Here is a 136554-nt window from a genome sequence, read left to right as displayed (position 1 = left end):
TTCCCTACGCACCTCAATGCCATCTATTCTAATAGCCTGGGTCTCAGCATTCTCCTCCACAATATTATCTTTTTCTTGAGTGAATACTGACGAAAAGTATTCATTTAGTATCTCGCTTATCTCCTCAGCCTCCACACACAACTTCCCACCACTGTCCTTGACTGGCCCTACTCTTACCCTAATCATTCTTTTATTCCTGACATACCTATAGAAAGCTTTTGGGTTTTCCTTGATCCTACCTGCCAAAGACTTCTCATGTCCCCTCCTTGCTCGTCTCAGCTCTCTCTTTAGATCCTTCCTCGCTTCCTTGTAACTATCAAGCGCCCCAACTGAAACTTCATGCCTCATCTTCACATAGGCCTCCTTCTTCCTCTTAACAAGAGATTCCACTTCTTTGGTAAACCACGGTTCCCTCGCTCGACCCCTTCCTCCCTGCCTGACTGGTACGTACTTATCAAGAACATGCAATAGCTGTTCCTTGAACAAGCTCCACATATCCAGTGTGCCCAACCCTTGCAGCCTACTTCCCCAACCAACACATCCTAAGTCATGTCTAATGGCATCATAATTGCCCTTCCCCCAGCTATAACTCTTGCCCTGCGGGGTATACTTATCCCTTTCCATCACTAACGTAAAGGTCACCGAATTGTGGTCACTGTTTCCAAAGTGTTCACCTACCTCCAGATCTAACACCTGGCCTGGTTCATTACCCAAAACCAAATCCAATGTGGCCTCGCCTCTTGTTGGCCTGTCAACATATTGTGTCAGGAAACCCTCCTGCACACATTGTACAAAGAATGACCCATCTAATGTACTCGAACTATATCTTTTCCAGTCAATATTTGGAAAGTTAAAGTCTCCCATAACAACTACCCTGTCACTTTCGCTCTTTTCCAGAATCATCTTCGCCATCCTTTCCTCTACATCCCTAGAACTATTAGGTGGCCTATAGAAAACTCCCAACAGGGTGACCTCTCCTTTCCTGTTTCTAACCTCAGCCCATACTACCTCAGAAGAAGAGTCCCCATCTAGCATCCTTTCCGCCACCGTAATACTGTCCTTGACTAGCAGCGCCACACCTCCCCCTCTTTTGCCCCCTTCTCTGAGCTTACTAAAACACCTAAACCCCGGAACCTGCAACAACCATTCCTGTCCCTGCTCTATCCATGTCTCTGAAATGGCCACAACATCGAAGTCCCAGGTACCAACCCATGCTGCCAGTTCCCCTACCTTATTTCGTATACTCCTGGCATTGAAGTAGACACACTTCAAACCACCTACCTGAACACTGGCTCCCTCCTGCGAAGTCAAATCTGTGCTCCTGACCTCTATACTCTCAATCTCCCGTACCCCAAAACTACAATCCAGGTTCCCATGCCCCTGCTGAATTAGTTTAAACCCCCCCAAAGAGCACTAACAAATCTCCCCCCCAAGATATTGGTGCCCCTCAGGTTCAGATGTAGACCATCCTGTCTATAGAGGTCCCGCCTTCCCCAGAAAGAGCCCCAGTTATCCAGAAATCTGAATCCCTCCCGCCTGCACCATCCCTGTAGCCACGTGTTTAATTTCTCTCTCTCCCTATTCCTCATCTCACTATCACGTGGCACGGGCAACAACCCAGAGATAACAACTCTGTTTGTTCTCGCTCTGAGCTTCCATCCTAGCTCCCTAAAGGCCTGCCTGACATCCTTGTCCCCTTTCCTACCTATGTCGTTAGTGCCAATGTGGACTACGACTTGGGGCTGCTCCCCCTCCCCCTTAAGGACCCGGAAAACACGATCCGAGACATCACGTACCCTTGCACCTGGGAGGCAACATACCAAACGTGAGTCTCTCTCGCTCCCACAAAATCTCCTATCTGTGCCCCTGACTATTGAGTCACCAATTACTAATGTTCTACTCCTTTCCCCCCTTCCCTTCTGAGCAACAGGGACAGACTCCGTGCCAGAGGCCCGTACCCCATGGCTTACCTGTGGTAAGTCGTCCCCCCCACAAGTATCCAAAACGGTATACTTGTTACTCAGGGGAATGACCACAGGGGGTCCCTGCACTGACTGCTTCTTCCCAGTCCCTCTTACAGTTACCCATCTATCTCCAGTCTTTGGTGTAACTACTTCCCTGAAGCTCCTATCTATGACCCCCTCTGCCTCCCGAATGATCCGAAGTTCATCCAGCTCAAGCTCCAGGTCCCTAACACGGTTTTTGAGGAGCTGGAGTTGGGTGCACTTCCCACAGATGAAATCAGCAGGGACACTGACGGCGTCCCTCACCTCAAACATTCTGCAGGAGGAGCATTGTACTGCCTTCCCTGACATCACCTCTAGATTTAAAAAAAAACAAGAAAAAGAAAAAGAAAGTAAGAGCTTACCTGATATTACCTCAAACCCTGCTCCCGCTGAAAGGTAAGCAAATTTAAAGGCACTCACTCACCTTTACGACAGGCCCCTGCTCCCGCTTCCCAACCACCGTGGGGTGGGGGGGTTGGTTAGAGGAGGAGGTAGGGTGGGAAACACTCACAAAGTGTTTCGGGTTTAACTGTCACTTGCCAACAGCCTCTCCACAAACCACCTTCAACTTAGGCTGACCGCACTGCACGTATGCAAATTTCCACAGAACAGCTGATCAGTAGCTCTGCTCTGCTGCCCTCTGCTGGATGATCATCATCTCCTTCTATTCCTTTCTCCCTCATGTCTGTATCTAGCTTCCCCTTCAATGTATTCATGCTGTTCACCTCAACCACTCACTGGGAATGAGTTCCACATTCTCACCACTCACTGGGTAAAGAGGTTTCTCATCAAATCCTATTGGATTATGGAACCCCTGAAAATGGGTCGAAAATACATGCAGCATTTGAAACAAAAGGGTGAATCGTCAGCACTGATAAAGGTTAATGTCCTGATAGACATTACAGCAACTTAGTCAAAAGGTGACGAAGGCTGACATCTAAATGTTGAAAAGCTGTTGACAAATCGGAATGGCAGGAAGCTGAGAAAAGGTGACAGGATTGTAATAATAATCTTTATTAGTTTTGCAAGTAGGCTCAAATTAACACTGCAATAAAGTTACTGTGAAAATCCCCTTGTCGCCTGTTCAGGAACACTGAGGGAGAATTCAGAATGTCCAAGTCACCTAATAAGTACATCTTTCAGGATTTGTGGGAGGAAACCAGAGCACCCGGAGGAAACCCATGCAGACATGGGGAGAACGTGCAGACTCCGCACAGACAGTGACCCAAGCCAGGAATCGAACAACAGTGCGTGCCACCCATATCGCTGCTATTAATGCTAATCGCTTATTGTCATGAGTAGGCTTCAATGAAGTTACTGTGAAAAGTCCCGAGTCGCCACATTCTGGCACCTGTTCGGGGAGGCTGGTACGGGAATTGAACCCGCGCTGCTGGCCTTGTTCTGCATTACAAACCAGCTGTGTAGCCTACTGTCCTAAACCAGCCCCTATTAAGGGTGGCGTTAGTTCAGTACTGAGAGATCACCTTAGCTTGAAAGATCAGGATGTGGATTCAGTTTGGGTCATGATAAGAAATATTAAACATGTGAGGTCTCTTGTGGGAATACTTAATGGCCCTTCTAAGAGTGGGTACACTGTAGGTAGAGTGTATAGGAAGTAATACATGAGGCCTGATGATTGTCGTACGTTTCTTTCAAGGGTGGTGTTAATCTACATAGAATCATAGAATTTACAGTGCAGAAGAAGGCCATTTGTCCCATTGAGTCTGCACCAGCCCTTAGAAAGAGCACCCTACCTATGCCCACACCTCCACCCTATCCATACACCTCCACCCTAACCCCGTAACCCAACCTGACCTTTTTTGGACACTATGGGCAATTTAGCATGGCCAATTGACCTACCCTGCACGTCTTTGGACATACATGGGAGAATCTGATTCGCAAAACTTATCTGGAAAATGGGTTCACAGAGTCTTTCTGGGAAAGTAGTGACATAGTGGTATTGTCGCTGGACTCGCATTCGAGAGACTAGAGTCATGCTCTGGAGACCCGGGTCTGAATACCACCGTGGTGGATGGTAACATTTGAATTCAATAAAAAAAGCTGGAATTAAACGTCTAAAGATAACTATGACGCCATTGTTAATTGTTGTAAAAACCTATCTGGTTCACTAATGTCCGTTAGGGAAGGAAATCTGTCATCCTTACCTGGTCTGGCCTCCATGTGAGTCCGGATCCACGGCAATGTGGTTGACTCTTTTTTAAATTTAAAGTGCCCAATTCTTTTTTTCCCAATTAAGGGGCAATTTAGCACGGCCAATCCACCTACTCTGCACATCTTTGTGTTGTGGGGGTGAGACCCACGCAGATACAGGGAGAATATGCAAATTGCACATGGACAGTGACCCAGGCCATGATCAAAACCCGGGTCCTCAGCGCCGTGAGGCAGCAGAGCTAACCACTGTGTCGCTGTGGCACCCATGTGATTGACTCTTAAATGGCCTCAGGATTGGGAAACAGATGCAGGCTCAGCCAGTGATGCCCACATCCCATGAACAATTAAAAAAACATTTCTGTGAGCCTACATTCTTGAACCAACCAGGGAGCTGGTCATCCTAGACCTGGTAATGTGAAACAAGACAGGATTAATCAATATCCTAATGGTGATGGAGCCTTTACGTAACAATGATCATAATGATCATGAATTGCACATTCAGTTTGAAAGTGACAAGCATCGGTCTAAGGCCAGTGTTTCAAACGTAAATCAAAGTATCTCGAAGGTTCTGAAGGGAGAGCTGGCTCAGGTGAACTGGGAAACTGGGTTAAAAGTTAGAACACCAGTGTTGCAGTGGCTGACTCTCAATAACTCTCAGCAAAGATTTATCCCAGTGAGGAAAAGCTTTTTGAGAAGAATGCATCATCCGTGGTTAAATAAGGAAGTCAAGAATTGGATTAAATTGGAAGAAACACCATCCAAATCTGCAAAGGTTCATGTTCACTTAAAGGCTGGAAAACGCTTACCCAGAGATCAGAGGCTGAATGCCCTTGACTGCTGAGGTGTTCCCGGACTGGAAGTGAACATTCCTGCCTGGTAAACTTTCTCCAAGGCGGCCTTCAGGACGCGTGACAACGCAGAATCGTCGAACAAAAACTTATAGCCGAGTTCCGCACACGCGAATACGGCCTCAACCGGGACCTTGGATTCATTTAAAAAAAAACATTTTATTAGAGTATTTGTAGTTTTTATAATCCTGACGATAACAGCGACATAAACACGATACATGAAACATTTCCATCCCCATGCTGATCTTCGCACCCCCAACAATGAAACAATAGCCAACCCCAAACCCCCCCCCCCCCCCCCCCTTCTAGATTTGTGCCTCTACTGGCATTTTAATTTTCTCTGAGAAAGTCGACGAACGGCTGCCACCTCCGGATGAACACTGACATTAACCCTCTCAGGGTGAACTTTATTTTCCCGACACTGAGAAACCCAGCCATGTCACTAACCCAGGTCTCTAGTTTTGGGGACTTCGAGTCTCTCCACATTAACAGAATCAGTCTCCGGCTACTGATGTGTTAGGCAGGCTGGGTCGACGTGGACTGCACTTGATGCAGTGTAGCGAGAGACAGACCTCCAACACTGGATAAGATGCAACACGATTTTATTTAACGCCTTAACTACTATACATGTTTAACTGTGGGTTAACACTATGCTGACTGAACTGGAGACCTAGTACTAGCCTGACCAGACTTACTAGCTACCGCATGGTGTTTGCACTGGCTAACGCTCACGAGCTCTGACTGTCCCAGAGGCTGGGTCCAGAGAGCGCGGGAAACCTAGTGCCCTCTGGCTTTATAGTGGTAGTGTTCTGTCTGGTGATTGGCTGCTCTGTTCGGTGTGTTTACTGGTCATCCTGTGTGTCAATCACTGCCTGTCCGCACTCCATTATATACATGGATGTATATTATGACAGCTACCAGGGAGGCAAAGGCCAAAACGTCAGCATCTCTTGCCCTCTGGACTCCCGGCTCTTCCGACACTCCAAAGATCGCCACCTCTGAAATTCTCATTACATTCACCCCCAACCGTCTGGCCTGGGCTTGCAAAATCCTACCAACTGTCCTGGTTTGAGACAATTCACATCTGAATCTGTGTGAATCTGTGATTATTCCTCTCTCCAGTTGCTCTGTTTGGACCTGGAAAGACTTAATTACCTGCAAACACTCACATTCAAAGTATCGTCCTGCATCATTGACTTCGTCCAAATATGGGTTTCTGGAACCCACCACTTCATTCACCCGAGGAAGGAGCTGCGCTCTGAAAGCTAGTGATTCAAAACAAACCTGTTGGACTTTAGCCTAGTGTCATAAGATTTCATGCTGTGCCTGCCCCTCCATTGGTTCTCCAATCCCTACTCGTCTCTCCCATGCCTCCCCTTTCCTGCCCACCCCACCCCCTGCGAAAAACTTAATTTTTCTCAAAGAAGTCAATGAACGGCTGCCACCTCCGAGCAAACCCCTGCAACATACCACACGAGGCAAATTACATTTTTTTGAGTCTGAGAAACCCTGCCATGTTGCTAACCCACACCCCCGGCTTCGGGGGCTCCGAGTCCCTCCAACCGAGTAAGATCCATCTCTGGGCCACCAGGGAGGTAAAGGCCAGGCCGTCGGCTTCTCTCATCTCCTGGGCTCCCGGGTCTTTCGTCATACCGAAGATCACCACCTCTGGATTCGGAACCACTGTGGGGCAGCACGGCAGCACAATGGGTAGCATTGTTACTTCACAGCGCCAGGGTCCCAGGTTCGATTCCGGCTTGGGTCACTGTCTGTGTGGAGTCGGCACGTTCTCCCTGTGTCTGCGTGGGTTTCCTCCGGGTGCTCCGGTTTCCACCCACAAGTTCCGAAAATCGTACTGTTAGGTGAATTGGACATTCTGAATTCTCCCTCAGTGTACCTGAACAGGCACTGGAATGTGGCGACTAGGGGCTTTTCACAGTAACTTCATTGCAGTGTTAATGAAAGCCTACTTGTGACAATAAAGATTATTATTATAACCGTGCCGCCCATAAAGGAAAGAATAGCCCGTATGGGGATCAAACCCATGACCTTGACGTTATTAACACCATGCTCTAATCAACGGAGCTAATCGGCCAGCTGCTGAGTATGTTAATAGCTGGGATCAGTTGGGAGTGTTTAATTTCTGTTTTAAAGATTATTGGAAAAATAAATCCTGGACAATAAAGGAATTGGAATAACTCACCTTGGTTGTAGTTAACTGGAATATATCAATTTGGTTTCCACCTACATTCTAGCGAAAGTCAGGAAAGTGTAGATGAGATAAATGCGTTGTTCACTTTCTCTTGCCAATATTTCTATCCTTTGATGATTAACATTTTTTTTTCAAGCAAATCACAATTGAAAGCCCCAGACCTGACTGGAAATATCAACACCGTAACAGGGAAATAAGCAAAGATCTCGGGACCAACACACCCTTGGATCTTGTGATGAGATGTTCTGAGAGTCAAGGATGTGTAGCATGCTGTACGGACACTGGAGGGAGTGTGCGGATGGGGATTATTACATGTTCTGCAATTTATACGTGGAAGTTCACGGTGAAATGGACTGAAGACCGGGTCCCAAACACACACAGCTACTGGAGACACAGCAGGAGATGAAATGGTTAATGTGGCCAGGGGATTGAGACACCATTGTGACATCATCAAGACATTGACACACACTCCAGAGAGAAACTGACTTTAAAACAATCAGGATAGAATTAAACACACTGGACATGGGCAAAGTGGGAGTGAAATTAAAGTGATAATGGGACAATGAAGGGCTTGGGAGAAATAATACTGAGTAAGAACTGTCCACAAGTTGGATAGAGGTAAAGAGAGAATCTTTTACATCCATGTTTGATATGTTGCTCGAAGCATCTGTCCTAATGTACCAGGAACTTGGAACTCACGGCGCTAATTCAGGAGAAGAGAATATCAAGTACATGTTGTCCCAGGTGGAGCCAGAACAGAACGGAAAAATAACTGAGTGAGGGGTTGGAGAGAGAGTTCTCTCCCTCCAGGTTGGACAATAAGATTCCTGGGGGGCTCCCTACTTTGGGTTTTGTTGCTAATGAGTGAACATTAAATTAAATTCTATGACTGGCTGTGGATTTATTTTGAATTTGATTGTTACATTTCTCCTGTTTTTATTCCTGTTGTGATTACGCTCTGGGTAAGGATGATTGACAGGTGTCAGGATGGGAAATTGTGGTTTGGGTCTTCACTGACCAAATGTTTTATTGATCTGAAAGGTGTAAAAGGGACCAAACTCCCTCAGAAATCAAGCAGAGCTGAGAACAGACGACTTGCTGAGTGGGAACAGGGAGATAAACAGCTCCCAGAGGACAGAGAAAACAAGAGTGCCTGGAATCCTAGACAACACCTGGGTGTCAAGGCCACCATGTTTTCACTGCTTGGCATGGGAATGCTGACTCCCTGTACCGGGGACGGAGCGTGGGGAAGACAATTGTTTGAGAGTTTGGCGTGGTTTGGGCGTGTACAGATGGTTCAATAACAGGCTTTGTAATTGGTCTGTTCAAATGTTAGCTCAGCAATGATTGGGTTAAATCAGTCTCCATAGCCTTTGTGATGTAATAAAGTATAAGAAGGGATTCCCTGAGCACAGAGATTTGTTGAGGTTTTACATATTCCACTGACTGGGACACTGGCATCTGGGGCAGAGCAGGGAGCATTTACCTGGAGATGGTGCTTCTACCCAGAGTGTAATGGTAATGCTGCTGCACTTTGATATTACTGCTCAGACACAGGAACAGGCCATTCGGCCCCTCAAGCCCACTCCACCATTCAATAAGATCAGGGCTGATCTGATTGTGGTCTTAACTCCACTTTCCTTCCTCCACCCTTTCACTCCCTCGTCAATCGAGAATCTTTCACTCCCTCGTCAATCGAGAATCTATCAAATTCAATCTGAAAACATATTCACTGATCCTGCCTCCAGCACTCTCTGGAGAAAGAGAGATTCACAGACCCACGGCCCTCAGGAGTAAAATAATATTCTCATCCGTGTCTTAAATGGGACACCTCTAATCTTTAAGCCGTGTCCCCTAATTCTAGTCTCTCCTACAAGGGGAAACATTCTCTCAGCAATCTCTCTGTCAGTTCCACTCATGATCTGATTGAAACACACGAGATCCTCTCTCATTCTTCTAAACTGCAATGGATACAGGCCCAACCTGTCAAACCTTTCCTCAGAGGATAACCCCATCATTCCAGGAATCCGGGGAGTCAACCTCCTCTGAACCGCTTCTAATGCAACTATCTCATTTCTGAAATGAGACCCAAACTGTACACAGTGCTCTAAATATGGTCTCACCAAGGCCCTGTGCAACTGCAGCAAAACATCCCCACTTTTATATTCCAGTCCCTTTGCCATACACATAATATTCCATTGTGCTTCCCAAGTGATTTCAACTCACTCGATAAAGCCTGATTAAACTGTTTAAGGACTCGATCAAGCCACTGGCTGTACCTGCAAACTAACTTATTGTGATTCTTGTACACGGTCACCCAGATCCCTCTGTACCTCATCGTTCTGCAATGTCTCACCATTTAAATGATATTGTTTTATTTAATCCTTCCTGCCAAAGTGGACAATTCACATTTTCCCACGTTATCCTCCATCTGTCAAGTTTTTGTCCATTCGCTTAACGTCCTTTGCAGACTCCTTATGTCCACTTCACAAATTACTTTCTGAACTCTCTTTGGATCATCAGAAAACTTAGCCGCCATACATTCAATCCCATCACCCAACTCATTAATAGATTGTAAATAGTTGAAGGCCCAGCACTGATCCCTGTGTCACTCTACTTGTCACATCTCACCAACCCAGAAATTACCCATTTATACCCCCTCTCTGCTTCCTGTTAGCTAACCAATCCTCTATCCATGCTGATATGTTAAACCCCCCCACCATGAGCTCCTATTTTGTGCAGTGACCTTTGATGTGGCCCCTTGGAAAATACCTTCTGGAAATCTAGATAAACCACATCTCCAGGTTCCCCTTTATTGACATTCCGTGTTACTTCCTCAAAGAGCCTGGATCAAATTAGTTCATCCCGGAATCTCATTTTGAAACATTGTGTGTCAAAATAAAAATCAAATCTCCACCCCTCTGGCTCCTTTACTAATTACCTTGGAGGGGCTCAGTCTCTGTTAAAGAGCCTGCCAACCCCTCTCACCCACTTTCCCCAAAGTGAATGAATTTAATCAGAAAAAGACAAAAAAAACAAATATTTTTAATGAAACAAGTTTATTAATGAAACAGAACATGGGTTACTGGTATAGGGTGGATACGTTGACTTGAGTAGGGTGATCATTGCTCGGCACAACATCGAGGGCCGAAGGGCCTGTTCTGTGCTGTACTGTTCTATATCTATATCTATAATATTTAAAATTCAAATTCCCAGTCAACAAATTAAAGGATCACATGACAAGAAGTCTTTATGACTTTTGCTGCAACAAACAAAATAGAATCAGCGTTAACTAACCACTATTTTTGAAGGAAACCTACAAAGTATAAAATATAACTTTTCCCTTTTACACAATCTAAAATCACTCCACAATTATTCTCTACTCTACCCTGGAAGTTGAAACTTAATTCTCTCAGAACCAGTCCAAAGTGATTATTCATTCCAGAGGTTTACGTTCTTTTCTTTTCCCAATCTGCAGGCTTTAACCCCGGAACTGTCTTTCACAGTGAATGATTGACGAGCTACCAGAAAACCAAGAGTAGACATAAATAGGTCATTTTCTGGTTGGCAAGATGCAACGAGCGATGTGTCACAGGGATTGGTGCTGGGCCTGAAGGTCTGATCATTATGTTTGTTAATACTGCGGGCAAAAAGGAAAAGGAGGCGGTGCTGCGCCGATAACAAGGATGATGTCAGTACGTAAGGGAGGATCTCAGATCAGGAATACAAAATATGGAAACTGTTTGGGTGGAGCTAAGAAACAGCAGAGGGCAGCAAACATTGGGAAGAGTTGTTTATAGACCACCAAACAGTAGCTGCCGTGTGTGGACTGTAAAAGCTTCTATAGGTACGTAAAAAGGAAATATTTGGCTAAGACAAACGTGGGTCCATTACAGGGAGAGACAGGAGAATTTATAGTACTGGGAATAGAGAAATGGTAGAGTATCTACATTTTTAAAATTAAATTTAGAGTATCCAATTAAGGGGCAATTTAGCATGACCAATCTACCTACCCTGCACATCTTTGGGTTGATGGAGTGAGACCCATGCAGAAACGGGGAGAATGTGCAAACTCCACATGGACAGTGACCTGGGGCCAGGATCGAACCTGGGTCCTCAGCGCCGTAGGCAGCAGGGCTAACCACTGCAGCACCAGTATATTACCTCCTATCCCATGTGGGCTTTCATTTTGCTAACTAACCTCCTGTGGGGTGTTTATCAAAGAACATCCTGAACCTCCAAGTGTACTACATCCACGGACTCTCCTTGATCAATTCTGTTAGTGACATCCTCAAAATCTCCAAAACGTTCGTCAAACATGATTCCCTATTCCTAAATCCATGTTGAGTATTCTGAGTTTGCTCTCATATTCTAATTCCTCATCATCAGTTTCTTGGTCCGCCTTTGCTGAATTCTAAACAAGTTCCCAATCCTCAGGCTTACTACACTCTTACCCACTTTCTGAACCTCTTCCTTTGAACTAATGTGAATCTTAAACTTTGCTTGCCACGTTTCCATCACATTTCCTGTGGATTTTTATTTCTAAAAGGAATTTATATTTGATGTAAATATGTAATAATATTTTAAATGCCAGCAATTGTCTATCTATTGTCACACTTTTTACTATAAGTTCCCAATGTGTCACAACTTGTCCCTCATACCTTGACAGTTGCCTTCTTTGAGAAACACCCAGATAAATTAAACAAAAGAATCATGTAACCACCATAGCCCATCTTCATGGCAATGTGGCTGCTTTGGGGGTTTCCAATCAGGAATGGGAACAAAATAACTTCCAACATCCAAATACCCTTTCAGTCTCTGGTCCTCGTGAAACTTGGAACCAGGTATTCACAACAAGGCCCAAAGAGCATCAGCCCACAGGAGGCAAAGTCGTGAGACCAGCCAGTCCAGCAGAAAGAAACCTTCCAACCATCCCCATTGACCAACTGACAGAATGAACACAATGCAGTCCTGGCTGTAATTAAGAGCAGAAATATTAACAACAGAATCCAACCCCTTGTTCACTTGTGAACTTGTTGATGTCTCAGCAGGTGCGATGAAACACAAAATCCCTTCCCACACTGAGAGCAGATGAAAGGCCTCTCCCCAGTGTGAACTCGTTGGTGGCCCCGTAGGTGGGATGGATGACTGAATCCCTTCCCACATTGAGAGCAGGTGAACGGTCTCTCCCCAGTGTGAACTCGCTGGTGTGTCTGCAGGCTGGATAACCGAGAGAATCCCTTCCCACAGTCAGAGCAGGTGAACGGCCTCTCCCCAGTGTGAACTCGCTGATGTCTCTGCAGGTTGGATAACTGAGAAAATCCCTTCCCACAGTCAGAGCAGGTGAATGGCCTCTCCCCAGTGTGAACTCTCTGGTGAGAGATCAGTTCTCGAGAGCTTTTGAAGCCACCCCCACAGTCAGAGCATTTAAAGGGTCTCTCATTGGTGTGAGTGACACTGTGTCTCCGCAGGTTAGATAAGTGAGCAAATCCCTTTCCACACACAGAGCAGGTGAACGGCCTTTCCTCAGTGTGAACTCGCTGGTGAGAGATCAGTTCTCGAGAGCTTTTGAAGCCACTCCCACAGTCAGAGCATTTAAAGGGTCTCTCATTGGTGTGAGTGACACTGTGTCTCTGCAGGTGAAACAACTGAGTGAATCCCTTCCCACACACGGAGCAGGTGAACGGCCTCTCCCCGGTGTGACTGTGTCGATGGGTTTCAAGCACAGATGGGAACCTAAATCCCTTTCCACAGTCCCCACATTTCCACCGTTTCTCCATGTTGCTGGTGTCCTTGTGTCTCTCCAAGTCGGACAATCAGTTAAAGTCTCACACAGGATACAGGAACTTTCTCTCTCCGCTGTGAATGGTGCGATGTTTTTTCAGGTTGTGTATCTGGTTGAAGCTCTTTCCACAGTCAGTGCTCTGGAACACTCTCACTCGGGTGTGTGTGTGTCTCGGTGCTTTTCCAGTCACACTGATGTTTATAATCTCTTGAAGCCGACAGAACAGACAAACGTTTGTTATTCTAGATTGACAGGCCAATGATATTCAGAACCCAATGAATCGAATTACTCTGTCAGATGTTGATGCAATGTTTCGTTTTGAGATTTCTGTCTGTAAACCTTCCTCTTCTGATATCCTGTAAAAGGAGTTTACAAATATCATCACTGTCAGTATAGGATAGAAATTCAGAACAGACAATTGTAGTTTCTCTTGAACATTCTTTCCTCTCACATTCCCCAAAAGCTGTAAATCTCCATCACACACACTCTCCCTCCATTCTCACTCTGCTGTATCTAATATTCACCCTCCCAATTCACCTGAAAGTGCTGATTCAGGCTGATTGACAGATCCCTGCTCACTGCTTCCTGTCCTGGACAGGTACCTGAAAATCTTCATGCAGGCTGCCAGACAGATATGTGTCTGTATTACTGGACTGAAAATGTTTTAATGTATAGGATTGTTCCGGTTGGTTAAGATACAGGGGGTTGTGACTGATCATGTCCTTGAACTTGCTGCCTATGAGGGGAGTCAAGCAGAGATGATTAATAATTTCTAAATGAAATTGGATGGGTGCTGCAGGGTTACAGAATGGGACCCATTCGAGACTGACAGAATTGCCCAACAGACAGTCAGCATCAACTCAAAAGGCCCAATGGACTCCTCTTCTGTTATAAATCTGATTGGAAATATATAACATAGCTACTGTACTACAGTCCAAAACAAGAATAATGAATGTATTTTATTTCATAACCATCAGTAATAATCTAATCTGTGTCATATAACACACAGTGAGGCACAGTGGTTTGCACTACTGCCTCACGGCATGAGGAAACCGGATTCAATTCCAGCCTCGGTTGATTGTCTGTGTGGAGTTTGCACGTTCTCCCCGTGTCTGTGTGGATTTCCTCCGGGTGCTCCGGTTTCCTCCCACATTCCAAAGATGTGCAGATTAGGTGGATTAGCCGTGCTAAATTGCCCCTTAGTGTCCAATAAGGTTAGCTGGGGTTATGGGGATAGGGTGGGGGCTTGGGCCTTGGTGGGCTGCTCTTTTGGAGGGTTGGTACTTGATGGGCCCAATGGCCTCTTTCTGCACTGTAGGGATGCTATGAAAACAGAGTTTTACAGCAGAGCCAGAGGCCCTTCGGCCCATCATTTCTGCACCAGCCATCAAGCACGTATGAATTCCAATCACTTGGACCATAGCCTTGTATGCTATGGCCTATCAAGTGCTCATCTCAATGCTTCTTCAATGTTGTGAGGGTTCGCGCCTCTGCCACGCTTTCAGGCAGCGAGTTCCAGATTCCCACCACCCACTGGTGAAATTTTTTTTCCTCAAATCCCATCTAAATCTCCTGCCCCTCACCTTAAATTTCTGCCCACTGTTTATTGACCTGTCAACTAAGGGGAAAGCTCTCTTCCTATCTACTCTAGCTGTGTCCTTCATAAATTTGTATAATAATAATCTTTATTGTCACATTAACACTGCAATGAAGTTACCGTGAAAAGCTCCGAGTTGCTACACTCCGGCGGCTGTTCAGGTACACAGAGGGAGAATTCAGAATGTCCAAATTACCTAACAGCACGTCTTTCGGAACTTGTGGGATGAAACCGGAGCACCCGGTGGAAATCCATGGAGACACGGGGAGAATCGAACGTTGGACCCTGGCACTGTGAAGCAACAGTGCTAACCACTATGCTACCGTGCCACCCATATTACATATCTCCTCAGCCTCCTCGGCTCCCAGGAAACTCCTAACCAGGTTCTCTTCATCGCTGAAACGCCCAGGCAACATGCTTAATGAATCTCCTCTGCATCCTCTCCAGCGCAATCACATCCTTCCTCTAGTGTGGCAACCACAACTGCATAGAACATAGAACATAGAACAGTACAGCACAGAACAGGCCCTTCGGCCCTCAATGTTGTGCCGAGCCATGATAACCCTACTCAAACCCACGTATCCACCCTATACCCGCAACCCAACAACCCCCCCCCCTTTAACCTTACTTTTATTAGGACACTACGGGCAATTTAGCATGGCCAATCCACCTAACCCGCACATCTTTGGACTGTGGGAGGAAACCGGAGCACCCGGAGGAAACCCACGCACACAGGGGGAGGACGTGCAGACTCCACACAGACAGTGACCCAGCCGGGAATCGAACCTGGGACCCTGGAGCTGTGAAGCATTTATGCTAACCACCATGCTACCCTGCTGCCCCAACATCACTCAGTACTCCAGCTATGGCTTAAAGACTGTTTTTTATACAGCTCCATCGTAACCTCCGTGCTCTTACATTCTATACCTCAGCTAATCGAAGTGTCCCATATCCGTTCTGAATCACCATATCCATCTTCCCTATTGACTTCAGAGATCTATGGACAGGGACATTAAGGTCCCTCTGACCCTCATAGGGTAGGGGTTAGGAGGTTGAGGGACCTGTTTGTGGAGGGGAGGTTCGCGAGCTTGGGGGAGTTAGAGGGGAAGTTTGGGCTCCCCCCGGGGAACATGTTTAGGTACATGCAGGTGAGGGCGTTTGCCAGGCGGCAGGTGGAGGGGTTCCCCTTGCTGCCCCCACGTGGGGTGCAGGACAGGGTGCTCTCGGGGTTGTGGGTTGGAGGAGGGAGGATTTCGAACATATACCGGGTGATGCAGGAGGTAGACGAGGCCTCGGTGGAGGAACTGAAGGGTAAATGGGAAGAGGAGCTGGGTGAGGAGATTGAGGAGGGGACGTGGGCGGATGTCCTGGAGAGAGTGAATTCCTCCTCTTCCTGTGCGAGGCTTAGCCTCATACAGTTCAAGGTGCTGCATAGGGCCCACATGACTGGGACGAGGATGAGTAGGTTTTTTGGGGGCGAAGACAGGTGTGCTAGGTGCTCGGGGGGGGGGGGGGGGGGGGTCCAGCAAACCACGCCCATATGTTTTGGGCATGCCCAGTGCTGGGGGAGTTTTGGAAGGGGGTAGCAAGGACGGTGTCGAGGGTGGTGGGATCCAGGGTCAAGCCAGGCTTGGGACTCGCAATTTTTGGGGTGGCAGTGGAGCCGGGAGTGCAGGAGGCGAAAGAGGCCGGTGTTCTGGCCTTTGCGTCCCTAGTAGCCCGGTGGAGGATCTTGCTCCAGTGGAAGGATGCGAGGCCCCCAAGCTTAAGGCCTGGATCAATGATATGGCAGGGTTCATCAAATTGGAGAAGGTGAAATTTGCCCTGAGGGGATCAGTACAAGGGTTCTTTAGGCGGTGGCAGCCTTTCCTGGACTTCCTGGCGGAACGGTAGGGAAATAGGCCGGCAGCAGCAGCAACCCGGGGGGGGGGGTTTGGTTTGGTGGGAGGGAGAACGGTGTACATGGGATTGTGGGATGTGGCGGGTGTTATTTCTTTCCCTTTTGGTGTTTGGGTGTTCTTTTGTTTTTTCATTTGTTTGTAGTTGCGTTTGAAGATGGGTGGGTGTTGTTCTTGGGGTGTTGCCGCGGTTGTTTTGTTAATATAGTTGTGATGTTAATATTTTGTAAAAATTTCAATAAAAATTATTTTTTTTAAAAAAGGTCCCTCTGACCCGCTGTACTTCCGAGAGTCCTACTATTCATTGTATATTCCCTTTCCTTTTAATCCTCCCACAATGCATTGCGTCACACTTTTCAGGGTTAAATTCCATTTGCTACTGTTCTAACCATCTAACCAGTCCAACAACACCCTTTAATCTTTCCTCCTCACTACTTATCATACAAACAACTTTTGTATCATCTGTGAACATACTTGATCATACACAAGAACTAGGAGTAGGAGTAGGCCATATGGCCCCTCAAGCCTGCTCCGCCATTCAATGAGATCATGGCTGATGTTTTGTGGATTCAGCTCCACTTTCCGGCCCGAACACCATAACCCTTAATCCCTTTATTCTTCAAAAAACTATCGATCCTTACCTTAAAAACATGTAATGAAGGAGCCTCAACTGCTTCACTGGGCAAGGAATTCCACAGATTCACAACCCTTTGGGTGAAGAAGTTCCTCTTTCAAAAGTTTCCCTACCACTGAGGTTAGTCTCACTGGTCTGTAATTTCCTGAATTTTCCCTACTTCACTTTTTGAATAATGGAACCACATTATTTGCCTCCAGTCCTCCGGCACTGCTCCTGTGACCAGAGCCTCTGCAATCTTCTCTCTTGCAGCCCACAGCAGCCTGGGAAACATATTATCTGGGCCTGGGGTTTTAAACAATTGAAGGTCAGAATGAGTAAAGAAATGGAAAGGGGGAGAAAAGAAAGTGTTTTACTCACAGAAGTTGGGGACAGGAGGAAGTTTCAGTCTGTGTGAAGCTCAATCTTCATTCAGACAGAGGAGCAGCAGTTTTGCTGGGCTGACAGTGGACAAGCTCCGTGCAACCTTGATCAGTGATATTGTGCTGGAAGTATTTGTGACGTCACAATGACGCCATGCCTGAATCATCCAATAGCAATTACTCTGCTGTGCGATGATGTCTCCGGGTCCCAGTGCGAACGCCGGCCGCGCGGACACGGGAGCCCCGCCCCCAGCGACTATGTCCCCGCCCCCACCGACTGTGACCCCTCTTCCTGCACCTCCTCGAGACAAGGTTTCCAGGCAACCGTCTGATATTCCCGCCACAGTGAGATCTCTCACTCCACCCCCTGGCCTGGGACTACGCATGTCCAAGGAGGAGGGGAAGTTGCGTATGGGCAGTGGAGAACCCGTCCTTGAACTTCCTGCTGAGATGTTGACCAATGGGAATATGCTGAAAACCGGAAGGACTCTGGTCCTCCAACCAATCAAAGTGCGGGTTTTGGGTTAATGAAGACTGAGTTTCACACAGACTGAAACTTCCTCCTGTCTCCAACATCTGTGAGTAAAACACTTTCTTTTCTCCCCCTTTCATTTATTTTCTCATTCTCACCTTCAATTGGTCACTTGCAGCAACTGAAGGGAAAGGAAGTGAATCCAGGGAGGGTGCAGACCCTGGAAAGGTTGACTCAGATTGCGCTCTCTTAAATACATTGACATCCTTTCCTCCCACAGTTTAACACATTTATTTGTCTGGCTGGAATGGAGGGAGTGTGTGTGTGGGGTGGAAAATTAGTTTTGGGAGAAACAAGAGGGAAAACAATATTCCATAAAAACAGAATTGTCTTTTCTGAATTTCTATCCTGTACTGATAATTAATTTTGGAAACTCCTTTTACAGGATGTTTAAAGAGGAGGATTTACAGACAGAAATCTCAAACCAGACATCATGTCAGCATCTGCCAAAGACATTCAGATTCACAGGGCCTGAATATCATTGGCCTTGAGTCTCGAGGGAGAAATGTTTGTTTTGACTACTTCAAAAGATTTTAATCATCAGTGTGACTGAAAGAGCACTGAGACACACAAGTGGGAGTGTTACAGTTAACTGACTGTGAAAATAACTTAACACAGCCTGAAAAAAAAAATCACACCATTCATAGCAGGGAGAGACTGTGTGTGTTGTGTGTGTGTGTGTGAGCCAAGCCATCAACCGATTCCCAAACCTGGCGAGTCACATAAACACCAGCCAAATGGAGAAGCCATGGAAATGTGGGGATTGTGGGAAGGGATACAAAGCCCCATCTGAGCTGGAAATTCATCGACGCAGCCACACTGGGGAGAGGCCGTTCACCTGCCCTGAGTGTGGGAAGGGATTCGCTCGGTTATTTAACCTTCAGTTACATCAGTGAATTCACACCCAGGAGAGGCCATTCACCTGCTCTGAGTGTGGGAAAGGGTTCACCAAGTCATCCAACCTGAAGTTACACCAGAGAGTTCACACTGGAGAACGGCCATACACCTGCTCTCGGTGTGCGAAGGGATTCATTGATTCATCCACTCTACAGAAACATAAGCGAGTTCACACCAGGGAAAAGCCGTTCTCCTGCTCTGACTGTGGGAAGGGATTCGCTCAGTCATCCCACCTGCAGACACATCAGCGAATTCACACCGGGGAGCGGCCTTTTACCTGCCCCATGTGTGGGAAGGGATTCACTCAGTCATCCCACCTGCAGACACACCAGCGGGTTCACAGTGGAGAGAGGCCGTTCACCTGCTCTGTGTGTGGGAAGGGATTTATTTGTTCATCTGAGCTGCTAAGACACCAGGGCAGTCACACTGATTAGAGACTTTTTAGATGCTCTGACTGTGGGTGTTAATTGTATCTGTTGGGTTTCAGTATACACAGTATTGATTAGATGGTTACTTGAGCAAATATAAAGAGCCATTCTACATTCCCGGTGGGCACTGCGGGGGTTGAGCTGCATCATTGACTCACAAGATAACATTTTCGTTTCAAGTTTTATAACTTTACTTTGGTAATTTGTTTTTTGTTTCACTGCCTATTCAATGTTGTTTGTTTTAAAGGAGCAGAAAGAGACACTGACTGACATCAGGTGGTGTCAGGTGGTCTATAAATGTAACATTTCACTCTGTGAACAAATCCACACCAAATAGAGATTGAGTCCACCCTGAGACTGGATTTTTAAAAAAGTTTTAGCAAATCTCCCAGATGATTTCTGGAAGGAGATTTTTTCTTTTATTTTCACAAGCTTCTTAATACAACTGCTAATGACGAGAGAAGAAATGAGTCATTGATTATACACAGAATAAGAGTTCAGCAAATACCCAGTCTGTGTGAATAGATGAACAAATACCCAGTCTGTTGCTGAATCCAGCAATGGGAATAGAATTAAAAATATATACTCGACTGTCGGAAGTTTGCTGACAAAGTTGGTCAAGAATTATTCCTGTTGACCAGTAATATATCAATTTCACACCTCTAGTGTAAATATCTTTTTCTCTCCAAAATACTTTTAATATTTGTTTTGAGCCTATTGGTTACTGTAGAAACCAGGATTGGCTAAACTCAGCCAACTGCACCATCTAGTGGAGTAATCTCAGATTGCAGGGTGCCAACTGCACCATCTAGTGGAGTAATCTCAGATTGCAGGGTGCCAACTGCACCATCTAGTGGAGTAATCTCAGACTGCAGGGTGCCAACTGCACCATCTAGTGGAGTAATCTCAGACTGCAGGGTGCCAACTGCACCATCTAGTGGAGTAATCTCAGACTGCAGGGTGCCAACTGCACCATCTAGTGGAGTAATCTCAGACTGCAGGGTGCCAACTGCACCATCTAGTGGAGTAATCTCAGATTGCAGGGTGCCAACTGCACCATCTAGTGGAGTAATCTGACTGCAGGGTGCCAACTGCACCATCTAGTGGTGTAATCTCAGACTGCAGGGTGCCAACTGCACCATCTAGTGGAGCCGCGCAGAATTACAGTCAAAGCCTGGTCGACAATGGTTGATAAACCCATGGTCATCCTGTGGTATTTCCAGTCCGTGTTGTCAGCACCCCAGCTGCTCGCTGGCTGAGGTACACAGCTGCGTTCCCTCTGGGCATCTGCTGAGGTAGCTCTCCAGGGTCGTACACGGTGTTGGCTCAGCCATTATACTCCCTACAGTTAGATATCTCAGTGGTCCTCAGTCTGAAGCTCCAGCTGCGGTAAGTGTGAGCAGCTTCTGGGTTTGTGAGGTGGGGTTGGTGTGCCACGGCTCAGCTGACAGGAAGAGAAGCGGAGGTGTAGCTGTGACCCTTTGCGATGGAGTGTGTGAACCCCTCGGCCTTACCAATGTCAAACCAACACGATTTTGCTGCTTGCTATCACTGTCCTTCAGCTAACAAACCTTCAGTCAATTCCTCAGCACCTCACCAAATTGGGGTGGAACCGATTGTTCACACCGGGCAGAGACGAGGCAGGTTCTGAGGGAGGCTGGACGAGGGCAGGATCAGCAACTCACATTTTTACTCCAGGAATTGCATCCAACTAACCTACAACAAAATTCCCTCTCCAGCCTGAACACCAGGCAGCCTGGCCAGGATCGGCACATTCCTGGATAGATCCTGTGACGAGTAACTGGAGATTGTTGTCACTTGTGTTGTACATTGTTTATCAAGGAAGCATTTCTTTTTTTTAAAAATCACTTTTATTTTTGTAACAAATTACACATTCAGCAACACAACAGGGGTGAGAGTAACAGTGGGAGAGATCAGAGCCACATGATGGGAGTTGCCTCGTTCACTGATGCTGTGGCCGGGTTCCGCATCTTCACCCAGCAACAGATCTTGAAGCACATAACCCATTCCTGGTGACAGTGTTTATTCCAGTTTAATATTGACAGTGCTTAATGCTTCTACACTCCCATACATCCGCTTCATGAACTGCTGAACGAACGCTGGGAATTTCTCCTGCTGAATACTCTCATGAATAAAGCGCATCAGGTTCAGCTGGTAGGCAATGTTGTGGATGGTGATGTGATGGAGGGCGGCAGTGTCACTCCTGAACAGACCGTGGAGATATGCTCGAGTGTACCTCTTACAAGTCGGGCATTCACAATCCTCATCGATGGGCCCGAAATCCTTGGCATATTGCCTGTGCTTCAACTGCAAAGATCCCCAGGGAACGAGTGCAGATCCAAACCGCGCTGTGCGTGTGGGAAATACACAGTCAAACATGTCACAGCCCACAGCCACACACACCACCAGATCTGTCGCATACCCGACTCCCATTAGGTAACGTGGTTTCGCGGGTGGGAGGTACTCTGTGCTCAGCTTCACCATTCTCCAGAAATTATCCTTCTCCTCCCCGCCACTCAATCCTCCGATGGCAAAACCAGAGACGTCACATTTAATCATCTCTGTCAGACATTTCTTCCGCAGTTCAGCATCCAGACCCCCCCCCCCCCCCCCCCCCTGGATAATGGCAAATAGACTCTGCTGCCCGGGATTCATGTTTCGATCCAACCAGCGAACAGACCTGAACGTGGCTTCCTCCACCCTCGGCCCAGTCACTGTACTGCTGACAACATCATCCAGCTGCATCATTATGTCTGAACCGAGAGCATTCTGTATTTCAATGGATGTTTCGGTCGAGAGAAGAATTTCCTTCCCATCGTAAGGAGAGCGAAATCGCACCCCTTCTTCCGTCACTTCTGCCAACTCCACTAAACACACCATCTGGAACCCACCGCTATCCGTTAGCAGCGCTGTCTTCCAGTTCATGAAACCATGCAGTCCATTGGCCTTTTTGATAAGGTCCGGCCCCGGCCTCATGCCCAGGTGGTAGGTGTTGCCCAGGCAGATTTGGCAGCCCAGCGCCTCCAGCTGCGGGATGGCGATTCCCTTCAGGGTTCCCTGGGTTCCCACCGGCATAAACACCGGGGTGTCCAGGGCTCCGTGCGGCAGCTGCAGGCGGCACAGGCGGGCCCGGCTGACCGGGCAGTCGGTGCGGCTCAGAGTCCGGAGCGAGCGGCGCGGGAGGAGGCCTAGCCCCGCCCACCGGCCCGTCACCAGGGCAACGCCGGAGGCTGGATTCTTAATGGAAGTTCGAGCTCACACCAAACTGAAAGGTGAAGGAAAATACACCACCACTTATAAAGGGGAGATCAGGAATCAAAACCTCCATTCTGTTTACAGACCAGTAGTGAGAGGAGAAATCAGGGCTGTTTAAATTAATTCCCCTCCTTTCTGACATGGAGTGGAGTGGGGTCAGGAGGTATCTACCTGTAATGTTTCACTCTGTGAATAAATCTATACCAAGTACAGATTGGTTCCAGTTTATTCCTTCACCAAAAGACTCTCAGGATTATATTATGGTAATACACAACCCTTATCTAATGGTGAAGGTTGGAAAATAACATTTCAGACAGAATCTCACAATCCCAGTAGTTTTTGTGAGAAATAACTGAAGCGAGTGGAAATTGTCAGGGTCTGATTACTCGTCGATGTTCTCGGAGTCTGAGCCATACGACCAGTGGAAGAATGAAGTGGAGATGTGGACAAGGGTTACGTCCCCACCAAGGAGGAAACAAGGTCCGGCCTCGGCATTCTGACTTCCTAACAAAAAGAAAATCAGAAGCAATGTATTCTGGGAGCTGGTCGCCGGTCAGTTGGATAAAGTTTGGATTTTCCATTAGGGTTTCGGTGATGAGGTTTACAAGAAAGATGACCTATTGGATATCTATGATACATATTTGGACTTGGACAGATTGTGAATTAGGGTGAAAGTATCTTTAGCAGATCTAAATATCAATCAATAGTCAGAATTGGAACAGCGCTAATAGGTGAATGAACCCAGGAATGACTGGGGAACAATTAACAGCAGCTTCAGTCCGACTGAAAATATCATTGTGATGAACTGCCCAAAGCGGGAAACCAGGGTCATCAAAGTGACACATGGCAGAGAGAATTCTGAGGCTGAAGGTGATGCTGATCAGTCTGAAGGAATTGTCTTCATCACAAGGAGCTTTGGTCCAGTATTTTATTTAGCAAATGCAAAGTCCCCCAGCCGAGCAGTTTCTCCTGGTCCTGCCTGTGTTGAGTGCGGATAGGCCTCCGCTGTGTCTGCGGATTGGACATTCTTCTATGAGGTGCTGCACAGGGAGCTGGTGCTAATGCCCCATCTGTGGAGGTTGGTCAAACAGGAGCCCTGGCCGGTCCTGAACCTGTTAAGTGTGGGCCACTCTTTCCTGGGAAGGTTGAGAGCAGGCAGCTGTTGGGTTGGGTTTCAGACCAGGTCCTTGTTTTTCAAGTCCAATGATTCCCATTCATTTGCCCGGTGGAATTTGCATTGATGTCCTGTGTGGGAGGATTTTTCCAGATTGGCCGCCTTGATGGGAGACATACTTTGGGTGGGCTGAATACATAGAAACATACATAGAAAATAGAAGCAGGAGGAGGCCATTCAGCCCTTCGAGCTGCTCCACCATTCATTATGATCATGGCTGATTATCAAGTTCAATAGGGGCAAGACTTCTGGTGGTGGCGATGTGCTGAGCGGACACACATCAGGTGGCTCTCCTCCCAAACAAACCCAACAGAGGCAATTTATCGGAATTCTGGCTTAAAAGCCCACCAAAATCCATCCAAGGGTGAAAGACGCAAGGAAGGAACATGCCTGGGAGCAACAAACAGATGGGATGGCGAGATATTAGGAGCAGCAGCGAAGGAAAGGGGCAGGAACTGCGGGTGCACAGACAGGAGGCCACACGAGGCGAGGCGGAGGTTCAGGCGAACCAGGAGGGGGAAAAGCCGGTGAACCGAACAGCGGAGCAGGACGCAGCGACCCCCCCCCCCCCCCCCCCCCCCCCACACACACTCAGGGGGACTAATGGAGAATGGTGCTGGAAAGAGAGCTAAATGCCATGAAGGTGATCAGGATGGAGCTCCACACGATGATGAAGGTGATGTCGGAGGCGACAAACCCAATGCAGCGAACCATCAAAGGCCTGGGAAGGAAGGTGGAGGCACAGGAGAAAACAATCCTGGAGTTGGAGAAAGCTGCCTCGGACCAGAACGACAGGGTCGAAGCTCTGGAAACGGAGGTGAGGAGGTTGGTGACGGCCCAAGGGAGCCTAAGAGGGAAAGTGGAGGACCAGGAAAACCGGTCCAGGTGGAAGAATGTCAGAATAGTGGGTCTGCAAGAGAAGATAGAGGGTGGGGTTACAGGGATAGGTTGGAGGTGTGGGCTTAAGTGGGGTGCTCTTACCAAGGGCCAGTGCAGACTCGATGGGCCGAATAGCCTCCTTCCGCACTGTAAATTCTATAATTCTGTGAATACCCTGAGCTTTCCCTCCATATCCATTGATCCCTTCAGCCCCAAGAACTGTATCTAATTACTTCTTGAAATTACACAACGTTTTGGCCTCAACTATTTACTGTGATAGTGAATTGCAAAGATTCACCAGTCTCTGGGTGAAGAAATTTCCCCTCGCCTCAGTCCTAAAAGGTTTACCATCCCTTATCCTCAAATTATGACCTCCAGTTCTGGACTCCCCCACCATCGAGAACATTCTTTCTGAATCTACCCTGTCTAATCCTGTTAGACATTTGTACGTCAGCCTGGTTTCTATTGATGTGATCCAATCAGTACGGTCGGAGAGGCTGTTACGATCCGATCAGTATGGTCGGAGAGGCTGTTACGATCCGATCAGTATGGTCGGAGAGGCTGTTACGACCCGATCAGTATGGTCGGAGAGGCTGTTACGATCCGCTCAGTACGGTCGGAGAGGCTGTTACGATCCGATCAGTACGGTCGGAGAGACTGTTGCGATCCGATCAGTATGATCGGAGAGGCTGTTACGATCTGATCAGTATGGTCGGAGAGGCTGTTACACTCCGATCAGTATGGTCGGAGAGGCTGTTACGATGCGATCAGTGTGGTCGGAGAGGCTGTTACGATCCAATCAGTGTGGTCGGAGAGGCTGTTACGATCCGATCAGTATGGTCGGAGAGGCTGTTACGATCCGATCAGTATGATCGGAGAGGCTGTTACGATCCGATCAGTATGATCGGAGAGGCTGTTACGATCCGATCAGTATGGTCGGAGAGGCTGTTACGATCCGATCAGTGTGGTTGGAGAGGCTGTTACGATCTGATCAGTGTGGTCGGAGAGGCTGTTATGATCCGATCAGTACGGTCGGAGAGGCTGTTACGATCCGATCAGTATGGTCGGAGAGGCTGTTACGATCTGATCAGTACGGTCGGAGAGGCTGTTACAATCTGATCAGTATGGTTGGAGAGGCTGTTACGATGCGATCAGTGTGGTCGGAGAGGCTGTTACGATCCGATCAGTGTGGTCGGAGAGGCTGTTATGATGCTATCAGTATGGTCGGAGAGGCTGTTACGATCCGATCAGTATGGTCGGAGAGTCTGTTACGATCCAATCAGTGTGGTCGGAGAGGCTGTTACGATCCGATCAGTGTGGTCGGAGAGGCTGTTACGATCCAATCAGTGTGGTCGGAGAGGCTGTTACGATCCGATCAGTATGATCGGAGAGGCTGTTACGATCCGATCAGTATGATCGGAGAGGCTGTTACGATCCGATCAGTATGGTCGGAGAGGCTGTTACGATCCGATCAGTGTGGTCGGAGAGGCTGTTACGATCCGATCAGTGTGGTCGGAGAGGCTGTTATGATCCGATCAGTACGGTCGGAGAGGCTGTTACGATGCGATCAGTACGGTCGGAGAGGCTGTTACGATCTGATCAGTACGGTCGGAGAGGCTGTTACGATCCGATCAGTATGGTCGGAGAGGCTGTTACGATCCGATCAGTGTGGTCGGAGAGGCTGTTACGATCCAATCAGTGTGGTCGGAGAGGCTGTTACGATCCGATCAGTATGATCGGAGAGGCTGTTACGATCCGATCAGTATGGTCGGAGAGGCTGTTACGATCCGATCAGTGTGGTTGGAGAGGCTGTTACGATCCGATCAGTGTGGTCGGAGAGGCTGTTATGATCCGATCAGTACGGTCGGAGAGGCTGTTACGATGCGATCAGTACGGTCGGAGAGGCTGTTACGATCTGATCAGTACGGTCGGAGAGGCTGTTACAATCCGATCAGTGTGGTCGGAGAGGCTGTTACGATGCGATCAGTATGGTCGGAGAGGCTGTTACGATCCGATCAGTATGGTCGGAGAGTCTGTTACGATCCGATCAGTGTGGTCGGAGAGGCTGTTACGATCCGATCAGTGTGGTCGGAGAGGCTGTTACGATCCAATCAGTGTGGTCGGAGAGGCTGTTACGATCCGATCAGTACGGTCGGAGAGGCTGTTACGATCCGATCAGTATGGTCGGAGAGGCTGTTACGATCCGATCAGTGTGGTCGGAGAGGCTGTTACGATCCGATCAGTGCGGTCGGAGAGGCTGTTACAATCCGATCAGTATGGTCGGAGAGGCTGTTACGATCCGATCAGTGTGGTCGGAGAGGCTGTTACGATCCGATCAGTACGGTCGGAGAGGCTGTTACGATCTGATCAGTGTGGTCGGAGAGGCTGTTACGATCCGATCAGTATGATCGGAGAGGCTGTTACGATCCGATCAGTATGGTCGGAGAGGCTGTTACGATCCGATCAGTGTGGTTGGAGAGGCTGTTATGATCCGATCAGTACGGTCGGAGAGGCTGTTACGATGCGATCAGTGCTGTCGGAGAGGCTGTTACGATCCGATCAGTATGGTCGGAGAGGCTGTTACGATCCGATCAGTATGGTCGGAGAGGCTGTTACGATCCAATCAGTATGGTCGGAGAGGCTGTTACGATCCGATCAGTATGGTCGGAGAGGCTGTTACGATGTGATCAGTGTGGTCGGAGAGGCTGTTACGATGCGATCAGTGTGGTCGGAGAGGCTGTTACGATCCGGTCAGTGTGGTCGGAGAGGCTGTTATGATCCGATCAGTACAGTCGGAGAGGCTGTTGTGATCTGATCAGTGTGGTCGGAGAGGCTGTTACGATGCGATCAGTGCGGTCGGAGAGGCTGTTACAATCCGATCAGTATGGTCGGAGAGGCTGTTACGATCCGATCAGTGTGGTCGGAGAGGCTGTTACGATCCGATCAGTACGGTCGGAGAGGCTGTTACGATCTGATCAGTGTGGTCGGAGAGGCTGTTACGATCCGATCAGTATGATCGGAGAGGATGTTACGATCCGATCAGTATGGTCGGAGAGGCTGTTACGATCCGATCAGTGTGGTTGGAGAGGCTGTTATGATCCGATCAGTACGGTCGGAGAGGCTGTTACGATGCGATCAGTACGGTCGGAGAGGCTGTTACGATCCGATCAGTATAATCGGAGAGGCTGTTCCCAGCTTTTCTCTGTGGCACCACGTGTTTCCAGGATTTTACTCAGATTTTCCCATTTTGCAGAGATATGAGCCGGGGCCTCCTCGACCGATTTCCTTAATCCCACCGCCAAGTTTTGATGATGTTTCTCTAATCCGGCCACCACAATACGGCCAATATCGTCGCCATCGGCAACATATTCGGCAGGGGAGAGGGAGAGCCGCCCTCACCACCTTGTTACTTACCGAACCCTGCAACACCTCGGAATCTGAAGAGTAATCGCACCTTTCTTGTTTTATTCCTTCCTGGGTATTTCCGGTGGGTTTGTATCTTCCCCAGTCAGGTTGGTGGGTTTGGAAGTTCCCGTCAGCGGCCGCTGTGCCTCAAACCTATATTTAGAACCCGTGTGTCCCCCTCTCCTAAATACGTCACTGAGTCCCCCAGCCTCACATTCCTGTCCTCGGCCTGCTGCAATGTTCCGGAGAAGCCCAACACAAGCTGGACAAACAGCCCCTCATCTTCCCATGAGGCACTTTACAGCCTTCTGGGCTCAACATTGAGATCAACAACTTCACACCCTGAACTCTCTCCTCCATTTTGATCTGTTTTTTTGCCGAGTGCCAGTCTGCATCTTGTCTTCATGTTTTTTACTTCCAGACAGAGCTGTCCTTTATTCTGCCATTAACACTGACTCTGGACCAATGCTTTGTTTCTTTACCACAACCATTACCTCTCCCTTTGCCTTTTGTTCCAGGACATTTTTTCACATTTAATCTCACCCACCCTCTAACCAATCCCTGACAAATGGAACCCTGGATATCAGTTATTCCTTCTCAGTTCTCAAATGACAGAGATCAAGTCTGTGCTTTTTGGCAAAGTCCCCTTGTACTTTATTTGTCAGCTGTGCCACTGGTAAACTTATTTTCAATACAAAATGTAAAAAGTTTCCAACTAGCCCTGTAGCAAGCTAGTCAGATTGATTATCTTTAGCGAATACAGTAGTGAGTTTTCATTCAATTGCAGATCATGGTAATTCTTCAAAGCATAATACACAGGATAAAATTACTAAGTAATTTAAACAAAAGAAAGATGGTGATTAGCAGAAGCAAGCAGCAAAGGAAATAGGTTTCAGAAATATAGATGGGGTGATCCCAGGATGAGTTTTTCCATCTCGGTAAGTGATTTTTAAGGAGATTATTATCTTAATGTCTCGCCTTCTTTTTACTTCTGATTGGCTTTAACTAATTTATAATTTCCTCAATTCAGCCAAAATGTCTGTCCCTCAATTTAATATTATTTGCATTTAAATGTATCGATGCAAATTTCCGATTCCATCGCTTGCCAATTTTGCAAAATATCCACACCTGCATCTAACATTAATTGAAAAACACAGTTTTCGTAAAGGCATTATCACCCTAGACTGGCTGTTACCATAGAAACTGGACTAATCGTTTTTAGGACAGCAGCACCAGTTCTTACGATACAATGGGGCCTTTTAGCTAGTTGACGTCACTGACCTTGCAGATGTGAAACTTAAGAAATTAAAGTGTATGATCTGGATTAACCCTTAGTGGATTCCCAGCTATTGTTACACTCAAGTAATGCTGAAATGATATGAATGAAAATCACTTATTGTCACAAATAGGCTTCAAATGAAGTTACTGTGAAAAGCCCCTATTCACCACATTCCGGCACCTGTTCAGGGATGCTGGTACAGGAATTGAACCGTGCTGCTGGCCTGCCTTGGTCTGCTTTCAAAGACAGCGATTTAGCCCTGTGCTAAACCAGCCCCTAATATCCTTAATATGATTATAGTTAATTATTCTTAATGGGTTCTTATTTAATCCTTTTACCTCTATCGCCTTCCATTACTCTCATGGTTATTGCTGACTAGAAAAGTCACTGACTTTCCCTTTTGTTCTGTCTGACCGTCCCCCTTTCTCACCAGCATCAAACCCATCACATTTCTCCCTCTCTTTAGTTCAGAAGTAGAGTTACATTAGACGTGAAACATTAACTCTGTTTCTCTCTCCACAGATGCTGCCAGACCTGCTGCGTTTTTCCAGTTCTTTCTGTATTTATGTTATATCTGTCTGTAGTGGGGGGATAAATGCTCTTTACTATCCAGTAATAAATTAAATGTCCTTCTTCAGCTTCTGTGGATCATTTCAGTGGATATGTGCTCTCCCAGGCTCAAAGAGCATCAGCCCACTGGAAGCAAACCCAGTGAAACGGGCCAGTCCAGCAGAAAGAAACCCTCCCACTTCATTCACTGTCAGAATGAACATGGTTCAGTCCTGGATGTGATTAACAGCAGCAATAACAGCAGAATCTAATTCCTGTCATCACTTGTGAACTCGCTGGTGTTTCAACAGATAGGATGACCGAGTGAATCCCTTCCCACACACAGAACAGGTGAACGGCCTTTCCCCAGTGTGAACTCGCTGGTGTCTCAGCAGCTGTGATGAAACACAGAATCCCTTCCCACACTCAGTGCAGGTGAACGGCTTCTCCCCCAAGTGAACTCGCTGGTGTGTTCGCAGGTTGGACGAATCTCTGAATTCCTTCCCACACTGAGAGCAGGTGAATGGCTTCTCCCCAGTGTGAACTCGTTGGTGTTTCCGTAGGCTGGATAACTGAGTGAATCCCTTCCTACACTGAGAGCAGGTGGATGGCTTCTCCCCAGTGTGAATTTGTTGATGTGACTTCAGGTTGGATAACTGAACGAATCCCTTCCCACACACAGAGCAGGTGAACGGCCTCTCCCCAGTGTGAATGTGTCGATGAGCTTCGAGCCTTGATGGGAAACTGTATCTCTTCCCACAATCCCCACATTTCCATGGTTTCTCCAAATTTTGGGTCTCCTCGTGTCTCTCCAGGTTGGACAATCAGTTGAGGCTTTGGCCACACACAGAACACATGTACGGTCTCTCCCCGCTGTGAATGGTGTGATGTTTTTTCAGGCTGTGTAACTGGTTAAAGCTCTTTCCACAGTCAGTGCTCTGGAACACTCTCACTCGGGTGTGTGTGTCTCGGTGCTTTTCCAGTCACACTGATGTTTAAAATGTTTTGATGCTGACAGATCCAGCAAACATTTCTCCTTCTAGATTCAAAGGCCGATGATATTCAGGTCCAAGGAATCAAGTGACTCTGACAGATCCCAGATGTGACATTTGCGATTTCTGTCTGTAATTCCTCCTCTTCTAATCTCCTGAAAAGGAATCATCAGTCAGTACAGGATCGAAATTCATAAACAGCCAATTCTAGTTTCTATGGAACATTCTTTCCTCCCTCATTCCCCAAAAGCTGTAAATCTCCATCCCACACACTCTCCCTCCATTCTCACTCCTGGGCACAGAGACCATAACAAATAGGAGCTGCAGTCGGCCATTTGGCCCATCGAGCCTGCTCAACCATTCAATGGGATCATTGTCCGATTTACCTCAGCACCATTTTCCCACACTATCCCCCGATATCTTCAATATCTAGAAACCTGTCAATCTCTGTCTTGAAAATATTTGATGACCGAGGCCCCACAATCCTCTGGGGTAGAGAATTGGGGAAGCACGGTAGCACAGTGGTTAGTACTGCGGCCTCGCAATGCCAGGGTCCTGGGTTCAATTCCAGCCTTGGGTCAATGTCTGTGTGGAGTTTGTACGTTCTCCCCGTGTCTGCATGGGTTTCCTCCGGGTGCTCTGGGTTCTCCCAGATGTACGGGGTAAGTGGATTGGCTGTGCTAAATTGCCCCCTAGTGTCCAGGGATGTGCAGGTTAGAGTGTGGGGCTGCAGGGATAGGGTGGGATATGGATCCATGCAGGCTCGATGGGCCGAATGGCCTCCTTCTGCACTGTAGGAATTCTAACATTCTAAGAATTCCAAAGCAGCACCACATCCTCATGTGAAGAAATCCCTCCCTCATCTCCATTTTCCTGCCTGTTCCCCAGAACCCTCGACTCCCTCATCAATCAGAAATCTGTCTGGGGGGATCCACACGAGGTGGGTGGGGGAGTAGCTGCTTTTCCGCAGGTTCTGGTGCCACTCGCATAGAATCCATCATTTATCCTGATTGCCTGGCACTCATCTACCTCATCCTTCAATTAATATTTGTTGTCCATGTCCCTGGAAGGCTTCGGGATTGGGATTGGGGTTGGTGGGATTATGCTGAAAAACGTCAAAACATCCATCGCTAAGAGTGCAGGTGGATTCAGTGGGAGTGGAGCCGCCTTTTCAACATGGCGGCCTGACCCTCAGGATGTCTCTCGACCCCGCGCTCTCTGGGGCTCTCTCGGAGGCGGTGAAAATGATGACTGCCGACATTCTCCGTGTTATTGACCAGAGGCTGAGTGAGCTGACTCAATATCTGTGAGCTCATGAGGCTGAGCTGTAAAACACCATGAAGTGTCTCAATGATCCGGAGGAGAGAATCCTGAATGTCGAGCAAGGTGCTTCCTCGGCGGAGGCAAGAATTCAATTCTTGGAAACCGGCCGAGTGACGTGGCGGAGGTCCTGGAGGATTTGGAGAACCGGGGTCAGAGAAAGAACATCCGAGTTGTCGGCCTGCCAGAAGGTGTGGAGGGTGAGGCTCCCATTAGGTTCTTCAAGGACCGGCTGCCACGTTTTCTCAAGCTGGATGTGAAGCCTGGGTGTTTCCAATTAGAAAAGGCGCATCATGGACTTCCAGTAGCAGCCATGGAGTGAGTGGGCGCACACAGGGCGGCTCCTGCTCGAAGGTGTTGGCTTTGTCCCTTTTTGCCCGAGTTCCGGGTACATTCAGCAGTAAAGTGGAGCGGAGGGTGCAGGGCAGGAGGATCTCCCCTGGATGGGCATGTTTATGGGCTATCAGACCCGACTGAAGATAGGTAAAGAGCTGGTGAAAGAGTTGGGGAGACTCCTGGCGCTAGGCCAGTTAGGGAGGAGGGGGGAGGGTCGTTGTCGACGGGAAAACTGCAGATGGAGCAACTGATGAGCTTCATTAAAGAGGAGTTTCGGCAAATGTTGCGGGGGGGCCCCGCAAATCACATTGATATGTTTTGGTCCTGTCCAAAGCTGGAGGATTACTGGAAGGAGGTGTTTAGGGTAATCTCTAAAGTGATGCTCGTGAAACTGGACCCGGGCACTCGGGAGGCCATATTCGGGGTGTCGGACCAGCCGAGGTTGGAAACAGGAGGCAGATCTTGTAGCCTTTGTCTCGTTGATCGCCCAAAGGCAGATCCTGTTGGGGTGGAGATCAACCTCTCCACCCTGTGCCCTGGCATGGCGGGGGGACCTGCTGGAATTCATAACGCTTGAAAAGGTCAAATTTGAACTGAGGGGAAGGATGGACGGGTTCTACAATTCATGGGCGTTATTCATTATGCACTTTCGAGAATTGGATCACATTGAACATTAGGGGGGCTGGGAGGGTTGGGGGGGGGGGCGGGGGGAGGACTGTAGGTGTTAATGGTGACTATGGGTGATTCCTGATTCCTCTTTGTCATCTGTTTATGATAGCATGTGGGCTAATGTCTGGGCTTTGGTGGGAGGATGGGATCGTTGTTATTGATATGGGGATTGACATGATATTCGTTACTGATTATTGTTGGATGCAAATTTGGGAGAAAATGTGAAAAAGGAGAATAAGAAATATTTTTAAAAAAAGAGGAGTTTGGGCAGCAGAGGAAGGGAATGCACAGCGACTGGTCGAGGCGATTCAGGGGGCAGTGGCACCTCTTTGCGGGACCCTGGAATGGTGGGAAAGTGCCTCGAGATGCAGAGGGTGATGATCCACGAAGTGGAGAAGGTGGGGACCGATCAGAGTGACCGTATTGTGCTGTTCAAGGCAGAGGTGGTAATCCTGGGGGAGTTGTGTAAGTCGCTGTGGTCTAAGGTGGAGGAGCAGGAGAACAGGTCCAGGTGGTAAAATCTGTGGATTATGGGTCTGTCAGAGGGAGTGGAGGGAATGAGTGCTCCGAGCTACGTTGCCAGGATGCTGGCCAAGTTGGTGGAGGAGAAGGTGTTGGACAAGGCCCCAGAGGTGGATCAGGCCCATTGGTCCCTGAGGCAGAAGCTGAGAGTGGGGGAGCCGCCGTGGGCAATGATTGTGCGGATGTACAAGTTCCAGGACAAAGAAAAGACCCTGCGGTGGGCCAGAGCACAGCAGGACTGTGAATGGGAGGCAAACCGAATCAGGACATGTCAGGACATTGGAGCGGAGCTGACCAGGAGGCGAGCGTGGTTCAACAAGGCCAAGGCAGTGCCATATCAGCGAAAGGTCCGATTCGGGGTGCAGTACCCAGCCAGACTTTGGGTGATCTATGTAGTCCGGTGCTTGTTGCACGCGGCCACCTTTCTACGCAAGGTCAATGCGGGTTGTGTGTGGGGAGGGGATGGGGGAGTTGTTGGGGGTGGCCTTTGGGTGCAGTCGCCACGGTAGCAGGTAATGCCAGTGAACGGAAGTGTAGTGAAGCGGGGGGGGTTAGCCAGTGTGGGAGGAGGGGGAGTAAGGGATGGGAGGGGGTACGGCGAGGTGGGAGGTATGGAGGATGGGTTTGGTTCTGGGCAGGGTGGGGGAGCCATCTTGGTTGGGCCCGGTTCAGTGTGGGGATGGGGGGGGGGGGGGTCGGGGAGGTCGAGCCCTAAGTCGATGGGAAGGTCGAGAATGATGAAAGAGCTCTGAAGGTTCTGGAAAGGATGGGGATGGTGTATCGGTGGAGGTTCGTGAACCCGGGAGAGAGGGAATATTCCTTCTTCTCGCATGTGTATAGGGTGTATTCCAGGATTGATTTTTTTGTAGTGAGCCGGTCGGTGCTGATGGCGATGGTCGGACTGGAATCATGATCTCGGACCATCACCGCACTGGTTAGGTGTGAGGCTTTGATCGGGACAGGTGCAGAGACCGGGGTGGAGGATGAATTCTCGGCTTTTGGCTGATAAGAAATTCTGTGGGAAGGCGAGAGGAGCGATTAAGAACTAGGCTGAGCTCAACCTGATCAGGGAGGTGTCGGATGCCATGTTGTGGGAGGCCGGTATCCGGGGAGAAATCACTTCATTTAAAGCCGACAGGGAGAGGGTGAGAAGAGAGGAGCACCGGTGGTTACTGGATGAGGTAGTGGAGGTGGACCCCACGAAGGAATTGTTGGCAGAAAGGAAGACGTTGCAGGGGCAGTTTGGCCGATTGACGATGGGTAGGGTGGTGGGCAGCTGCAGAGGGTTTGGGGGCTGCAGTGTGAGCATGGGGAGAAGGCAAGGTGTAGGCTGGTCCACCAGCTGCAGTATCAGGCAGCGTCAAGGGAAATTCTGCAGGTGAAGGCGGCGAAGGGGGAGGTGGTATTGGGCCCAAAAGGATAAATGAGGTGTTGAAGGCCTTCTACCAGGGGCTGTATAGGGCCGAGTCGGTGGGGGAGGTGGCGGGTGTGGGCAGTTCCTGGATGGGATGGAGTTCCCGGAGTTGGAGGGGTAGAGGCCAGCACTGGAGGAGCCATTGGGGTTAAGGGAGGTAATGGAGTGTATTGGCAGGATGAAGGCGGGGTAGGCGATGGCTTTCCGGTGGAATTTTCTAAGCAGTTTATGACGGAGTTGCCCCTCCCCAGTTGTTGTGTGTTTAGTGAGGGGGTGGAAGAGGGAGATCTGTCGGCTACGTTGGTGCAGACATTGATCTCAGAAAAGAAGTACCCACCAGAGTGTGTGTCCTACAGGCCCATTTCACTGTTAAACACGGACATGAAGGCCCTGGTGAAAGTGTTGCCATGTAGGTAGGAGGGCTGTGTGCCAGTGGTGGTTTCTGAGGATCAAACGGATTTTGTGAAGGGGAGATGGCTCTCCAGTAACATCAGGAGGTGACTGAATGTAATTATGACTCTGGCAAGGGGGTGAGAGCGTGGGTTTGATTGTTGTATGCATTCCCCATGACGCTGACACCCACACGCCATAATCATCTTATCTATTGAATGGAAAAAGGCCTTAGGGATGTAGATCGGTCAGGATCCAAATAGGAAGAGGATCCTGGGCAGTACATTCACCTTGATCATCTGCACCCTCCCGCCAGGGAAAGCGGGAGACCATCCCATCTCTGTGGGCCATTTTTGACTTCGTCCGGCAGACTCACTCCTCCTGGGCTTTCCATCAGTAAATTAAATTCAACTTAGGCCGGGAGTGGGGTACAGTATTTAGCACTGCTGCCAGGGACCCAGGTTTGATTCCTTGAGTGGCTGTCTGTGTGGCGTTTGCACATTCTCCATGTTTCCTCCGGGTGATCCGAATTTCTCCCACAGTCCAAAGATGTGTAGCTAAAGTGGATTGGTATTGCTAAATTGCCCCTAATATCCAAAGATATGTAGGTTAGGCGGGTTGGCCATGATCGATGCACGAGGTTACGGGGATAGGGTGGGGAGTAGGCCTCAGTGGAGTGCTTTTTCTGAGGCTCAGTGCACACCTGAGGAGTGAATGGCCTTCTGCACTATCGGAATTCTATGTCATCTATGTTGTGTTCTTCATTTTAATTCGATTATGCTGTTAGTCTATTTTGTAATATTTTGGGGTGTGCATTGTATAATCTGTTTTTGTATAATCTTTCCCCACTCACTGTGTTAACCTGTTAGCTGGTTGTTCAATTGATCTGGCATTTCACATAGTGTCTCTGATCTCTAAAATATCCTGGTACAAATTAATTCTGCAATGTGTTCCTTGTATTTATGCGGCAATATCTCTTGTTCTCTTCTGTGCCCATTTCCCACCAATTTTCCTGTTACTCTGTTCCATTCATTATTTAAAAAATGGTTAAAAAACCATAACAAAATAAAAATCTGTCCAACTCATCCGTGAATATATTCAGTGACTCCCAGACTCCACTGGTCCCTGTGTAAGAGAAATCCAGAGACTAACAACCCTCTGAGGGAACTGATGACTTGAAATGTATAACGTAGTGACAGAACTATATTGCACAACTGGAAATAATAATAAATATACTTGATTACACAACTATCAATAATCAAAAAATCTGCAATTTATAACACCAGGCATATTGCGGGACGATATTATTTGTAGTCCCCTTAAATGTCAGCCATCTCTTGGGCAAACCAGCCCTTTAATTGTGAACATTGGGAAAGAGGCCATCATTTAAGCCAGACAAATAAATGTGTCAAGCTGAGGGAGCAAAGGATGTCAACGTCCTTAAGAGAGAGAGAGAGAGACCTGGGTCAAGCTTTGCAGAGTCTGCACCCTCCCTGGATTCACTTCCTTTCCCTTCAGTTGCTGCAAGTGACCAATTGAAGGTGAGAATGAGAAAAGAAATGGAAAGGGGGAGAAAAGACAGTGTTTTACTCACAGATGTTGGAGACAGGGGGAGATTTCATCCAACTTCCGCTTTGTGACATCACAATGGCGCCCTGCCTGAATCAACCAATAGGAATCACGCTATTCCGGGTGTCGTCTCCGGATTGCAGTGCGCAGGCGCAGACTCGGGAGGCCCGACCCGACCCTTTGTTCGCCCTCTGCCTGCACGTGTACCTGCTGGAAATCTGACGGCTCCGGCCAGAGCGAGGAACCGCTCGGTGATCTCCGCGGGGCCCCCCCGGGACTGCGCATGTGTGAACGAGAGCCCGCCCACTATCTTTCCTGCTGAGGTGTTGACCAATTGAAGTATTGGAGGACCGGAAGGTCTCTGGTCCTCCAGCCAATCAGAGCGCGGGGTTTGTGTGAGTGACGATTGAGCTTCAGTGAGACGGAAGCTTCTTCCTTTCTCCAACATCTGTGAGTAAAACACTTTCTTTTCTCCCCCTTTCCATTTCTTATCTCATTCTCACCTTCAATTGGTCACTTGCAGCAATTGAAGGGAAAGGAAGTGAATCCAGGGAGGATGCAGACTTTGCAAAGCTTGGCCCAGCTCTCTCTCTCTCGTCCTTTCCTCCCTCAGTTTGACACATTTATTTGTCGAGACTCTCTGAAGCTCAAATACGACAAATATAAACCATCCATGAGCCCGGCTGCTGCCCAGCCTCTAATATAACAGAGGGCTGGTTTCCCTCAGCTGGTTAGAGAAGCAGAGCGAGGCCAGCAGCGTTGGTGTAATTCCCCTAACGGCTGAAATTATTCATGAAGGCCCCACCTTCTCAAACCTGTCCCTCGCCTCAAAGGGGAAAGCAGCCTCTGGTCATCTGGGACTATGGTGACTTTACCTTTAATATAATAATTGAATCAACTTGATATAATCCTCACCCAACCCGAAGCCTCTCAGTGTTTACACCAGATAAATCCACTCAACTTGAGCAAATGCTTTCAGTACACCGCTTTTACCAGACTCCTAAACGACCCTCTTATGGACTGACCTTATTAACACTACACCTCTGTAGGCTTCACCTGTTGCCGGTGTTTATGTAGTTACATTGTGTACCTTGTGTTGCCGTATTATGTATTTTCTTTTATTTCCTTTTCTTTTCATGTACTTAATGATTAAGTACATGAAAAGAAAAGGAAATAAAAGACAAGTACATGAAAAGAAAAGGAAATAAAAGGAAATAAAAGACAAGAACGATCACGGGAGCCTCCGTGGACCTGTGGGGCAGTTACCAGATTCTAATTTTGCTGTATTCCCAAGATTAATGTATATCATTAACCTCTATCATTACTATTATCTTTATTTTTACTTCCGCCAAGGAGGTTATGTTTTTGTCGGAGTATGTGTGTGTTTGTTTCTTTTCCACTGACGTTGTACAGATTGTATACAAATTTTACAGACTGCATACAAAGTTTCCCCTGCTTTCATTTATGGGGGGTGGGGGGGGGATTTTTTCCCCCTTCGATTTCATAACCCTTGGAGGGGGAGGGGGGGAGGGGATTTTTTTCCCTTCGATTTCATAACCCTTGGAGGAGGTCTGCACTCTCTGAGTGCTCTTGTTATTATTGTATATATCTATGTAATTTTTCATTTAATGTGGGGGCCCCTTTTTGCGGATCCTGGTTCAGCTGCACCATTTGCAGTACTGCACCATATGGCCCATGGACCATGGTAAATTCGGCTATGGAAAATTTCTGTGGTGCCCCCCTTCCCTTGATGCTCTAAGCACGTGCTTATTTTGCTTAATGGTTAATCCACCCCTGACTTAATGATCCGTTGAGCTGCTTGCAGAAAAATACTCTTCACTGTACCTCGGTACACGTGACAATCAACAAATCCAATCCAAGAGATCACCAGTCCATCCAGTGCATATTTCTGAAAAACTTGAATCACATTCAGCAACCTTTCAAAGTTGTGACTGGAAAATCTTCCCCGATAAAGCCAGTCTGGTCCTCCTGCACAATTGTCGGAAGGATGTCCTCGAGCCTTCTCACCAAAACTTTAGATAGCAGTTTGAAGTGAAGATTCAAAAGAGGGATTGACCAATAAGAGGTCCACTCCTCCGTGTCCTTGCCCGTCTTCAGAATCAAAGATATATAAGCGTCACAGAGAGTTGCTGGCAGCATCCCCGAGTCAAAAGAGTGACAATACATATCCACCAATGGATCTGACAACAAATCCTCAAATCCGCTATAATAATAATCTTTATTAGTGTCGCAATTAGGCTGACATTAACACTGCAGTGAACTTACTGTGAAAATCCCCTATCGCCACACTCCGGTGCCTGTTCGGGTACCATGAGGGAGAATTCAGAATGTCCAAACTACCTAACAGCATGTCTTTCAGGACTTGTGGGAGGAATCTGGAGCACCTGGAGGAAACCCACGCAGACATGGGGAGAACGTGCAGACTTTGCATAGACCAGAGACCCAAGCCAGGAATGGAATGCGGATCCCTGATGCTATGAAGCAACAGTGCTAACCACTGTGCTACATGCCAAGGATTTGCTCGGTTTATTCCCAAACTTCTACAACCTCTTCCCGACCTGCTGAGTCAATAGGGGGTCCAAAGCCACTCCTGCCGTGTTAACCTCCTTCAGCGATCGCTTCTCGGGGCCTTCTTATAATTCTCCTCGGCCTTTGCCAGACAAACCTCCAGACGTCGTTGGTGCTCCAGCATCCTGTACCTTTTACTAGCAGCGTAAGAAATGATCACCCCCTCCGCCCACACACACACACACACACACACACACTGGCAGGAGCTATAGATGTCTACAGGGGGAAATGGAGGGATAAATACCAGGAGCCAAGTTAAAGAAACGGAATAATTCAAATTCTTCCTCAAAATGTGTCGGAAATGACGTAACTCTTATCAGGGAAGCATCAAATCACCACTCTTAACCTGGGGGTGAGCCCTCGAGTAGGATCTCCAGAGAAATGAGGACATTGTTCACAATTACGATGTTTTCTGTCGACACCAAGTATGGGATCGTCCTCAGCAGAAAAAAGTCGTTGATTCTATTATGACTTTGATGTGGGGCTGGAAAGACGGTAAAATCTATACCCTTTGGGTGTAAAGCTCTCCACATAACCCAACTCCTTACAAGTCTACTAAATCCACAGAAACCTTCGTAATGAACTCCGGGGAGTAATTCAGGGGTCCATAAACATTCATTAATGAAACAACATCTCCATGCACCGAACCTCTAATGATCACATATCCACCTCCTTTGTCCTTGGTGCAGGTTTCAACCTTAAAAGTGATATTTTTATTAATAAGGATTTCCACACCCCTGCTACTTGATGAAAAGGTGGTGGACCCCCCCCCCCCCCCCTTCCTGTAATAAAGCCATGTCGACTTTCTCCTGAAGAAAGGAGAGGATCTTTTTCCTTCTGATAGGGTGATGGATGCCCCGTACATTCCCTGAGAAAATCTGCAGATTAACTGCCGCCATTAGTGAGGCGACAGAGAGAACAGGAACAGATTTTCACACCACAATCGGGCGTGCGCCATTACCCCCCTCCTCCAACTCACTTTACACCAGAGGCACCAAAGTTTCCCCAAACTGCTCCTTTCACGGATAAAAGCCCCGTCTGTACCAGAGTAGGATAAAGTCAACAACACATAAACCCTCCCATAATAACAAAAATACAAAAGAATCAGCACCACAATAGATCCAAGGGGACATTCCTCAATAAGACTGAGGACCCGGAGGACTAACCCCACGGCCAGACTGTCGTTACCCTCAGGATACCTTCTCCAAAATGAGAAGAAGAAAAGAACGGGCAACAAGGGAATGGGGAGTGAATGTCCCTCCCACATTTTAGACCCACCCGTGAAGACCTGCATCCACCACCACCCACCCTTCGGCAATGGCACCACTCGGTTCTGCCATGATTAATGCTCGGATAATAGAAGAAAGATGACGGATAATAAGCACACGGCACATATACCATAACTGAGATAGGATAATACGAGTCCCTGTAACGCTCAAGGAGAAGAAGACATTCAATCGGCGCTCACAGAATAACAACTCTCTTCAACGGGATAAAAGATAACAAATTCAGACAACAACACCATGATAGGGAAAGAGTCCGGATTAGAGCCTGAGTTAGTCTGAGCTGCAAACCATCCCTCCAAATCCTTGCCCATCGTGGATTCAACAATGGCCAAGGCAGTAGTCGGATTATTGAAAGACTTGACGGAGTTGTCGGATACAATTTTCAGGGTCGCAGGATAAAGCGACATAATTCACTCCCGCAACCTTGATTTCCCTTCAAATTTCATCGACGCATCGATGCTTCATTTGTGTGGCTGCCGAAAAGTCCTGGAAGAAGGAAATCCTCACTCCCTCATGGAGCCAGGTCCCACCTCACCTTACCCGTCTCCAGGACCCTCTGGTGATCTTTCAAGTTGTGGAAGGGAATGATTCCAGGCCTGGGATGAAAACTATCCCTCGGCCTCAAAGACAGGATCCGATGCCCGTTCTAATTGGAAACGCCCAGGCTCCACATCCAGCTGGAGAAAACGTGGCAGCCGGTCCTCGAAGCACCTAATGGGAGCCTCACCCTCCACACCTCCGGGCAGGCCGACGACTCGGATGTTCTTTCTCTGATCCGTGGTTCTCCAAGTACTCCAGGACCCCCCCCCCCCCCCCCCCGAGGGAACCCTCTTTCCCCCCCTCACACCGTTCAGTCGGTTTGCCAAGTATTTAAATCTTACCTCCCCGAGGAGGCATCTTGCTCAATATTCAGAATTCTCTCCGGATCATCGAGCCTCTTCACGGTGTTTTACAGCTCGGCCTCATGAGCTCACAGATATTGAGTCACCACACCCATCCTCTGGTCAATAACACGGAGAATGTCGCTGACATAGATCGGTCAATGATCCCACAGAATAGATGAGCAGGCTCGATGGGCCGATTGGCCAATTGCAGCTCCTATTTGTAATGGTCTCTGTTTCCAGGACAGGAAGCAGTGAGCATGGATCTGTCAATCAGCCTGAATCAGCACCTTCAGGAGAATTGGGAGGGTGAATATTAGATACAGCAGAGTGAGAATGGAGGGAGAGTGTGTGGGATGGAGATTTACACCTTTTGGGGAATGAGAGGAAAGAATGTTCCAGAGAAACTAGAATTGTCTGTTCTGAATTTCTATCCTGTACTGACAGTGATGTCTTTTGTAAATTGTTTTTACAGGATATTAGAAGAGGAGGAATTACAGACAGAAATCTCAAACGTCACGTCTCAATCTAACTGAGTCTCTCAATTCCTTGGAACTGAATATCACCGAAGTTTGAATCTAGAAGGAGAAAGGTTTGTCTGTTCTGTCAGCTTCAAAAGATTTTAAACATCAGTGTGACTGGAAAAGCACCGAGACACACACACCCGAGTGAGAGTGTTCCAGAGCACTGACTGTGGAAAGAGCTTTAACCAGTTACACAGCCTGAAAAAACATCGCACCATTCACAGCGGGGAGAGACCGTACACGTGTTCTGTGTGTGGACGAGCTTGAAGTAAAAAAACTCACCACTATTCTTAGAATTCCCCCATACCAAAAAATGTCAATAAGACATTCTAAATGGTGAACAGGGATTCTCACTCCCTGACTCCTCTGCAGACTTAGGTGGGTGCTATTCGGGTCAAACTAGTGTTTCAAGTTATTCCCCCAGTATAACCCACATCTTCATCGAAGAATTTCATCTACTTACCACTTAGTAGCATCGAGCCTGGTCCCACGTTGCTAAGTAAGTAAAGTAGACTTTGTAATAACCAATGTTTCAGGTTAAAACGTTTAAGTTATTTTATTATTACATTTTTTCTTTTAAAAGATGCAATCACTGTCTTTACAGAAAAGTAAAAAGATCTTGGCTCTGGATTCTCCTGGTTGGTTGAAAAGACCTTCAGGTCCACCTTGACAATCTCTCTTCTTTAGCTTTTGGTCTTCCTCAGATGGATTTGCTGTTCTGCTCGGTTGCTATGCTATATCCTTCCCATGACCGAGCTATGAGAGCTGACTCTCTGCTGGCTGTCCCCTTTTTTACGGTTTATATTCTCCTTCTAGCAGTTATTACGTTTATATGACATCGTAAAGTAACTTTATTTTACTCGTGATTGAACAAGGTACCTTTAATCTGAATTATTTCTAACACGACTCTGTATTCATATTGAGCATGACTTCAGCTCATCGAACTCTGATTATATTGTTTCCTTTGTGATGTTCAAAAGTACTTTGATCCCAGAGGGGTGTTATATCTGGTTTCTGTAATTTCTAAAGTTGCTTTATTACCAAATAGTGCCCCCAGCTCAGAACTCTGACTCCGATCTGGGGCTAACCTGTGTTCCCGTGGACACGTTGTCTCCAGCTTCCCATATTCACCTGGTGTCAGCAGAATTTCACACCTAAACATTTGTCACCCATTTCAACTGAAAATCCTAGCAATTCTTTTTTAGCTGCTTACTAAAATAATTAACTTCAAAGAAGGTGCAAAATATTGTTTTTTTCCATATAACTAAAAGTTCAATCTGCTGTGACTTAAAAGACATACATTAGTTTTACAGCTTGAATAGTCACAAGCTGTTTTCTTAATGCCTGTTTGATAAAGGCTATCTGCATTTCAAAACCTTCTTTTGCAGCTGCTGTTAACCCTTCATGGGATTTTTCCCTACATTCTCTCATGTACCTTATCCAGGTATTGCCAGACTTCCATGTTTCAAATGACATATTTTCCCATTTTTTTCTTTTACAGGCTTCAACTGATCGTCAAACCTGGGGAGACACGAGGAGACCCAAAACATGGAGAAACGGTGGAAATGTATGGACTGTGGGAAGGGATTTATGGCTCCATCTCAGCTGGACATTCATCGTCGCATTCACACTGGGGAGAGGCCATTCACCTGCTCTGTGTGTGGGAAGGGATTCACTGTGTTATGCACCCTGCAGAGACACCAGCGAGTTCACACTGCGGAGAGGCCGTTCACTTGCTCTCAGTGTGGGAAGGGATTCACTACTTTATCCGATCTGCAGCAACACCAGCGGGTTCACACTGGAGAGAGGCCATTCACCTGCTCTCAGTGTGAGGAGGGATTCGCTCAGTTATCCGCCCTGCAGTCACACCGGCGACTTCACACTGGAGAGAGGCCATTCACCTGCTCTCAGTGTGAGAAGGGATTCACTAAGTTATCCTATCTGCAGAGACATCAACGGGTTCACACTGGGGAGAGGCCGTTCACCTGCTCTCAGTGTGGGAAGGGATTCACTCGATTATCCAGCCTGCAGATACATCAGCGACTTCACACTGGGGAAAAGCCATTCACCTGTTCTCAGTGTAAGAAGGGATTCACTGTGTTACCCCAACTCCAGAGACACCAGCGAGTTCACACTGGGGAGAGGCCATTCACCTGCTCTCAGTGTGAGAAGGGATTCACTGTGTTATCCAGCCTGCAGACACACCAGCGAATTCACACTGGGGAGAAGCCGTTCACCTGCTCTCAGTGTGAGAAGGGATTCACTCAGTTTTCCAACCTGCAGATACATCAGCGACTTCACACTGGGGAGAAGCCATTCACCTGCTCTCAGTGTGGGAAGGGATTCACTACTTCATCGAACCTGCGGACACACCAGCGAGTTCACACTGGGGAGAAGCTGTTCACCTGCTCTCAGTGTGAGAAGGGATTCACTACGTCATCGAACCTGCGGACACACCAGCAAGTTCACATTGGGGAGAGGCCATTCATCTGCTCTCAGTGTGAGAAGCGATTCACTACTTTACCGAGCCTCCGGCTACACCAGCGACTTCACACTGCGGAGAGGCAATTCACCTGCTCTCAGTGTGGGAAGGGATTCACAACTTCATCGAACCTGCAGATACATCAGCGAGTTCACACTGGGGAGAAGCCGTTCACCTGCTCTCAGTGTGAGAAGGGATTCACTCAGTTAACCAACCTGCGGATACATCAGCGAATTCACACTGGGGAGAAGCCATTCACCTGCTCTCAGTGTGAGACGGGATTCACTACTTCATCGAACCTGCGGACACACCAACGAATTCACACTGGGGAGAGGCCATTCACCTGCTCTCAGTGTAAGAAGGGATTCGCTCGGTTATCCCACCTGCAGACACACCAGCGAGTTCACACTGGGGGAAAGGTGTTAACCTGCTCTTAGTGAGAGAAGGGAATCAGATATCCATACACCCTGCAGGAACACTAGCGAGTTCACACCTGGAAGCAGCCATTCACCTGCTCTGAGCAGGGGAGACATTCAATGACCCGTCCCAACTACGGATACACTAGCGAATTAATTCTGGGGAGAGGCCATTCATCTGCTCTCAATGTGGGGAGGGGTTTTGTGATTCATCCCACCTGTTGTGACTGCAACAAGTTCACAATAAATTCCAGATGTTGGCTCCGTTGTTATTGTTTCTGCTCTCACTGATATCCAGGACTGCATTTTGTTCATTCTGACATCTGGTGAATGGTGATGATTGGAGGGTTTCTTTCTGCTGGACTGGCCGGTCTAACACCTCTGCCTCCGGTGGGCTGACCATTTCTGAGCCTCGTTGCAATTACCTGGTTCCAAGTTTGACCAGGAGCACAGAATGAAAAGGTGTTTGCACGTTGGAAGATATTTAGTTCCCAAAGCAGCCATGTTGCCATGAAGATGGGCTATGGTGGTTACAGGGTTCTTTTGCCTAATTTATCTGGGTGTTTCTCGCAGAAGGAAACTGTCATGGTTTGAGGGGCAAGTTGTCTGGTAGATTGGGAAATTACAATAAACATATCACTGAAAGTGGCAACGCAGGTGGAGAAGGCAGACGGCATGCTTGTCTTCATTGGTCGGGGCATTGAGTATAAAAATTGGCAAGTCATGCTGCAGCTGTACAGAACCTTAGTTAGGCCACACGTGGAATATTGCCGACAATTCTGGTCACCACATTACCAAAAGGATGTGGAGGCTTTGGAGAGAGTACAGAGGAGGTTTACCAGGATGTTGCCTGGCCTGGAGGGTATTAGCTATGAGGAGAGGTTGGATAAACTCAGTTTGTTTTCACTCGAGCAACGGAGTTGAGGGACGACCTGATAAAAGTTTACGAGGTTATGAGTGGCACGGACAGAGTGGATAGTCAGAAGCTTTTTCCCAGGTTGGAAAAGTCAATTACCAGGTGACATAGGTTTAAGGTTTGAGGGGCAACGTGCGAGGGGCAAAGTTTAGAGGAGATGTGTGAGGGAGGTTTTTGTACACAGAGGGTGGCGAGTGCCTGGAACTCGCTGTGGGAGGAGGTGGTGGAAGCACGGATGATAGCGACGTTTAAAAGGCATCTTGACGAATCGATGAATAGGATGGGAATAGACGGATACAGATCCTGGAAGCACAGAAGGTTTTAGTTTAGACAGACATCATGATCCGAGCAGGCTCTGTGCTGTACTGTCCTTTGTTCTTTGTTGTTCTGTGTATGACGATAGACAATAGACAGGCAACCGCTCGCATTTTATTTACATAAAATATAGATTCCTTTAAGAAGCAAAAATTAAACAGCAAAATGAAGCTATGAAGAGAGAGAGAAAACAGGGAACCATCACAGCCTGACATCAGTTGGAGGGAAAATGCTACAATCTATTATAAAGGATGTGATAACATCCGAATGAGGAGCCACTCGGCCCCTCGAGCCTGCTCCACCATTCAGTAAGTTCCCGGCTGGTCTGATTGTAACCTCAACTCCACAGAGGCCCCTTAGAAAATAAATCTTGAGAGAGAGCGTAATAATATTCTTTATTATAATCATCTTTATTATTGTCACAAGTAGGCTTACATTAACACTGCAATGAAGTTACTGTGAAAATCCGCTAGTCGCCACACTCCGGCCCCTGTTTGGGTACACAGAGGGAGAATTCAGAATGTCCAATTCACCTAACAAACACGTCTTTTGGAACTTGTGGGAGGAAACCGGAGCACCCGGAGGAAACCCACACAGTTTTGGGGAGAACATGCAGACTCTGCACAGACAGTGACCCAAGCTGGGAATTGAACCCAGGTCCCTGGAGCTGTGAAGCAACAGTACTAACCATTGTGCCTCCATGCCACTGTGTCAGTTATAGGGAACAAGGAAATGGCAGAGGAGTTAAACAGATATTTTGCATCAGTTTTTACGGTGGAAGGTACTTCGAATATCCCATTAATACTAAAGAATACGGAGGGAGCAATTAAATACCATCACTGGAGAAGTTGTATTGGACAAACTAATGGGGATAAGATTAGTCCCCTGGATGGCTGCATCCTAGAATCCTAAAAGAAATGTCTACAGAGATAGTGGATGAGATAAGAACCCCTGGAGTTGGAGGTAGTATATTGACATGGATAGAGAATTGGCTAATGAGCAGGAAACAGCGAGTGGGGATAAGGGGTTTCTTTTTCAGGTTGGAGACCTGTAACCAGTGGGGTTCCACAGGAATCAGTGCTGGGACCACAACTGTGTACAATTTATATTAATGACTTGGAGGAAGGAAGCCCAAATTTGAAGACAGCACAAAATAGGTGGAAAGGCAAGTTGCGAGGGAAATACAAACAGTTTGCAAAGAGATATTGAGAGGTTAAGCAAGTGGACAAAAAGTTGCTACATGGAGCATAATGTGGGAAAATGTGAACTTCATTTTGGAAGGGAGAACAAAAGAACAGTATTATTTAAATGGAGAAAAACTGCAGAAAGCTGCAGCACAAAGGGACTCGGGGGAACTTGTGCAGGAAACACAGGAAGCTAGCAGACAGGTGCAGCAGGTAATCAGGAAGCTAATGGAATGTTGGCCCTGATTCCAAGGGGGTTGGAGTATAAGAATCGGGAAGTCTTGCTGCAGCTGTACAAGGTGCTGGTGACACCACATCTGGAGAACTGTGAGCAGTTTTGATCCCCTTATTTAAGGAAAGATATTATTTCATTGGAGGCTGTTTAGAGAAGGGTCACTAAGATGATCCCAGGTATGGAGGGATTATCTTGGGAGCAAAGATTAAACAGGTTGGGACTCTACTCATTGGAATTTAGAAGAATGAGAGGTGATCTCATTGAAACAGACAGGATTCTTAAGGGGCTTCACAGGTTCTTCATGGGAGAGTCTTGGACCAGAGGGCATCGTCTCAGAATAAAGAGGAGCAAAATTAAGACTGAGATGAGGAGGAAAGTCTTCTGAGAGGCTTTGGAACTGTGAATTGAGGGGACAGAGTCCTTGTGTATATTTAAGGCCGACATAAATTTTTGATCAGTAAAGGAACCGAGGATTACAGGGAAAGGGCAGGAAAGTGAACGTGAGAAATGTCAGATCAGCTGTGATCCTATTGAAGGATGGGCCAGGCTGGAAGGGCCGAATGGCCTACTCCTGTTCCTATTACGTCTGGTCTTAGTATGGTCCTATTCCCGCCTTCCCTCCTGATAATCTTTCACCCCCTTGCTTTTCAAGGATCTATTCAGCCTGCCTTCAAAATATTCGAAGTCTCTGCTTCCACTGCCCTTTGAGGAAGAGAGTTCCAAAGACTCTGCCTTAAGTGGGCAAGTTGTTACTTTTAAAGTGACTCCAATTTCTAGTTTCTCCCACAAGAGGAAACATCCTTTCCACATCCACCCTGTTAAGGCCCCTCAAGATCTTGCACGGTCCAATCAAGTCACCTAAACTCCATCGGACACAAGCCCAGCCTGTCCAATCATTCCTCATAAGACCAGCCTCCAATTCCAGGTATGAGTCCAGTAAACCTTCTCTGAACTGCTTCCAACACATTGACATCATTCCTTAAATGAGAGCAATACTGTACACAGTGCTCCAGATGTGGTCTCACCAATGTCCTGTATAACTGAAGCATAACCTCCCTACTTTTGTATTCAATTCCCCTCACAATAAACAATAACATTCTATTAGTTTTCCTAATTACTTGCTGTACCTGTATACTCGCCTTTTGTGATTCATCCTCTTGGACACCCAGATCCCTCTTGAGTCTCAGAGCTCTGCAATCTCTCACCATTTAGATAATAAGCTTTTTTATTCTTCCTGCCACAGTGGAGAATTTCACATTTTCCCACATTATTCTCCATTTGCCAGATTTTATCCCCCTCATTTAACACAAACCTTTTTAACCTCCACCATTCAGTATGATCATGGCTGATTATCCACTTCAATGCCTTTCTCCCCCACACTATCCCTTTGTGTTATTGCATCTTGACAAATACATGAATAGGATGGGAATAGAGGGATACGGACCCCGGAAGTGTAGAAGATTTTAGTTTCAACGGGCAGCATGGTTGGCGCAGGCTTGGAGGGCTGAAGGGCCTGTTCCTCTGCTGTACTTTTTGTTCTTTGCTGTTAAGAAATATGTCAGTCTCAGCTTTAAACACACTCGATGACTGAGCTCCCACAGCCCTCTGGGGTAGAGAATTCCAAAGATTCACAACTTGTAGATTTCTATTGATCAAATGATTGCCCTGTTCTATCCCCGTATCCCTGTCAGTTTATTTCCCTCAAAAGCCCATCCAATTTCCCTTTGGAAACATTCCATCATCTCCGCTTCGACCCACATCGTAAGAAGTGGATTTCAGGAATTTCCCAAATACTGCCAAACTCTGGTTCAAGTCGAAGATTTTCTTCAAATGTAAACGAGAATCAGAGGGCAAAGAAGGAGGCCATTAAGCCCACCATCCCCATGCTAGCTCTTTGAATGAATAATCGATTTGGTCGCATCATCCTGCAAGTTTATTTTCCCACAGAATCTGTTCAGTTCTCTTTTGAAAGTTACAGTTGAATTTACTTCCTGCACCATTGTCAGGCAGTGAATTTCAAATCACAACAACTCGTTGTTTTAAATACTTTCACGATACACTGTGTTTGGATTTTCACAGGGGATTTGAAATGGAGTGAAAGATATGGTTGTTACATAAAATTAAGTTTCAGTCTTTATTGATGATTTTCGTGAGTGGACATAGTGTGATATATCCAAGTTTGGGGACTAGTTCTAAAATTAAATTACATTTATTTGAGTGGCACAGTGGTTGGCCCTGTTGCCTCACAGCTCCAGGGGCCCATGTTCAATTCTGGCCATGGTCATTGTGTGGCATTTGTACGTCCTCCTGTGTCTGTGTGAGTTTCCTCCGAGTGCTCTGGTTTCCTACCACAGTCCTAAGATGTATGGCTTAGGTGGATTAGCCCTGATAAATTGCCCCTCAGTGTCCAGGGATGTGCAGGTTAGATTATGGGGTTACGGGTGAGTGGATATGGGTAGAGTGATCTTTTGAAGAGTCGGTGCCGACTCGATGGGCTGAATGGCCTCCTTCTGTACTCAAGGGATTCTATATCTATTTCTATAACACCTTTCACGACCACACAATCTCCTAAAGCTTTTTACAGCCTTTGAAATACTTTTGAAGTGTAGTCACTGTTGTAATGTCGGAAATTCTGGGTATGCCTCATTAATAATATTTCTTTTTTTAAATCAATCATTCGTCAATCTTCACTGTTATAAGTAGCAAAGTTAAGGAAACCATGTTAAACTCTGAAACCTGACTGGACCTGACAAGGATGAGATTTCTAAATTTAAGGATGAGATTTCTAAATTCTTGGAAGTGCAGGGTCGGATTAGGACAAGTCAGCATGGATTTAGTAAGGGGAGGTCGTGCCTGACAAACCTGTTAGAGTTCTTTGAAGAGATAACAAATAGGTTAGACCAAGGAGAGCCAATGGATGTTATCTATCTTGACTTCCAAAAGGCCTTTGACAAGGTGCCTCACGGGAAACTGCTGAGTAAAATAAGGGCCCATGGTATTCGAGGCAAGGTACTAACATGGATTGACGATTGGCTGTCAGACAGAAGGCAGAGAGTTGGGATAAAAGGTTCTTTTTCGGAATGGCAACCGGTGACAAGTGGTGTCCCGCAGGGTTCAGTGTTGGGGCCACAGCTGTTCTCTTTATATATTAACGATCTAGATGACGGGACTGGGGGCATTCTGGCCAAGTTTGCCGATGATACAAAGATAGGTGGAGGGGCAGGTAGTATTGAGGAGGTGGGGAGGCTGCAGAAAGATTTAGACAGTTTAGGAGAATGGTCCAAGAAGTGGCTGATGAAATTCAACGTGGGCAAGTGCGAGGTCTTGCACTTTGGAAAAAAGAATAGAGGCATGGACTATTTTCTAAACGGTGACAAAATTCATAATGCTAAAGTGCAAAGGGACTTGGGAGTCCTAGTCCAGGATTCTCTAAAGGTAAACTTGCAGGTTGAGTCCGTAATTAAGAAAGCAAATGTAATGTTGTCATTTATCTCAAGAGGCTTGGAATATAAAAGCAGGGAAGTACTTCTGAGGCTTTATAAAGCACTAGTTAGGCCCCATTTAGAATACTGTGAGCAATTTTGGGCCCCATACCTCAGGAAGGACATACTGGCACTGGAGCGGGTCCAGCGGAGATTCACAAGGATGATCCCAGGAATGGTAGGCCTAACATACGATGAACGTCTGAGGATCGTGGGATTATATTCATTGGAGTTTAGGAGGTTGAGGGGAGATCTAATAGAAACGTACAAGATAATGAATGGCTTGGATAGGATGGACGTAGGGAAGTTGTTTCCATTAGCAGGGGAGACTAGGACGCGGGGGCACAGCCTTAGAATAAAAGGGAGTCACTTTAGAACAGAGATGAGGAGAAATTTCTTCAGCCAGAGAGTGGTAGGTCTGTGGAATTCATTGCCACAGAGGGCGGTGGAGGCCGGGACGTTGAGTGTCTTTAAGACAGAAATTGATAAATTCTTGATTTCTCGAGGAATTAAGGGCTATGGGGAGAGAGCGGGTAAATGGAGTTGAAATCAACCATGATTGAATGGTGGAGTGGACTCGATGGGCCGAATGGCCTTACTTCCGCTCCTATGTCTTATGGTCTTATGGACCTTTATTTTAAAAATTCATTCTGTATAAACCAAAGGTGAGTGAGGCAAAATTGTTTAAAGTAACAATTTGTTCCAGAATTTTGTAACGCTGCAGAAGATCATATCCTGCCAAAGTCTGGCTCGAGTCGAAGACTCATTGTTCAATCCAATCTAGGTTAGTAAGAAAGAAAGGCATTGTCTTTCACAAAACTGTCTTTTTCAACTAGAGGATATTGTATTAACCAAATGTATTAATTAAAGATTACTGTATTAATTAGCTACCAGTCAGTAACAGATGACTGATTCAGTAATGAGCCTTAATTGAGTTACAATTAATGAATCAATAATGAATCAGTAGTTATAGTGAATGACTGAGTTTTATTTGGTGTAAAAATGTAAAAACTTAATTGCTGTGTATGTAAAGAAAGTGCAGTGAAGATAAATTTACTGGCAAGAGAGACCTCCATTAGCCTCAACGTTTGAAACTGTCTGAATAAGGGATTGTATAGAATCAGATAAAGAGATAGTATGAAACAGTTCTATTGTATTCCTGTCTAAGATGATGAGAGAAGGTGGTGTCAGTAATTGGGGATCCAATTAAATTTATCCAGTGACCAAATTGACCAATTGTCATGTTACAACAGGCCCAACTCTGACGTGAGGTAATGGTCACTTTGGGAATAAAAGTAGAGGTTCTGAAGGTCTTCCTTGCTGGCCAAGTACTGAAGATTCCCGAGGCCGAGTTCCAAGGAAATTACTGTCAAAGAAGGAGCCAGACTCCCGAGGCTGAATTCCACAAGAATTACTGTCAAAGAAGGAGCCAGAGAGGGTTACGCTGCTACAGACTGGTCACCCACATGAAGTTGGAAAAGTCAATGTATTTTGTTCAGTAAACCTTATTTATTTCATAAACATATTTTAAATTTACTATCCAGAGAATTCAGCCTTTGTCTTAATTGGTTAATTTATTAAATGATAAGTTGGGGGTGGCTGAAATCAATTAAGTTTCAGATAACAGAAATCTTCAATTTAAAAACTTGCATTTCTATAGCGCCTTTCACAACCATAGGACGTCCCAAAGTGCTTTACAGCCAATTAAATATTTTTGAAGTGTAGTCACTATCATAATGTAGGAAAAGCAGCAGCCAATTTACACACAGCAAGATCCCACACACAGCAATGTGATAATGAGCAGATGATCTGTTTTTAGTGATGTTGACTGAGGGATAAATATTGACCAGGACACCGGGGATAACTCCTCTGCTCTTCTTCAAAATAGTGGCTGTGGGAACTTTTACACCCACCTGAGAGGGGCAGACAGGGGCGGCATGGTAGCACAGTTGCTTCACAGCTCCATTATCCCAGGTTCGATCCCCGGCTTGGGTCACTGTCTAAGCGGAGTCTGCACGTTTTCCCTGTGTCTGCATGGCTTTCCTCCGGTTTCCTCCCACAGTCCAAAGATGTGCAGGTTAGGTGGATTGGCCTAAGTGTCCAAAAAAGGTTGGGTGGGGTTATGTTAGGGTGCTCTTTGCAAGTGCTGGTGCAGACTTGATGGGCCAAATGGCCTCCTTCTGCACTGTAAATTCTATGATGACATGGCCTCAGTTTAACATTTTATTTGAAAGAAGGTTGTTTTGACAGTGCAGCATTCCCTCAGTGCTGGGGCAAGAAGTGTTGCATGTGATTTTTGTCCTTGGATCTCAACTGGGATTTGAACCCACAACCTTGTGACTCAGAGGTGAGAGAGCTTCCCACTGAGCCACGGCTGACACTAGAGACAATGCAAAGTTAGAAAGTGAAAGTTACCCTTTAAAACCCGCACCTTTTGTCTCCAGTGCCTAAATCTAACAATAAAACCCCCCAGTATAAATAACATGGATTTGACTGACAAATGTTGAAGTGTTTGTTTCGAGCCACAAGTTTGAACTTCCCACTTGCTCCTCGGGCACCTTTCTGTCTCTATTGCTCATATCAATGACAGCCAAGAGACCGAGCTGAGGCTGAATTTAGCTGAGAATAACAGGGCCTGGGCCCCAGTTGGGAAACTGCCATGGGCGTCGCACTAATAGAGAGACAGGAAGGTGCTGGAGGACTGACTGGGAAATGGGCGCCAACCAATTGTTATATCGGAGCTGAGGAGAAATCCATCTCTTTCCATACATATACAGGAAAGAGGCTGCAATGAAATCTGTCCCTTTTAACCTGTAGAAAAGCTCTGCCCTTTGCCCACACCCCTGCAAATTCTTCTCTTTACATCTCATTGCTTCACAAAATAAAATAAGATCTCATAGATTCAGAGGCCTACAGCACAGAAATGGCCCTTCGGTCAATTGCGTCAGCACTGTGTAGCCAATTTGCAGCGGAGACGCCATTAAGGTTGTCCTTTTTAATATTGAGTGATATTGCTTTTCAGAGTCGCCAGGAATCAGATGATACCACCACAAGGTTCAATCGGATATTGATCAAAGACCCAACAACCAGTCAATTAGTTCACATTTAATAATGGTTTATTTACACAAAGGATTAACTCACACATGAAACATAAACACTACGAGCTAAATTACATCCATCACCATGACAACCTGTACTTAACTTCAGGCACCCGGCTTAGGTCAGATGAACAATGGACTTTGTTCGAATCTGGATCTGTTGGGTCTGGAGAAGTAACTGTGGTTCAGCTAGGCTCACCCGTCTGGTAGCGAGCGTTGAACTTGCTTCTGGTCAAGGTGCTGCAGTTGGCTTCAGGTATAGGCCGGGCTGAAAAGTGCGGGTGTGCACTGGTACAAAAGAGACCGAATACATGGCAGTGTCTCTCTTTACTCTTGGAGGTCTTGCGCTCTTTTGGGTGATCCTTTGCTTTGGACCCAATAATTGGCCAGTCCTCGATCACTGCCTTCGATCTGAGCCAATAAAGGGACGGGTGCCTTGATGGCTGGGCGTGTCCTGAGCGGTCATTGACCTTGGCTGTTTATGCTTCCTGAGTAAAGGGAGTGGCGCCGATGTGTCTGGAATTGTATCGGATACCTGAGTACCAGTTCCTTTGTCCTGGGGAAATGGGTCATTAGAATGTAAATCGATTAGGGGTTTCATTGCTGTTTGGTTCTCTGTTAGCAAATATACATTCAGGCTCTGAGTTTGCCTGAATCCTGTATTGGTCATATTTCCCTTGAGTCTTTGCAAGTATCCATGATTCCTTTTTAAGTGGACATTCCAGGTGGCTAAAATGTATACAACTCTTTATAAATATGAGAAATGCCAATAAAAAGATTTTTTTAGAAAAGAATGTATTCAGACAGGGTTGTTTCCAGGCTTACCTTTTTCCACCCTGCAATGCATCATCTTTTGTGGAATCTGAGTCAAAATGCTTAGGTATTGGCTATTTGAAAAGCACAAAAGAATGAGATGCAAAATATCCACCCTACACATCAGCCCAGAGTGCGATGGAATACTCTCCACTTGCCTGGATGAGTGCTGCTCCAACAACACTCAAAAACCTTGACACTATCTAGGACAAAGTAGTCCACTTGATTGGAACCTCATTCACCACCTTGAATATTTACTCCCTCTACAATCGACATACAGTGGGAGCAGCGTGTACCAAATACAAGATGCACTGCAGCAACTCGGCCAGGTTTCTTCAACAGCACCTTCCAAACCCCCAACCTCTGCCACTTGGAAGGAAAAGGGCAGTAAATGCATGGGGGCACCACTGCCTGCAAGTTCCCCTCCAAGCCACACACCATCCTGACTTGGAACTATATCGCAAGACATCCCTCATCACAATGCAGAGAACCTTATTGTCTGATGTTGCATTCCAGGTGTTTTTCACATCCAACAAGCTCTTTCTTCCTCAGCAACCATATGCTGCTTTGTCCATTAGCTCTTGTGGGAGGGTTTTTACAGTCCCAAAATAGGGAACCCTCCTTGATGATCTTTTTACAAAGACACCTCTAATTCATCATCAGACAATGAAGGTGCTCTGCATTGTGATGAGGCATGTCTAGTTCTATGCCTACCAAGAGTTAGGAAATCCCCTTAAATACTCACTAGTCTTTAAAAGCTGAAACAGTCAATTATTTCCTGTACCAGTGATCTCGACTAACAGAATTCTGTACATAATTAACATTGGAAGGGATTGGAAGGCCAATGGTGGGCTGCCTCTGCCACCGCAAAACACCCGCGGGGGGAGCAGAAAATCCCACCCACTGTGTCCATAGCTGGAAAATATAGATAGACACTGACCACTCAGTCCCGAGTTACTGACCATGATCTGATTATGGCCTCTGCCACCTCCGCCCAGGCCCAGTTGATATCTGTGGATGACAACCTCCTTCCCACCTTGGGGAACAGCATACCCCATCTCTCCTCCATGCCATCCAGTAAAAGCTCGAGTTCTGTATCCGTGAATCTCGGGGCCTGCTTTGGAATTGCACTAGTGCCACGTGGTGTGAGTGCTGCCACATTAGCATGTCCTAAATGGCTCCGGCAGTCACACCCCCATCAGGACCGGGGAACACCTCCCATTCAGTCCTGGTGTCTACACTTAGCCTCTCAAACAGAGAATTCTGCCCCTTGTTCTTTGCTTCCTGACTTGATTCTCAAAATTGGGGAATTGTGGTCCCTGTGACATCACACTGTCGGGTATGATGCTATTGTGACAGAGTTCCGTGTTGTCACGGTACCCACCATGTTTGTTTACGCCATCCCGCATCACCCGTTTCCATAGTTACCCAGTTTAACTCGCTGTTGACAGAATCTTTCCCATTGATTTGGTGTTCTACCTGCCAATTGCTCAGACAGAAAACGATTGCTAAGAGTGAACATTATATCCAGGCACTCAGAACAATGATCGTGACTACGTGGATTTTTTATTGTTGGGCAAATGGTAAAATTCACGGAGCAGTTCGCTCCGTTTCTGTTGCAAAGATTGATGAAGTGAATACTGTAGGAATTGAAGAAATTATCCCCGGTGGAGATCAGGCACAATGTGTCAACGGTCAAAATACCTCAGCTGCTGTTGTGTCTGCAGAGGAGATCAAAGTTGGAACCGAACGAGGAGCTTTCGATAGCTGGGGATCCAGGTAGCTAGGAGCTGGGGGGTCCTGCATAAGCTCAATTTGACACGGTTGGTGCAACAGATGGAGGAGGATTTCAAGAGATGGGATTTGTTGCCACTCTCCCTGGCGGGAAGGGTGCAGTTGGTCAAGATGACGGTCCTCAAGAGGTTCCTGTTTGTGTTCCAGTGCCTGCCCATCCTAATCCCCAAGGCTCTTTTTAAATGGATAAGCAGGAGCATCATGCGATTCGTATGGGCAAATAAGACCCCGAGGGTGAAGAGGGCGTTTTTGGAGCGTAGCAGGAACAGAGGGGTGCTTGCACTGCCGAATGTATGTGGCTATTATTGGGCAGCTGATTTGGCGATGATCCGTAAGTGGGTAATGGAGGGAGAGGCGGTGGCGTGGAAGAGGCTAGAGGTGGCATCTTGTGTGGGTACGAGTCTGGGGGCACTGGTGAATGCACCGTTGCCGCTCCAGCCGGCAAGGTATACCACCAGTCCGGTGGTGGTGGCATCTCTGAAGATTTGGGAGCAGTGGAGGCGACATAGGGGCAAGGTGAGGGCCTCGGTCTGGTCCCCGATATGAGGGAACCACAGGTTTGTCCCGGGTAGGATGGATGGGGGATTTCTGAGCTGGCATCGGGCAGGGATTTTAAAAATGGGGGACCTATTCATCGATGGGCCTTTGTGCAGCCTAGGGGCGCTAGAGGAGAATTTGGGTTACTTCCCAGGAATGCTTTTAGGTACATGCAAGTGAGGGCGTTTGTGAGCCAGCAGGTGAGGGTACTTCCGCTGCTCCCAGCACGAAGGATTCAGGACAGGGTGATTTTGGGCGTATGGGTTGGAGAAGGCAAGGTCTCAGCGATCTATAAGGAACTGCAGGAAGAGGAGGAGGCCTCGGTGGAGGAGTTAAAGGGCAAGTGGGAGGAGGAGCTCGGGGAGGAGCTGGATGAGGACCTGTTGGCTGATGCCCTGAGTAGGGTTAATTCCTCCTCCTCTTGTGCCAGGCTCAGCCTAATACAGTTCAAAGTTGTTCATAGGGCGCATATGACGGGGGTGAGGATGAGTAGGTTTTTTGGGGTGGAGGGGGGGGGGGGGGGGGGGGGGCAGTTGATTTTTCCTTTTTTGTTCTCTTTTGTTTAGGTTAGAGTGAGCGTTTTCCTTACTGCCGTGTTTATTTGTTAACTGGTGGTTATTGTATTTTGTTGGAAATACCATGTATAATTTTTGCTTGTTTTGTGCTTTACTTCTTTTTCTGTTTGGAGTGTTCGGTTGAAAACCGTTGAAAATTTGAATAAATATATTTGATATAAAAACTCTAGGTACGATCTTGCAGCTGTGTTGCGCCCGAACAGGAGCACCGTGCAGCCGGTAGATGTAGCTTCCCCCAGGCTTCCAGGCAGGTGATACACCTCATTAGATCTAACCCGGTCTCGCACAGCGTCACGATCAGGATCTCACCCACAATGGGTGGGATTGAGCCTCGAACACTTAACTGGGTTTAAAACCCAGGATCTATCGGCTCCTGGCATCTACCGGCCTCACCAGGGAAACCCCAGCCAGCCGCCGTTCAGTACTGGTCCACACAGACATGGGAAGCCCTGAGAAAGGGGGGTCATCAGTGACCCCATAGCCCATGGGGAGTTGAGGGATAACGCCATGTGTGTGGGGAGTGAGATTGCTCGTGGGTGGGGGAGCCTCAAGCTGACTTATAGAGATTGGGGCACCCTTTCCAAACGGTGGGCTGATCTGTGAGAAGCCAGTCTGGCCGGCGACTTCAGCTCCCCAGTGATGAAAATGATTCATTCTGTTCATTCTGACACTTGGTGAAGTGGGAGGGTCGGAGGGTTTCTTTCTGCTGGACTGGCCGGTCTCAAGACTTTGCTTCCAGTGGGCTGTTGCTCTTTGAGCCTGGGAGAGCACATTTCCACTGAAATGATCCACAAAGGCTGAGGAAGGACATTTATTTTATCCTTGACAGTAAATAGTGTTCCGCCACCACAGACAAATTTAACATAGATACAGAAAGAACTGGAAAAATTGAGCAGGTCCGGCAGACCGGGGAGAAATTCCCCAGGGCCCAGAAAAGTGACAAAATGTGGTTAAATTGCGGCGGAGAACTTGCCAACAGAGTCAGGGAGAAATTCACAACAAACCTGCCACAAATAACACTTTGATACAGGGGCTGTTTAGCACAGGGCTAAATCACTGGCTTTGAAAACAGACCAAGCAGGCCAGCAGCACGGTTCGATTCCTGTAACAGCCTCTCCGAACAGGTGCTGGAATGTGGTGACTAGGGGCTTTTCAGAGTAACTTCATTTTGAAGCCTACTCGTGACAAAAAGTGATTTTCATTTCATTCATTTCATTTCATGCCCTCTCCTTCTCTTTCCACAGATGCTGCCGGACCTGCTCAATTTTTCCAGTTCTTTCTGTATCTATGTTAAATTTGTCTGTGGTGGCGGAACACTATTTACTGTCAAGGATAAAATAAATGTCCTTCCTCAGCCTTTGTAGATCATTTCAGTGGAAATGTGCTCTCCCAGGCTCAAAGAGCAACAGCCCACTGGAAGCAAAGTCTTGAGACCGGCCAGTCCAGCAGAAAGAAACCCTCCGACCCTCCCACTTCACCAAGTGTCAGAATGAACATGGTTCAGTCCTGGATGTGATTAACAGCAGCAACTGTAGCAGAATCCAACTCCTTCAATGACTTGAGAACTCGTTGGTGTCTCAGCAGGCTGGATAACTGAGTGAATCCCTTTCCACACTGAGAGCAGGTGAATGGAATCTCTCCGGTGTGAACTCGGTTCAGCACACTGGCTAAATCACTGGCTTTTAAAGCAGACCAAGGCAGGCCAGCAGCACAGTTCAATTCCCGTACCAGCCTCCTGAACAGGTGCCGGAATATGGCGACTAGGGGCTTTTCACAGTAACTGCAGTGACAATAAGTGATTTTCATTTCAGTGTAGATCATGTTCTAAACCTCTGTGTGCAGAGAGCAGCTGAATGGTCTCTCCCCAGTGTGAACTCACTGGTATCTCAGCAGTTGGGATGAATGACTGAATCCCTTACCACACAGAGGGCAGGTCAATGGCTTCTCACCTGTATGAACTCACTGATGTCTCAGCAGGATGGATGGCTGAGTGAATCCCCTCCCACACACACTGCAGGTGAACGGCCTCTCCCCAGAGTGAACTCTCTGGTGTGTCAGCAGGTTGGTTAATTGAGAGAATCTTTTCCCTCACAGAGCAGGTGAACGGTCTCCCCCCAGAGTGAACTCGCTGGTGTGTCAGCAGTTGGGGTGAATGACTGAATCTCTAACCACACTCAGAACAGATAGAACATAGAACAGGCCCTTCGGCCCTCGATGTTGTGCCGAGCAATGATCACCCTACTCAAACCCATGTATCCACCCTACACCCGTAACCCAACAACCCCCCCCCCCCCAAGCTTATTTTTTAGGACACTACGGGCAATTTAGCATGGCCAATCCACCTAACCCGCACATCTTTGGACTGTGGGAGGAAACTGGAGCACCCGTAGGAATCCCACGCACACACGGGGAGGACGTGCAGACTCCACAAAGACAGTGACCCAGCAGGGAACCGAACCTGGGACCCTGGAGCTGTGAAGCATTTATGCTAACCACCATGCTACCGTGCTGCCCAAATGAATGTTCTCTCCCCAGTGTGAACACGTCGATGTGTTTGCAGCACCGATGGGGAGCAGAATCCCTTCCCACAGTCCCCACATTCCCACGGTTTCTTCATGGTGGCTCTCCAGGTTCGATGATCAGCTGAGTTATCCACACTGAACGTGAGTACGGTTTCTCCCCGCTGTGAATGGTGCGATGTGTTTTCAGGCTGTGTAACTGGTTAAAGCTCTTTCCACAGTCAGTGAACTGGAACACTCTCACTCAGATATTTTTCTGGTCAGACTGATGTTTAAAGCCTTTTGAAGAAGACAGAACAGTAAAATTATTTTTCCTTCTTGATTGAAAGGCCAATGATAATCATGTCCTGATGAATCAAGTGACTGTCAGATCTTCATCTGAGATTTAATTTGAGATTTCTGTCTGCAAATCCTCACTTTCTGATGTCCTGTAAAATGAGTTTACAAAAGTCATCACTGTCAGCACAGTATAGAAATTAAGAACAGACAATTCTAGTTTCTCTGGAATATTCAGTCCTCTTTCATTCCTCAAAAACTGCAAATCTCAATCCCACACACTCACCCTCCATTCTCACACGGCTGTATCTAATATTCACCCTCACAATTCTCCTGAAAGTCTTTCTGCAGCTATGATAGCATAGTGGTTAGCACAGTTGCTTCACAGCTCCAGGGTCCCAGGTTTGATTCCTGGCTTGGGTCACTGTCTATGCGGAGTCTGCACGTTCTTCCCGTGTCTGCGTAGGTTTCCTCCAGGTGCTCCGGTTTCCTGCCACAGTCCAAAGAAGTGCAGGTTAGGTGGATTGGCCATGTTAAATTGGCCTTAGTGTTCAAAAAGGTTGGGTGCGGTTACTGGGTTACAGGGAGGGTGGAGGTGCGGGCTTGGGTAGGGTGCTCTTTCCAAGGACTGTTGCAGACTCGATGGGCTGAATGGCCTCCTTCTGCACTGTAAATTCTATGATTCTATGATATGTCTATATTACTGGACTAAAATTTTGGGTAATGTACAGAACTGTATGATTTGATTAGATATTTGGAGATGTTTGTGTGGTGGGGGTGGGGGGGGCGTGGCGGTGGTGGGGGGGCGGTGGAGGGGCGGTGGAGGGGGCGGTGCGGGGGCGGTGGAGGGGGCGGTGGGGGGGAGGGGGGGTTTAAGACTGCATGGGTTTGCTTCAAGGAAGAACTTTATTTTGGAGGAAGAGCTCTCGAACCTCCTGCCTCTGAAGTTGGTGGTAGCAGAGATGATTAAGAATTTTAAAATGAAATTAAATGGGTACATGAAGGAAATAAACTTTCAGGGGAACAGGGACTGGTTGTTTAGCTGTACAGAGTCGGAATGGACATTAAATTGATTTGATTTGTTCTGTGCCATAATGGCTCTATGTCTGGAAATATGTACGTAGCTTTAGTATTATATTACAAGACTAGAAATATTAGTTAATATACCTTATTACAGAACCAAAAATAATACATCTAATCTGTACCATATAACAACACTGGGCATATCTCGCCCATATTAACTTACTGTTCCCTTAAATGTCAGCCATCTCCAGGGGAATCCAGCCCCTTATCTGTGAACATTAGGAAAGAGACCATCCTTTTAGCCAGACAAATAAATGTGGGGCTGATTTAGCACAGGGCTAAATCGCTGGCTTTGAAAGCAGACTGAGGCAGGCCAGCTGCATGGTTCAATTCCTGTATCAGCCTCCCTGAACAGGTGCTGGAATGTGGCGACATTACAGTAACTTCATTTGAAGCCTACTTGTGACAATAAGTGATTTCCATTTCGTTTTTTCATGTGTCAAGCTGAGGGACCAAAGGATGTCAATGTCTTTAAGAGAGAGAGAGAGAGACCTGAGCCAAGCTTTCCAGAGTCTGCACCCTCCCTGGATTCACTTCCATTCCCTTCAGTTGAGGTCAGAATGAGACAATAAATGGAAAGGGAAGAAAAGAAAGTGTTTTACTCACAGAGGTTGAAAACAGGAGGAAGGTTTAGTCTGTGTGAAGCGCAATTATCACTCACACAAAGCCCGCGCTCTGATTGGCTGGAGAACCAGAGTACCTCCCATTCTCAAACTTTTTCTATTGGTCAACATCTCAGCAGGGAGGTCAGGGGGCGGGCTCTTTCCCGCATGTTCTCATCTCCCCCCCCCTCAACCCCAACCGATGGACTTGCGCAGTCCCGGGCCGCCTGCCCGCGCGGCGGATAGAGCGGTTTTCCCAGAGCGGGGGAGCCTGGGAGCTACGGACACCATTACTCATCCGGGGACCAGTCACCAAACCATGGGATTGGGATGAAAAGTTGGGTGGCGAGCGCACTCATCCCACCCTGACACAAAGTACATGTCGGCAGTCACTGGATTTGATTGTGACCGCCCCCCCCCCCTTAGCAAAATTTTTTTAAACTTCAGGTGGAAACATTTAGGCACTGGGTGACATTGGGGAGAGCAATAGGTGAGAGTGAAACTGTACCCCAGAGTCAGCACCTTCAGGGAAGGAGAATTGGGGGAAAAGCAGGAGGAATGCAAGAGGGAGGATTGCGAGTGCGAGTGCACACCAATGCGAAGGCAAATGTACACCGAACGTGAGGGCACACTGAGCACGAAGCCATACCGGGCACGAGCGCACATCGAGCACAAAGCCATACTGAGGGCGAGTACACACTGATTGTGGCAGACCAACATCATGCCGAGTGCGAGGGACACCGAATGTGAGGGCCCTGTTCACTATGTATTTGTTTATTCTGTAATTGGTTTCCTCATGTCACTGTGATGCTCCAGTTATCCATTTGTACAACTACACTGTCGTGTATTGTAGTGTATTGAAGCCTGTAGAATGGCACGGTGCTGTCTCTTGGTGATTTACGGTTATTGTGCTATGCGGACTGTTCATGGACCAAGTTTCGTCTGTTTCTTTGCAATGGTGAAATGACAGTGATTTTGCGGTATTTTACCTATTTACTGTTTTATGTTGGTGTTTTGTATTTTGTTTTTATGTATACGGAAGAATTATTGAACAATTCAAGATGTAAAACTTGTCTGCAGGTTGTGTTTCTCTGAGTTTCTGTTGTTTTGGCTGTAACTCTGTTTCCAGACCTGGTGTTTTGTATGGTGACTGCCTTTTTCTAACTTTGCAGCCAGAACTTATCCAAGGTTGTACATTCCTGCTACCGGTTTGATGAAGGGCAGCAGTAGCCTGCTGGAAGGGGTGGATTTTGGTTGGCATGCTGCCGGGCTGAAGGTGGAGGAGAGCTCAGTCTTGCAGTCTTTGAACTAGACGGGGTCGGGAGACCAGGTTTTGGTACTGTGGGAGAGGCCAGGCAGGGGCCCAATTGACTGTGTAATTCAGAGGTCTTATCAGGGTATCTCATAACCTACTGGTGACTCCTGTGTTTGTTTGTTTTTAATATATTTTATTACAAACATGGATCAACGCAGGTTACAGCAAATAAACACCCCGGGAAACATACTTCCCAGCAATCAACTATACAATGTGTACAGATTTCCCCCCATTTTCACCCACCCCCCCCCCCCCCACCCCCCACCCCACGACAAACAGCCCCTCACACATAGTCACAAACATCCCCCACCTTTCCTCAAAGCCCGCTGAAGAGCCCCTTAACTCATACTTTATATTTTCTAACCACAGGAAGTCATACGGGTCACACAACCAAGCCGCCATCCCCAATGGCCATGCCGACCACCACTTTAGCAAAATTTGCTGCCGTGCAATCAGAGAGGTGACGCCACAACATCGACTTTCGACATCTGCATGAAACCCAAAATATTGCCACCAAAGGGTCCCGGTCCACCTCCTCCTCCACAATCTTGGCTAAGACCGCGAACTCTCCTGCCCAGAATCTTCCCAATTTTTTGCAATCACAAAACATGTACACCTAATTCGCTGGCCCCCACCCACACCTCTCACACTGATCTGCTACCCCCTGGAAGAAGCCACTCATTCTCGCCTGAGTCATATGCACCCTGTGCACCACCTTAAACTGTTCAGGCACAACCTTGCACAAGAGGGGGTCCCGTTTATCCTATGCAGTGCCTCATTCCATTCTCCCCAATTGATCTCCCCTCCCAACTCTGCTTCCCATTTCTCCTTGATCTTCACCACCAGTCGCCTCTCTGCTCCCCCAGCCACTTGTATATATATCCCAAATTCTTCCCTCCACTTCCGCATCCTGAAGCAACAGCCGCACCAGCAGGGTGACCTGTGTTTGTGGCTGCAACTTGTTTGGGGACAATGCAGGGTGCTGATGTTTTTCTTTTGAACTGATGTTAGTCTCTGTGTAACTGGTGAGGAATTGTATGTTTGCTATCGTCTTATTGTTTTTTCCCCAGCGGCTGTGTGCTTACCAAATGTGGCCCCTGAAACAGGGGAGTTTGTGTGTGTTCAGCAAACGCGATAGTTTCACTTCGGTAAAAGATCAACCAAAATTGGGAACTATTCAAATTTTGATCAAAACGTAATTGCGAAAAACAATGTATTTACCAATTGAAATGAGTTATTACTAATTACTGATAATGTCCGCCGGATGTTGCGTTGTAAGTTTCACAGGAGCCACAGTGAGAAGGTTGGTGGGTTTTGTAAGTTGGAAGTGACACATGAGCAGCTTGTTGGGCTGTTTCGTCTCACTGTCGATTTCATGTTCCAGCAAACGGCAATCGGTGTTCTGATTGGCTGAAGATGTCACTTATGTTCATTCTAAACATGGAAGTTTTTATATTTCTAATGAAAGCTCGGACATGAATATAAAAGGTGAATGATATAGTGTCAGGCGGTATAGCTTTTACGTGTCAGTTTCCCTGGTGGTCTAGTGGTTAGGATTCGGTGCTCTCACCGCCGTGGCCCGGGTTCAATTCCCGGTCAGGGAATGATAAATTATTGTTGTCCACAAAACTGTTCAACGAAGCTGTATCGCAGTTTCACAGAAAGGAGCTCTGCTGGAATCAGGTAATTGACATTTGTTATTTCGCGTGAGAGCTGGCAAAGTTACAAGTGCACAGGTCAACAATAAACACAGAGGCAGGAAGAAATGGGCTGTGATTGGTGCAAAGGAAGAGAGATTGTGAAGCAGCAGAAATCTGGCTGGTGTTGAGCCAGCTTTTATTGCTCACACAAACAAAATTATCTCCCAGATCTGGTTCCAAATCTTGGGTGTGATGACAAGAAAACTTCTAACTGAAATTATTCAGTCCATTGAGGTCACAGGAGCTGAATAAAACAGAAGAAGCTCAAAGGTAGTGCCACTCACTGAGGAATTGTGGAAATGTTGCTGGGAGGTTAAGTGAGCTGAATATAAGCAACCTGCATGTTTCTGAGACTGTGCTCGGTGTATTGGGAGGTTTTCTCCTGGTTGGAGTGTCCCCGGGATGGGCAGTAACCAGCTGATTGAAGCTGCAGTCTCCACGTTCTACTGGCAGCGGGTGAATGGAGAGTTTGGGTAAAATCCTGCTGCTTGCCCCTCACTCAGCCACTGTGGAGCCGGGCAAGAATTAATCTCATTCAAAACTTGTGGAAGTGTAAATGTCACAAGGCTGTGAGATGACGTATTGTGCTAATGTTTAACAACAAATTGGAACGAGGAAGCTTTGCCTCATAGTTACAGATGAGTACGTTTTAATGTTCTGCACAGTATGAAACAGGGGAGTTTGTGTATGTTCAGCAAACGCGATAGTTTCACTTCGGTAAAAGATCAACCAAAATTGGGAACTATTCAAATTTTGATCAAAACGTAATTGCGAAAAACAATGTTTTTAACAATTGAAATGAGTTCTTACTAATTACTGATAATGTCCGCCGGATGTTGCGTTGTAAGTTTCACAGGAGCCACAGTGAGAAGGTTGGTGGGTTTTGTAAGTTGGAAGTGACACATGAGCAGCTTGTTGGGCTGTTTCGTCTCACTGTCGATTTCATGTTCCAGCAAACGACAATCGGTGTTCTGATTGGCTGAAGATTTCTCTTATGTTCATTCTGAACATGGAAGTTTTTATATTTCTAATGAAAACTCGGACATTAATATAAAAGGTGAATGATATAGTGTCAGGCGGTATAACTTTTGTGTGTCAGTTTCCCTGGTGGTCTAGTGGTTAGGATTTGGCGCTTTCATCGCCGTGGCCTGAGTTCGATTCCCGGTCAGGGAATGATAAATTATTGTTGTCCACAAAACTGTTCAACGAAGCTGTATCACAGTTTCACAGAAAGGAGCTCTGCTAGAATGAGTTAATTGACAGTTGTAGTTTCGCGTGAGAGCTGGCAAAGTTACAAATGCACAGGTCAACAATAAACACAGAGGCAGGAAGAAATGGGCCGTGATTGGCTGCAAACGAAGAGAGATTATGAAGCAGCAGAAATCTGGCCGGTGTTGAGCCAGCTTTTATTGCTCACACAAACAAAATTATCTCCCAGACTGGTTCCAAACCTTGGGTGTGATGACAAGAAAACTTCTAACTGAAATTATTCAGTCCATTGAGGTCACAGGAGCTGAATAAAACAGAAGAAGCTCAAAGGTAGTGCCACTCTCTGAGGAATTGTGGAAATGTTGCTGGGAGGTTAAGTGAGCTGAATATAAGCTACCTGCATGTTTCTGAGCCTGTGCTCGGTGTATTGGGAGGTTTGCCCTGGTTAGAGTGTCCCCGGGATGGGCAGTAACCAGCTGATTGAAGCTGCAGTCTCCACGTTCTGCTGGCAGCGAGTGAATGGAGAGTTTGGGTAAAATCCGGCTGCTTGCCCCTCACTCACCCACTGTGGAGCCGGGCAAGAATTAATCTCATTCAAACCTCCTGGAAGTGTAAATTTCACAAGGCTGTGAGGTGACGTATTTTGCTAATGTTTAACAACAAATTGGAACGAGGAAGCTTTGCCTCATAGTTACAGATGAGTACATTTTAATGTTCTGCACAGTATGAAACAGGGGAGTTTGTGTGTGTTCAGCAAACGTGATAGTTTCACTTCGGTAAAAGATCAACCAAAATTGGGAACTATTCAAATTTTGATCAAAACGTAATTGCGAAAAACAATGTATTTAACAATTGAAATGAGTTCTTACTAATTACTGATAATGTCCGCCGGATGTTGCGTTGTAAGTTTCACAGGAGCCACAGTGAGAAGGTTGGTGGGTTTTGTAAGTTGGAAGTGACACATGAGCAGCTTGTTGGGCTGTTTCGTCTCACTGTCGATTTCATGTTCCAGCAAACGGCAATCGGTGTTGTGATTGGCTGAAGATGTCACTTATGTTCATTCTAAACATGGAAGTTTGTATATTTCTAATGAAACTCGGACATGAATATAAAAGGTGAATGATATAGTGTCAGGCGGTATAACCTTTTGCGTGTCAGTTTCCCTGGTGGTCTAGTGGTTAGGATTCGGCGCTTTCACCGCCGTGACCCGGGTTCGATTCCCGGTCAGGGAATGATAAATTATTGTTGTCCACAAAACTGTTCAACGAAGCTGTTTCACAGAAAGGAGCTCTGCTAGAATGAGTTAATTGACAGTTGTAGTTTCGCGTGAGAGCTGGCAAAGTTACAAATGCACAGGTCAACAATAAACACAGAGGCAGGAAGAAATGGGCCGTGATTGGCTGCAAACGAAGAGAGATCATGAAGCAGCAGAAATCTGGCCGGTGTTGAGCCAGCTTTTATTGCTCACACAAACAAAATTATCTCCCAGACTGGTTCCAAACCTTGGGTGTGATGACAAGAAAACTTCTAACTGAAATTATTCAGTCCATTGAGGTCACAGGAGCTGAATAAAACAGAAGAAGCTCAAAGGTAGTGCCACTCTCTGAGGAATTGTGGAAATGTTGCTGGGAGGTTAAGTGAGCTGAATATAAGCTACCTGCATGTTTCTGAGCCTGTGCTCGGTGTATTGGGAGGTTTTCTCCTGGTTGGAGTGTCCCCGGGATGGGCAGTAACCCGCTGATTGAAGCTGCAGTCTCCGCGTTCTGCTGGCAGCGAGTGAATGGAGAGTTTGGGTAAAATCCTGCTGCTTGCCCCTCACTCACCCACTGTGGAGCCGGGCAAGAAATAATCTTATTCAAAACTTGTGGAAGTGTAAATGTCACAAGGCTGTGAGATGACGTATTGTGCTAATGTTTAACAACAAATTGGAACGAGGAAGCTTTGCCTCATAGTTACAGATGAGTACGTTTTAATGTTCTGCACAGTATGAAACAGGGGAGTTTGTGTGTGTTCAGCAAACGTGATAGTTTCACTTCGGTAAAAGATCAACCAAAATTGGGAACTATTCAAATTTTGATCAAAACGTAATTGCGAAAAACAATGTATTTAACAATTGAAATGAGTTCTTACTAATTACTGATAATGTCCGCCGGATGTTGCGTTGTAAGTTTCACAGGAGCCACAGTGAGAAGGTTGGTGGGTTTTGTAAGTTGGAAGTGACACATGAGCAGCTTGTTGGGCTGTTTCGTCTCACTGTCGATTTCATGTTCCAGCAAACGGCAATCGGTGTTGTGATTGGCTGAAGATGTCACTTATGTTCATTCTAAACATGGAAGTTTGTATATTTCTAATGAAAACTCAGACATGAATATAAAAGGTGAATGATATAGTGTCAGGCGGTATAACTTTTGCGTGTCAGTTTCCCTGGTGGTCTAGTGGTTAGGATTCGGCGCTTTCACCGCCGTGGCCCGGGTTCGATTCCCGGTCAGGGAATGATAAATTATTGTTGTCCACAAAACTGTTCAACGAAGCTGTATTGCAGTTTCACAGAAAGGAGCTCTGCAAGAATGAGTTAATTGACAGTTGTAGTTTCGCGTGAGAGCTGGCAACGTTACAAATGCACAGGTCAACAATAAACACAGAGGCAGGAAGAAATGGGCCATGATTGGCTGCAAACGAAGAGAGATTATGAAGCAGCAGAAATCTAGCCGGTGTTGAGCCAGCTTTTATTGCTCACACAAACAAAATTATCTCCCAGACTGGTTCCAAATCTTGGGTGTGATGACAAGAAAACTTCTAACTGAAATGATTCAGTCCATTGAGGTCACAGGAGCTGAATAAAACAGAAGAAGCTCAAAGGTAGTGCCACTCACTGAGGAATTGTGGAAATGTTGCTGGGAGGTTAAGTGAGCTGAATATAAGCTACCTGCATGTTTCTAAGCCTGTGCTCGGTGTATTGGGAGGTTTGCCCTGGTTAGAGTTTCCCCGGGATGGGCAGTAACCTGCTGATTGAAGCTGCAGTCTCCGGGTTCTGCTGGCAGCGAGTGAATGGAGAGTTTGGGTAAAATCCTGCTGCTTGCCCCTCACTCACCCACTGTGGAGCCGGGCAAGAATTAATCTCATTCAAAACTTGTGGAAGTGTAAATGTCACAAGGCTGTGAGATGACGTATTGTGCTAATGTTTAACAACAAATTGGAACGAGGAAGCTTTGCCTCATAGTTACAGATGAGTACGTTTTAATGTCCTGTACAGTATGAAACAGGGGAGTTTGTGTGTGTTCAGCAAACGCGATAGTTTCACTTAGGTAAAAGATCAACCAAAATTGGGAACTATTCAAATTTTGATCAAAACGTAATTGCGAAAAACAGTGTATTTAACAATTGAAATGAGTTCTTACTAATTACTGATAATGTCCGCCGGATGTTGCGTTGTAAGTTTTTTTAAAATTTAGATTACCCAATTATTTTTTTCAATTAAGGGGCAATTTAGCGTGGCCAAACCACCTACTCTGCACATTTTTTGGGTTGTGGGGGCGAAACCAACGCAGACACGCGGAGAATGTGCAAACTCCACACAGACATTGACCCAGAGCCGGGATCGAACCTGGGACCTCCGTTCCGTGAGGCGGTTGTGCTAACCACTAGGCCACCGTGCTGCCCCAGAGAAGGAAATAAGATAGTAATTTTAAAATTTCAGCGGTGATAAATCAATTTTTGGAGGCTCACCACACTGCAGAGACAGTTGTTAGCCCTTTATTCCTTTAACAAGGTGTACCCTTTCTGTCTAGAGAAAATGGTCCTTCTCCCCATCCCCCCACACGCATGCGGATGATGTACGTGGTGCAACCATCAAAAGCAACAAGCAGACGTGGCTGTTCGTTCCTGCGTTTCCTCGAGTCATAACTCGTCTTTTCTTCAGCTTTTTGTGCATCTTGATTAGTTCTTTTACCTACTCAGGTCAGTGAATAGCTCTAGAGCAGGTGCAATTACGGTTTTGTATAGGTTTTTTGGCGATATTTAATGAAATATTTATATGGGATGTAGTAAGAGTGAAGCCTGGATGATCAGAGGACTGCTATGACATTTAATCTCGGAATAGGAGACATTTATTCCTTAACATGCTAATATTCGAATACAGATACCACTAATTTGCAAGTCTATGATATAAATTGCACAAAATTATCAGTGGAGAATCAGTGTGAAATAATTTGATACGAAGGAACAAAGAAATGAAATATGGTTTATCCGTCTGCAACTGACCGATTGTTTACCATTTTCTTCCCATTTTCTCATGCGTCTTACGGTTTTTGAGATAGAAAATGAAATGTTACGAGTATTTTGTGTACAACCGAGTGGAGCACAGAACAGGAAAAAAAGAGGGCCAGAGTCGAAGAAGAGTCCCATCAAAGAGGGGCATTAGATGCATGGATAAAAAGAAGTAAAGAAGAAGTAGGAGAACCTGGAGAAGTAAAAGATGATGTGGGTGCAGAGAAGGATTTTTCTGATACGGATTCAGCTCGGTCAGAACATAATACTCTCTCTCCTCAGTCTCGTTGTCAGGATGATGATCCATGTGAAGAAAATAAAGAAGATATTTGCATATTTTTGCAAAGAAGCGATTTTGGCTGTTTGAAGAAACCGATTCCAGATCATTTGAAGATGACAATATTACAACATGGCCCTGAAAGATATCAGAATAAAAGTGGTCCATTTGCTGAGAAGGATGGGAGATCATTTTCCAAACAGTGGTTTGATAAAGTTTCCACAAATGGAGAAATTGTGGAGAGAAAATGGTTGTTATACTCTCCATATCGGAAAGCATGCTACTGTTTTGTTTGCTTTTTGTTTTCAAAGGAGCATTTGTCGTCTGTGTCAAACTTTGGAAAGGAAGACGGTTTCTCCACTTGGAGAAAATTAAATCCAACAATACCTGACCATGAGAAAAGCCCTTCTCATAGAGCTCACATGAGGGAATACCTGAACCTTGTAGTTCGACTCCATCATTCAACTACGATAGATGCTGAACTTCAACAGCAAATGTCTGCTGAAAAGAAAAGATGGAAAGCTATAACTGAACGGATTGTCGAGGTTATATCCTTTCTGGCAAAACAGAATCTGGCCTATCGTGGACATCGAGGAGAAGGAATATCTGGGTTATCAGAGCCAGGGGAGACAGTCAGTGAAAATACAGGAAACTTTCTAGCAACAATCAGACTTTTGGCCAAATATGATGACATCTTAGCAAAACACTTGCAGAGAGGGAAAGAGAAACCAAAAAGTGTCACCTACTTGTCCAACATAATTCAAAACGAAATAATCAATCTTCTTGGTGAAACTGTCAAGAAAAATATAATTTCCGAAATTAAGGACGCAAAATATTTTAGCATAATGCTGGATTCAACTCCAGATATTGCCCATGAAGATCAGGTTTCTGAAATTCTGCGTTATGTTCATATTGATGAAAACAGAAAAGTAGAAATAAAGGAGACATTTCTGGGATTTTTTCAAGTCAACAAGAAAGATGCAGTCAGCCTGGTAAATAAAATTCAGGAAAAATTGGAAGAAGACAAAATTTCCATGAATGACTGTCGTGGTCAAGCATATGATAACGCAAGCAGTTATGGCTGGAGTGAGAGGAGGTGTTCAACAAAAAATTCTTGAAGTTAACCCAAAAGCTGTGTTTGTGAACTGCGAGAACCACAGCCTCAATTTGGCCTGTGTCCATGCAAGTGAGGTGCAACCTGTTGTTACATTTTTTGGTATTCTAGAAAAACTCTTTATTTTTTTTTCTTCATCTACTTCTCGTTGGGAAGTGTTAAAATCATTTGTCACTCGGACTGTGAAAAGACAGTGTGACACAAGATGGAGTTCCAGCCATGATGCTGTGCAAGTAATCCACGAAGAGTGTGACAACGTTATTGCAAGCCTTCAACACCTGCTGGAAGGAGAATTTTCAAGGGAAACTAAATCTGATGCAGGATCGCTACTTAACTCTATTCAACAGTTCCCGTTTATAGCTTTATTAAATTTTTGGTACTCAGTTTTATCATCAGTGGAGAAAGTCTCAAAACGTTTGCAGGATCCGAAAATGGGGTTCCATGAAGCTTCTTGTGATCTGAGAGGACTTATTCATATCTTGAATTTGAAGAATGACGAAATTATCCACAATGCAATAGATTTAGCCAATGAATATTGTGAAAATTGGGGAATACCAATTGCACGAACAAGGAGAAGAAGAAGAATGCCTGGAGAGTCAGCAAGAGATAGTGGACTGACGGCACAAGAAGAAATGAATAGAGTAACGGTAGAGATTGTGAACAGATTAAAAACTGAAATTGAAGACCGCAGTGTCCGTCTTCAAAGACTCAGTGACCGATTTTCTTTTCTTCTGAACTTGAATTCAGCAGTGATTGAAGATGAACAAGAAAGAGAGAAATTTAAAAAGGAATGTTCAGACTTTGCAAATTATTATGACAATGATGTGGTTGCAATTCAGTTATATGACGAAATTATTGATTTTGTGATGCTCCTTCGAGCTGGAGGGAATAGAGTTCCCCCTGATCCTAAAGATGCTCTGGAGTCTTTACTGCAGTATGGGAGGGATGTCTTTCCGACGCTGTGTGCTTCATACAGATTACTGCTTACAATCGCATTTTCAGTCGCAAGCTGTGAAAGGTCATTTTCAAAACTGAAATTAATAAAAACATATCTGAGGTCTTCTATGTCACAGGAGCGACTGACCAACCTGGCTTTAATAAGCATTGAAAAAAAATTTCTCACAGCTGATGAAAAAAGTGAAGTAGTTCAGGTGTTTTGTGACAGGAGGTATCATTTGGGAAAAGAACTTAATAAATTTGATTGATTAATATTAAAATCGAATAAAGCGTTTATTTCATGTTTCATCTGTGTTTATATATTCAAAATGTTTTCCTTTCTCATAATATTAGGCCTTATACTTGAGTCTTTGGGGCATATAATCAAGATTTGCCCCGGGCATCACCAGACCTCTGCACGCCGCTGGTTTCACAGGAGCCACAGTGAGAAGGTTGGTGGGTTTTGTAAGTTGGAAGTGACACATGAGCAGCTTGTTGGGCTGTTTCGTCTCACTGTCGATTTCATGTTCCAGCAAACGGCAATCGGTGTTGTGATTGGCTGAAGATGTCACTTATGTTCATTCTAAACATGGAAGTTTGTATATTTCGAATGAAAACTCGGACATGAATATAAAAGGTGAATGATATAGTGTCAGGCGGTATAACTTTTGCGTGTCAGTTTCCCTGGTGGTCTAGTGGTTAGGATTCGGCGCTTTCACCGCCGTGGCCCGGGTTCGATTCCCGGTCAGGGAATGATAAATTATTGTTGTCCACAAAACTGTTCAACGAAGCTGTATCGCAGTTTCACAGAAAGGAGCTCTGCTAGAATCAGTTAATTGACATTTGTAGTTTCACGTGAGAGCTGGCAAAGTTACAAATGCACAGGTCAACAATAAACACAGAGGCAGGAAGAAATGGGCCGTGATTGGCTGCAAACGAAGAGAGATTATGAAGCAGCAGAAATCTGGCCGGTGTTGAGCCAGCTTTTATTGCTCACACAAACAAAATTATCTCCCAGATCTGGTTCCAAATCTTGGGTGTGATGACAAGAAAACTTCTAACTGAAATTAGTCAGTCCATTGAGGTCACAGGAGCTGAATAAAACAGAAGAAGCTCAAAGGTAGTGCCACTCACTGAGGAATTATGGAAATGTTGCTGGGAGGTTAAATGAGCTGAATATAAGCTACCTGCATGTTTCTGAGCCTGTGCTCGGTGTATTGGGAGGTTTGCTCATGGTTGGAGTGTCCCCGGGATGGGCAGTAACCAGCAGATTGAAGCTGCAGTCTCCACGTTCTGCTGGCAGCGAGTGAATGGAGAGTTTGGGTAAAATCCGGCTGCTTGCCCCTCACTCACCCACTGTGGAGCTGGGCAAGAATTAATCTCATTCAAACCTCCTGGAAGTGTAAATTTCACAAGGCTGTGAGATGACGTATTGTGCTAATGTTTAACAACAAATTGGAACGAGGAAGCTTTGCCTCATAGTTACAGATGAGTACGTTTTAATGTTCTGCACAGTATGAAACAGGGGAGTTTGTGTGTGTTCAGCAAACGCGATAGTTTCACTTAGGTAAAAGATCAACCAAAATTGGGAACTATTCAAATTTTGATCAAAACGTAATTGCGAAAAACAATGTATTTAACAATTGAAATGAGTTCTTACTAATTACTGATAATGTCCGCCGGATGTTGCGTTGCAAGTTTCACAGGAGCCACAGTGAGAAGGTTGGTGGGTTTTGTAAGTTGGAAGTGACACATGAGCAGCTTGTTGGGCTGTTTCGTCTCACTGTCGATTTCATGTTCCAGCAAACGGCAATCGGAGTTGTGATTGGCTGAAGATGTCACTTATGTTCATTCTAAACATGGAAGTTTGTATATTTCTAATGAAAACTCGGACATGAATATAAAAGGTGAATCATATAGTGTCAGGCGGTATAACTTTTGCGTGTCAGTCTCCCTGGTGGTCTAGTGGTTAGGATTCGGCGCTTTCACCGCCGTGGCCCGGGTTCGATTCCCGGTCAGGGAATGATAAATTATTGTTGTCCACAAAACTGTTCAACGAAGCTGTATCGCAGTTTCACAGAAAGGAGCTCTGCTAGAATCAGTTAATTGACATTTGTAGCTTTCGCGTGAGAGCTGGCAAAGTTACAAATGCACAGGTCAACAATAAACACAGAGGCAGGAAGAAATGGGCCATGATTGGCTGCAAACGAAGAGAGATTATGAAGCAGCAGAAATCTGGCCGGTGTTGAGCCAGCTTTTATTGCTCACACAAACAAAATTATCTCCCAGACTGGTTCCAAATCTTGGGTGTGATGACAAGAAAACTTCTTTTTTTTTAAATATAATTTTTATTGGAATCTTTTACAGAAAATATAAAACATAACGACAAACAATGAAATGCAACAAAATAACCCATAATAACTGTAACACCCCCAGACCATATGTATCCCATCCCCCCACCCCCCAACCCCAATGAACAACAAAAGAACATTAAAAATAAATTAAAATTAAATAAACAAACATAGTCATTGTCCGCCCCCCCCCCCCTTTCCCTCCCCCTTCCCCCCCCCTCCCCGCCGGGTTGCTGCTGCTACTGTCCCTGTACCCTATCGTTGAGCCAGAAAGTCGAGAAAAGGTTGCCACCGCCTAAAGAACCCTTGTACCGACCCTCTCAGGACGAATTTGACCTTCTCGAGCTTAATGAAACCCGCCATGTCATTGATCCAGGTCTCCACGCTTGGGGGCCTCGCAACCTTCCATTGTAGCAAGATCCTTCGCCGGACTACTAGGGACGCAAAGGCCAGCACACCGGCCTCTTACGCCTCCTGCACTCCCGGCTCCACCCCAACCCCAAAAATCGCGAGTCCCCATCCTGGCTTGACCCTGGATCCCACCACCCTCGACACCGTCCTCGCCACCCCCTTCCAGAACTCCTCCAGTGCCGGGCATGCCCAGAACATATGGGCATGGTTCGCTGGACTCCCCGAGCACCTGACACACCTGTCTTCACCCCCAAAGAACCTACTCATCCTCGTCCCAGTCATGTGGGCCCGGTGCAGCACCTTGAATTGGATGAGGCTAAGCCGCGCACACGAGGAGGAAGAATTAACCCTCTCCAGAGCATCAGCCCATGTCCCGTCTTCGATCTGTTCCCCCAGTTCCCCGACAAGAAAACTTCTAACTGAAATTATTCAGTCCATTGAGGTCATAGGAACTGAATAAAACAGAAGAAGCTCAAAGGTAGTGCCACTCTCTGAGGAATTGTGGAAATGTTGCTGGGAGGTTAAGTGAGCTGAATATAAGCTACCTGCATGTTTCTGAGCCTGTGCTCGGTGTATTGGGAGGTTTGCTCCTGGTTAGAGTGTCTCCGGGATGGGCAGTAACCAGCAGATTGAAGCTGCAGTCTCCACGTTCTGCTGGCAGCGAGTGAATGGAGAGTTTGGGTATAATCCGGCTGCTTGCCCCTCACTCACCCACTGTGGAGCCGGGCAAGAATTAATCTCATTCTAACCTCCTGGAAGTGTAAATTTCACAAGGCTGTGAGATGACGTATTGTGCTAATGTTTAACAACAAATTGGAACGAGGAAGCTTTGCCTCATAGTTACAGATGAGTACGTTTTAATGTTCTGCACAGTATGAAACAGGGGAGTTTGTGTGTGTTCAGCAAACGTGATAGTTTCACTTCGGTAAAAGATCAACCAAAATTGGGAACTATTCAAATTTTGATCAAAACGTAATTGCAAAAAACAATGTTTTTAACAATTGAAATGAGTTCTTACTAATTACTGATGAATGCCCGCCGGATGTTGCGTTGTAAGTTTCACAGGAGCCACAGTGAGAAGGTTGGTGGATTTTGTAAATTGGAAGTGACACATGAGCAGCTTGTTGGGCTGTTTCGTCTCACTGTCGATTTCATGTTCCAGCAAACGGCAATCGGTGTTCTGATTGGCTGAAGATTTCTCTTATGTTCATTCTAAATATGGAAGTTTTTATATTTCTAATGAAAACCCGGACATGAATATAAAAGGTGAATGATATAGTGTCAGGCAGTATAACTTTTGCGTGTCAGTTTCCCTGGTGGTCTAGTGGTTAGGATTCGGCGCTCTCACCGCTGTGGCCTGGGTTCGATTCCCAGTCAGGGAATGATAAATTATTGTTGTCCACAAAACTGTTCAACGAAGCTGTATCGCAGTTTCACAGAAAGGAGCTCTGCTAGAATCAGTTAATTGACTATTGCAGTTTCGCGTGAGAGCTGGCAAAGTTACAAATGCACAGGTCAACAATAAACACAGAGGCAGGAAGAAATGGGCCGTGATTGGCTGCAAACGAAGAGAGATTATGAAGCAGCAGAAATCTGGCTGGTGTTGAGCCAGCTTTTATTGCACACACAAACAAAGTTATCTCCCAGATCTGGTTCCACATCTTGGGTGTGATGACAAGAAAACTTCTAACTGAAATTATTCAGTCCATTGAGGTCACAGGAGCTGAATAAAACAGAAGAAGCTCAAAGGTAGTGCCACTCACTGAGGAATTGTGGAAATGTTGCTGGGAGGTTAAGTGAGCTGAATATAAGCTACCTGCATGTTTCTGAGCCTGTGCTCGGTGTATTGGGAGGTTTGCTCCTGGTTAGAGTGTCCCCGGGATGGGCAGTAACCAGCAGATTGAAGCTGCAGTCTCCGCGTTCTGCTGGCAGCGAGTGAATGGAGAGTTTGGGTAAAATCCGGCTGCTTGCCCCTCACTCACCCACTGTGGAGCCGGGCAAGAATTAATCTCATTCAAACCTTCTGGAAGTGTAAATGTCACAAGGCTGTGAGATGACGTATTGTGCTAATGTTTAACAACAAATTGGAACGAGGAAGCTTTGCCTCATAGTTACAGATGAGTACGTTTTAATGTTCTGCACAGTATGAAACAGGGGAGTTTGTGTGTGTTCAGCAAACGCGATAGTTTCACTTAGGTAAAAGATCAACCAAAATTGGGAACTATTCAAATTTTGATCAAAACGTAATTGCGAAAAACAATGTATTTACCAATTGAAATGAGTTCTTACTAATTACTGATAATGTCCGCCGGATGTTGCGTTGTAAGTTTCACAGGAGCCACAGTGAGAAGGTTGGTGGATTTTGTAAGTTGGAAGTGACACATGAGCAGCTTGTTGGGCTGTTTCGTCTCACTGTCGATTTCATGTTCCAGCAAACGGCAATCGGTGTTGTGATTGGCTGAAGATGTCACTTATGTTCATTCTAAACATGGAAGTTTGTATATTTCTAATGAAAACTCGGACATGAATATAAAAGGTGAATCATATACTGTCAGGCGGTTTAAATTTTGCTCGTCAGTTTTATGGTGGTCTGGTGGTTAGGTTTCGGCGTTTTCACCGCCGCGGTGTGGGTTCGATTACCGGCCAGGGAATGATGAATTATTGTTGCCCACCAAACTGTTCAACGAAGCTGAATCACAGTTTCACAGAAAAGAGCTCTCCCTTAAATACTTAAGCAAAATTTGTCGTTTCAAGCCAGAGCTGGAAAAGTTACAAGTGCAGCTGGTCAACAATAAACACAGAGGCAGGTGGAAATGGACAGCGATTGGCTGCAAAGGAAGAGAGATTATGAAGCAGCGAAAATCTGGGTGGTGTTGAGCCAGCTTTTATTGCTCGCCCAGGCAAAATTATATCCCAGATCTGGGTCCAAATCTTGGGTGTGATGACAAGAAAACATCAAACTGAAATTATTCAGTCCATTGAGGTCACAGGAGCTGAATACAACAGAAGAAGCTCAAAGGTAGTGCCACTGACTGAGGGATTGTGGAAATGTTGCTGGGAGGTTAAGTGGGCCGGATATAATCTACCTGCATGTTTCTGAGCCTGTGCTCGGTGTATTGGGAGGTTTGCTCCTGGTTGGAGTGTCCCCGGGATGGGCAGTAACCCGCTGATTGAAGCTGCAGTCTCCGCGTTCTGCTGGCAGCGAGTGAATGGAGAGTTTAGGTAAAATCCTGCTGCTTGCCCCTCTCTCACCCACTGTGGAGCCGGGGTAGAAATAACCTCATTCAAAACATGTGGAAGTGTAAATGTAACAAAGCTGTGAGATGACGTATTGTGCTAATGTTTAACAACAAATCGGAATGAGGAAGCTTTGCCTCATAGTTACAGATGAGTACGTTTTGATGTTCTGCCCAGTATGAAGCAGGAGAGTTTGTGTGTGTTCAGCAAACGTGGTAGTCTCACTTCAGAAAAAGATCAACAAAAATTGGAAACTATTCAAATTTTGATCAACCCGTAATTGCGAGAAACAATGTATTTAACAATTGAAATGAGTTCTTACTAATTACTGATGAATGTCCGCCGGATGTTGCGTTGTAAGTTTCACAGGAGCCACAGGAGAAGGTTGGTGGGTTTTGTAAATTGGAAGTGACACATGAGCAGCTTGTTGGGCTGTTTCGTCTCACTGTCGATTTCATGTTGCAGCAAACGACAATCGGTGTTGTGATTGGCTGAAGATGTCACTTGTGTTCATTCTAATTGTATATTTCTAATGAAAACTCGGACATGAACATAAAAGGTGAATGATATAGTGTCAGATGGTTTTTACTTTTGCTTGTCAGTTTCCCTGGTGGTCTAGTGGTTAGGATTCGTGCTTTCACCGCCACGGCCCGGTTTCCCGGCCAGGGAATGATGAATTATTGTTGTCCACCAAACTGTTCAACGAAGCTGTATCACAGTTTCACAGAAAAGAGCTCTGCTAGAATCAGTTAAGTGACATTTGTAGTTTCACGTGTGAGCTGATATAATGTCAGCCGGGTTAAAATTCTACTTGTTAGTTTCCCTGGTGGTCTGGTGGTTTATATTCGGCGCTCTCACCGCTGCGGCCCGGGTTCGATTCTTGGTCAGGGAATTATGATTTATTGTTGTCCACCGAACCGTTCAACGAAGCTGAATCACAATTTCATAGAAAAGAGCTCTGCCTCAAAGAGTTAAGCGACCTTTGTCATTTCACGTCAGAGCTGGAAAAGTTACAAGTGCAGCAGGTCAACAATAAACACAGAGGCAGGAAGAAATGGACTGTGATTGGCTGCAAAGGAAGAGAGATTATGAAGCAGCGAAAATCTGGGTGGTGTTGGGCCAGCTTTTATTGCTCATTATCTGGCTGAATGATTCAGTGAATCCCTGTCCACATGCAGAGCAGGTGAATGGCTTCTCCCCAGTGTGAGCCCTTTGATGTGTCAGCAGGTGGGATGACTGAGTGAATCCCTTCCGACACACAGAGCAGTTGAGTGGCCTCTCCCCAGTGTGACAACATTGATGAGTTTCCAGCACAGATGGGGATCTGAATCCTTTCCCACAGTGCCCACATTTTCAGGGTTCCTCCATGGTGCGGGCATCCTTGGGACTCACCAGTTTTCATAATCAGTTGAAGCCTCGTCCACAGCAAAAACGTGCAGGATTTCTCTCCACTCTGAATGGTGCAATGTTTTTTCAGGCTGTGTAAGTGGGTAACACCAGGGCGGCACGGTGGTGCAGTGGTTAGCACTGGTTCGATCCCGGCCCCCTGTCTGTGTGGAGTTGCACATTCTCCACATGTCTGCGTGGGTCTCACCCCTACAACCCAAAGATGTGCAGGTTAGGTGGATTAGCCGCACTAAATTGCCCCTTAATTGGACAAAATAATTGGGTATTCTAAATTTATAAAACAAAGTAATTGGTTGATACTTTTTCCAATCAGTTCCTTGAAACGCAATTACCCAGGTGTGTGTGTGTCTTGGTGCTTTAAAATCTCTTGAGACAGACAAACATTTCTACTTCTAGATTCAAAGTCTGATGATATTCAGGTCACAAGGAATCAAGTGACTGTCAGACTCAGATGCAACATTAACTTTCAGATTGCTGTCTGTAAATCTTCACTTTCTAATATACTGTAAAATAAGATTATAAATATCATACTGTCAAATAAAATAAAAATTCAGAAGGCATTTCTAGTTTTGATGGAATATTTTTCTTCCCTCATTCCCCATAAGCTATAAATTTCCATCCCATACACTCTCCCTCCATTCTCACTCTGCTGTATCTAATATTCACCCATGATTAGACATATGGGGCAGTAGGGGAGAACTTTATTTCAGCAGTGAGTGCTGATGACTTGGAACTCACTACCTAGTGGTGCAAGTTGCGATGATAAGATTATTTGAAACTGAACATAGAAGGGCACCTGAAGGAAATAAACTTGCAGAGGTATGGTGATATCGAGGGGAAATGGAACAGCCTGAATTGTTCTGCAGAGTCGGCATGGACTCAAGTGACTGAATGGACTCCTCCTGTGCTGTAATAAAATAGAGAATTTATTCACAGAACTATATCAGAAGACAAGAAATAATAATAAATGGCTTAACCCCTTTAATGTGAACATTAGGAAAGAGACCATTCTTTTAGCCAAATAAATGTGTCAAGCTGAGGGAGCAAAGGATGTCAATGTCTTTAAGGGAGAGAGAGACCTGGGCCAAGCTTTCCAGAGTCTGCACCCTCCCTGGATTCACTTCCTTTCCCTTCAGTTGCTGTAAGTCCCCAATGTCCCCCCAGAATGAGAAAGGAAATGGAAAGGGGGAAACACTGAGCTCCCAGATGAGGAGGAAATTTTGGTCTGAAACTCATTGTCCAAGTTTCGAATTGTGACGTCACAATAGAGTCCTGCCTGAATCAACCAATAACAAATCACTCTGCTCCACGGTGACGTCTGCGTGTTCCAGTGCGCAGTCCCGTCCTCATTCTTCCCCCTCCCCCGTCACCTCCTCCAGACAAGGTTTCCAGGCAACCGGCTGAGGGCTCCCGCCAGAGCGAGAAGCCGCTCAGTGATCTCCCCCCAGGTCCGGTACTGCGCATGTTCAAAGGACGGGGTAGGTGCGCATGTGCAGGGAGTCCCCGCCCCCTTGACCCACATGTCGAGGTATTGACCAATGGTAAACTGGGAGGACCGGAAGGACTCTTCTCCGCCAGCCGATCAGAGTTCCATCATTGTCTGCCTGCGGAGTTTGGAAATTGCGCTTGTTGACCTGCTCATTCCTGCCCAGGAAAGCTGCTGCTCCTCACTCTGAATGAGCTTGAGCATCACACCTCCTGTCTCCAACATCTGTGAGTAAAACGCTTTCTTTTCTTCCCCTTTCCATTTCTTTTCTCATTCTCACCTTCAGTTGATCACTTGCAGCAACTGAAGGGAAAGGAAGTGAATCCAGGGAGGGTGCAGACTCTGCAAACCTTGGCCCAGGTCGCTCTCTCTTAAAGACATTGACATCCTTTGCTCCCTCAGCTTGACAATTTCTTGTCTGGCTAAAAGGATGGTCTCTTTCCCAATGCTCACAGCTCTGATTCTCCGCCCCTCCGAATCCACTCCCTGAAGACGACATATGGGGTAGTGTTTGGAGACTAGGCATTGGGGAATGAGAGAGGGAAAAATGTTCCATAGAAACGAGAGTTGTCCATTCTGAAATTCTATCCTGCACTTTTTTAACTCATTTTGTAAACTCTTTTTATAGGATATTAGAAGAGGAGGAATTACAGACCGAAAACTCAAAAGTAATTCTCGATGTGACGGAGTCACTCTATTCCTTGGGACCTGAATATCATTGGCCTTTGAATCTAGAAGGAGAAATGTTTATCTGTTCTGTCAGCTTCAAACTATTTGAATCATCAGTGTGACTGGAAAAGCACCGAGACACACACACCCGAGTGAGAGTGTTCCAGAACACTGACTGTGCAAAGAGTTTTAACCAGTTACACAGCCTGAAAAAAACATCACACGATTAACAGCGGAGAGAGACCGTACACGTGTTCTGTGTGTGGACAAGGCTTCAACTGATTGTCCGACCTGGAGAGACAGAAGGAGACCCAAAACATGGAGAACCCGTGGAAATGTGGGGACTGTGGGAAGGGATTCAGATCCCCATCTGTGCTGGAAGCTCATCGACGCATTCACACTGGGGAGAGGCCATTCACCTGCTCTGTGTGTGGGAAGGGATTTGCTGTGTTATCCAACCTGCGGGCACACCAGCGAATTCACACCGGTGAGAAGCCATTCACATGCTCTCAATGTGGGAAGGGATTCAGTGATTCATCCAACTTGCGGAATCATCAGCTAATTCACACTGGGGAGCGACTGTTCACCTGCTCTCAGTGTGGGAAGAGATTCACTCAGATATCCCAGCTGAAGAGCCACCAACGGGTTCACACTGGCGAGAAGCCATTCACCTGCTCTCAGTGTGGGAAGGGATTCACTGAGTTATCCAGCCTGAAGAAACATCAGCGAGTTCACACTGGGGAGAGGCCGTTCACCTGCTCTCAGTGTGGGAAGGGATTCCGTGTTTCATCCGTACTAGTGAAACACCACCGGATTCACAGCGGAGAGAGGCCATTCACCTGCTCTGCTTGTGGGAAGGGATTTACTGAGCTATCCATATTGAAGAAACACCAGCGAGTTCACACTGGGGAGAGGCCATACACCTGCTCTCAGTGTGGGAAGAGATTCACTCGGTCAGACACCCTGCAGTCACATCAGCGAGTTCACACTGGGGAGAGGTCGTTCACCTGCTCTCAGTGTGGGAAAGGATTTATTCACTCATCCAGCCTGTGGACACACCAACGACTACACACTGGATAGAGGCCACTCGTGCTCTCAGCCTGGGAAGGAAATATGTGATTCATTGCACCTGCTGAGACACCAACAAGTTCACAATTGATTACAGGAGTTGGATTCTGTTATTGTTTCTGCTCTCAATTACACCCAGGACTGCATTTTGTTCATTCTGACAGTTGATCAATGGGGACGATCAGACGGTTTCTTTCTACTGGACTGGCTGGTCTCACGACGTTGCCTCCAGTCTCATTGAGACTTGTTGCAATTGCCTGGTTCTAAATGTCACGAGAATCACAGAGCGAAAGAGTGTTTGTAAGTTTGAAGATATTTAGTTCCCATTTCTATTTGGAACCTCCAAAGCATGCCACCTTGCCATGGAGATGGGCTGTGGTGGTTATATGTTTTTTTTCTGTTTGATTTATTTGGGTGTTCCTCAGAAGAAAACTATGAGGGTGAGGGGCAAGTTGTTTGAAGTGGATAGGGACACTGATGGGAAACAGGGAATATCTAATATTAAAGGAAATATTACATATTTACCAGGTGGTCAGTTAGCTCAGTTGGCTTGAAGTTAAAACTCACCACTATTCTTAGAATTCCCCCTATACCAAAAAAAAGGTTGATATTCTAAATGGTGAACAGGGATTCTCACTCCCTGACTCCAATGCAGGCTTCTGTGGGTGCTATTCAGGTCAAACTATCTTTTCAAGTTATCCCCCGGTATAACCCATACCTTCACCTGAAGAATTTTACCTACTTACCCCTTAATAGCATTGATGTCCTGGGTCCTGCGTTATTAAGGAAGTGAAGTAAGCTAATAACCACTTTTTCAGGTTAAGTTATTTTATTATTATAATTTTTTCTTTTAAAAGCTGCAAACACTTTCTTTACAGAAAGGTAAAAAGATCTTGCTTCTGGATGCTGCTGCTGGATGCTTCAGGCCCACCTTGGCAATCGATCTTCTTAAAATCTGGTCTTCTTGAGTTGTATTCGCTGGTGAACTCGGTTGCTGTGTCCTGTTCTTCCCATGCACCGAGCTGTGAGAGCTGGCTCTGCTCTACCCTTTCTTCCGGTGGTTTATATTCTCTTTCGAAGAGTTATTAAGTTTTAACGACTTTATTGTAAATGGGCTTGTTTCACTTTGATAGTTTAAAAGTATCTTTGATGTAAACATCTTACTACAACTAATTATTCATTTTGGGCATATCGTCTCCTCTCAGATCTGATTAAAAAATGCTTTGGTTTCAATAGTTAACTTTTATTTCTGTGATTTCGAATCGTTTAATTTTCCAATTGTCCCCAGCTCATAACTTTGCCTTTGATTTTGACTTAAATGATGTTTCTCGTAGACAGGTCGTCTCCAATTTTCTTTTAATTGACTTGATGTTCGTAGAATTTTACACTTTAGAATTGACACCAAATTCGACTGGGCATCTTCCATCCTTTCCAGCTGTTTACTAAGAGAGTTTATTTCAATTAAGGTGTGAAACTTTGCTTTTAGCTGTATGCTAAAATTTAACTTGGTTATGACTTGAAAGACTTGCCTGTTTTAAACATTCGTCACTTAATGCAATTGAAACTCTCATCCATGCTTTTTCAGATGCTTCCTGTGGTAGTTACATTCCATGAAGGTGTGAGCCATTGTTTTAGCTTACCACATGAAACCTGTGTGTCTGCGAAACCTGCTTGTGAGCAAGAATCTGCATTTTATAACCCTGCTCTTTGCAGCTGCTATTAACCTTTTGTGGGATCTTTCCCTGTATCCTCTCAAACCAGATATTGCCAGACTTCCATGTTTCAAATGACACATTTTTCTGTATTTTCAAGAACAGGCTGGTTCATGATGCGGAGCGACGCCAACAGCATAGGTTCGATTCCCATACAGAGAGGTTATCCATGAAGGCCCTGCCTTCTCAACATTGCCACTCACCTGAAGTGTGGTGACCCTCAAGTTAAGTCATCACCAGTAAGCTCTCTCTCTCTTAAAGAGGAGAGCAGCCTATGGTCCTTTGGGACTTTGGTGACTTTCATTTTACAGAATACAACAAAAATAGATTCCTTTAAGGAACAGAAATCAAAGTTCAAGATCCCATTAGATCAAAGGAAACGGCTCTTGAAGTGACCAAAATAGAAATAAGCCTGAGCATTGGGAACTTGTTTGGAATTCAGCAAAGGAGAACCAAGAAACTGATTTTTTAAAAAAGAACACAAGAGCAAACTGACGAGAAACATACAAACCGACTGGAAAAGCTCTGATAGGAATGTGAAAAGGAAAAGATCAGTAACGACCAATGTGGGTCCATGCCAGACAGAGACAGGAGAGTTTATAATGGGGAATAAGGAAATGACAGAGAAACTAAACAATGTGTGTCTGTCTTCACGGAGGAAGATACAGAAATTGTCCTAGAAACGCACAGTAGCATTGTGGATAGGATAATCGCTTCACAGCTCCAGGGTCCCAGGTTCGATTCCGGCTTGGATCACTGTGTGGAGTCTGCACATCCTCGCCGTGTGTGCGTGGGTTTCCTCCGGGTGCTCCGGTTTCCTCCCACAGTCCAAAGATGTGCAGGTTAGGTGGATTGGCCATGATAAATTGCCCTTCGTGCCCAAAATTGCCCTTAGTGTTGGGTGGGGTTGCTGTGTTGTGGGGATATGGTGGAGGTGTAGGCTTGGGTAGGGTGCTCTTTTCAAGAGCCGGTGCAGACCCGATGGGCCGAATGGCCTCCTTCTGCACTGTAAATTCTATGAAACACCAGAGAACCAAGGGACCAGTGAGCACGAGGAACTGAAAGAGATTCGTATTAGTGAAAAAGTAGTACTGGAGAAATTAATGTGGTTGAAAGTTAACAAATCCCTAAAAGCTGATGCGCTACATCCCAGAGTGTTGAAAGAGGTGGCTGTAGAGATAGTGGATACATTGGTGATCATCTTTCAGTATTCTGTAGATTCTGGAATGGTTCCTGTAGATTGGAAGGTGGTAAATGTAACCCCACTATTTAAGGAGAGAGAGAGAATACAGGGAACCACAGACCCACTAGCCTGACATCAGTAGGAGGAAAAGTGCTACAATCTATTATAAAGGATGTGATAACATACAAATTAGGAACAGGAGTACGCCACTCGGCCCCTCGAGCCTGCTCCACCATTCAATACGGTCACGGCTGATCTGATTGTAACCTCAAATCCACATTCTCGCCGACTACCCAACAACCTTTCACCCCCTTGCTTCCCAAAAATCTATCAGCTCTGCCTTCAAAATATTCAAAGACTTTGTTTCCACTGCCCTTTGAGGAAGAGAGTTCCAAAGACTCCCAACCCTCTGAGAGAAAAAAGTTCTCCTCTGCCTTAAATGGACAAGTTATTATTTTTCAAGTGACTCCAATTTCTAGATTCTCCCACAAGAGGAAACGTCCTTTCCACATCCACCCTGTCGAGGCCCCTCAGGATCTTATACGGTTCAATCAAGTCACCTAAACTCCATCGGACACAAGCCCAGCCTGTCCAATCATTCCTCATAAGACCAACCTCCAATTCCAGGTATTAGTCCAGTAAACCTTCTCTGAACTGCTTCCAACACATTGACTTCATTCCTTAAATGAGAATAATACTATACACAGTGCTCCAGACGTGGTCTCACCAATGTCCTGTATAACTGAAGCATAACCTCCCTACTTTTGTATTCAATTCCCCTCACAATAATCTTGGACACCCAGATCCCTCTGAGTCTCAGAGCTCTGCAATCTCTCACCGTTTAGATAATAAGCATGTTTTATTCTTTCGACCCAGATGGACAATTACACCTTTTCCCACATGATTCTCCATTTGACAGATTTTTTTCCCCACTCACTTAACCTACCTATATCACTTTAGTCTCCTTATGTTCTCTTCACAATTTACTTTCCTTCCTATCTTTGTGTAATTGGAACATAGGAGCAGGACTTAGCCATTCAGCCCGTCAAGCCTGCTCCACCATTCAATACGATCATGGCTGATCATCCACTTCAATGCTTTTCCCCCACACTATCCCCATATCCCTTTGTGTTATTGGTATTTCGAAATCTGAGAGTCTCTACTTTAAACACACTCAATGACTGAGCTTCCACAGCCCTCTGGGATAGAGAATTCCAAAGATTCACAACCCTCTGTAAAGAAATGTCTCCTCGGAGACCGGCCCCAAGTGGCTTCTCCCTTATTTTGAAATTGTGTCCCCTGGTTCCAGACTCCCCAACCAGGGGAAACATCTCATCTGCATCTGTTGCCAATTATTTTTGGCTATCCTCAACAGACACGGAATACAAAGCAGCTGATAAATGTGAAGAACCGATGATGAATGCTGCAGCATCGATAGCAACCTGTCTTCCCATCAAGTGAAGAATTCTGCTGTCAGAGCCAGGCAACTACATATCACTGAATTGTTGAAGCTTTTCTTGTGTAATCTTGGAGGCCGCCCTCGTCTTTGGCATTCCAGGAGTTGGTAAATTTATGCTTGTGACTGTGACTTGAGAGAAGACTAAAATGGACTATACTTACTACACTCGCATGTATGTTTGACTGTTGAAACATGTAAAATTATATTGCACAGTATAAGTTGCATGTAATCATAAATGTTTCAAATGAAAAATGTTTTTAGAAAAACAAAGCCACCTGCGTAAATAGCTGGTTCATTTTTTTTTAAAGGGGGGGTGATGATTGGAAGATTTTAGGAAAATTCAATTATAAATGTATTGGGCAATGTAAAGGTTAAAAGTGTGGGGTTAGAGTGTGATTCACTGCAGTGGTCCTTTTTTTATTTTAAAGAAGGATCCGGTTTTGCAGGATCTGGGTGTTTTTAGTAGCCAGAAGGTGAAATTGTTAAAGGAATGTGTTTTTCAGTCTGGGCTAATGGACTGTGGTTTGACTGGGAAAGTACTTGTGGAATTAATGTTCTTTGCAGCCGGCAGAGATCATTTGTTTTCCAGCTTGGGGAGATGAGGTCATTGCTGGGTGGAACCAAGGAAGGCAGAAAGACATATTAAAAATGTTTAGAGAGCAGTTTTTGGAGAAAGATTTGGAGAGAGGAGTTGAATTCTGGGTCCACAATTCTCCCACAGTAAGATAGATTGAGAGCTGTATCTTTCTTTTCCTGTTTAATGGGAGATTGAGTAGTCGTGTTTAAGTGGGTGACTGTAAGTTGTTTTTGGGTGTGAAGTTAAAATGTTTAATATTGGAGCCATAATAAAGTTTTATTTGAAAAATAACCAAGCCCTATTTCTTCATGCGATCACTCCTGGAGCGAATCATTCTTTCTGCACAGTCTGACAAATAAACTGATACATTGGGGTTTTGGTCCAGTATCCCAGCCACTGTTGGGGTCTGGTCTGCGATCGGAATAGTGACCGATGTAACAATTGGTTGGAGGCCCATTTCCCAGTCAGTCCTCCAGCACCTTCCTGTCTCTCTATTAGTGCGACGCCCATGGCAGTTTCCCAACTGGGGCACAGGTCCCGTTATTCTCAGCTAAATTCAGCCTCAGCTCTGATCTCCTGGCTGTCATTGATATGAGCAATAGAGACAGAAAGGTGCCCAAGGAGCAAGTGGGAAGTTCAAACTTGTGGCTCCAAATCAACACTTCAACATTTGTCAGTTAAATCCATGTTATTTATACTGGGTTTTTAGTTATTAGATTTAGGCATCGGAGGCAAAAGGTGGAGGGTTTTAAAGTATAACTTTTCCTTTCTAGCTAGTGTCCACTATGGCTCAGTGGGCAATACTGTCACCTCTGAGTCAGAAGGTTAAGACCCAGTCAAGGACCTGTGGACAAAAACCAGTTCCAACATTCCTGGTCCCAGCACTGAGGGAGTGCTGCAGTCAGAACAGCCTTCTTTCAAATAAGATGTTAGACTGAGGCCCTGTCTGCCCCTCTCAGGTGGGTGTAAAAGTTCCCACAGCCACTATTTTGAAGAAGAGCAGGGGAGTTATCCCTGGTGTCCTGGTCAATATTTATCCCTCAGTCAACACCACTAAAAACACATCATCTGCTCGTTATCACATTGCTGTGTGTGGGATCTTGCTGTGTGTAAATTGGCTACTGCATTTCCTACCTTACACAATGACTACACTTCAAAAGTACTTCATTGGCTGTAAAGCACTTTGCGGACGTCCTGTGGTTGTGAAAGGCGCTATAGAAATGCAAGCTTTAAAATTGAAGATTTCTGTTATCTGATCTTGTTATCTGGAACTTAATTGATTTCAGCCACCCCCAACTTACCATTTAATAAATTCAGACAACTTGAACCAATTAACGCAAAGGCAGAACCCTCTGGATACTAAATTTTAAAAGTTTATTAAATGAAAAAGGTTTACTGAACAACTTTAAGACATTGACTTTTCCAACTTCATGTGGGTGATCAGTCTGTAGCAGTGTAACCGTCTCTGGCTCCTTCTTTGACAGTAATTCTTGTGGAATTCAGCCTTGGGAGTCTGGCTTCTTCTTTGACAGTAATTTCCTTGGAACTCGGCCTCAGGAATCTTCAGTACTTGGCCAACAAAGAAGACCTTTGGAACCTCTACCTTTTATTCCCAAAGTATCCATTAACTCAGAGTTAGGCCTGTTGTGACATGATAATTGTCAATTTGGTCACTAGATTAATTGAATTGGATCCCCAATTACTGACACCACCTTCTCTCATTATCTCAGACAGGAATACAATAGAACTGTTTCATACTATTCCTTTATCTGATTCTATACAATCCCTTATTCATACAGTTTCAAATGTTGAGGCGAATCAGAGCTTGAAGGTCTCTCTTGCCAGTACATTTATCTTAATTTAACATTCTTTACATACACAGCAATTAAGCTTTTACATTTTTACAGCAAATAAAATTCAGGCTTTCACTAGAACTACTGATTCATGGTGGATTCTATGAAGGCTCACGAGGTATTACTGCTACTGGCTGGTAGCTAATTAATACAATAATCCAATTCATACATTTAGTTAATGCAAGATACACTAATTTAAAAAGACAATATGTGGAAGGCAATAGCTTTTTTCTTTTCTAATTTTTTTTTTAATTAAATTTTTTTAAAATAAATTTAAAGTACCTAATTCATTTTTTCCAATTAAGGGCCAATTTTAGCGTGGACAATCCACTAAGCCTGCACATTTTTGGGTTGTGGGGGCGAAACCCACACCAACACGGGGAGAATGTGCAACTGCACATGGACAGTGACCCAGAGCCGGGATCGAACCTGGGACCGCGGCGCTGTGAGGCAGCAGTGCTAACTACTGCGCCGCCGTGCTGCCCTCTTTTTTTTCTAATCTTGATCAGGTTGAATAATAAACTTATTCTTGAGTCAGACTTGGATAGAATATGATAGACTGCTATTTATCAGAATACTTTCTTTGTATAAATTATTTCTGCTAGCTCTGCAGTTTCGAAACATTTGGGTTTGTACAATCTTAATTTATAAAAGAACAATTCAGCCATTACAATTTGTTTCGTGAATTATAACTTAATCAGAGTTCACTGTTGCATAATCAACTGTTTTGTGACTAGCTTCTAAGATGAAGTCAATATGTGATTAACAAAGAAATGTTCCATAATCTGTGCTAGAAGCTAGATGTTACGAGTTTAAAATTACTTCCTTGACCTTGTTACAATATGGTGTAAAAGTGATGGAATTATAAAATTAAATGGATTTCCCAGTCCTACCTACAGTTTTGTACATTACAACAATGACTATACTTAGCACTACACTCATTAAGCTTCACCCGATGTCTGTGTATTTACATTGTGTATTTATTATATTTCCTATCCTATGTTTTTCATGTATGGAACGATCAGCTTACACTTTATGCAGAACAATACTTTTCACTATCTCAGTACACGTAACAATATATTTAAATCTAAGATCTAAATCTTGGGATATATTACAGTTGGTCCCCTCATCAAAAAGATTGACAAAGATTGAGCTTTAATTTTGAGTAATATTTTCATTCTCTCTGAAATTCTCAATGAGTGGTAACGAGGGTAAAGGGACCTGAGTATAAATGGACCCGGGCGGCCTGTCAATAAGTCACTGAAGGCTAACATACAGGTGCAGCAAGTTATTAGGGAGGCGAATGGGATGTTAGCCTTTACCACAAGAGGATTTAAGTACAGGAGTAGTGAAGACTTGCTTCAATAGGTAGAACCTTGGTTAGACCACAGCTGGAGTACTGTGCGCAGTTTTCCTCCCCTTACCTTAGGAAAGGTATTATTGCCACAGAGGGAGGGTAATGAAGGTTCACCAGACTTGTTCCGGTGATGGGAAGACTGTCTTATGAAGCGAGATTGAGGAAACTGGGTCTCTTTTCTCCAGAGTTTTGTAGAATGAGAGGTGATCTTACTGAAACTTATAAAATACCTAAAGGAATAGACAGAGTAGGTGTAGGTGAGATATTTCCCCTGGTTGCACAGTCTGGAATCGAGTACCGGTCTCGGAGGAGACATTTCTTTACTCAGAGGGTTGTGAATCTTTGGAATTCTCTACCAGAGGGCTGTGGGAGCTCAGTCATTGAGTGTGTTTAAAGCAGAGACTGACAGATTTCTAAATCCCAATAACATAAAGGGATATGGGGATAGTGTAGGGAAAAAGAAATTGAAGTGGATGATGAGCCCTGATTGTATTGAATGGTGGAACAGGCTCGATGGGCTGAATGGCCAACTCCTGCTCCTATGTTCCAATGATACAAAGATAAGCAGGAAAGTAAATTGTGAAGAGGACATAAGGAGGTTAAAAAGGTAGATGTTAAATGAGTGGAATAAGATCTGTCAAACGGAGAATAATGTGGGAAAATGTGTGATTGTCCATGTTGGCCAGAAAAATAAAAAAGCTGATTATCTAAATGGTGAGAGATTGCAGAGCTCTGAGACTCAGAGGGATCTGGGTGTCCAAGAGCATGAATCACAAAAGGCGAGTATACAGGTACAGCAAGTAATTAGGAAAGCTAATAGAATGTTATTGTTTATTGTGAGGGGAATTGAATACAAAAGTAGGGAGGTTATGCTTCAGTTATACAGGACATTGGTGAGACCACATCTGGAGCACTGTGTACAGTATTGCTCTCATTTAAGGAATGATGTCAATGTGTTGGAAGCAGTTCAGAGAAGGTTTACTGGACTCATACCTGGAATTGGAGGCTGGTCTTATGAGGAATGATTGGACAGGCTGGGCTTGTGTCCGATGGAGTTTAGGTGACTTGATTGAACCGCATGAGATCCTGAGGGGCCTTGACAGGGTGGATGTGGAAAGGATGTTTCCTCTTGTGGGAGAATCTAGAAATTGGAGTCACTTTAAAAATAATATCTTGCACACTTAAGGCAGAGGAGAACTTTTTTTTCAGAGGGTCGTGAGTCTTTGGGACTCTCTACTTCAAAGGGCAGTAGAAGCAGAGTCTTTGAATGTTTTGAATGCAGAGTTGGATAGATTCTTGATAGGCAAGGGGGTGAAAGTTTATCAGGGAGGTCGGCGAGAATGTGGAGCTGAGGTTACAATCAGATCAGCCGAAAACTTATTGAAGGATGGGCCGAGTGGCCTACTCCTGCTCCTAATTCATATGTTGTCACATCCTTTATAATAGATTGTAGCATTTTCCCTCCTACTGATGTGAGGCTTATTGGTCTGTGGTTCCCTGTTTTCTCTCTCCCTCCTTAAATAGTGGGGTTACATGTACCACCTTCCAATCTGCAGGAACCATTCCAGAATCTATAGAATTTTGAAAGATGATCACCAATGTATCCACTATCTCTCCAGTCACCTCTTTCAACACTCTGGGATGTAGAGCATCAAGTTTTGGGGGTTTATTAACTTTAAACCACTGGATTAAGGGGTTAGAGTGGAGATGTGGGCTTAAGTAGGGTGCTCTTTCCAAGGGCTGGTACAGACTAAATCAGCCGAATGGCCTCCTTCTGCACTGTGAATTCTATGAGAATTTCTCCAGTGCTATTTTTTCACTAATATTAATCTCTTTCAGGCCCTCGTGCTCACTGGTCCCTTGGTTGTCTTGGGTTTTTGAGAGAATTTCTGTATTGTCCTCTGCGAAGATAGACACACATTGTTTAGTTTCTCTGCCATTTCCTTATTCCCCATTATAAACTCTCCTGTCTCTGCCTGGAATGGACCCACATTAGTCGTTGTTAATCTTTTCCTTTTCACATTCCGATAGGAGCTTTTCCAGTCGGTTTTTATTTTTCTCGCCAGTTTGCTCTCAAATTCTATTTTCTGTTTATCAGTTTCTTGCTCCTCCTTTGCTGAATTCTAAAACAAGTTTCCAATCCTCAGGCTTACAGCCATTTTGGCCACTTTATGAGCCTCTTCCTTTGATTTAATGGAATCTGTAACTTTTCTTGTTCGCCATGGTTGCATAAATTTTCCTTTTGGAATTTTTGTTCCTTAAAACAATCTATATTTAATGTCAACAAGTAATATAAATGCTGCCAATTTCCTATCCACCATCATGTCTTTTATTGTAATTTCCCAGTCTCCCACAGACAACTTGCCCTCAGCTTGACAGTTTTCTTTTTTGAGAAACACCGGGATAAATTAAACAAAGGACCATGTAATCACCATTGTCCATCTCTATGGTACGAGCATAATTTTGGGGGTTCAAAAAAGAAATGTGAAGTAAATATATTCTTACTTCCAAACACCCGTTCACCGTGTGATCCTTGTGAAATTTGAAAACAAGTTTTCACAACAAGGCTCAAAGAGCATCAGCCCACTGACGGTCCGGAATGCACGGCCTCTTCCTTCAATCTAATGGAACCGTTAATTTACCTTGTTCGCCACGGTTCCATCACTTCTTCTGATGGATTTTTGATCCTTAAAGAAATCTATATTTGTTGTATATATGTGAAATGAAAGTCTCCAAAATCCCAGAAGACCATAGGTTGCTCTCCCCTTTGACAGAGGGAGCTGACTGGTGGTGATTTAACCTGTGGGTCAATGCACCTCAGGCGAGGGGCAATGTTGAGAAGCTGGACCCTTCACGGATAACCTCAGCCAGTATTGGAAATGAAATTGTGCTGTTGGCCTCTTCGCATCATGAACTAGCCAACTGAGTTAACTGACCCACTGGTAGATATATATTTCTTTAAATATTAGCTATTGCCTGTGTCCCATCATACCATTTAATGTGGTTTCCCAGTCCACCTCAAACAACATGTCCCTCATACCCTGATAGTTTTCTTCTGCGAGAAACACCCAGATATATTAAACAAATGAACCATATACCACCCTAGCCCATCTTCATGACAGTGTGGCATGCTTTCGGAGGTTCCAAACAGAAATGCAAACTAAAAGGGCAGCACGGTGGCCTAGTGGTTAGCACAACCGCCTCACGGTGCTGAGGTCCCAGGTTCGATCCCGACTCTGGGTCACTGTCCGTGTGGAGTTTGCACATTCTCCCCGTGTCTGTGTGGGTTTCGCCCCCACAACCCAAAAATGTGCAGAGTAGGTGGATTGGCCATGCTAAATTGCCCCTTAATAGAAAAAATAATTGGGTAATCTAAATTTATTAAAAAAAAAGAAATGCAAACTAAATACCTTCTGACTTCCAAACATCCTTTCAATCTGTTCTTTGTGAAATTTGGCCAGGTATTCACAACAAGGCTCAAAGAGAATCAGCCCACTGGAAGTAAAGTTATTAGTCCAGACAGTCGAGCAGAAAGAAACCCTCCAACCATCGCTATTGACAATATGCCAGAATTAACAAAATGCCATCCTTGATGTAATTGAGAGCAGGATTAACAACAGCAGAATCCAATTTCTGTAATCACTTGTGGACTTGTTGGTGCCTCCGCAGGTGGGATGGATCACTGAATGCCTTGTCACAGTGAGAGCAGGTAAATGGCCTCTCCCCGGTGTGAACTCGTAAGTGTGTCTGCAGGGTTGATGAATCACTGAATCCTTTCCCACACTGAGGGCAGATGAATGGCCTCTCCCCAGTGTGAACTCGCTGATGTGTCCGCAGGGTGGATGAATCAATGAATCTCTTCCCACACTGAGAGCAGGTAAATGGCCTCTCCCCAGTGTGAACTCGCTGGTGTACCCGCCTGTTGGATACGTGAGTGAATCCTTTCCCACACTGAGGGCAGATGAATGGCTTTTCCCCTGTGTGAGCTCGATGATGTATTCGCAGGGTGGATGAATCACTGAACCCCTTCCCACACTGGGAGCAGATGAAAGGCTTCTCACCAGTGTGAATACGTTGATGTACCCGTAGGTTTGATAAGTGAGAGAATGCCTTTGCACACTGAGAGCAGGTGAATGGCCTCTCCTGTGTGTGTACTCGCTGGTGTGACTGCAGGTGCGAGAACTGAGTGAATCCCTTCCCACACTGAGAGCAGGTGAATGGCCTCTGCCCAGTGTGAACTCGCTGGTGTGTCTGCAGGTGGGAGAACTGCATGAATCCATTCCCACACTGAGAGCAGGTGAACGGCCTCTCCCCAGTGTGAATGCGTCGATGAGCTTCCAACTCTGATGGGGCTTTGTATCCCTTCCCACAGTCTCCACATTTCCACGGTTTCTCCATGGTTTGTGCCTCGTTCACACAGAGAAAAAGGGTAGGGTCTCTCCCTGCTGTGAATGGTGTGATATTTATTCAGACTGTGTAACTGGTTAAAGCTCTTTCCACAGTCAGTGCTCTGGAACGCTCTCACTCGGGTGTGTGTGTCTCGGTGCTTTTCAAGTCACACTGAAGTTTAAAATATTTTGAAGCCGACAGATCAGGCAAAGATTTCTCCTTCCACATTCAAAGGCTGATAATATTCAGGTCCCAAGGAATTGAGAGACTCTGTCAAATGTAGAGATTTGGTTTGAGATTTTTGTGTGTATTTCCTCCCCTTCCAATGTCCTGTAAAAACAAATTACAAAAGACATCTGTCAGTACAGGACAGAAACTCTGAACAGACAATTCTACTTTCACTGGAACATTCTTTCCTCATCCGTTCCCCAAATACCATCTCCATCCCACACACTCTCCCTCCATTCTCACTCTGCTGTATCTAATATTCACCCTCCCAATTCTCCTGAAGGTTCTGATTCAGGCCATTTGACAGATCCAAGGTTGCCGCTTCCTCTGCAGGACACTGGGACCATAAAAAGTAGCAGCTGCAGCCAGCCATTTGGCCCATCAAGCTAGCTCAACCATTTGATGAGATCATTGGCCAATCTACCTCAGCACCATTTCCCCCCACTATCCCCCATATTACTTTATATATTCAACATCTAGAAACCTTTCAATTTCTTGAAAATACTTGACGACTGAGGATCAATAGCTCTCCAGAGAGAGAATTCCAAAGCTTCACCAAATCCTCAAATGAGGAAATCCCTCACCTCAGCACTCTCTCCATTTTCCTGCCTGTTATCCATAACTCTTGACTGCCTCGTCAATCAGAAATCTGTCAGACACATTGTTGAAAATATTCAATGACCCCAGACAACACTGGACCCTTTGGAAGAGAAATCCAGAGACTATCAGCCCTCTGAGGGAAGAGATGACTGGAATATATAATGTAGCTGCAGTACACCATAGCAAGATTAGAAGTAATAATATACATACTTTATTACAGAACCATACATAATATATCTAATTTGTACCATGTAACGACACGAGATATATCTCTGTCTGACATTAATTTACTGTCCCCTTAAATGTCAGCCATCTCCTGGGGAAACCAGCCCTTTAATTGTGAACATTGGGAAAGAGACCATCCTTTTAGCCAGACAAATAAATGTGTCAAGCTGAGGGAGCAAAGGATGTCAATGTCTTTAAGAGAGAGACCTGGGCCAAGCTTTCCAGAGTCTGCACCCTCCCTGGATTCACTTCCTTTCCCTTCAGTTGCTGCAAATGACCAATTGAAGGTCAGAATGAGAAAAGAAATGGAAAGGGGGAGAAAAGAAAGTGTTTTACTCACAGATGTTGAAGACAGGAGGAGGTTTCAGTCTGTGTGAAGCTCAATGGACATTCACACAAAGCTCGCGCAGGAACAGTGAGCGGCCTCTACCCCGCACATGCGCAACTTCCCCTCACACTTGAACATGCACAGTCCCGGTGAGAGGGGGAGGTCCCGGCTGCTCATCGCTCTGGCCGGAGCAGCCGGTTGCCTGGAAACCGTCTCGTGGAGTTGCAGGGGAGGGGGAAGAATGGGTGGGGGCGGGGCTCCAGTGTCCACGCGCCGGACCTGCGCACTGGAACCCCGGGACGTCACTGCGGAGCAGAGTGATTCCTCTTGGCAGCTTCAGGCAGGGTTCCATTTCAACGTCACAATGCAAACGTTGGACTAATGCGACCCCATCTGGGCAACATCTGGGAGGAAATCCATGTTCCCCCTTTCCATTTCTTTCCTCATTCTGGGGGAACATTGGTGACTTTCAGCAACTGAAGGAAAGGAAGTAAATCCAGTCTGTATGGAAGCAGTGAGCATGGATCTGTCAATCAGTCTGAATGAGCACCTTCAGGAGAATTGGGAGGGTGAATATTAGATACAGCAGAGTGAGAATGGAGGGAGAGTGTGTGGGATGAAGATTTACAGCTTTTGGGGAGTGAGAGAGGAAAAAATGTTCCATAGAAATTAGAATTGTCCCGGTACTGACAGTGATAACTTTTTAAAACTCAGTTCCATTGTATTTAAAGAGATGGGTTTCTCTTTCGCTCTGAGTGACCGATATAACAATTGGTGGGGGCCCATTGACCAGTCAGTCCTCCAGCACCTTCTTGTCTCTCTATTAGTGCAAAGCAGTTTCCCAACTGGGGTGCAGGTCCACTTAGTCTCAGCCAAATTCAGGCCTCAGCTCCGTCGCCTGGTTGTCATTGACACGAGCAATAGAGAGGCAGAAAGGTGCCCGAGAGGCGGCACGGTGGCGCAGTAGTTACCACTGCTGCCTCATGACACCAAGGCCCCAGGTTCGATCCCGGCCCCAAGTCGCTGCCCGTGTGGAGTTTGCACATTCTCCCCGTATCTGCGTGGGTCTCACCCCCACAATGTGCTGGCTACGTGGATTGGCCATGCGAAATTGACCCTTAATTGAAAAAAATTATTGGGTCCTCTAAATTTATTTAAAAGAAAGAAAAGTGCCCAAGGCTCACATGAGAAGTCGAAACTTATGGCTCTAAACCAACACTTCGACATTTGTCAGTCATATCCATGTTATTTATACTGGGGGTTTTATTATTAGATTTAAGCACTGGAGGGAAAGGGTGGGGGATTTAAAGGGTAACTTTCCCTTTCTAACTTTGTATTATCTATAGTGTCAGCCGTGGCTCAGTTGGCAGCTCTCTCACCTGTCAGAGGGTTGTGGGATCAAATCCCAGTCTAGAGACCTGAGAGCAGTGCTCGTCCCAGCACTGAGGGAGTGCTGCACTGTCAGAACAGCCTTCTTTGAAATAAGATGTTAAACTGAGGCCCTATCTGCCCCTCTCAGGTGAATGTAAAAGTTCCCACCGCCACTATTTTGAAGAAGAGCAGGGGAGTTATCCCCAATGTCCTGGTCAATATTTATCCCTCAATCAACATCACTAAAAACAGATCATCTGCTCATTATCACATTGCTGTGTGTGGGATCTTGCTGTGTGTAAATTGGCTGCTGCATTTCCTACATTACAACAGTGACTACACTTCATTGGGTTCAAAGCACTTTGGGACATCCTGTGGTTGTGAAAGTTGCTATAGAAATGAAAGCTTTTAAATTGACGATTTGTGTTATCTGGAACTTAATTGATTTCAGCCACCCCCAACTTACCATTTAATAAATTCACTCTGTTTCAGACAGACTACCAGCCTCCCCAAACAGGCGCCGGAATGTGGCAACTTGGGGCTTTTCACAATAACTTCATTTGAAGCCTACTTGTGACAATAAGCAATTTTCATTTCATTTCATTTCACTACCAATTAAGACAAAGGCAGAATTCACTGGATAATAAATGTAAAAAGAAGTTTATTTAAAAAAACTGTTAGCTAAACAACTTTAAACATTGACTTTCACTGCTATGTTCTGCACAAAAGAATGTGAAGCTGTAGCCTGTGGGGTTGAATGGAAATACATCAGGTTTATTGAAGAGCTGTTAACTCGACAAAGGTTTGATCTAGACGGAGGCAAAGTCTGTGAAGCAGCCACTGATGTCACAAACTATACCTGTGACTCTTAAAGTGGCCACGTAACAACATAACAACAACCCCAAATATATAGCATCTCTTCCCCCTTTACCTCTAAGATCCCATTACAACAATCAACCACAGTACCATAGAAAGCATTCTTTCTGGTTGTATCACAGCTTGGTATGGATCCTGCTCTGCCCAAGACCGCAGGAAATTACAAAAGGTTGTGAATGTCGCCCAATCCATCAGGCAAACCAGCCTCCATCCATTGACTCTGTCTACAATTCCAGCTGCCTCGGAAAGGCATCCAGCATAATTAAGGACCAGACACACCGGACATACTCTCTTCCACCTCCTTCCGTCAGGAAAAAGATACCAAAGTTTGAGCTCAAGTACCAACTGACTCAAGAACAGCTTCTTCCCTACTGCCATCAGACTTTTGAATGGACTTACCTCGTATTAAGTTGATCTTTTCTCTAGATCTTGCTGTAACGTAACATTGTATTCTACAGTCTCTCCTTCCTTCCCTATTTACGGTATGCATTGTTTGCACAGCATGCAAGAAACAATACTTTTCACTGAATCCTAATACATTTGACAATAATAAATCAAATCAAAAAAAGTACATTTACATCATCATCAAAACATATACACAAGGGCAGGCAATGAATTATTACACAGTAATTATACAGTCAATAGGAAAGACAATCTGGCGGGTGTCTATTCTGCACTGGTTGCCGGCTCACTTAAGGGATTTGGTTCTTCTTGCCCTTGGATGTCCTCCCGGGTCTTCAGAAGATGTCTCTCCCCTGGAAGGTGTTATAGTCTCTTTTGCAGACAGAAGATTAGGAGCAGCAAGGGGTTCTTCAGAAATCTCAGTTTCTGCGGATTGATCAGAAGTTGCAGTCACATGATTGGGTAGTATGGATGGCGGTTCATCCTGAGGTAGTTCTAGCACACACGGTACTGGCACATTGATGGGTGTCACTAACAACTGATCTGTGTCGTCTCCACACTCGCTCATCTTCAGTTTGCACAGTGTAGGAGACAGGGCCAGTTTCAGACAACACAGTTACAGGGACCCTCTTCTCGCTGGTGGTGCAGCTGCATACCAAAACCTGCTCTCCTTGTCCAAAAAAGCATCTTTTGGGATTCCCTTCTCTTCAGGTTTGTGACTGCTGATTGTGGTACACTATCTCAGACGTCTCCGGGCGAAATGTTGATCAGATGTCGTTCTCAGCTTCCTCTTCAATAGTAGTAAAGCTGGGGAACTCTGTCTGGTCGTGTGTGTGGTGTTGCGAGACGTCGCCAAGAAACTGTTTAGTCGGCAATTTAATGAACCTTGGTCCTTGAAGGCTTTCCGAGCATCTTCAAGGACTGGACAAACCTTTCAGCTGAACCATTTGTGGATGGGTGGTAAGGTGCTGATTTTGTGTGTTGGATACCACTCATCTTTAGATAGTTCTCAAACTCCTGAGCTGTGAATTGTGGACCGTTATCACTTACAATTTGTTCTGGTTTCCCAAATCTGGCGGCAAAATCACATCGAGATTTTCGATGGTTTGTTCTGCAGTTGTTGATTTCATTAGGACCACCTCAGGCTATTTGGAGTGTGTATCTATGACAATCATCAACATGTGCCCCTCATGTGGCCCTGCAAATTCAATGTGTAACACCATGGTTGAAGTCTCCCTGCTGCCAATGAAGGAAACCTTCTGTGGCCCAAAATAGTTAAGGGCCTGTGTGCCGTTAGCAATATGAAGTGATGACCACAGAGATATTGGTGAAATCTCGCACCATAAATAATACTCAGTGCTCCTTCTCCAACTGGATGTAATCTGATTCAACACTTGTTAAGGTCTGTGACGAAAGCTCTTGGTCTTTCTTCCCCTGAAGGTGGTATGTGTGACACCACCATCCCAACACCGTACGGCGAGACATCATTGGTAAGTTGTGGTGGTAACTTTGGGTTGAAATGGACCAACACTCCTGAATTCTTCAGTGTTTCTTTAACTGACTGATGTGCTTTTTCACACTCTGGTGTCCATTGCTCGGCTTGTTTTATGCACAACAAATTAGGTCATTGTTTAAGCAGGGTTTTGAATCAAATTTCTCATATTGGTTAATTAACCTGAGGAATGATCTTAACTGTGTTACATTCATTGGTCATGGATCCTCCATGATAGCCTCCATCTTCTTAGCTGCCTTCTGTTAGAATGGTGAGCAAATGTAGAGATTCAGCCCCGTCCGCCTTCAGCCCCTTCAGGTGCGTAAACACCCGGGTCCGTTTGACCGGCCCATTCAGCCCCCTCACATTCCAAGTTATCAGCCGGATCAGAGGGCTCCCTGCCCCCCTCCCCTGCCGACTAGCTATAACCCGTCCCCTGCCCGCCCCAGGCCAGCGCCCCTCGCTCGGCCCGTTCCCCACGGCAGCAAACCCCCACCCGGGCCCCCCCCCCCTGCAGACTCCAGCACCTTCCTGGCCATTTCAGCAGCAACCCGGTACCCCCACCCCTCGCTCGGCCCGTTCCCCACGACCCCGCCCCCATCCACTCTCAGCGCGGGAAACAGAAGAAAAGCCGGCGCTTTCCCTCTGCCCGACCCCGCAAAAAAAAAAGACAGCATCCCACCCACCCTAGAAACAACACACAACCAGCTTAAAACAGCATGAAACAGCATAAAACAGAGACCCTTCCCACCAAAGGTTAACACAGTTATTTACAAACACCCAACCCTCAGTCAGAGTCCAACTTCTCGGCCCGCACAAAGGCCCACGCCTCCTCCAGGGACTCAAAATAAAAGTGCCGTCCTTGTAGGTGACCCACAGACGCGCCGGCTGTAACATGCCAAACTTCACACTCTTTCTGTGGAGCACCGCCTTTGTCCGGTTGTACCCGGCCCTCCACTTGGCCAACTCCGCACTCCAGTCCTGGTAGATCCGCACTACCGTGTTCTCCCACTTGCTGCTCCGCTCCTTCTTGGCCCACCTATGCACGCAATCTCGGTCAACGAACCAGTGGAACCGCACCAGCACCGCCCGTGGCAGCTCATTCGGTTTGGGCCTCCTGGCCAGTATTCTGTGGGCCGCCTCTAGCTCCAGGGGCCCCTGGAAGGACCCAGCTCCCATCAGCGAGTTCAACAAAACGACCACATAGGCCCCCAGGTCTGACCCCTCCAGCCCCTCCGTGAGGCCCAGGATCCGCAAATTTTTCCGCCTCGACCGGTTCTCCATCTCCTCGAACCGCTCCTACCACTTCTTATGGAGCTTCTCATGCATCTCCACCTTTACCGCGAGGGCCGCGGCCTCATCCTCTCTTTCGGAGGCTTGCTGTCGGAGCTCCCGGATCTGCACCCCCTGGGCTGTCTGCGTCGCCAGCAGCTTGTCCGTATTCGCCTTCAGCGAGTCCAGCAGCTCCATTTTTAGCTCCCGAAAACAGCGCTGGAGAGTCTCCTGCTGCACCTGCGCCCACTGCCTCCATTCCTCGAGGCCTCCGCCATCTTGATTTTCTTCCCCCGCTTTTTCTTAGGCGCTGCCACCGCTATTTTGCTGGCCCCACTCCTGGTCAGGACCATAGACCACTGGGGATCTGCTGCAGACACCTTCCCACGTCGGGAACCATCGAGCAAGTACCGCTGGGGGCCCTTAAAAGAGCCCAAAAGTCCGTTCCTGGCAGGAGCTGCCGAACGTGCGGCTTAGCTCTGCATAGCCGCAAACGGAAGTCCGGCTGCTCTCCCCTTTGACAGAGAGAGAGCTGACTGGAGGTAATTTAACCCGAGGGTCAGCACACCTCAACGCAAGGGGTCTGGTTGAAAAGTTTATTCATGAATAAAGTCAGCCAGTACGGGAGTTGAATCCTCACTGTTGGCTTTGCTCTGCATCACCAACCAGCCGTCCAGCTAACTGAGCTGACCAACCCCTGATAAATATGTAATAATTCCTTAAATATTAGGTATTCCCTGTACCAATCAGTTTCCCAGTCCACCTCAGACAACTTGCCCCTCATACCCTGATAGTTTTCTTCTGTGAGGAACACCCAGATAAATTATACAAAAGAACCATGTAACCACCAGGGCTCATCTCCATGGCAACATGGCACGCTTTGTGGGGTTCCAAACAGAAATGAAAACTAAATATCTTCAAACTTCCAAACGCCCTTTCACTCGGAGATCCTTGTGCAATTTGAAGCCAGGTATTAGCAACAAGGCTCAAAGAGCATCAGCCCACTGGAGGCAAAGTGGTGAGACCGGCCAGTCCAGCAGAAAGAAACCCTCCGACCCTCCCCACTGACCACCTGTCAGAATGGACAAAATGCAGTCCTGGGTGTAGAGCAGAAACAATAACAGCAGAATCCAACCCCTGTAATCGATTGTGAAATTGTTGGTGTCACAGCAGGTGCGATGAAACATGTAATCCTGTCTCACAGTGAGAGGTGGATGGCGTCTCCCCAGTGTGAACTTCGCTGGTGTCTCCGCAGGGTGGATAAACGAGTAAATCCTTTCCCACACTGAGAGCAGATCAATGGCCTCTCCCCAGTGTGAACTCGCTGGTGTGTCCGCAGGTGAGATAACCGAGTGAATCCCTTCCCACACTGAGAGCACGTGAATGGCCTCTCCCCAGTGTGAACGCGCTGGTGTGTCCGCAGGTTGGATAATTGAGTGAATCCCTTCCCACACTGAGGGCAGGTGAATGGCCTCCCCCCCTGTGTGAATTCGCTGGTGTCTTCGCAGGTTGGATACTTCAGCAAATCCTTTCCCACATTGAGAGCAGGTGAACGGCCTCTCCCCAGTGTGAACGCGCTGGTGTGACTGCAGGTTGAATACTCGAGTAAATCCTTTCCCACACTGAGAGCAGGTGAATGGCCTCTCTCCAGTGTGAACTCGCAGGTGTCTCTGCAGGTGATATAATTGAGTAAATCCTTTCTCACACTGGGAGCAGGTGAATGGCTTCTCCCCTGTGTGAACTCGCTGATGTGTCTGCAGGGTGGATAACCGAGCGAATCCCTTCCCACACTGAGAGCAGGTGAGTGGCCTCTCCCCAGTGTGAATTCGCTGGTGTGTCTGCAGACTGGAGAACTGAGTAAATCCCTTCCCACACTTTGAGCAGGTGAATGGCCTCTCCCCGGTGTGACTGCGTTGATGAATTTCCAGCTGAGATGGGACTCTGAATCCCTTCCCACAATCCCCACATTTCCACGGTTTCTCCATGTTTTGGGTCTCCTCACGTCTCTCCAGGTTGGACAGTCAGTTGAAGCCTCATCCACAACACGGGTATGGTCTCTCCTCACTCTGAAGCTTGTTATGTTTTTCAGGCTGTGTAACTGGTTAAAGCTCTTTCCACAATCAGTGCTCTGGAACACTCTCACTCGGGTGTGTGTGTCTCGGTGCTTTTCCAGTCACACTGATGTTTCCACAGTCAGTTCACTGGAACACTCTCACTCGGGTGTGTGTTGTGTAGGTCTCGGTGCTTTTCCAGTCACACTGATGTTTCCACAGTCAGTTCACTGGAACACTCTCACTCGGGTTGTGTTGTGTGGGTCTCGGTGCTTTTCCAGTTGCACTAATGGTTGAAATGTTTAGCTAACAGTTCGGGTAAACATTTCTCCTTCTAGATTGAAAGCCCGATGGTATTCAGGTTCCAAGGAAGGGAGTGGCTGTCAGATCGGGACGTAACGTTTGAGATTTCTGTCCGTAATTCCTCCTTGTCTAATATCCTGGAAGAAACAATTTACAAAATTCATCACTGTCAGTGCAGGATTGAAACTCAGAATACACAATGCTAGTTTCTGTGTCACATTTTTTTCCTCTCTCTTATTCCCTGAGAGCTGTAAATCTCCATCCCACACACTCTCCACTCTGCTGTATCTAATATTCACCCTCCCAATTCTCCTGTAGGAGAATTCATGTTGATTCATGTTGATTGACAGATCCAAGCTCACAGCTTCCTATCCAGGAGATCACAACAAATATGAGTTGCAGTCGGCCATTCGGCCCATCGAACCTGAACCATTCAATGGGATCCTTTGCCGATCTACCTCAGCCCCGTTTACCCACACTATCACCATGTCCCTCGACATCTTCAATATCCAGAAACCTGTCAATCTGTGTCTTGAACATACTTGACGACTGAAGCTCCAGAATTCTCGGAGGTGGAGAATTCCAAACCTTCACCACATCCTCGAGTGAAGAAATCCCTCCTCATCTCAGGTTTTTCTCAATTTTCCTGCCAGTTCCCCATAACTTGGGGGGGGGGGGGGGGGGGCATGTGACACCGGGAGTAGCTGGTTTTCCGCAGGTTCTGGTGCCACTCACCTATGATCTGTCACTTGTCCTGATTGCCTGGCATTCATCTACCTAATCCTTGAATTAATATTTGTTATCATGTCCCTGGAAGACTTCAGGGTTCGGTCTGGAAGGATTATGCTGTAAAAAGTGAAGAAATGCGCTGATAAAACAGCGTAGGTGGATTCAGCGGGATTGGAGTCGCCTTTTCAACAATGCGGCCTGACACTCAGGAAGTCTCACGATCCCGCGCTCTCTGGGGCTCTCTCAAGAGGTGGCGAAAATAATGACTGGCGACATTATCCGTGTTACTGACCAGAGGCTGAGTGTTCTGACTCAATATCTGTGAGCTCATGAGGCCCAGCTGCAAAACGCCATGAAGAGGCTCGATGATCCGGAGGAGAGAATCCTGAACGTTCAGCAAGATGCCTCCTCCACGGAGGTAAGAATTCAGTCCTTTGAAAACCAGCTGAGTGGTTGGCGGAGGTCCTGGAGGATTTGGAGAACCGAGTGTCGGAGAAAAAACATCCGAGTTGACGGCCTGTCAGAATGTGTGGATGGTAAGGCTCCCGTTAGTTCTTCGAGGACCGGAAGCCACGTTTTCTCAAGCTGGATGTGAAGCCTGGGTGTTTCAAATTAGAAAGGATGTATCGTATCCTGTCTCTGAGGCCTGAGGGATAGTTTTCATCCCAGGCCTGGAATCATTCCCTTCCACAACTGGAAAGATCGCCAGAATGTCCTGGAGAGGGAACGGTGAGGTGGCGTCTGGCTCCAGGAGAGAGGGAGGATTCAGGACTTTCGGCAGCAACACAAACAAAGTGTCGAGGCTTCGAAGAAGTTCAAAGGCAGCTCAAGCCTGTGGGTCATGAATTACGTCAGGCTTTATCCTGAGACCCAAAAAATGGTATCCAACAACTCCGTCAAGTCTGTCAATAATCTAACTATCGCCTTGGCCTTCATTAAATCCATGAAGGGCAAGGATCTGGGGGGATGGTTTGCAGCTCGGACTAACTCAGGTTCTAATCCGAACTCTTTCCCTGTCATGGTATTCTATTTTTTTTTAAATTTAGTGTACCCAATTCATTTTTTTTTCCAATTAAGGGGCAATTTAGTGTGGCCAATCCACCTAGCCTGCACATTTTTGGGTTGTGGGGCCGAAACCCACGCAAACACAGGGAGAATGTGCAAACTCCACACGGACAGTGACCCTGAGCCGGGATCGAACCCGGGTCCTCGGCGCCGTGAGGCTGCAAGGCTAACCCCACTGTGCCACCGTGCTTGCTGCCCCTGTCATATTATTGTCTGAATTTCAGAATCACAGAAATACACATAGGGACAGGAGTAGGCCATTCAGCCCCTCGAGTCTGTCCTGCCATTTAGTGAGGTCATGGCTGATCTGTGATCTAACTCCATATCCACTAATATCTTTGCTTAACAAACCTCCACCTCAGATTTAAACTTAACAACTGATGCAGCTTCACCTGCTGTTTGTGGGAAAGAGTTTCAAACCTCTCCCACTCTGCGTGTGAAGAAGTTCTTCCGAACATCTCTCCTGAACGGTCAAGCCCTAATTTTTAGACAATGATCCCTACTTTTAGAATCTCCAACCAGTGGAAATTGTTTATCTTTATCTACCCTCTCTTTCCCTGTTAATATCTTAAATACTTCAATCAGATCGCACCTTAACCTTCTAAATTCTACGGATCACAGGCCTAATTTGTGGTTAAAACGTTGGGTCAGAGCCACTGCAATCTCTCCCTCACCTCCCACAGCATCCTGGGACACAATTCATCCAGAATTAGTAATCTAATAATCTTCTGGGCGGCACGGTAGCATAGTGGTTAGCACTGTTGCTTCACAGCATCAGGGACTTGGGTTCGATTCCCGGCTTCGGAGTCTGCACGTTCTCCCCCTGTCTGCGTGGGTTTCCTCCAGGTGCTCCGGTTTCCTCCAACAAGTCCCGAAAGATGAGCTTGTTAGATGAATTGGACATTCTGAATTCTTCCTGTGCGTACCCGAACAGTGTGGCGAGTGGGGGATTTTCACAGTAACCTCATTGCAGTGTTAATGTAAGCCGACTTGTGACAATAATAAAGATTATTATGAATGGGCCAAAGGGCCTCTATCCGTGCTGTAAAGAGAGGGAATGAATGAGAAGTACTTTACAGAGAAACTGCCAAAGCCACAATATTCACCAGCTCTAAGGACACACTTTAGCTCCCTTTCCAATCTGAAAGCAGCCTGAGCTGGATTTACATTCCCCTTAATTCATCATTGCTGGGTGATAATCCTGTACTTCCTTACCTCACACCACTACGACAGCACCTTCACTACACAGACTGCAGCAACTGACCAAACATCACCTTCCCAGTTATTCCTGAAGGCACCGCCTTCCCAACCTGGCCCCTTGCCTGAGGTGTGGTGATCCTCAGGTCACATCACCGCCGGTCAGCTCTCTCTTCCGGGACCAGGCCCTGCGTCACAACCACCAGCTGGAGAAGCAGAGCGCATGCGCTGGCGTCTTGGTGATGCAACAGCTGGTGGGCGGGACCTGAAGGTTTCTGTTCCCAGCCGGGTCCTAGTGCCCGGGGTAATATTCCGGACAACAGGTTTTTAAAATCTTTCATCCATTCCCAGGCTGCAGCTGATGTTTGTGGCCTGGAGGTGTCTATGGATCACGCATACATTCAGTGTGAGAGGCTGCAGCCTTTGAATAGCTACCTGAAGGGGGTTATACAACGGTTGATTACATTTCGTGGTCCTTTCCCGTCCATTATCAGGATGTTTGTGTGATATTTTCTGACCCTCAGTGTGATATTTCTTTATTTAAAATACAGTTCAGCAGCAGACTTACTGGTGATTTTTAAAGGAATAAAGGTTATTTATTATCACAACCTTTCCCTGGATGTTTGAGCATCTAAGTCTGTCGGCTCTTTCACTCACTGACACATACAGAGATCAAGTTGAAGCTGTGATGATGAAAATGGAATGTAGACTGCAATCTTTATATCGCTGCAGGTCTGATGTCTTCTTATTGAGCTGATCCTTTCGTTGGAGTGAAGCGTTTTTAGACACAAATAATTCTCATGAGTTTCTGAAGCTCCTCATAAGACCATAAGACATAGGAGCAGAATTAGGCCATTTGGCCCATCGAGTCTGCTCCGCCATTCAATCATGGTTGATATTTTTTCATCCCCATTCCCCTGCCTTCTCCCCATAACCCGTGATCTCCTTATTAATAAAGAACCTACCTATCTCTGTCTTAAAGACACTCAGTGAATTGGCCTCCACAGCCTTCTGCGGCAAAGAGTTCCATAGATTCACCACCCTCTGGCTGAAGAAATTCCTCCTCATCTGTTTTAAAGGATCGTCCCTTTAGTCTGAGATGGTGTCTTCTGGTTCTAGTTTTTGCTGCAAGTGGAAACATCCTCTCCATGTCCACTCTATCCAGGTCTCAATAAGTTTCAATAAGATCCCCTCTCATCCTAAACCCCAACGAGTACAGACCCAAAGTCCTCAAACGTTCTTAGAACATAGAACATAGAACAGTACAGCACAGAACAGGCCCTTCGGCCCTCGATGTTGTGCCGAGCAATGATCACCCTACTCAAACCCACGTATTCTTGTAGATGAAAAGCCAGGAGGTTGGTTCTCAGGTGGACTTGGAAGCTGGAATAAGTTCAGTCCTGTGGCTGCACTGGGAGACATTCAGCTCTGCTGGTTCAGCTGGTTCCTGGTGCTTCTCACACACACATTTGCTTTGTTCAGGGCTTATTATACTGCATCCCTGACAATTAACTGCAGGGTTAAAACTCTGGGGCCCAGAACACCCCGATACAATAGCAGTTTACGATGCTCACTTACGCTTATCTCTGTCCCAATTCAAGCTCATTCTCCTGTGTTCAATACGGCACTTGGAGACCAACAGTCCCGAGATTTCATATTCCTCAAATGCTGGTTCATCCTGACACGACACATTTAAACTTCACAGGTGGCTGCAAAGTTTCCTTATTCAGGTCCGTGTTTAACTAAATATTGGTCACAGCATCAAATATTGCCCACAGTTTAATGTCCACAGTAACCTGTTAAGTTGCAGCCATCTTGGCAGAGTTTGTGGATCTGACAGTCTATAATATCTAATATTCTTGTGCTGAGCGTGACATCTTGAATCTACTTTGAGTCTGGTTAAAACAGTGCATTGTAGCTGGGTGGGGTAGGATAGCACTGTTGCTTCACAGTTTCTGGGTCCCAGATCCGATGCCCAGCTTGGGTCACTGTCTGTGTGGAGTCTGCACCTTCTCCCCGTGGGTTTCCTCCGGGTGCTCCGGGTTGCTCCCACAAGTCCCGAAAGACGTGCTGTTGGGTGAATTGGACATTCTGAATGCTCCCTCTGTGTACCCAACCATGCGGCGGAGTGTGGTGACTAGGGGATTTTCACAGTAACTTCATTGCAGTGTTAATGTAAGCCTACTTGTGACAATAAAGATTATTATTATTATGGAGGGGGTGGGCGGTTACTCTGGCTGCCGACTTCTGTCCGTGGTCTTGTCTATTCCCAGTGGTCTTGCAGAGGGAGCATGTGGTATCCACCGGAATGCTTGACACCTTCCACGCCCAGTGGATTCCTCAGCGGACAGAGTGTTTCAGAGACACTGGGAACAATATTCTGGTTCAAAACTTCTTTTTCAGGCATTAGAACGGGAGGTTTGGCAGCTGGGCAACTCGAACCAAATATAACATCAAGATCTGACAGTCACTCAATTCATTCGGACCTAAATATCACAAACTGTCAATGTGTTTGTCTGTTCTGACTGTGGGAAGAGATTTCAAACATCATTGTGACTGGAAAAGCCCCGAGACACACACGCACCTCAGTGGGAGTGTTCCAGTGAACTGACTGTGGAAAGAGCTTCAACCAGTTACACAGCCTGAAAAATCATCTTGTTTCCTCTTGTGGGACAGTCTGGGACCAGAGGGCATAATCTTAGAGGAACGGGTCTCAGATTTAGGACAGAGTGAGGAGACATTTCTTCCATCAGAGGGTAGTGAATCTGTGGAATTCTTCAGCTGGCATTCTGTCTCTGGAGTTTACCATAAAATGTCAGAGGTGAAGGTGTCGTAACCCGGATGGGCCGCTTGGTGGCGCAGTGGCTCTTTCACTGAGGGGCCTCGAGTTCAGACACATCCCAGACAGGACTGGTGTGAACTATCTGTCTGGGAAAGGGGAGAACGCTGTATAATCGGGGAAAAGGATCAGTGCCGATGGACCTTAGAGAAAGGAGTTCAGATTAGTCTTATTTTCTTAATTTTTCATTCAATATTTATTAAAATTTCAGAGAAAATATTACACAAAAGTTTATTTAGATGTTGACAAAACGGAACATAACGATTGAGGGTCACACTGAGAACAGAACACATGCCCTCTGAGCTGCCAAATGTATGTACAACTGTAACAGACACCAGAGAAAAGGAGCTCAATATAAAGGGAAGAAAACAGTTGTGAATAAGGTTCGAGGTAAGTTACTTATTTAGACATGACATTGAGAGAAATTACTAGCCACAATTACATTACAGCCAAAATTATCTTGTACATTTTAAACTGAAAAGCAGAAATACTGTCCATGGTTGTCTCAGTTACAGATGCAGCATAATAAACTGAGAGAATATTACTGTTAGAGTCACCAAGAGGAGATATTGTATTTCTGTCACACACAGATCATAATAAACAGCTGAGGAAAATCTACAGCATCCGAACGTCAACTGATCACTTGATCTGTAAAAGAGAGAGAAAATGATGAAGCAGATGTTTATGATCTGGAACATTGATGTTAGAGTTTTTAATCAATCAAACATTTAGGGTTTTTAAACGGCTTCTGTCAGTTTGAAGTGTGAGAGGATTGAATCTTCTCACCTTCACCAGAGTGACTGCAGCGCTGTAGGAAATGCTCAGGAAGAACAGGGTGATGAATGTGGAGGCGGTTGTCCAGATGTTCCCGTTATCATCCTCATAGTCTTCAGTCCAGGTGTGGTCTACATGGAGCAGGTGAATGGCCCCTCCCCAGTGTGAACTCGCTGGTGTCCGCATGGCCGGTGCATCACTGAATCGATTCCCACACTCAGAGCAGATGGATGGCCTCCCCCAGTGTGTACCTGCTGATGTGTCATCATATTGGAAGAATTCCTGAAACTCATCCCACAACTGGAGCAGGTGAATGGCCTCTCACCGGTGTGAACTTGCTTGTGTATCTGTAGATAAGTTGACCGAGGGAATTCAGTTCCACACTCAATGCAGGTGAAGAGCCTCTCCCCAGTATGAACCCGTCAGTGTGTTGGTAAGTTGGATGAATGACTGATCCCTTCCCACATTCAGGACAGGTGAAAGGCCTTTCCCCAGTGTGACTGCGGCAAAGACTCTCCAGCTTAGATGGGGCTGTGAATCCCTTCCCACATAGAGAGCAGGTGAATGGCCTCTCTCCGGTGTGAATGCGACGATACGTTTCCAGCACAGATGGAAATCTGAATCCTTCCCAGCCACCACATTACTGCGGTTTCTTCATAGATCGGATGCATTTGTGACTCTGCAGGTTGGACAATCAGTTCAAACGTCATCCACACACAGAACACATGTACGGTCTCTCCTCGCTGTGAAGGATGTGATAACTTTAATCTGCTTTTTAATTAGTTACAGCTCTTTCCACAGTCAGTGCTCTGGAACACTCTCACTCGGGTGTGTGTGTCTCGGTGCTTTTCCAGTCACACTGATGATTAAAATCTTTTGAAGCTTCTGGACTTCCTGGCTCAAAGATAGGTACCTTGGTCAAAAGCAGCAGCACCCCGGGGGGGGGGGGGGGGGGGGGGGGGTGTTCCTTATCATAGTTTCTATATTTTTTCGCTACGGTTATGTAACTTAACATTGTGTTAACTTTAGTTGTTGTTAATATGTTGGGTTGTTCATTGAGGAGGGGCGAAGGTTCATGATTGGTATCATTACTGTTATCGTTGGTATTTTAGTATGGTTTGATGTCGTTGTATAAATTCAAAATTTTTCAATAAAAATTATTTTTAAAAAAAAATCTTTTGAAGTAGACAGAACAGAAAACATTTCTCCTTCCAGCTTCAAAGGCCGATGATATTCCGGTCCCATGGAAACGAGTGAATCTATCAGATCGAGATATGACATTTGAGATTTGTGTGTGTAATTCCTCCTCTTCTAATATCCTGGAAAAACAATATACAAAAGTTATCACTTTCAGTACAGGATAGAAATTCAGAACAGACAATTCTAGTTTCTCTCGAACATTCTTTCCCCTCTCATTCCCCAAAAGCTGTAAATCTCCATCCCACACACTCTCCCTCCATTCTCACTTTGCTGTATCTAATATTCACCCTCCCAATTCTCCTGAAGGTGCTGATTCAGGCTGATTGACAGATCCAAGCTCAATGCTTCCTGTCCTGGACTCAGAAACATCAAAATTTAAATGCAGGCTGCCAGACAGATATATGTCTATATTACTGGACTAAAAGTCATAGAATCTACCGTGCAGAAGGAGGCCATTCAGCCCATCGGGCCTGCACCAGCCCTTACCAAGAGCACCCTACTTAAGCCCATATCTGTACCCTATCCCCGTAACCGATTAATCCCCACTTAAGCTTTTTGGACACTGAGGGTAATTTAGCATGGGCAATCCACCTAACCCACACATCTTTGGACTGTGGGAGGAAACAGGAGCACCCGGAGGAAACCCACGCAGACATGGGGAGAAAGTGCAGCCTCCGCACAGACAACGACCCAAGCCAGGAATCGAACCTTGGACCCTGGAGCTGTGAAGCAACTGTGCTAACCACTATGCTACGGTGCTGCCCCTAAAAAATGTGTTCTGCCCCAAAAAATGTGTTTGATAAAGACTTGATTCCCTTTCTTTCCCTTCAATTGCTCCAAATCACCAATTGAAGGTCAGAATAAGAAAATAAATGGAAAGGGCGGAAAATAAAGTCTTTTACTCACAGATGTTGGAGACAGAAGGAGGTTTCAGTCTGTGTGAAGGTCAATCTTCATTCAAACAAAGCCCGCGCTCTGATTGGCTGGAGGACCAGAGTCCTTCCAGTCCTCCAATAGTTTCCATTGGTTGCCGGCTGCCTGAAAGGGGATGTCACGTGTCGCTGGGAGAACCTTTGACTCGTGCAACGCAGACAATTTGGCCAATGGGATTAGCACTATCCTGCAAATGCGCTGCTGCCGCTCTCCCTTGGACATGCAGTCCCGGGGCTGCCTGTCCATGCGGCGGATAGAGCGGGTTACCCAGAATGGGGCATTGTGGGAGGTGCGGTCGTCATTGCTCACCCGTGGCCCAGTCTCCTGGGACTGGAATGAGAAGTGTCACTCTGACACAAAGTACATGTGGGTGGTCACTGTATTTGATTGATTTCAGCCATCCCAACTTACCATTTAATAAATTCACTTTGGTTCAGACAAGACTATAACCAACTAGGTAGCATGGTGGTTAGCAAGGGTAGCATGGTGGTTAGCATCAATGCTTCACAGCTCCAGGGTCCCAGGTTCGATTCCCGGCTGGGTCACTGTCTGTGTGGAGTCTGCACGTCCTCCCCCTGTGTGCGTGGGTTTCCTCCGGGTGCTCCAGTTTCCTCCCACAGTCCAAAGATGTGCGGGTTAGGTGGATTGGCCATGCTAAATTGCCCGTAGTGTCCTAAAAAGTAAGGTTAAGGGGGGGTTGTTGGGTTACGGGTATAGGGTGGATACGTGGGTTTGAGTAGGGTGATCATGGCTCGGCACAACATCGAGGGCCGAAGGGCCTGTTCTGTGCTGTACTGTTCTAAGTAAGACAAAGGCAAAATTCTCTGGATAGTAAATTTTAAAAGAAGTTTATTAAATCAAAATGGTTTACTGATCAACTTTGACATTGACTATTTACAGCTTCATGCGGTGAAGCTGATGCGGTCATGATCAGTCTGTAGCAGCGTAACCCTCTCTGGCTCCTTCTTTGACAGTAATTCTTGTGGAATTCAGCCTCAGGAGTCTGGCTCCTTCTTTGACAGAAATTTCCTGGGAACTCGGCCTCAGGAATCTTCAGTACTTGGCCAGCAAGGAAGACCTTCAGAACCTCTACTTTTATCCCCAAAGTGACCATTACCTCACGTCAGAGTGGGCCTGTTGTAACATGACCATTGGTCAATTTGGCCATTAGATTAATTTAATTGGGATCCCCAATTGCTTACACCAGCTTCTTTCAGTATCGTAGACAGGGGCGGCACAGTGGTTAGCACTGCTGCCTCACAGCGTCAGGGACCCAAGTTCAATTCCATCCTTGGGTGACTGTGTGGAGTTTGTACTTTCTCCACATGTCTGCGTGTGTTTCCTCAGGTGCTCTGGTTTCCTCCCACAGTCCAAATATGAGCAGGTTAAGTGGAGTTAAGGGGTAATGAGGATAGGTTGGGAGAGTGGGCCAAGGTAGGGTGCTCATTCAGTGGATCGGTGCAGACTCAATGGAATAAATCGCCTCCTTCTGCACTGCAGGAATTCTATGATCCTATGTATACATTGGAACTGTTTCATACGATCTCTTTATCTGATTCAAACAATCCCTTATTCATACAGTTTCAAATGTTGCGGCTAATCAGAGCTTGAAGGTCTCTCTTGCCAGTACATTTATCTTCATTGCACATTCTTTACATACACAGAATTAAGCTTTTACATTTTTACAGCAAATAAAACCCAGTCTTTCACGATAACTACTAATTCATTATTGATTCATTAATCCTAACTCAATTAGCTCATTACTTATTCAGTCATTTGTTACTGACTGGTAGCTGATCAATATTGTTGATTAACAAAAGATACATTGGTGCAAAGAGCTTGTTTTGTAGAAGGCTATTCCTTTCTTTCTTATGAACCTTGATTGGATTGAACAATGGGACTTGGACTTGTGCCAGACTTTAACAACATATTATGTCCTATAGGTTTACAAAATTCTGGAACAATGTTAGTTTGAACAATTTCTATGAGTTCAATCATTTATGGAAAAATGTTGGTTGAAAAACTATTCATTTAAAAAATAATGGTCGTCACATGCTGGAGTTTAACATGGCTTCCTTGACCTTGTTACACATAACAATGATGCAGGCGGACGATAATATATTAACAATAATCGCTTATTCTCAAAAGTAGGCTTCAATTAAGTTACTGTGAAAAGCCCCTAGTTGCCACATTCTGGCACCTGTTCGGGGAGGCTGGTACGGGAATTGAACCCGCGCTGCTGGCACTGTTCTGCATTACAAGCCAGCTGTTCAGCCCACTGTGCTAAACCAGCCCCTATAGTGATTGATTTGAACGAAATATCATTTTTAAAATGTGTTCATGGGTTGTGGGCATTGCAGGTTGTGCCAGGATTTATTGCCCATCCCTAATTGCCCTTGAGGGGGCAGTTAAGAGTCATCCACGTTGCTATGGGTCTGAAGTCACATGTAGGCCAGACCAGATAAGGATAACAGATGTTATTATGAAATTATGAATGCTAATAGAATAATGTAACTTTTTATTGCGAGGGGAAATGAATACAAAAGTAGGGAGGTTATGCTTCAGTTATACAGGACATTGGTGAGACCACATCTGGAGCACTGTGTACAGTATTGCTCTCATTTAAGGAATTATGTCAATGTGTTGGAAGCAGTTCAGAGAAGGTTTACTGGACTCATACCTGGAATTGGAGGCTGGTCTTATGAGGAATGATTGGACAGGCTGGACTTGTGTCTGATGGAGTTTCAGTGACTTGATTGAACCGTATAAGGTCCTGAGGGGCCTTGACAGGGTGGATGTAGAAAGGATATTTCCTCTTGTGGGAGAATCTGGAAATTAGAGTCACTTTAAAAGTAATAAGTTACTCATTTAAGGCAGAGGAGAACTTTTTTCTCTCAGAGGGTTGTGAATCTTTGGAACTCCCTTCCTCAAAGGGCAGTGGAAACAGAGTCTTTGAATATTTTGAAGGCAGAGCTGGATAGATTCCTGTTCATCAAGGGGGTGAAGGTTATCGGGGGGGGGGGGGGGGGGGCGGCAGGAATACCACAAGAAATAGGAACAGGAGTAAACCATTCGGCCCTTCCCCGCCATTCAATTATGGCTGATCCAGCATTTCTCTTGGCCACTTTCCTGCCCTTTCCCTGTAATGCTTGATTCTCTCGCTGATCAAGAATCTATCTCAGCCTTAAATATAGGCAAGGACTCTGTCCCCACAGCTCTCAGTTCCAAAGACTCACAACCCTCAGTGAAGACATTTCTCCGTATCTCAGTCTTAATTGGCACCTCTTTATTCTGAGACGGGTCCCTCTGGTCCACAGCTGCAGCAAGACTTCCCGACTCTTATACTCCAACCCCCTTGGAATCAGGGCCAACATTCCATTAGCTTCCTGATTACCTGCTGCACCTGTCTGCTAGCTTCCTGTGTTTCCTGCACAAGTTCCCCCGAGTCCTTTTGTGTTGCAGCTTTCTGCAGTTTTTCTTCATTTAAATAATACTGTTTCCCTTCCAAAATGAAATTCACATTTTCCCACATTATGTTCCATTTACCAACTTTTTGCCCACTTACATAACCTATCTCATTGCAAATTGTTTGTACCCCCCTCCTCGCAACTTGTCTTTGCTCGTTCTCCCCGTGTCTGTGTGGGTTTCCTCCGATTTCCTCCCACAGTCCAAAGAAGTGCAGGTTAGGTGGACTGGCTATGCTAAATTGCCCTTAGTGTTCAAAATGGTTAGGAGGGGTTACGGGGATAGGGTGGAGGTGAGGGCTTTAGTGGCTCGGTGCAGACTTCATAAGCCGAATGGCCTCCTTCTGCACTGTATGTTCTATTGCACCTAGTACATTCGCTTCGACCTCCAAGTCATTATGAGATATTATAAACAGTTGTGGTCCCAGAACTGATCCTTGTGTAACCCCACTGGTTACAGTTCGCTGTTTCCTGTCCATCAACCAATTCTCTTCCATCCCAATATTCGAGCTCCATAATCATGAGCTCTTATCTTATAACTTAACCCTTTTGTGAAGTACCTTGTCGAACGCCTTCCAAAAGTCCAAACACATCACATCTACTGGTTCCCCTCTATCCTGGTTGTGATAAATTAACCAGACATCGTTTCCCTTTCATGAAGTCATGCTGACTCTGCTTATTGTGATTTTCCAAATATGTTGGTATTACTTCCTTAATAATTGATTCCAGAATGTTTCCAACAATAAAGTTAGACAAATTGGTCTACATTTACCAGCTTTTTGCTTCACTCCCTTTTTGTATAGGGATGTCACATTTGCAGTTCTCCAATCCTCCGGTACTTCTCCAGAATCCAAGGATTTTTGGAAAATTATAACCAATGCATCCATTGTCTCTGTAGCCATTTCTTTAGGATCCTAAGATGCAAGCATCAGGGCCGGGAACTTACCTGCCTTTAGTCCCATTAGATTGTCTAACATGATTTGTCCAGTGATTTAATTCCTCCCCCTATTCTTTAGCATTAATGGGATGTTCAAAGTCTCTTCAACCATAAAGACTGCTGCAAAATATCTGTTTAACTCCTCTGCCATTTCCTTGTTCCCCATAACTATCTCCCAGATTTATTTTCTAAGGGGCCTGTGTGGAGTTGAGGTTACAATTAGTTCAGCCGTGAACTTACTGAATGGTGGAGCAGGCTCGAGGGGCCGAGGGCCTATTCCTGCTCCTAATTCATATGTTATCACATCCATTATAATAGATTGTAGCAATTTCCCTCCTACTGATGTCAGGCTAATGGGTCTGTAGTTCCCCATTTTCTCTCTCCCTCCTTAAATAGTGGGGTTACATTTACCACCTTCCAATCCGCAGGAACCATTCCAGAATCTATAGAATTTTGAAAGATGATCACCAATGTATCCATTATCTCTATAGCCGCCTCTTTCAACACTCTGGGATGTAGAGCATCAGCTTTTGGGGATTTATTAATTTTTCATCCAAAAAATTCTCCAGTGCTACTTTTTCACTCATGCTCACAATTGTGAGAACCCCTTGGTTCTCTCGTGTTTTGGGACGATTTCTGTATCTTCTTCCATGAAGACAGACACACATTGTTTAGTTTCTCTGCCATTTCCTTATTCCCCATTATAAACTCTCCTGTCTCTGTCTGGAATGGACCCACATTGGCCTTTGCTAATCTTTTCCTTTTCACATTCCTATAGGAGCTTTTCCAGTTCTCCCCAGTTTGCTCTCATATTCTATTTTCTCTTCATCAGTTTCTTGGTCCTCCTTTGCTGAATTCTAAAACACATTCCCAATCCTCAGGGTTACCACTATTTTTGCCACTTTATGAGCCTCTTCCTTGGATCTAATGGAATCTGTAACTTTTCTTGTTAGCTACGGTTGCATCACCTTTCCTGTTGGATTTTTGATTCTTAAAGGACTTTATATCTGAGCAGCTGTGAAAATGAACGAAATGCAGCGCTGGATATAACCGAGAGCAGAAACAATAACAGAAGCCAACTCCTGCCATCAATTGTGAACCTTTTGGTGTCTCAGTAGGTGGGAAGAATTACTGCATCACTTTTCCTGTGGAGTTTCTGTTCCTGAAAGGAATGTGTATTTGTTGCAAATATGTAATAAATCCTTAAATGCTCGCAGATGTCTGTTTATTGACTAATCTTTTGTTGCAATTTCCAAATCTCCCACAGACAACCTGTCTCTCATACCTCAACAGTTTCCTTCTTTGAGAAACACCCAGAAAAATTAAACAAAGAACCATGTAACCACTATAGCCCATCTTCATGGCAACGTGGCATGCTTTAGGGGGTTCCAAACAGAAATGGGAACTAAATATCTTCCAACTTCCAACATACTTCCACTCTGTGACCCTTGTGAAATTGGAAACCACATATTCGCAACAAAGCTCAAAGAGCATCAGCCCACTGGAGGAAACGTTGCGAGACCAGTCGTTCCAGCAGAAAGAAACCCCGACCATCCGTATTGAGCAACTGACAGGATTAATACATTGCAGTTCCGAATGTAATTGAGAGCAGAAACAATAACAGCAGAATCCAATCCCTGCAATCATTTGTGAACTTGGTGGTGTCTCAGTAGTTGCGATGAAACACAAAATGTGTTCCCACATTGAGAGCAGATGAACGGCCTCTCCCCTGTGGGAACTCGCCGGTGTCTCCGCAGGTAGATGGATCACTCAATGCCTCCGCTAATCGGAGCAGGTGAATGGCCTCTCCCCGTGTGAACTCGCTGATGTCTCTGCAGGCTGGATGAATGTCGGAATCCTTTCTCACAATGAGAGCAGGTGAATGGCTTCTGCCCAGTGTGAATTCGCTGGTGACTCTTCAAGTGGGATAACTGAGTGAATCCATTACCACACTGAGAGCAGATGAACGGCTTCTCCCCAGTGTGAAATCGCTCATGTCTCCACAGGGTGGATGAATGTCTGAATCCCTTCCCACACTGAGAACAGATGAACGGCCTCTCCCCTGTGTGAACCCGCTGGTGTATCTTCAGGCTGGATAACTGAGCGAATCCCTTCCCACACTGAGAGCAGGTGAACGGCCTCTCCCCAGTGTGAATTCGCTGGTGTGTCCGCAGGGTGGATAAATCTCTGAATTCCTTCCCACAGTGAGAGCAGGTGAACGGTCTCTCCCCAGTGTGAACTCGCTGGTGTGCCTGCAGGTGGGGTGACTGAGTAAATCCTTTCCCACACTGAGAGCAGGTGAATGGCTTCTCCCCAGTGTGAATTCGCTGATGTGACTTCAGGCTAAATAACGCAGTGAATTCCTTCCCACACTGAGAGCAGGTGAATGGCTTCTCCCCGGTGTGAACCCGCTGGTGTGTCTTCAGGTTGGATACCTGAGTGAATCCCTTCCCACACTGAGAGCAGGTGAATGGCTTTTTCCCAGTGTGAACCGTGGTGTGACTCAGCTAGGATAACACAGTGAACCTTCTCACATCAGGCTAGATAACACAGTGAATCCCTTCTTACACTGAGAGCAGGTGAACGGTCTCTCCCCAGTATGAATTCGCTGATGTGACTTCAGGGTGGATGAATGTCTGAATCCCTTCTTACACTGAGAGCAGGTAAACGGCTTCTCCACAGTGTGAACTCTTTCATGTGACTTCAGGCTGGATAATTCAGTGAATCCCTTCCCACACACAGAGCAGGTAAATGGCCTCTCCCCAGTGTGACTGCGTCGATGAATCTCCAGCTTAGATCGGACTCTGAATCTCTTCCCACAGACTTCACATTTCCACGGTTTCTCCATGTTTTGGGTCTCGTGGTAACTCTCCAGATCAGACAATCAGTCAAAGCCTTGACCACACACAGAACACGTGTCCGGTCTCTCCCCGCTGTGAATGGTGTGATGTTTTTTTCAGGCTATGTAACTGGTTAAAGCTTTTTCCACAGTCAGTGCTCTGGAACACTCTCACTCGGGTGTGTGTGTCTCGGTGCTTTTCCAGTCACACTGATGTTTAAAATCGTCTGAAGCGAACGGGACAGACAAACATTTTTCCTCCCTTCTCGATTCAAAGGCCGATGATATTCAGGCCCCGATGAACCGAGCGACTCTGGCAGATCGAGATGTGACTTTTGAGATTTCTGTCTGTAATTCCTCCTCTTCTAATATCCTGTAAAAACAATTTACAAAAGACATCATTGTCAGTAAAGGATAGAAACTCAGAACAGACAATTTTAATTCCTCTGGAACATTTTATCCTCTCTCACTCCGCAAAGGCTGTAAATCTCCATCCCACACACTCTCCCTCCATTCTCACCCTGCTCCACAACGAGTGAAGAACTCCCTCCTCATCTCAGCTTTCTCTCCATTTTCCTGCCTGTTTTCCATAACCCTCGACTCCCTGGTCATCAGAAATCTGTCTGGGTGGGAACAATGTGATGCGGCGCAGGAGTAGCTGCTTTTCCGCAGGTTCTGATGCCACTCGGCTGGAATCCGTCATTTATCCTGATTGCTCGGCACTCATCTACCTGATCCTTGAATTAATATTTGTTGTCATGTCTCTGGAAGACATCGGGATTAGAAAAGGTAAGATTAAGAAATCCGTTGATAAAAGAGCACAGGCGGATTCAGTGGGGGTGGAGCCGCCTTTTCAACATAGCGGCCTGACCCTCAGGAGGTCTCTCGACCCCGTGCTCTCCGGGGCTCTCTCGGAGGCGGTGAAGATGATGGCTGATTCAATTAGCTGATTCAATATCTGTGAGCTCATGAGGCCGAGCTGTAAAATACCATGAAGAGGCTCGTTGATCCCGAGGCTGCGAGGGAGACCGGGAAAGTGAAGGATGGGGGAGGGAATATGGTCTTGGACCCGACCAATGAGAATGGGGTGTTTCGGGACTTCTATAGCAAGCTGTACGGGTCGGAACCCCCAGCCGGGGCGGAGGCGATGAGGCGGATTTTAGAGGGGTTGGAGATCCCGAAGGTGGAAGAGGAGCTGGTGGAGGCCCTGGGGACCCAATTGCGCTGGTAGAAGCATCCTTCACTTTCCCGGTCTCCCTCGCAGTCTCCTGCTTCGTCAACTGGTGCACCAGCATCTGGCTCGCCTTCTCCCCGTACGCATTCACCACCCCCTTACCCTTCTCCACTCCCCCACCGCCTTTCCTGTAGATAGACCCCTGATGGATCTCTGTGTCTATTCGGAACCCTGGATATCCGTTATCCCTTCTTCGTTCCCAAATAACAGAGGTCAAGTCTGTGCTTTTTGGCAAAGTTCAGTTGAACTGTATTTGTCAGCTTGTGTCACTGGTAAACTTTATTTGTCAACATAAGATTAGGTCAGATTGATTGTCTTTAGTGAATACAGGAGTTCAGTTTAGAACATACAGGGCAGAAGGAGGCCATTCGGCCTATCGAGTCTGCACCGACCCATTTAAGCCCTCACTTCCACCCTATCTCCGTAACCCAATAACCTATCCTAACATTTTTTTGGTCACTAAGGGCAATTTATCATGGCCAATCCACTGAACCTGCATATCTTTGGACTGTGGGAGGAAACCGGAGCACCCGGTGGGAAACCATGCAGACATGGGGAGAACGTGCAGACTCCGAACAGACAGTGACCCAGCAGGGAATCGAACCTGGAACTCTGGTGCTGTGAAGTCACACTACTAATCACTTGTGCTACCATGCTGCCCAATTTCATTCAATTACAAATTGTGGTAATTCTTCAAATTATAATAGACAGAATAAAATGACTGAGTGATTTAAAAGAAAGAAAGATGGTGATTTAGCAAAAACAAGTAAAGGAAATAGGTTTCAGAAAGAGATAGATATGTAGTATTGTGTGAAGCAAATAATGGCATGATGGGAAAACTAGTCAAGTCTTCTTGGTACAAGTGAATTTAAACTGATTTTCATATAACCTAAGGCCCAGAATACAGAGACAGCCGAGGTCAGCATGTCTTGGGAACTGGGTGACTCTGAGAGTCTAGATAAGGCTTGGAGCTAGAAGTAGTCTTTATACATAACAAGCTGAACAACAGTCTCTGCCTGTATGTAAACAACTTCTTCCCTTTCTTAAAACAAAGACAAGATAATGATATGAGACTCCAGTCCCCTAAAGGTCAGAAGGTGACGCCATTGTAACGATTATTACTTATGTTTTACTTTCAATCAAATTCCTGACCAAGCTGTATTCATGTTATCTTGATCCTATAATGTATAAGAATCGCCTTATTCTTCTGTACTATCGCAGACTTGGGACGGACTCCGCAGTTTGTAATTGACTGCCTTCCGACTTTCCAAGTTTCTGCCATTTTCTGCTAGCAGTTCTAATTAGTGAATAAAGTTCAGTTTTGCTTACCTAATGAATGCTGTTTGAATTTCTCTATCACAGTCAAGACGCGGGGAAAATATAAAATACAACATTTGGCGCTGCGAGAAAAAATCCAATATCCTGAAGTGAGCTTCCATGAGGGACTGAGAAAAAGTGATCAAAGCCATGACCGGAGTAAAGAGACGGACGCCGGCACAAGGTAAGATTGACCTTGGTCTCTCTCTCTCTCGGATCTGTGCTGCGACCCCTCATCCCTGACGGAAGTAACTAAACAGGTGACGGTTCTCGAATCTAAATTTGACTGTGAGTACATTTTGTTTGTGTAATTAGCAGCAGGTCAGGGACCTTGTTGATCTCGTTTTTCATCCGCATCAGATTTATACAGGCTGTCAATAAGTTTGGGTCAGGGACCCTGTCAATAAGTTTTGGGGTCAGGGACCCTCTCAGTAATTGTTTTCGGGTCAGGGACCCTGTCAGTAATTTTTGGGGTCGGGGACCCTCCAATTTGATTTAGTACCAGAAATTTTGTTTGAGCGTTTTTTTTGCCTGGGGCACATTTTACTGACATTATGCGACAAACTTTAGACAAAGCTAGGGGCAATTCCCCTCTATTTTTCATATGTTTAGAAACCTCTTCTCAAGAACGTAATATTCGAAGATTGGCTGCAGCGCTGCTTTAAACAATAAATTAGGTAACGATATCTGGCCACTAGGTAACACAGGGATCTTGGAACTTAATAGTATTGAGGGTGAAAAAAAAGCAATCTGGAAAAAAAAATGCCGGTTTCAAATTGTTTAATTTTACAGTGGAAAAAAACAGTCCACTTAACGCAACGAACAATCACAATGAGTTGGAGAGATAAAGCCCGCAAAAGAGATATTAATGAGTGTGTGAACGGTAAAGCGAAAAATTGGGAGACTTTAAAATTGTAATGTGAGCTTTGGGATAAAGACAATCAAAATGATAAAAAGCAATTCGGCAATAAGAAACCTCCTCTCACCAGACAGATAGGGCTAGCTCGTAAGATTATAGGAAAGGAGGATCCTCCCAGTTGCTCTGGCATGCCGATGTTCCCATATTCAAGCGATACGGAAGACGAGGAGAATTTGAACCCTGGACCCCACCCTCATTTTGCGCTCCCCGATTTTACAATTCCACTTTCCCAAGTCCTGACTCCCACTTCTGATCCCATTACCAATGAAACTCCTGCTAACGTATCCCCCTTAGCGACACGCACTCGGTCACAGACGCAAGCCGTAAATATCGAACAACCCTTCTCTACGGAAAACATGATAATTGACTAAAAGGTATTGATTAAAAGATCCACAATAAGGAAATTATAGAAGTGAAGTTAATAAGTTACCGATTTAGAAGCATGCTGGGAATAATGACTGGATTTTAACATTTCTTTTGCATGAAATTTAGATGATCGGATGATGTTAACTAACTACTGCTTGGAATGTTGTACTGGCCTTATTATGATAACAAGTGGTTCTTCTAAAGGACAACAATATGCATATTCGAATTGTTTTTAAACTATTGGCAAAACATTCATATTTCCTCTTGCAAATGTTCCCAAGCTTCCCAAAATGTTTCAAAGTTGTTCAGTTCACACTATATCAGTTTAAAAGAAAGTAACTTTACGAATAAGAGTAATTGAAATATGAATAAGTTTTTAGATTGCGTGAAAAGACGTAAATGGCATCACGCCAAGTTCTCCGCCCCTTAGATTCTGCAGGAAACATTAACCATTTCAGCAGACAGTTGGTCTTTTCTGAATTGACAAAGAAGAAATACTTCTCAAAGAATAGCTAATACCTCTAAAATTAATCAGTGCAAATTGACTTAAATGGAATAACACAGATAAAGTTTTCGAAAGAGAATGAAAAATTTTTGTTCAAAATTTGTCCGCAAGGACAAGGGCTGAATCCAAGAGAGAGAAAGAGAGACAGAGAAAGAGATTGAAGGAGAGAGAGAGAGCCAGCGACAGAGACAGGAACTGTTAGAGATAGCGAAAGAGAGCGAGCCCGGGAGATGGAGAGGTAGGCAGATAAAGAGAAAGAGCAACAAGAGTTCCAAAGACAGACAGAGTTATGTAGAGAGGGAGAGAGATAGATAAGAGAGAGAGGGAAAGAATTCATATTTCATTTTTCAGACTTTGACTTTAAAAATTATGTTTCAAGCTGTGATTATTTGAAAGAGGTAAAGAGATATTGATGCCAACATGGTCCTTGTTATTACCTGAAACCTTCGCGATAAAAGGTTCCCGTTAACTTTGTAAGGCGGGTGGCATAGAATCTTTACAGTGTCACCTTCGAGCTGTTAATTAGTTTGTACGGAGCGCGATTACTCCGTGATTTAAATTATAATCTACTGCAGATGCGGATAACTCTGCTTAATAACACATAAACAGGGCAAAAAGCGTGCGGACCCTGACATAAAACATCACACACGTAATTTCCTTAATCAATTGTTAAAATTGTAATCGGAAGGACCTATCTGGCATCAGACAAAGTGGGCAATGGGTAAAACTTTAGATACAACTTTTTAAAATGGCAGCGTACTGCAAACGCTGTGTGAACAACTAAAGACCTATCAACAGTAATAGAAGCTTAACAAGTGATTTAGGAAAATAATAGGGCGTCAACTGCTAAAAAGTTAGTTGCTCTATGGAGGGAATATTGTCCAAAATTGAAGGATGCTTCCTTGTTAGCCAGCTGGCAGGATAAAGAATTAAAATTGAGTATAGAATTGACAGATCTTGAAAACGGAATGCGCATATGGAAAAGAACCAAGTTAGGCTATCCACCTTGATTAGAAAGTTGCTGATTAGACACTGCAAATTCGGAGCGGTAATACAGTGCATTGATAATGGTATGTTTATAGAACTGTCTCAAATACGAGGTCACCAGCGGCAAGATTTAATAACTTCTGTGCCTGCGCCTGATTGCTCTGTGTTCTATGCTGGCAGCTAACGTTAACCCTGAGTACCACTGTTTAAAACACCCGATAGAGTCCAGATGAGAGAATATAGTGACCCAAGCCTTGATAACCGCATTACTATATCACCTATCCCGCAGGCCCAGCTTCGAAACTTTCCCCTATTCACTACTCCACAGTGGTGGTCGACTGATTTTGATCCCTCACACTTTTCACCTCCCTTAGATATTCCCAATCCACATGTCACTCTTTGCTACGATCATACAGTAACCTCGCCCGATTTGGAGAGCATTTACCAAGACAAAAGAAGGGTCTGCCTTTCTTGTCAATTTACCCCACAGCCTATGACATCAGTCGAGACTTGTATCACCCCACGTGACCCTTTCTGTCAACGAAGGCTACAATGCCAAGTCCTTGGGATTTCAGGCAGCTGCACTACGAGGACAAGCTGATCCTTTCCTTAATGATAGTCAAACCCTACCCGCAGGCACTTTAGAATATTTTAAACGCCCATTTGTCCACATTGGCACACTGCACCATCATCATTCAACCCAATCTATGACTCATGAACTACCCGCAGATTTATGGGCAGCCTCCAAACACGAAGTTGTTCTCACTAATGTCCCTCCTGTTGTTATTAGAGTCAAACCTGATATGCCCTTACCCTCTATTTCACAGTATCCTTTGCGGCCCGAGGCTGAAGAAGGAGTCTCGGTTCTGATTCAATCGTTCCTTCAACAGGGAATTTTGATACCATGCCAATCACCCTGTAACACCCCGATTCTTCCAGTTCCTAAGATAGGAAGACCATCCGAATAGCGTTTAGTCCAAGACCTCCGGCTTATTAATCAGATAGTTGAACCCTTACATCCCATTGTCCCAAATCCAGCGACAATCCTTAGCAATGTCCCACCGGAAGTGACTATTTTTACCCTTCTTGATTTGCAACATCCCTTTTTTGTGATACCCCACGCCCCTGAATCACAGTATTTGTTTGCCTTTACATTTAAGAAGACGCAATACACTTGGACTCGACTTCCACAGGGCTTCATTCATTCTCCAACCCATTTCTCACAGGCATTGCACTCCCAGTTAGCGACATTAGCACCTCCTGGTGGCTCCACCATCATTCAATACGTTGATGACTTACTCCTTGCCAGCCCTGATTTCATCGCTAACCAGCGTGACACCTTTTACCTGCTCATCCGTCTCCATTCATGGGGATATGTGATCCCGCCCGCTAAAGTTCATAAAGGCCAACGACAAGTCAAATTTTTGGATGTCCTAATTAGTGCTACTGATCGCTCCCTTACTCAAGAACGCATTACTCCTATACTGCAGACCCCATTTCCTACATCGCCCAAGAAGGTGTAAGCCTTTTTATGATTAGTGAACTTTTGCAGACAATGGATTCCGAATGTTACTGTACATACTAAAGAATTAACTCCGTATTCTTCTCAAAATGCTCCTCTTAAGTTTGAACTACCTGATTCAGCAAAGCTATCTTTTATTACCCTGAAAAACGCCCTGGCTATCGCCCCAGCACACAACCTATGTATGACAGACCTTTTCACCCAAATTCTTACTGCTGTCCATTTGTTAGCACAGGCAGCCTCTAATCTAACCCTTCACCAACCAGTACAAGTGCATACTTCACACTCTATTGTGGCTCTCCTAACGTCTCAGCAAACCCAGCATCTGACTCAAGCGCGATTGAGCCGCTATGATGTTTCACTATTGCAAAACCCCTACCTCTCTTTTCATTATTGTTCAACCTTAAATCCAGCTGCGTTCCTCGAATAGCCCCCCGATAACCTTGAAGACCCACCACACGATTGTTTGCTTCAGAATCACTTCCGTACCGCACCTCGCCCAGATTTAACAGACAGGCCTATTGATAATCCAGATCTAATTTTTTATGTTGATGGCAGTTCTTCCATTTCCCCATTTCCCGTCCCACAGTCGAAATATGCCGTGGTAACCGACACTGACGTGCAGGAAGCAGCAGCCTTCCAGACCCCTGCCTCTGCACAAAAAGCCGAGCTATTCGCCCTTACTCAAGCATGTATTTTGGCCACAGATAAAAGTACTAATGTTTACATTGATTCTAGATATGCCTTTGGCGTGACCCCATGATTTCGGCCGCCTCTGGCAACAGCGAGGTTTTCTCACCTCTGTGGGAACTCCCATTCAAAATGCACTTTGGGTTAAAAATCTCCTCGATGCTATTCAGCTTCCCCGTCAATTGGCAGTTATTAAATGTGTTGCGCACATGAAGGGTGACACTCCTGTTCAATTAGGAAATGCCCGTGCTGATTCAGCTGCTAAAACTGCAGCTTCATCAACCTCTTTAATTGTTCCCAGTGGGGCTAATCAGGCTCTAAACCAGGTACCTGCATTGCGGACGAAGGGCATGCCAGAGATAGCTGAAATTCAAAATTTACAGAGGGACGCCTCTGATTCTGAGCGAACACTATGGAAGTCAATGGGGTGTTCGCACTCCTTGACACGAGACCTCTGGCTGACTCCAGTTGGTCAAGTTTGTATTCCGAATTCTTTATTGCCGTTACTTGTTAATTATTTGCATTCTTGTACCCATCTTGGCAAGGAGGGAGTGGTACAGCTACTCCTAAAAACTTGGTGGCACCCAGATTTGAATACAGCAAATGCGGCTGGATCGATGCGTCATTTGCATGAAACATAATAAGGGTAAAGGTATTAAATGCCCTCCGGGAACCACCCCCTTGCCAGATGATCTTTTTGCTTGTATACAGCTTGATTTTATCGAATTGCCAAAAGCACAGTGCTATAAATATTGTTTAGTAATAATTGATGTGTTTAGTAAATGGATTGAAGCATTCCCCACCACTAATTGTATGGCACATACAGTAGTGAAGTTGTTGTTAACGGAAGTCATTCCTCATTTTGGGGTACCCAAAATGGTGAGCTCAGACAATGGACCACATTTTGTAGCTCGGATCAATACTGAATTGTGCAAAGCACTTGTAATTAAACAGCAACTGCACTGCAGGCAGCAGGAATTCTGGAAAGAGCCAACGGGACTTTAAAAGAAAAATTATCTAAATTAACTGAAGAAACTGGGTTAAATTGGCTAAAAGTATAACCCTTGGCACTGTTTCAAATGCAAGTGACTCCCCATTCGCGGACCGGACTGTCAGCTGCAGAGATAGTCTATGGTCGGCCAATGAGGACTCCCTGGGATGCCCATGAAAAAAACCCCTAGAGGGAGTAGACCTCCATGTGATGGGGGAACAAATGCAGAACTATTTGATGCAATTAACACTTTCTTTGAAGTTTCTTCACTCACAGGTAAAACAGGTACATCCAGTAACGACAGGGACAGCCGTCCCTCGATATCCAGTGGTCAAACCCGGAGACCTCGTGTTGGTAAAAAACTGGGACAGAAAGAAACTAAGACAACGCTGGAGCGGACCTTTCCTCATATTACTGACGACGCCAACTTCGGTCAAACTTGAAGGACGTTCAAGTTGGATACATCTATCCGATTGCAAGAAGATAGTCTCCAACCCAGACGAGAACACAGGATGAAGATCTTCAGTATAATTTTTGGACTTTCTGGACTACTTAGCCTTGATGGCCACCCAGTAGTAAAAAAACGAACTAAACGAGACCTGCCTTCCAATACCTATTCACATATGTCATATCTTTACGCCGAAAAATTGAATATTAGCAAGTGTTGGGTTTGTACCCACATCCCTGTCCATTCAAGGGAAGGAATACCTCTCCAATCTCTCCCCTTTCATACCACAGAAACAGTTGAATGGATTGTACGACAAAACCAAACAGGAATCAGGGGAGATAGGGGGAATATGAAAATATGGAGATATGTTGGCTATGACATGACTAAATTTTCAGCTTCATATCAACCTACCTATAATCATGCCTTAACTCCACCCTCCCTCACTGTCCACTCATATAATGTTCAAGGTTCCATATGTTTTAATAAATCAGGGAAAGGAAAGTTAATGGGGCAAAGTAGATGCAACCTACCAATACAATCCCCTGGATGACATCAGCTGATGATTTTACAGCCTACAATGGAACCTATTTCATATGCGGCACTAAAGCATATCCGTGTCTCCCCATTGATTGGACAGGATCCTGCTTTTTGGGATATGTCATACCCCAAAAGCGTCACCAATCCACCCTTAAGCACTCCCCCTCGCGAGCAAAAAGAACAATTTCTAAAACGGAACGGGCAAGGCATGAACGAACTGATCTACATGGCCTCAGCATTGGAACATCTGGCAAACATAACTGCAACAGAAGCCAGGGACACTGGACAGGCACTGGCCGAGGTCTCAGCTGAGCTAGTGACTGTCCGGACCGTGGCATTACAAAATCGACTGGCTTTGGATTATCTGTTAGCCTCGCAGGGAGGAACGTGCGCTATCATAGGCCAAGAGTGCTGTACTTACATTCCAGATGGCTCTGAAAATATCACTAACCTGGCCGACCATATTAAGAAACAGGCTGCTCAAATTCAAGAAATTGGCAGTGAATTTCACGACTATAACCCGCCGGGTTGGCTAGGGTTGTTGGGTCATGGATTATTTGACTGGATCTTTAAGGTCTTTATTCTACTGCTACTAATGCTATTAGGGATAGGATTGCTTTCCTACTTGTGTAAATGCATTTTCAAACGAATCATGGATATACCTATTTAGCTAGTTGTCATGATATGACAAAAGGGGGGAGTGTAGTATTGTGTGAAGCAAATAATGGCATGATGGGAAAACTAGTCAAGTCTTCTTGGTACAAGTGAATTTAAACTGATTTTCATATAACCTAAGGCCCAGAATACAGAGACAGCCGAGGTCAGCATGTCTTGGGAACTGGGTGACTCTGAGAGTCTAGATAAGGCTTGGAGCTAGAAGTAGTCTTTATACATAACAAGCTGAACAACAGTCTCTGCCTGTATGTAAACAACTTCTTCCCTTTCTTAAAACAAAGACAAGATAATGATATGAGACTCCAGTCCCCTAAAGGTCAGAAGGTGACGCCATTGTAACGATTATTACTTATGTTTTACTTTCAATCAAATTCCTGACCAAGCTGTATTCATGTTATCTTGATCCTATAATGTATAAGAATCGCCTTATTCTTCTGTACTAGCGCAGACTTGGGACGGACTCCGCAGTTTGTAATTGACTGCCTTCCGACTTTCCAAGTTTCTGCCATTTTCTGCTAGCAGTTCTAATTAGTGAATAAAGTTCAGTTTTGCTTACCTAATGAATGCTGTTTGAATTTCTCTATCACAGTCAAGACGCGGGGAAAATATAAAATACAACAGATAGAGGTACTGAAGGTGATGCAATCGGGCAAGGCCCCTGGCCTGGAGGGGTAGCGGTGAAATTTTATAAGAAATTCTCAGGGGTATTGGGGCCGGTGCTGCTAAGGGATTTTAACAAGGCAAAGAAGCTGGGAGTGCTCCCTCAACGTTGTCACAGGCTTCGATATCCTTCATTCTAAAGCGGGAAAAGGACCCAGAACAATGTGAGTCATCGAGACCGATCTCCCTGCTAAATGTAGATGCTATTGGCTAAGATCTTGGCCTCGAGAATAGAGGATTGTGTCCCAGGAGTGATGAGGGATGACGAGAGGAGTTTGTGAAGGGGAGGCATCTGGCAGCCAACATCAGGAGGCTACTCAATGTGATCACCATACCTCCAGAGGGACGCGAGGTAGAGGTGGTGGTCGCCATGGATGCAGAGAAGGTCTTTGATTGAGTGGAATGGGACTATTTGTGGGAGGTTCTGGGGCGGTTTGGATTTGGACAGTGTTTTGTGGACTGGGTCCAGTTGTTATACCAGACACCAGTATCGTGTGTACAGACAAACCGAGTGAGTTCAGATTATTTCAGGCTGCACCGGGGGACGAGACAGGGCGGCCACTCTCCCTACTGCTGTTTGCCCTGGCTATAGAACCGTTGGTGATGGCACTGAGAGCGTCAGGGGCTAGTAGGATTGTGGACATTATGAAAGAGACCATCCTTTTAGCCAGACAAATAAATGTGTCAAGCTGAGGGAACAAAATGTCAATGTCTTTAAGAGAGAGACAGACCTGGGCCAAGATTTCCGGAGTCTGCACCCTCCCTGGATTCACTTCCTTTCTCTTCAGTTGTTGCAAGTGACCTATTGAAGGTGAGAATGAGAAAAGAAATGGAAAGGGGGAGAAAAGAAAGTGTTTTCCTCACAGATGTTGGAGACAGGAGGAAGGGTCCGTCCTGGCTGCTGGGCCAGAATCCTTCCGGTACTCCTCTCGTCCTATTGGTCAACAGCTCAGCAGAGAGGTCAGGGGTGAGCTTTCCCTCGCACATGCGCAGCCTCTCCTCTCTCTTGGACATGCGCAGTCGGGCCTGGGGAGGAGAAATCACCGAGGAGCTTCTCTCTGGCCGGAGCCACCAGCCGGTTGCCTGGAAACCTTGTCTGGAGGAGTGGGAGCTGCTGCGTCCGCGCGTCGGACCTTCGCACTGGAACCCGAAGACGTCACTGGATTCCTCTGCGTACGCAGGAAAGTTGTTGACCAAATGGAAGAGTTGCTGAACCGGAAGGACTCTCTTCCTCCATCCAATCAGCTCCCCCGTTGTCTGAATGCGGAAGCTGAACAATGTAGAAACCTGGAGCCCCACACAGACTGAAACCTCCTCCTGTCTCCAACATCTGTGAGTAAAACACGTTCTTTTCTCCCCCTTTTCATTTCTTTTCTCATTCTGACCTTCAGTTGGTCACTCGCAGCAACTGATGGAAAATGAAGTGAATCCAGGGAGGGTGCAGACTCTGGAAAGCTTGGCCCAGGTCTCTCTCTCTCTTCAAGACATTGACATCCTTTGCTCCCTCAGCTTGACACATTTATTTGTCTGGCTAAAAGGACGGTCTCTTTCCCAATGTTCACAATTAAAGGGCTGCTTTCCCCAGAAGATGGCTGACATTTAAGGAGACAATAAATTAATATCAGACAGAGATATGTCTTGTGTTGTTATATGGTACACATTAGATATATTATTTAAGGTTCTGTAAAAAAGTACATTTATTATTATTTCCAGTTGTGTAATATTGTGCTGTAGCTATGTTATATATTTCCAGTCATCTCTTCCCTCAGAGGGTTATTAGTCTCTGGATTTCTCTTCCACAGGGACCAGTGGGGTGTGGGGGTCATTGACTATATTCACGGATGAGGTGGACAGATATTTAATTTAGTTTTTAAACCATTGTTTAAACAATGAGTACAATAGAGTAACAGAAAAAATGGTGGAAAATGGGCACAGAGCAGAACAAGAGATATTGCCAACATAAATACAAGCAACACATTGCAGAATTAATTTGGAACAGAGTTTTGAGGGACTCGAGCCTTGAGATGAAATGTCAGATCAATTGAACAACCAGTTAACAGGTTAAAATAGTAAGTGGGAAAAGAGGGTAAGATTATATAAAAACAGAGGATAACAATTCAGTTTGTAAAATATGACAGACTAACCGCATATGAAAATGAATAACACAACATGGATGACATAGAACTCCTATAGCGCAGAAGGCCATTCACCCCTCAAGTCTGCAGTGAGCCTCAGAAAGAGCACTTCACTAAAGCTCACTCCGCATCTTATTCTCTTAACCCGGTGCATTGATCATGGTCAAGCCACCTAACCTGAACAGCTTGGACATTAAGGGGCAATTTAGTGTGACCAATCCACTTTAGCACAGTGGAGCCACCCTTTGGCAATGGCACCCCTCAGTTCTGCCAGGATTAATGCTCGGATAATAGAAGAAAGACGACAGATAATAAGCATATGGCACATCTACCATAACTGAGATAAGATAATACCAGTCCCTGTAACACTTGAGGAGAAGAAGGCATTTAAGCGGCACTCACAATAACAATCCCATCAACAGGATATAAATCAAATTCCGACAACACCATGAGAGGGAAAGAATTCGAGCTAGTCTGAGCTGCAAATCATCGCTCCAATCTTTGCCCTTCAAGGAGTTTGCACAGAGCACATACAGTGCAGAAGGAGGCCATTCAGCCCATCGAGTCAGCACCGACCCACTTAAGCCCTCACTTCCACCCTATCCCCGTAACCCAATAACCCCTCCTAAACTTTGTTTTGGTCACTAAGGGCAAATTTATCATGGCCAATCCACCTAACCTGCATGTCTTTGGACTGTGGGAGGAAACTGGAGCACCCGGAGGAAACCCACGCAGACACTGGGAGAACGTATAGACTCCGCACAGACAGTGACCCAGTGGGGAATCGAACCTGGGACCCTGGCGATGTGAAGCCACAGTGCTATCCAGTTGTGCTACAGTGCTGCCCATCCGATTTAGCGAAGACCAAGGCAGTAGTCAGATTATTGAAAGACTTGACAGAGTTGTCAGATACAATTTTCAGGGTCACAGGATAAAGCGACATAATTCACTGTAAGGTGAGGTGGGAGTCAGGTCTCACCTGACCGTACCCGTCTCCAGGACCCTCTGGTGATCTTTCAAGTTGTAGAAGTGAATGATTACAGGCCTGGGATGAAAACTATCCCAGGATAGTTTCCATCCCAGGAAACTGCCCCAAAGACAGGAACAATGCCCGTTCTAATTTGAAACATCCAGCTGGAAAAAACGTGGCAGTGGTCCTCGAAGAACCTAACGGGAGCCTTACCCTCCACACCTTCTGGCAGGCCGACTACTCGCATGTTCTTTCTCTGACCCTCTGTTCTCCAGGAGTCCACCACACCACTTTTCCAAGGATTAAATTCTTGCCTCCGCGACGAGGCATCTTGCTCAACGTTCAGGATTCTCTCCTCCGGATCATTGAACCCCTTCATGGTATTTTACAGCTCGGCCTCATGAGCTCACAGATATTGAGTCAGCACACTCAGCCTCTGGTCAATAACACGGAGAATGTCGCTGACATCGATAGGCCAATGATCCCACAGAATAGACAAGCGGGCCGAATGGCCGACTGCAGCTCCTATTTGTTATGATCTCTGTGCCTTGGACAGGAAGCAGTGAGCAGGGATCTGTCAAACAACCTGAATCAGCACCTTCAGGAGAATTGGGAGGGTGGATATTAGATACAGCAGAGTGAGAATGGAGAGAGTGTGTGTGGGATGGAAATTTACAGCTTTTGGGGAAATGTGAGAGGAAAGAATGTTCTCTAGGAACTAGAATTGTCTGTTCTGAATTTCTAT

At 45.8% G+C, this 136554-nt stretch overlaps 3 protein-coding genes, 2 long non-coding RNA genes, 7 other non-coding genes and 1 pseudogene across 12 annotated transcripts; 8 read left to right on the top strand and 5 right to left on the bottom strand.

Moving 5' to 3' along the window:
• Nucleotides 1-21231: 21231 nt before the first annotated feature.
• LOC119952178 (queuine tRNA-ribosyltransferase catalytic subunit 1-like) lies at nt 21232-23121 on the bottom strand. Its single transcript, XM_038775781.1, has one exon. The coding sequence runs from the start codon at nt 22465-22467 to the stop codon at nt 21415-21417; it is 1053 nt and encodes a 350-aa protein (XP_038631709.1). The 5' UTR covers nt 22468-23121; the 3' UTR covers nt 21232-21414.
• Nucleotides 23122-30657: 7536 nt separating this feature from the next.
• LOC119952252 lies at nt 30658-37431 on the bottom strand. Its single transcript, XR_005457791.1, has 2 exons — nt 37171-37431; nt 30658-31080 (listed from the first exon to the last, which is right to left on the bottom strand). It is a non-coding gene; the product is annotated as an uncharacterized LOC119952252 (long non-coding RNA).
• Nucleotides 37432-37477: 46 nt separating this feature from the next.
• Nucleotides 37478-84854, top strand: LOC119952151 (oocyte zinc finger protein XlCOF6-like). Its single transcript, XM_038775741.1, has 4 exons — nt 37478-37595; nt 42377-42493; nt 43927-45280; nt 83493-84854. Exons 3-4 carry the CDS (start codon nt 43974-43976, stop codon nt 84208-84210), a joined length of 2025 nt encoding a protein of 674 aa, XP_038631669.1. The 5' UTR covers nt 37478-37595; nt 42377-42493; nt 43927-43973; the 3' UTR covers nt 84211-84854.
• On the top strand, nt 65600-65671 carry trnae-cuc. Its single transcript has one exon. It is a non-coding gene; the product is annotated as a tRNA-Glu (tRNA).
• Nucleotides 66869-66940, top strand: trnae-uuc. The gene has a single exon. It is a non-coding gene; the product is annotated as a tRNA-Glu (tRNA).
• On the top strand, nt 68137-68208 carry trnae-uuc. Its single transcript has one exon. It is a non-coding gene; the product is annotated as a tRNA-Glu (tRNA).
• Nucleotides 69398-69469, top strand: trnae-uuc. Its single transcript has one exon. It is a non-coding gene; the product is annotated as a tRNA-Glu (tRNA).
• trnae-uuc lies at nt 74251-74322 on the top strand. Its single transcript has one exon. It is a non-coding gene; the product is annotated as a tRNA-Glu (tRNA).
• On the top strand, nt 75521-75592 carry trnae-uuc. The gene has a single exon. It is a non-coding gene; the product is annotated as a tRNA-Glu (tRNA).
• trnae-cuc lies at nt 77642-77713 on the top strand. Its single transcript has one exon. It is a non-coding gene; the product is annotated as a tRNA-Glu (tRNA).
• A 10887-nt stretch (nt 84855-95741) lies between the features above and the next one.
• Nucleotides 95742-109076, bottom strand: LOC119952161 (annotated as a pseudogene).
• Nucleotides 109077-111878: 2802 nt separating this feature from the next.
• LOC119952257 lies at nt 111879-113356 on the bottom strand. Its single transcript, XR_005457797.1, has 2 exons — nt 112493-113356; nt 111879-112354 (listed from the first exon to the last, which is right to left on the bottom strand). It is a non-coding gene; the product is annotated as an uncharacterized LOC119952257 (long non-coding RNA).
• Nucleotides 113357-120222: 6866 nt separating this feature from the next.
• LOC119951533 (gastrula zinc finger protein XlCGF8.2DB-like) lies at nt 120223-121515 on the bottom strand (the record flags this gene model as incomplete). Its single annotated transcript, XM_038774730.1, has 1 exon — nt 120223-121515. A coding segment is annotated over one exon (735 nt), but the record flags the coding sequence as incomplete, so codon positions are not given.
• Between the last annotated feature and the right edge of the window lie 15039 nt (nt 121516-136554).

The sequence above is a fragment of the Scyliorhinus canicula genome, chromosome 17 (genome assembly GCF_902713615.1).
Source record: "Scyliorhinus canicula chromosome 17, sScyCan1.1, whole genome shotgun sequence".
Lineage (NCBI taxonomy): Eukaryota > Metazoa > Chordata > Chondrichthyes > Carcharhiniformes > Scyliorhinidae > Scyliorhinus > Scyliorhinus canicula.
Note: the sequence above shows the minus strand (reverse complement) of the source record. Positions and strands in the feature narration are given on the sequence as shown.

Coding starts and splice junctions, on each gene's coding strand:
- LOC119952151 (XM_038775741.1), top strand. CDS start 43,974: ATGGAGAAACGGTGGAAATGTATGGACTGTGGGAAGGGATTTATGGCT. Junction 45,281..83,492: donor TGTAAGAAGGGATTCGCTCG/GTTATCCCACCT, acceptor GAAGGGATTCAG/ATCCCCATCTGTGCTGGAAG.
- LOC119952178 (XM_038775781.1), bottom strand. CDS start 22,467: ATGCCGGTGGGAACCCAGGGAACCCTGAAGGGAATCGCCATCCCGCAG.